General features: G+C 37.9%; 1 protein-coding gene across 1 annotated transcript; it reads right to left on the reverse strand.

The window, feature by feature from the left end:
* Positions 1–6,523: 6,523 nt before the first annotated feature.
* LOC135231565 (putative serine protease K12H4.7) lies at positions 6,524–92,130 on the reverse strand. Its single transcript, XM_064287395.1, has 9 exons — positions 91,935–92,130; positions 69,169–69,353; positions 65,802–66,034; positions 64,469–64,604; positions 51,704–51,818; positions 38,172–38,361; positions 36,630–36,720; positions 34,460–34,668; positions 6,524–6,633 (listed from the first exon to the last, which is right to left on the reverse strand). Exons 1-9 carry the CDS (start codon positions 92,061–92,063, stop codon positions 6,524–6,526), a joined length of 1,398 nt encoding a protein of 465 aa, XP_064143465.1. The 5' UTR covers positions 92,064–92,130.
* Positions 92,131–144,179: the final 52,049 nt, after the last annotated feature.

Genomic DNA, 144,179 nt, shown 5'->3' on the forward strand with positions numbered 1-144,179 from the left:
CAGTCTCTGTCACCTTTAGGTCACGTTGATGAAATTCCTTTAAAAACTTCGTGGGCTTTTTTCATATCAAATTTTACTTCACTTTATTACACAAACTTACACTCAAAAATACCTTTCATACAGGTTCCTCTCAGCTTTCTACTGTGACTCAGACAACTGTTGGAGAACACCATTAAGATTCTTGGATTCTATTGGTCTGGCTCTATGGGGCACTGTCTTAGATATTTCTAAGGTTTAAAAAAAAGTCTCTATGAATGCACCCTTAATTTGATTTTGACCCTAGGCCATGTTTTATTGACAGTGCTCTGGATTTGATCTTTGCCCAAATTGCATTTCTTATTTTGGTGATGTGAAAGGATGGGTTGAAAATATTTTTTGTTAATTTTGGCTGAAAATTGAACAATTCTGTCTTTATCTCACCTTTTTCTTGTCATACTTTCTTACATTTGGCTAAAAGAAGACAATTATGCCTGTCTTTCTACCATCCGTGTTACACCATGTGACAATCTCTCTAATAGTCCACCTATACTGGTGTCCTGGTGGTACAGCAGTTAAGAGCTCAGGCTGCTAAACAAAAGATCAACAGTTCGAATCCACCACCTGATCCTTGGAAACCCTATGGGGCAGTTCTACTCTGTCCTATAGTGTCGCTTTGGGTTGGAGCTGACTCAGTGGCAATTTTTTTTTTTTTAATATACAGTTTAGCATTTGGCTGCTAACTGAAAAGTTTGGTGTTTGAACCCACCTAGCAGCTCTACAGGAGAAAGACCTGGACATCTGCTTCCATAAAGATTAAAGCCTAGAAAAATGCCATGGGACAGTTCTACTCTATCACATGGAGTGGCTATGACTAAAAAATTGACTTAGCACCCAACAACAATGTACAAAGCTCAGGTCCCTTTTTCCACACTCTGGTATCAGTTTCCTCAGTGTTCTTCTGGACTCCACTTAGAATCTCCCTGTCACCCTTTAGGACTCTGTCCTACTTGGTCCCAAAGTTAATGCCAAATGCTTTAGATCTTTGTTACTGCAACACCCTACTTTTGGTGCCATGAAGGCAAGGAGAGCCTTCAGATAATGATGACTGTGAAAGGAAAGAGGCAAGGAAGGACTGAGTAGGAAGGTTATCAAACTGAAGCTTAGTTCTGAGAAAATATTGGCCAGGCCTACGTGGATTCCCCAGGCAGTAGTTGACCATTAGAGAAATCCTGTGTTGGGCGAGTGAGCTGGCACAAAAAACCCTGCTGGGCTAAGCACTGACCGACAGCCATTTCATAAAGTGTGGCTTCGCTATGTGTGTCCCAGAGAATCTGAGTGTTTGGCAGCTCACCTGGGGCTATCGGCAAAGATGCTCCCAACAACAGGTTCTTTTGGAACTCTGGGTGGGCCCTTCCATGGTGGCCAGGCTGGGATGGTACCTGACAGAAAAGGGTCTCAATACATATATGTTAATTGAATGAATGAATGTGTAGAATGGGCTTGACACTGGAGCCTGGCACATAGCAAGCCTCTGATAAGGGGCAGCTGTGTGTGTGTTACTATTATCTTTCTGTGAGGCATTCTTCAGACATACCACCTGGAGACAGGAAAATATTCTTTTAGCCTTTATTGATTCTCTGAAGTGGTACCTCTTTATATTGAACTCTTCTTGGTATGGCCTTAAATCTATTGAGGCCAAACTCTAGTTTTAGGTTTTTGTGGTTGGGTGACATCCAGTCAGTTTTCTACTCATAACAATCATATGTGACAGAATACAACTGCCATGTAGGCTGTTCTAGGTAGTAATTTTTATGGGAGTAGATAGGTCTTTTATCATCCAAGTTGCTGGTGGGTTCCAACTGCCAACCTCAAGTTAACACATGAGCAGTTAACTGTTGCACCAGCAGGGGTCCTTGGTGTTTCAGAAAGTTACCGCAAATACAAGAGCAGAGGCAAGAGTTTAGATGGACAGAGTAGTGTTAATTAAGTGTGCTTTAAAAAAAAAAAAAAAAAAAAAAAACCTGTGAGACTGAGTGAAGGATAAAGCTAAAACAGATATCAACAGTTTCAAATTTTAAGAAGTCGTTATCACCAGACAAGGATTCCTTTTATCACAACTCTCACTCAACATTGTGCTAGAGGTCCTAGCCAGGGAAATTAGGCTACTATTGAGATGTCCTCTAAATTCAGGTGGAATATACACAGGTTATGCTTTGGCTCTTGTGGATTTGTTCTATTTAGGTTCACCTTGAACATTCATACGGGCAGTTGATGGTCTTTTCCACAGTCGGCTCCTGGCCTTGCTCTGATTGATGAAATTGAACTTTTCCATCATCTCTTTCCACATATGTAGCTGATTTGATTCCTGTGTATTCCATCTGGCAGGTTCCATGTGTATAGTCACCACTTATGTTGTTGAAAAGGTTTTTGCAATGAAAAATCACTGGTGTTGCAAAATTCTATCATGCAATCTCTGGCATCGTTTCTATCATTGTGGCCATATTTTCCAACTACTTACCCTTCTTGTTTCCAATTTTCACATTCCAATCATCAGTAATTATCAATGAATTTTCATTTTATTTTCAATCAATTTCAGACTGTAGAAGTTGGTAAAAATCTTCAATTTCTTCATCTTTGGCCTTAGTGGTTGATGCACAAATTTGAATAATTGGTGTTAACTGGTCTTTCACAAAGGTGTATGGATATCATCCTATCACTGACAGCATTCTACTTCAAGATTGATCTTGAAATGTTCTTTTTGATGAAGAACATGACATCATCCCTCTTCAATTTGTCATTCTTGGCATAGTAGACCATATGATTTTCTGATTCAAAATGGCCAAACCAATCTATTTCATCTCACTAATGCCTAGGATATCAATGTTTATGTGTTCCGTTTCATTTTTGATGACTTTTAATTTCCCTAGATTCATACTTTGTACATTCCACATTCCTATTATTTGTTAATTTTTGCAGCTGTTTCTTCTTATTTCAAGTCTTGCCACATCAGCAACTGAACGTTCTGAAAGCTTGACTCCATCTACACCATTAAGGACAACTCCCTTTTGGGGAGGTATCTTTTCCCTAGTCATATTTTGAATGCTTTCCAACCTGAGGGGCTCATCTTCCAGCAGTATATTAGACAGTGTTCAGCTGCTATTCATACGGTTTTCACTGGTCATTTTCTTAGTTTGTTTTTTCAGTATTAAACTGTCAGATCCTTCTTCCTAGTTTGCTTTAGTGGAAGCTCAGCTGAAACCCATCCACCAAGGGTGACCTTGCTGGTATTTGCAAAAATGGTGGCAGAGCTTCCAGTATCACAGCAGCACACAAGCCACCACAGTAGGACAAACTGACAGAAACATGATGGATATATATATAATTTGCAAAAATGGTGGCAGAGCTTCCAGTATCACAGCAGCACACAAGCCACCACAGTAGGACAAACTGACAGAAACATGATGGATATATATATACATACATACATTGTGTAAATTCACTGGAAATAGGACATTTCTTTATCTTTAAGGAAGGATCCCTACTGTATAGTGGTTAAGCTTTTGGCTGCTAACTGAAAGGTCATCAATTCTAACCCACTAGCCTCTCTGGGAGAGAAAGATGTGGCAATAAGCTTCAGTAAAGGGTATAGCCTTTGAAACACTATGGGACAGTTTTACCTATAGAATTGCTGTAGTAAAACTCTACTTGGTGGCAATGAGTTTAAGTACTGAGATACTTTATACCCTTTCAAACACAAATTTACTTTTAGCACTCTTTTTCCTAAAAAGTTGAAAAACAAGAAAAGAACATTTTGTTTCATATGCCAACAAATAAGGGTTTATTGCAAATGTTGTAATGGAAATGTCTACATTGTGCCTCTTCCACCATTGTACTTTGGAAACAGGTAATCTGTAATTTAGATTTCATAGAGTCATAGATGAAAAGGAATTTTTCATCAGGATGAAATATGTCTCAAGTCTCACCTGTAGTTGATTTAGATGATTCAAAAGATGAGATTTTGGACTTGGACTTGATTTAAGGCTTTTGGGATGATGTGATGGGGAATGTGTTTTGTATGTGGCAAGGTCACGAATTCTGAGGGGCCAAAGGGTGGACTGTTATGGATTGAATTGTGTCCTCCAAAAATATGAGTTGTAAATCTTAACCTCTATCCTGTTGTTATAATCCCATTTAGGAATGGGCTGTCTTTGATATGTTAATGAGGCAGGATTAGTGTAGGGTGGACCTTGAGTTAATCTCTTTTGAAATATAAAAGTGAATAAAGAATCAAGGGAAAGAAGCAAACATGGGGAAAGAGAGATGCCAAGCCACATGAAGATCAACCAGGAGCAAATGTTCAAAAAGCCAAGGACCTTTCTCTGGAGCCAACAGAATGAGAAAGCTTTCCCTTAGAGCTGGAACTCTAAATTTGGATGTCTAGCCTAATCTGTGAGAAAATAAAATTCTATTTGTTAAAGCCAAAACAAAGAGTTTACTGCAAATGTGTCATCCAAATATCAGTGGGATTGGCTTAACACATACACACACAAAAAAATAGTGAATTATCATGTACAATATTAGTGTATCAGATATTTGAAGTTAAGAAAATCAATACTTCAAAAATGGCTAATGCTGCCATTTAAATCTCCATGGTGGTCTGTTCAAAGAAAAAAATGACATTTCTAGACATTACAGATGATGTAACGAGTGTGTAAAAACAGTCCAAAATATGTCAGTTTGAATTATTCATTAGAATACACTTAAAATTCATTAAGAAATTCCAAAGCAAAGGCAGATTTCTAAAAGGTCAGCAAATTATTTTCATTGCCAATTTAACACAATCAGTACAACATATCTAAGTATCCACTACAATTAATTAACTGCCTTATAGGGTTTCCAAGGAGCAGCTCACAGATTTGAACTGCCAACCTTGTGGTTTGCAGCCTATCTCTTAACCACTGTGCCACCAGGGCCCCAATTAATTAATCCATTACAATTAATGAGCACAAATTATTTGTTAATAAACTCTTTTAAAATAAATTTAGATTTACATATAAATTGCAAAGATAATACTGATTTCCCATATGCTCCTCACACATAGTTCCCTCTAATGTTAATAACTGATGATATGTTCATCAAATTAAGAAACCAATATTTGTACATTAATATTAACTAAAATTCAATTGTATTGGGTAATTAAAAAGCTAATCAACTGTCTTAGTCATCTAGTGCTGCCATAACAGAAATACCACAAGGGATGGCCTTTACAAAGAGAAATTTATTCTCCCACAGTCTAGTAGGTTACAAGTCTCAATTCAGGATGTCGGCTCCAGGGGAAGGCTTTCTATCTCTGTCTGCTCTGGAGGAAGGTCCTTGTCCTCAATCTTCTCCTGGTCAAGAAGCTTCTCAGCACAGGGACTCCAGGTCCAAAAGAGGTGCTCTGCTCCTAGTGCTGTTTTCTTCGTGGTATGAGGTCCCCAACTCTCTGCTTGCTTCCCTCTTGAGAAATAAAAGGTGGTGCAGGCCCCACCCAAGGGAAACTCCTTTTACACTGGATCAGGGAGGTGAACTGAGTAAGGGTGGTGTTACTATGCCACCATAAACCTCTTTATTTAGCATAAAATTACAATCACAAAATGGACAACAACCACACAATACTGGGAATCATGGCCTAACCGAGTTGACACATATTTTTGGGGGGACACAATTCAATCCATTACATCAACCAATGACAATCAAGAACACCACATGCCCTTTTTTAAAGGAAAAAGCTACCATCTTGACTAAATAATAACTTTGAATTAAGTTTCAGATGTGTTGCCTTACATTGGGTTCTCTTCAAATCAATTGAAAATAAATTAATTTGGACAAAATTTATAAAGAAATCTCAGATGAGAACTCTAGTACCTTTCATATTTTGATTAAATTTAAATTATGTTAGGAACAGAAGCACTATTTGTAAAGTGCTGGGACTTCGAGAAAGATTTACTGGTGGAGGAGTCAGTTTTTCCAAAGAGATTTGCATCTGTCTCAGGAATTTTTTTTTCTTTTTTTCTTTTTTTACTAATTCACTCAAATTGTACCTATCCCTAAATTTTCTTAAAAAGACAAGGATCCATTATTTGGCAAAGTATTTTTTCCTGTTAATGTATTAATGTGTACCCAAAAAATTAATCAGAACACATTTTTATTTTCACGTTACAAATGGCCTTCATTGAAAAGAATAAGAGTTCATGAAATAAATATTGTTCTGGAAAACAGGGATTGTATACCTTCCATGCCCATGGCAACTAACTAACTGTTTGTACCTGGTTTTCCAGGGTAATTAATTTCTTGTGTGCTTGGATGGTCTGCTGCTTCTCAAGTCCAGCAAGAAAGGAGGATCAAGATGACATTCCATAAAAACAATACAAACTTAAATCCTACATAGAGGAATTAAACTTTTGGACCTGTTCTAATTCCACCCTTGTAGAAGGTTTTACATCTGAGTGATAAAATGGGAGGCCAGATTTTGGGTTCTATTGCATTTATTTTTCAGAGAGATCTATTCCTTAAGCCATTTCTGTAGAATGTGGAAAATTTTTTCTCGTGCTTGAATTAGTTCAGCTGAATCAGTATCCTTTTGTTGGTACATATCTGCACAATGCTCTCCACCTAAAATGAGAAAGAGAAATGTCAGAATACTTACATATGAAGTGTCCAAAGTTCAGATGTCCTTAACCCCCAGCTGCACATTAGAACCACTTTGAACCCTGTTCAAACAAACCAGTATCTGAGGCCCATCCTTCAGAGGTTCTGATTTAATCAGTCTGTACTAGGGCTGGGTGTGGGTAATTTTTCAGAAGTTGGATTAATGTTGATTAAAATATGCAGTCTTAGTTAAGAAAGAGAATTATTTTACTACTAATATAATGGGATTTCAATCAAAGAAATAAGCTTCTTTGTAGATTGAGGCTGAGTTAATATATGATATTTGTTAAAGATCGTGACTGTTGGTGTCTATGTAATCCTTCTTTTCTAAAAATTAATAAATGATTCTGGAAATGATTAAGGTAGTAGATTCAGAGAGTAATATCTTCCTTTTTGCTCAATCCAAGTGTGATATAACTTAAGTTCCATCTGAGGAAGTTACAATGTCTGAATCTCAGTGAGTCTCATTTTAGAAAATTTTCCTAGCAGTCTACTGGAATTGCAAAGCACAAGCTCCAAGAGCCCATTGTTCAATTTCCAGGAATTCTGCAAATTGGCTGTTAAAATGTAAGCTTAAAATTGGCCAGGATGGGAGTATTTATACCATGGAAATGAGCAGATGCTAAAAATTAGAGTTTTTTTTCTTGAGAATTGGTTGATAAATATATAACACATGAGAATAAAATCAAACAGATGAAATGTGATGGGGACTTAAATATTGGTTAACTCCTTTATATTACATATTTGGAGCCTATGACTATTCCAGAGAAAGGTCATCCAACCAAATGTGGAAACTGTTGAAAAGTATCAATAATGCCACATGCAAGTAAAATTTTGCTGAAAACCATTCAAAAGTGACTACAGCAGTATACCAACAGGAAACTGCCAGAAATTCAAGCTGGATTCAGAAGAGTACCCTGTATATGGGATATCATTGCTAATGTCAGGTTGATCCTGGCTGAAAGCATGAAATACCAGAAAGATGTTTACCTGTGTTTTATTGACTATGCAAAGGCATTTGACTGTGTAGATCATAACATATAATGCAAAGAATGGGAATTCCCACTTAATTGTGCTCATTGTAGAATCCATATATAGACCAAAAGGCAGTCTTCCAAACAGAACAAGAGGATACTGCATGGTTTAAAGACAGGAAATGTGTGTAAGGGTTATATCCTCTCACCATACTTATTCAATCTATATGCTACACAAATAATTCAAGAAGTTGGACTATATGAAGAAGAATGGGGCATCAGCATTGGAGAAAGACCCACTAACAACCTATATTACGCAGATAAAACACCATTCCTTGCTGAAAATGAAGAGGGCATGAAGCACATACTAATGAAGATCAAAGACCACAGCCTTCAGTATGGATTACACCACAGCATAAAGAAAACAAAAATCCTCACAACTGGAGAAATAACCAACATCATGATAAATGGAGAAAAAGGTTGACGTTGTCAAGGATTTCAATTCACTTGCATCCACAATCTACATCAATGGAAGCAGCAGTCAAGAAATCAAAAGGCACATTGCACTGGGCAACTCTGATGCAAAAGAAAGACCTCTTTAAAACGTTAAAAAAAAAAAAAAAAAAAAAGATGTCACCTTGAAGACTAAGTTGTCTCTGACACAATCCCTACTATTTTCAGTTACTTCATATGCATGTAAAAACTTTACAGTGAATAAGGAAAACCATAGAAGAATTGATCCCTTTGAGTTATGGTGTTGGTGAAGAATATTGAATAAACCATAGACTGCCAAAAGAATGAATTAACTTGTCTTGGAAGAAGTACAGCCAGAATGCTCATTAGAAGCAGGGATGGAGAGACTATGTTTCACATACTTTGGACATGTTATCAGGAAGGACCAGTACCTGAGAAGGGCATTATGCTTGTTAAAGTACAGGATCAGCAGAAAAGAGAAAGACCCTCAACGAAATGGACTGACACCGTGGCTGCAACAATGATCTCAAACATAACAAGAATTGTGAGGATGGAGCACAACCGGGCACTGTATTGTTCTGTTGTACATACGGTTGCCATGATTCAGAACCAACTAGATGTACCTAACAACAACATGGCACATCCAGATTAAAAAAACAAACCAAACCCATTGCCCTCAAGTCGATTCCAACTTGTAGTGACCCTATAGGGCAGAGTAGAACTACTCCATAGAGTTTCCAAGGAGCACCTGGTGGATTCAAACTGCCAACCTTTTGGTTAGCAGCTGTAGCACTTAATCACTATGCCACCAGGGTTTCCAGCACATCCAGATAGTGGTGTGTTATTCACCTATTACTAAAAAATGAGAAAGACTTTTATGCTCCTAGATAGAAAGATTTCCAGTGTATATCAGTAAGAGAAATAAGGAAGTTGTAGGACAGTGTATATAATATGATACCATTTGTTTGCAAAGGGATGAGAATATTATGAGGAGGCGGGGCGAAGACGGCAGAGTAGTCAGTTGCTTCCTATAGCCCCTCTTACAACAAAGGCTGAAAAAAAAAGTGAATCGATTATATATGACAATCTAGGAGCCCTGAACATCAAAAGCAAAACTGAGGAATCTAACTGAGTGGCAGGGGGAGGGGCAGATGGTTCAGAAGGAAGGAGGAGCTTTCAGACCTGACCCTGCGGAAACCAGTACCCTGCAGGTAGGATAGGCTGGTGTGTGTGATAAGGCAAGTAGTGGTACTCAGGACCTGTTTCCCATATCAGGACAGACCTAGCTGTGAAGAGTCTGCTCAAGCCTCCAGAACTAGTGAAAAGTGGTGATCAATTCACAAAAGATAAGTACATGTGTCTAACCTACTGTGCTGATCAAAAAACACCCCCTTTGGGAAGAATGACTCTCCCATTTACCCGTCCCCTCCCCGTTGTGCACTGGGTATGGGCTGGCTTCAGTGACTGACACATGCCTGGACCAGAAGTAAGACCTGTCATGTGCCCTGAGCCATTATCCCAGTCTTCGAGAGGGAACAAATTATCAAACAGGAAAAAAATAACCTGCCAGCTCTCCTAAGCCAGGAACTCAGGGTAGGCACAAAGGATCCACAGACTTTGAATGCCTTTCACATCTGCAAAGTCCTATGAGGGCCTGTTTCAACATTGTAAGCCGTCATTAACACAGTATGGCAGGGTATACACTTGAAGCCTAACTTTAACAGTATCAGCTACATGATGGTGTGGAAGGCTGGTGATATTTGACATCTCTCTGCCCATTAATCAGGGTCCTCACATATCCACATCAGGGACCTGAGGGCTGGTGGATCCACCCACGCCACCTAGCCACCCTCAACAGGGATCCAAGAATAAGTGATGCCTCCAAGTCCTTACAGCCAACAGTACTGGATGCCCATAGTCCAGCTGCAAAGCCCATCCACCTACATACTCTAGGGAACAGGGACATGCTTTCCTCCCATACACTCAGGGACAGCCAATAGTCACCTGCCTTGTTCAGTCCATGACCCCCACTGCAGCCAGATACCTGTGCCTACTTCAATCGCCCCTGCCAGTCTAGAACTGTAGGTGAGAGCCTGCACCACATACTTGGTGGCCAACTACCTGGACATTTGAACTAAATCCACACAAGAAAACTAAATGGGCTCCTTGGATCACATACCTAGTAACAGATCTAATAACCTGATGACAGAACTTTAGAGCTTCAAAGGTGCCAATAATCAAACTAGTTCACATGAGCAGCCTATTTGGGCATGTCAAAACGAAATAAGAAACTAGGACACAGTAAGCAAAGATGAAATAAATAAATATAATAACTTTGATGGCTCAGAGACAACCAAAACAAAACAAACCCAGTGCAGTCGAGCCAATTCCAACTCATAGCAAATCTACAGGACACAGTAGAACTGCCCCATAGAGTTTCCAAGGAGTGCCTGGTGGATTTGAACTCCCAATCCTTTGGTTAGCAGCTGTAGCACTTAACAACTATGCCACCAAGGTTTCCTCGGAGACAACAGTCCATGTCAAATCACATAAAGAGGGAGACCAAGATGGCTTCAGTAAGCACCCAAAACAAAGATTCAAGAAATCTTCTGGAGGAAGATAATTGCTTGGAATTACCAGAGGTAGACTACGAAAGATTAACATACAGAACTCCTTAGGAGATCAGGCAAAAGGCAGAAGAAGCCAATGAACATGAAAATAATGCAATAGAGGAACTTAAGAAGATTATAGAAGAGCATAATGACAAATTTAACAGGCTGCAAGAATCCATAGAGCAACAGCATACAGAAATCCAGAAGATTAACAATAAAATTTCAGAACTACACATCTCAATAGGAAATCATAGGAGCAGAATTGAGGCAATGGAAGTCAGAATTATTGAGATTGAAGGTAAAGCACTTGACATCAACTCATTTGAGGAAAAATCATATAAAAGGAGTATAAAAAAATGAAGAAACTCTAAGAATTATGTGGGACTCTATGAATAAGAATAAACTGTGAGTAACTGGAGTGCCAGACCAAGGGGGAAATAACGCCAAAATTACAAGAAATACTAAAGGGACTCCTCCAGTTAGAAAATCAATTACATCAGATAACAACACAACTATAACACAGGACAGAACAACCAGATATCAACCCAGATAAGGAAGTTACAAAAATAAATCAAAGCTAAAACACTGAAAATAGAAAAAAAGAGACATCAATATTTAAAAGACGAAAACAATAAAACAAAAAAAGTAGGACTAAAAAATGTAGTCATAGATCTCTCAGATGGAGAAGCCAAGACAATATAAAGAAATAAAAGGTTGGCTTAAATGTACAAAAACAGGAGTAAATATTAAGGTAACCCCAAAGGAAACTAGCAATCTTAAACATCAAAATAAAAGAAAAACATAAAAACCAGCAAATTCAAAATCAACAATAATGAAAAGAATGAAAAGAAAATACTTACAGAAAATCAGCTCGACACAGAAAATAAGTGGAACAAAGGAATTGACAACAGCACACACACACACACACACAAAGACATCAAAGTGACAGCACTAAACTCATATCTATAATTACATTGAACTTAAATGAGCTAAATGCACCAGTAAAAAGAAAGAGTGATAGAATAGATAAAAAGCATGATCCATCTATCTATATGTTGCCTACAAGATTCACACCTTAGACTTAAAGACACAAGCAAACTAAAACTCAAAGGATGGAAAAAAATATATCAAGCAAACAACAATAAAAAAAAAAGAGCAGGATTGGAAATATGAATCTCAGACAAAATAGACTTTAAAGTAAAATCCACCACATAGGATAAGGAAGGACACTATATAATGACTATAGGGTAAATACACTGGGAAGATATAACCTTAATAAATATTTACACATGCAACGACAGCACCCCAAAATACACAAAACGAACTCTAACACTATTGCAAAGAGAAACAGATAGCTCCACAATAATAGTAGGAGACTTCAACACACCACTTTTGGTGAAGGAGAGAACATCAAGAAAGAAGTTCAATAAAGATACTGAAGATCTAAATGCCACAATCAACCAACTTGATCTGATAGACATATACAGTAAACTTCACCAAATAGCAGCCAAGTATACTTTCTTTTCCAATGCACATGGAATATTCTCCAGAATAGACCACATGTTAGGCCGTAAAGCAAGACTTAACAGAATACAAAGCATGAAAATATTACCAAGCATTTTTTTCTGACCATAAAGCCATAAAAGTAGAAGTGAATAACAGAAAAAGCAAGAGAAAAATTTAAAAACATGGAAACGGAACAATAACTTCCTAAAAAACTACTGGATTATAGAAGAAATTAAGGATAAAATAAAGAAACTCACAGAAGAAAATGAGAATGAACACATTATACCAACACCTCTAGAACACAGCAGAAGCAGTACTCAGGTGTCAATTTATAGCAATAAATGCACACACCCAAAAAGAAGAAAGGGCCAAAATCAATACGTTAACCCTACAACTCAGAAAGAAGGCAGCAAAGAAGCCTTTGAGCACCAGAAGAAAGTAAATAAAACATTTAGAGCAAAATTAAATGGAATACAGAATAGAAAAATAATTGAAAGAGTTCATAAGGCCAAAAGCTGGTTCTTGGAAAAGATCAATGAAATCGGTAAACCATTGGCCAAACCGACAAAAAAAAAAAAAAAAGAGGAGAGGAAACAAATACCCAGAACAACAACAACAAAAAAAAAAAAATGAAATGGGCAATATCACAACACATCACACTGAAATTAAAAGAATCATAACAGAGTACTATGAAAAACTGTACTCTAGCAAATTTGAAAACGTAGAGGAAATGGAAAAATTCCTAGAAACACTCTACCTACCTAAACTAACACAAACAGAAGTAGAACAACTAAATAAACCTATAACAAAAGAAGAGATTGAAGACGTAATCAAAAAAACACCCAACAAAAAAGCCCTGGCCCTGATGGCTTCACTGGAGAATTCTACAAACTTTTAGAGAAGCACTAACACCACTACTACTAATAGTATTTCAGAGCAGAGAAAAGAATGGAATACTCACAAACTCATTCTATGAAGCTAGCATAACCCTGATAACAAAACCATGTAAAGATACCACACAAAAAGAAAATTATAGACCATATCCCTTGAACACAGGTGCAAAAATCCTCAACAAAATTCTAGCCAATAGAGTTCAAAAACATATTAAAAAAAATTCACCATGACCAAGTGGGATTCATACCAGGTATGCAGATGGTTCAATATTAAAAAAAAAAAAAAAAAATGTAATCCATCACATAAATAAAACAAAACACAAGAACCATCTGTTGTTGTTGTTAGGTGCCGTCGAGTCGGTTCCGGCTAATAGCGACCCTACGCACAACAGAACAAAACACTGCCCGATCCTGAGCCAACCTTACAATTGTTGCTATGCTTGAGCTCATTGTTGGAACTACTGTGTCAAGCCACCTCATTGAGGGTTTTCCTCTTTTCCACTGACCCTGTACTCTGCCAAGCACGATGTCCTTCTCCAGGGACTGATCTCTCCTGACAACATGTCCAAAGTATGTAAGACACAGTCTCGCCATCCTTGCCTCTAAGGAGCATTCTGGCTGTACTTCTTCTGAGACACATTTGTTCGTTCTTTTGGCAGTCCATGGTATATTCAATATTCTTCCCCAACACCACAATTCAAAGGTGTCAGTTCTTCTTCGGTCTTACTTATTCATTGTCCAGCTTTCACAAGCATATGATGCAATTGAAAATACCCTGGCTTGGGTCAGGCGCACCTTAGTCTTCAAGGTGACATCTTTGCTCTTCAACACTTTAAAGAGGTCCTTTGCAGCAGATTTACCCAATGCAATGTGTCTTTTGATTTCTTGACTGCTGCTTCCATGACTGTTGATTGTGGATCCAAGTAAAATGAAATCTTTGACAACTTCAATCTTTTCTCTGTTTATCATGATGTTGTTCATTGGTCCAGTTGTAAGGATTTTTGTTTTCTTTATGTTGAGGTGCAATCCAAACTGAAGGCTGTGGTCTTTGATCTTCATTAGTAAGTGCTTCAAGTCCTCTTCACTTTCAGCAAGCAAGGTTGTGTCATCTGCATAACACAGGTTGTTAATGAGTCTTCCTCCAATCTTGATGCCCCGTTCTTCATATAGTCCAGCTTCTCAGGCCACGTGTCTGTCAGTTTGTCATACTGTGGGGGCTTGCATGTTGCTGTGAAGCTGGAAGCTATCCAACCGGTATTCAGATACCAGCAGGGTCACCCATGGAGAACAGGTTTCAGCTGAGCTTCCAGACAAAGAGAGACTAGGAAGAAGAGCCATCTAGTCTTATCAATTGATGCAGAAAAGGCATTTGACAAAGCCCAACACCTGTTCGTGATAAAAAGTCTCAGCAAAAGAGGAATAGAAGGGAAATTCCTCAGCATAAGGAAGGACATTTATTCAAAGCCAACATCCAATTTCATCCTAAATGGAGAGAGTCTGAAAACATTCTGCTTGAGAACCAGGACCAGGCAAGGATGCCATTTATCACGACTCTTATTCAACATTTTGCTGGAGGTCCTAGCCAGCAAGTAGGCTAGAAAAAAAAGTAAAGGCATCTGAACTGGTAAGGAAGTAGTAAAAGTATCTCTATTTGCAGATGATATGATCTTATACATGGAAAACCCACCAAAATACAGGAGAAACTAGTGGAACTAACAGATGATTTTAGCAAACTACCAGGATACAAGATAAATATAAACTAATTAGATCTACACCAACAAAGAGAACTTTGAAAAGAAAAGCTCCAAATCAACACCATTTACAGTAGCCCCCAAGAAGTTAAAATACTTAGGAATAAATCTAAGCAGAGACGTGAAATACACAAAGAAAGCTACAAGGCACTACTGCAAGAAACCAAAAGAGACCTACATAAGTGGAAAAACATGCCTTGCTTATGGATAGGAAGACTCAACATTGTGAACATGTCTATTGTATTCAAAGAGAGCTACAGAAATTATGCAATTCCGATCCAAATTCCAATCGCATTTTTTTAAAGAGATGGAGAAACAAATCAACTTCATATGGAAGGGAAAGAGGCCCCAGATAAGTAAAGCATTACTGAAGAAGAACCAAGTATACTACCTGATTTTAGAACCTATTATATCACCAACTTAGTTAAAACAGTCTGGTACCGGTCCAACAACAGATACATAGATCAATGGAACAGAATTGAGAATCCAGACATAAATTCATCCACCTATGAGCAGCTGATATTTGATAAAGGCCCAAAGTCTGTTAAATGGGGAAAAGACAGTCTCTTTAAGAAAAGCCATTGGGATAACTGGATATCTGTCTGCAAGAAAAAAAAAAAAGACCCATACCTCACATCATGCACAAAAACTAACTCAACATGGGTCAATGACCTAAATATAAAACCTAAAATGATAAAATCATGGAAGAAAAACATAGGGACAATGTTAGGAGACCTAATACATGGCATAAACAGAATACCAAACATTACTAACAATGCACAAACACCAAAAGAGAAACTAGATAAGTGGGAGGTCCTAAAAGTCAAGTACTTATGCTTATCAAAATATATCACCAAAAGAGTAAAAAGACAACCTACAGTTGGGGGGGGTGGGAATTGGCTATGATGTATCTGATCAGGGTCTAAACTCTAAAATCTACAAAATTCTGCAAAACAAAAAGACAAAGAACCCAACTAAAAAATTGGCAAAGTGTATGAACAGACACTTCACTAAAGAAGACATTCAGAGAACTACCAGCTACATGCGGAAATGTTCCAGATCATTAGCCATTAGAGAAATGCAAGTGAAAACTACAATGAGATACAATCTCACTCCAACAAGAGTAATATCAATCCAAAAAACATAAAGCAATAAATGTTGGAGAGGTTGTGGAGAGACTGGAACACTCAGGCACTGGTGGTGGGAATGTAAAATGGTAAAACCACTTTGTAAATTGATTTGGCACTTCCCTAAAATGCTAGAAATAGAAGTACCACACCATCCAGCAATTCCACTCCTTGGAATACATTGTAGAGAAATAAGAGCCCTCATATGAATAGATATATGCACACCCATGTTTACTGCAGCACTGTTCACAATAGTAAAACGATGGAAGCAACCTAGGTGCCCATCAACGGAGGAATGAGTAAACAAATTATGGTATATTCACACAATGGAATACTATGCAATGATAAAGAACAACAATGAATCCAGGAAACATCTCGTAACATGGATGAACCTGGAAGACATTATGCTGAGTGAGATTAGTCTGTCACAAAAGGACAAACACTGTATGAAACCACTTTTATAAGAACTTAGTTAAAAGTTTAAACACAGAAGGAAACATTCTTTGATGGTTCTGAAAGTGGGGAGGGAGGGAGATGTGCATTCACTAATTAGATAGCAGATAAGAATTATCTTAGTTGAAGAGAAGGACAGCACACAATACAGGAGAAGTCAGCACAACTGGACTAAAACAAAACCTAAGACGTTTTCTGAATACAACCAAATACTTCAAGGGACAGAGTAGCAGGGGCAGGGATCTGGGGACCATTGTTTCAGGGTTCATCTAGGTCAATTGGCATAACAAAGTTTATTAAGAAAATGTTCTGCAACCCATTTTGATGAGCTGTGTCTGTGGTCTTAAAAGCTAGTAAGCAGCCATCAAAGATGCATAAATTGTTCCCAACACACCTAGAGCAAAGGAGAATGAAGAACACCAAAGACGGAAGGAAAATATTAGCCCAGGAGACAGAAATGGCCCCATAAACAAGAGACTCCATCAGCCTGAGACCAGAAGGACTAGATGGTACCCAGCTACCAACAATGACCACCCTGACAGGGAACACAACAGAGAATCCCTGATGGAGCAGGTGAAAAGTGGGATGCAGAACTCAAATTCTAATTTAAAAAAAGACCATATTTAATGGTCTGATTGAGATTGGAGGGACCATGGAAGACATGGCCCCATACTTTTAATCCAGTACTGAAACCATTCCCAAAGCCAACTCTTCAAAGATAAGACTGGACTATAAGACATAAAATGATACTTGTGAAGAGAGTGTTTCTTAGCTCAAGTAGATTCAAGAGACTAAATGGGCAGCTCCTGTATGGAGGCAAGATGAGAAGGCAGAAAGGGACAGGAACTGGTGGAACAGACACAGGAAATCCAGGGTGGAAAGGAAGAGTGTGCTGTCACACTACAGGGAGAGAAACTAGGGTCACATAACAATGTGTGTATAAAATTTTATACGAGAAACTAACTTGAACCTTAAACTTTCACTTAAAGCACAACAAAAAAAAAATAAAAAGAATATATATGATTGTATTTGCAAAAAGCAGGAGTCCTGGTGTCACAGTAGTAAAAGTACTAGGCTGTTAACCAAATGTCACCAGTTGGATTGCACCAGCTGCTCTGCAGTACACTGCTGTGGCAGCCTGCTTCCACGTTTACAGCCTTTAAAACCTTTTTGGGAAGATCTATTCTGTTCTATCAGTTTGGTATAAGTTGGAATCAACTTTCTGGCAGTGGATTTGATTTTTGTTTTTATTTTAATTTGCAATAAAATAAATACTGAAAAGATAAACAAGAACCTATTATAAATGGTTCTCTAACAGGTTAGCAGGGAAACAGATTAGGAAGGGTATATCTTCAGGCTGTGAGAAAGAAGCAAAGGCCCTGACAACTGACAGATGGTGACAAACCAAAGTGTTGCCTATAAACATAAACAATTTCACAGAATTTCAACTTCAGATGAGGTGACACGATGATGGTGATGAGATCAGGCACAAATAAGACCACTTTATAATCATCTGTGAACACAGACAAAACAAGGACACTCTGCAACCATGATTAGTCCCTGGTTGATGCAAACTGTTAAGCCTTCAGCTACCAGCTGAAAGATTGGCGGTTCAAATCCACCCAGAAGTGCTTTAGGAGAAAGGCCTGGTGATCTGCTTCCAGAGGTCCACAGCCATTGAAAACTCTGTGGAGTGCAGCTTACTCTGAAGCACATGGGGTCACCATGAGTGGGAGTCAGAAATGGTTATTATTATACGGCAACAAAAATAACAATAGATCCTTATCTCCAAGTTGACATGAGTTTACTCTTCCACCATGACAACTCCAGCCTCACTTTGTTCCTCCTGTCTCCTAAATAAAAATTATAAAGATTCTCAATCATTGAATTGCCTCAACTGACTTAGAGCATTTAATTATAACCAATGGACAAATGTGAACATGACAAAGTATAAGTGATAGTTTGGACACATACTGAAATTATGAATAGTCAAGAATATATAATGAAATTAAAAAAGAAAAAATGCAGGTTATTACTACCAACTTGATTTTATTATTATCTGATATAAGGAGCCATAAAACCGTATTTCAACGAGCACAAGAAACTAAGTGAATACAAGACCAATTAGAAATGGAATAATAAAGAGAAGTGGAAATGAAGTTGAAGTGGAAAAGTCACGTTTATCTATAAAATTTCGCTTGGTACTTCAAATTCTTCTCTAGTTACAGATAAGTAGTCTTTTTATCAGCCAGTGTGAATGACCTGAAGATAAGACTTTAACCTCACCAGGTTCTTTTAACTTCATTTTTTATAAATGGGTGAGTAGCATTTTTCATTCTGTACACAGTCTCTGAGCATCAACCATGTACTAGGGACACCATGGATTCAAAGATGGATAGGATCCAGTCCCATCAATCCAGGGAGATTGCTTCCTAGAGGATGAATGCTAAACTTCTTCACTTTCTCAATTCTCTCTAGACATCCGTGACCCAAGAAAACTCTGTGCAGTTATTGGATCAATGTCTGTCTCACATATATGATGAGCAGCCCGTGGGGATAGTGACTGTGTGCACCTTTATAACCCTAGTGTCTGGCACAGCACTGACACAAGTAGACCTTCCATAAATATTTTTAACGAATTAATTTGAGCCCTTCTTCTTACTAATTTCCATGAAAAAGAAGGATTTCAATGACTTTCTCAGGTTTTCAAGGTCTTTTTGAAATCATAAGAACTTATGTCTCCAAACAACTAGGGGGGCAGTTTGCACAGTGGTTGGGGAGCACGACTTCCAGTGAGACTCCTTGGCCTTGAATATTCATCCTACTACTTGATGCACTGTGAGTCTTAACCTCTGTATGAGTTCCTTGGTGGTACAAATTAACAAGCTCTTCTGCCATCAGAAATGTTGGAGGTTTGAATCCTCCCATAGGTGCCTCAGAAGAAAGGCCTCGTTGCCTACTTCCAGAAGAAAAAAAAAAAATCAGCCATTGAAAATCCTATGGAGCATGATTCTTCTCTGATACACATGGAGTCACCAGTTGTGGTCAAGTGGATGACAATAAGTTTACTGGTTTTAGGGTCTGTTTCCTAACGTGTAAAATGAGAAAAGCAATAGCAACCACCCTTGACTTTTAAGAGGATATAATAAGATTATACATGTAAAGTGAGACCTACACTGTTCAATATGGTAGCCACCATAAGCTGCATGTGACTATGTTGTTGTTAGGTGCTGTCAAGATGGATTCAACTCAGAGCTACCCTATGTACACCAGAAGGAAACAGTGCCCAGTCCTGTGCCATCCTCACAATCATTGTTACGCTTGAGCACATTGTTGTAGCCACCGTGTCAATCCATGTCCTTGAGGGACTTCCTCTTTTTTGTTGACCCTCTAGTCTACCAAAAATGATGTCCTTCTCCAGGGACTGTCCCCTCCTTATAATGTGTCCAAACCCTAAATTGGCTAACTGGGTCAAGAACCACCAATCAGATTAGGAAACTATCCCCATCATTGAATACCAACCTTATTCTTGAATTAGCCCAGACCTTAGAACAAAAACTACAGACAATACAAAATAAGCTTGTAAATTTCTCTAATAACCCTCGAGTGGCCAGCAACTGCCTGCATAAGTAGCCTATAAATTCTATATTCCTGTAGATTGTATAAGAGTTTTTCCAATGGTGGCTATAAATAAAAGTTTCTACCTTAAAGTACTGAAACTACAGAAAGAAGGGTCAATAATAAAAATCAGCTCCTTTTACCCTCTGAATTCCCATGGTCTCTCAAAATATTTTCATATGTGGTCCAATTTTGCTGGCCCACCATGAAAAAGAAGGAATAAATAACCTAAATATTATCAGTCAAAAATTCAGAGAATCTACAGTTCAGGCAAAGTGTCATTAAACTTACTGGACATTCAAAGCAAAGACACCCTGAATGAAGTAACAGAAAAAAGTCGTTTGTTGCCTGCAGAACTTTGTTCTGCTTTTTCAAAATTTAACCCCACCTAAAAAAAGAAAAAAAAAAATTTTTTTTAATTCCCCATATCTTTCTTTTGTGTGCTATTAAATATAAGACAAATTCTTAAAAAATTAATTCCATATGCAAATAAAATTACGGAATTTTTGTTTGCTCTAGACCAACAGATTTATATGATTTTTGTCTCATTTTTGTGTTCATATTTGTGTCTTGCGTTGGGTAGTGTAAGTTAAACTTTCAATAATAACTGAAAGAGTTTAAATGTGCACTGAAGAACATACATTATTTATTTGTTACAGCAATACCTTTAAGTAATTGTTTCTTCACAGAATCCTATAAAGCATGTGAAAGAAAAGACTGTTTTCTTCAGTTGGAATGATATTATTCTAATGGGTTTATTAATAAATAAATGCTTATACAAATAAAATAATTTAAGTTAATGAGAGTCTTAATTCAAATTCTAGCCTAACAAAAATTTTTATGTAACATCGGAAGCAAAATTTTATAAGAAAAACCTTTTTTAAAAAATACTTTTGGCTAAGTCAAAATTTAGTAAAAGATTCAGCTTTTGTTTTTCAACCAATAAATGGCTAAAGGTTATGGGAAGGATTAAAAAAATCCTAAAAAGGAATTTAATGAATATGGTAAAAGTTCTTATCTACTGAAATTATGACATGTTTAAAAATTTAATTTATAAAAATTTCTAAGTAATTTTGCCAACTAGCAAAACAAATTGGGTTTTGAACTAGTAAGCAAATATTGTTTCTCAGTAACCTATGATAAACTCCAAAGACCTTTAAAATTTCATAAAAAGTTTGAAACATTAATTTCTCTTTTATAAGAAGATAGTATTAGTTTTTTAATTAATGTGCTATATAAAGTGTATTACATAATTTTTAATTGCTAACAGTTTAACTAGAGAATTAACATTTTTTTCCACCCATGGATGATTTATTAATATTCAAATTATGAACATCTAATAATCTTAATTTGTTTTTAATATAGTCAAACTACATAATATCTCAGAATTTCTTTCTGAATTAAAGTTTGATTTGAACTGTGTTTAATAAATTAAATTTTATAGATAGATCTGAATTAGTTATGCTTTATTTTTGCCTAAAGATTTTTAAAAAAAAACTTTTTTCAGCTTTGCATTACTTTTGTAATTAATTCTCATAAGGTCCTTCATATTTAGCAATTATAAGTTAACTATGGCCATCCTTAAGTCTGTCATTTGCAGATAAGTTTTTCCTTGCTAATTCACTGAAAACACATGACCAAAATAACTTATTGAAAAGGAGTATAATCTGAAATATGAATACAACTCAACTTAATCAAGAATTCTAGAAAGTTCATGTAAAAACTAATAAAGTTTTCAGACTGCTGTTAATCCAGAATTGCATAGAACCAAAAGTAACTTCATAAAACAAAATAAACTAAAACAATTACTATAAAGTTTTTATTTTTAGAATCTTTCTTATCATTTCTATTAATATTAAATGCTACATCTATCTGTCATACGTAATTTCGCTTTAAAGAATATTTTTCACAGGTTAAATGATCCATTGATGACCACATGTTGGAATCACAAAATTAGCCTAATATTAATACAAGAGAACATATTGAAAAGGACTCCTTGTTGTTTTCAGATGCTGTCAAGTTGGTTCCTACTCATGGTGACCATGTGTACAACAGAACAATACACTGCCTGGTCCTGCACCATCTTCACAATGGTTACTGTGCTTGAGACACTCTGTAAATCCATGTTGCTGAGGGTCTTCCTGTTTTTTGCTGACCTTCTACTTTGCCAAACATGATGGATTTCTCCAGGGCCTGTTCCCTTCTCATGATGTTGTTGTTGTTGGGTGCCGTAGAGTCTGTTCTGGCTCATAGCAACCCTATGTACAACAGAACACAGCAATGCCTGGACCTGTGCCATCCTCACAATCGGTATCCTTGAGACCACTGTTGTGTCAATCCATCTCCTAGAGTTTCTTCCTCTTTTTCGTTGATCCTCTATCAAGGGACTGATCACTCCTGATAACATGTCCAAAGTATGTGAGACATAGTTTCACCATCCTTGCTTCTAAGGGGCATTCTGATCGTACTTCTCCCAAGACAGATTTGTTCATTCTTCTGGCAGTCCATAGTATATTCAATATTTGTCAACACCACAATTCGAAGGCCTCAATTCTTCATCAGTGTTCTTTATCCATTATTCAGCTTTCACACGTATATGAGGTGATTGAAAACACTACAGCTTGGGTCAGAAACACCTTAGTTCTCAAAGGGATATCTTTGCTTTTCAATAGTTTAAAGAGGTCTTTTCCAGCAGATTTGCCCTATGCAACACATCATTTGATTTCTTGACTTCTTCTTCCGTGGGTATTGATTGTAGATCTAAGCAAAATGAAATCCTTGACAACTTCAATCTTTTCTCCATTTATCACAATGCTGCTTATTGGTCAAGTTATGAGGATTTTTAAGTTTAGGTGCAATCCACCCTGAAAGCTGTGGTCTTTGATCTTCGTCAGTAAGTGTATCAAGTACTCTTTGCTTTATGCAAGCAAGGTTGTGTCATTTGCATATTGCAGGTTGTTAATGAGTGTTCCTTCAATCCTGATGCTGTGTTCTTCTTCTTACAGTTCAGACTCTTGGATTATTTGGTCAGCATACAGACTGAATAAATATGGTGAAAGGATACAACCCAGACACATATTTTCCTGATTTAAACCATTCAGGATTCCTTTTTCTGTTCAAACAATTGCCTGTTGGTCTATGTACAGGTTCTGCATGAGCACAATTAAATGCTCTGGAATTCCCATTATTTGCCATGTTATCCATAATTTGTTATAATCCATGAAATTGAGTGTCTTTGCACAGTCAATAAAACAGATAACCATATTTCTGGTGTTCCCTGCTTTCAGTCAAGATCCATTTGATATTTGTAATTATATCTCTTATTCCGTGTCTCTTCTGAATCTGACTTGAACTTCTGGCAGTTCCCTGTCAATCCACTGCTGCAACCACTTTTGAATGATCTTCAGCAAATTTTGCTTTTGTCTGATATTAATATTGTTCAATAATTTCTGCATTCTGTGGGATCATCTTTCTCTGGAATGGGTGCAAATATGGATCTCCTCCAGTCAGTTGGCCAGGAAGAGGTCTCCCAAATTTCTGAACATTGATAAGTGAGCACCTCCTGTGCTACATCTGTTTGTTGAAACATCTCCTTTGTTATTCTATCAATTCCTGGAACCCTGTTTTCACCATATCCTTTAGTGCAGTTTGCACTTCTTCCTACAGTACCACCTGCTCTTGATCATATGCTACTTCTGGAAATTTTTAAACATTGATGAATTATTTTTGGTACACTGAATCTGTATATCCTTCCCATCTTCTTTTGATGTTATCTGTATCACTCAATATTTGTCCTATAGAACAACACCTCAGTTACAACATGAGGCCTGAATTTTTTCTTCAGTTTTTCAGCTCGAGAAATGCTGAGCAAATTTTTCTATTTTAGCTTTCTAACTTCAAGACTTCCACACTTCGTTATAATGTTTTACATTATCTTCTCAAGCCTTCCTTTGAAATCTTCTGTTCAGCTCTTTTACATCATCATTTCTTCCAGGAGCTTTAGCTACTCTACATTAAAGAGCAAGTTCGAGAGTCTCTTCTGTCTTCCACTTTGGTCTTTTTTTTTCTTTCCTGTCTTTTTAGTGGCCTCTTGCTTTCTTCATGTTTGATGTCCTTGATTTTGTTCCATAATTTGTCTGGACATAGGTCATCAGCACTAAATGTGTCAAATTCATTCTTGAGATGGTGTCTAAATTCAGGTGGGATATACTCAGGGTTATATTTTGGCTTCTGTGGACTTGTTCCAAATTTCTTCCACTTCAACTTGAACTTACATATGAACAATTGATTGGCTGTTCCACAGTCAGCTCCATGTGCATCCCCCTTTATGACTCTGTATGTCAGACAATACCCAGTCCACGATATGCAGCTCAGGTCACATGGTGACTTGGTGGCCCATAGTTAAGTGTTTAGTCTCTACTAAGGCCCAGGAATAAGCCAAAAGTTGTTTCTCAAAAGAAGAGTAGTTATCTGCAGAGCATGGCAGGGCTTTGCTCCAAAATCCAAAGGGATTACTCTTTGATTCACCAGTAGGAGCCTCCCAAAGACTCCAAACAGCATCTCTATCTTCCACTGACTTTTCAAGCACCATTGGATAAGCCACATCATATGGGCCAAGTGGTAGACTGCTTGCACACCTTGCGGAGCCTTCTCTTATTCTGTGCCCCACTCAAATAACTTCATAAACGGACCAGACTAGCCCACCCAATTGAGCAGTATGTTTCTTCTAAAATCCAAAGAGTACTACTAGGTGTTGTGCCTTGTTTTTAATTGTGTGGTGGGGGGTATGCGATAATGTATCCTTCACATTAGAAGGAATATCTTGAAATGCCTCACACCACTGGACCCCTAGACATTTCACTGAGGTCAAAGGAAGCTGAATTTTTGTCAGATTAATTTCCCACTTTCCAGCACACAAATGTTTTAGCAATAAGTCCAGAGTCATTGACATGTCCTCCTTATTATGTTCTATGGGCATAAATCATCAATGTAATAGACCAATGTGTCATCTTGTGGAAGGGAAAGATGATCAAGGTCACTATGGAGTAAATAATGACGTTGGGAGGGAGAGTTGATATAGCTCTGAGATAGGACACTGAAGATGTATTGCTGGCTTTGCCAGCTGAAGACAAACTGCTTCTGGTGGACTTTTAAAACAGGTATGGAGAAAAAAGGGGGAAAAAAAGCATTAGCCAGCTCAATAGCTGCATACCAGGTAACAGAAGATGTATTAATTTACTCAAGTATTAAAACCACATCTGGAACAGCAGCGGTAATTGGAGTCATCACCGGTTCAGTTTTGCTTAATCCACTGTCATTCTCCAAGATCCATCTGTTTTTTGCACAGGCCAAATTGATGAGTTGAATGTGGATGTGTTGGAAATCACCACCCATTGGTTTTTCAAGTTTTTGATGGTAATCTCCACAATCCAAGAATGTGGTATTGTTTTGGTTTAATACTTTCCTAGGTAGGAGCAACCTTAATGTTTTCCATTTGGCTTTTCCTACCATAATAACCCTTAAACCACTTGTCAGGTATCCAATGTGTGGGTTCTGCCAGTTACTGAGTATATCTATTCCAATTATCCATTCTGGACTGGGATAATCACTTCAGGATGAGTTTGGGGACCCACTGGACCTACTGTGAAATCCACACGAGCCAAGGCTCCATTAATAACCTGATCTCCATATGCCCCCACTCTGACAGGTGGGCCACACTGAAGTTTTGGGTCTCCTGGAATTAGTGTAAGTTCAGAGTCAGTATCCAGTAATCCCCAAAAGTTTGATTGTTTCCTTTTCTGCAGTGAACAGTCACTGTTGTAAAAGGCTGTAGGTCCCTTTTTGGAAGGCTTGGAGAAAGATTAATGATACAAATTTTTGGCAATATAGTGGGGTCCATCCTCAAGGGGACCTAGCCTCCCCTTCATTCAGGTGGTTGTGGGTCTGTAAACTCACTCAAGACTGAAATTAATGGGCCGTGACTCTGTATTCTAACAATTTGAGTTACACTGCTCTTTACTTGACTTAGAATTCATTTAACTGCACTGATAAGTAAATATTTAGTAGATTTCCTATCTTTTTCACTCCTAGGGACACCATGACTAAGTAGCCAAAGCCATAAATCCATATGAGTCAGACTATTCTAATCACTGCTTCAATTCCTCTGCCCATTAAGGTCATCCAACAGCAACGGGTTTGGTTTTGGTTTGGGCCTTTAAGGTAAACAAGCTTACCTTGTCTTTGTGGATTCAGTGCTGCCATTTGGCCCCAACCACCATGGGGTCCAATCAGCCCCATTGCAGTTAGGTGTCTTAATTCATTTAGGGTAGTTCCCACTGTCAGATCAGACTTATATAAAATATCAATCACAGAAGACTTTAAGGATGCTGGAGCTCCCTTCACAAATCTGATCCTCATCACTGTGGTAAAAGGTGTGTCTTCTGGGCACTCCATGTGTGGGCTTGTGGGTCTAACCTGAGAAAAACACTCTAACATGCTAAGTTCCCTAAGCCTTTGAATACCATCTTCTACAGTATACCAAAGCAGGTCTGGTACTTCAAATTTATTTAGTGTAGACCATCATGTAATCCATGCTGCAGAGACCCAACCAAAAAAAACTATTAGAGCATTTCCTAACCTCTGGAGTTGAAACATTGAATGAAGAATCATTCATCCTTATGTTCTTTGCACCACTATCCCACACCATTAATAGCCATCCCCACACATATTCCCCAGGTTTCAATTTGTGCATATTAGAAAACACACGCATTTCTTTTGGAGTGTAGTGTGCCCCCTCCTGGGTCACACGTCGTGCTTCACTTTTAGGGGCTTGTTGGAATTTAAATATCATTATATGTCTAGAAGAAAAAATGGGTGGCATGGATGTGCTTTGAGAACCTTCAGAATTGTAAGGAATCAGCCTCAGGCAATGTCCCAGGCAATGACTGAGCCATCTTCCCAGGGGATAATTCCGATATAGGCCCAGGGATATCTCAGACAAAGATTTTCCAGGCACACCTGGGTTAAATGGTGGTGAAATTGCTAATGGTTTTGTTGGTAGGAGAGATTCAATGGAATTTAGGGGCTTAGGGTCCCCAGGTTCCTGATTTTCTGCACATATGTCCCCATCCCTTTTCAGGATCCTATTTCTTCCCAATCAATGCCTTCACATTAGCTTCAGACACTACTTAAGGTTCACTACTTGGTGTTGTAGTTCAGCCACTTTTACAATAAAACTCTTGGTTTTGTTTTTGGCAATACCAGCCCTGTTACTATAAAAAATAAGACTTTCTTTCAACAAACTGGCAACTTTGAGGTTGTTTATATGGTACTTGAAGTTTGACACCAAAGACCTGAGCTCATCACTTTCTTTCACCAGTTTGTCTAGCAAAAGTAGAACCAACCAGCTTCCTCATACTTCTCATTCTGAGAAAGTTGTTAAAAAAAAGTACAAAATAAGTGATTATCCAGAACCTCACCTGTCACCAATATTTGGCCTAGTGTTGATATTTTATGTAATTCTATTGCCACTTCAGGCCACGGATTAGCAATACCCTTTTTAGTACTGGAATAAAATTGACTGCATCTGTGGAGAGAGAAGATGGAAAAACTCAATACCATCAGTCAGAAAAAGGCCAACCGCTGCCTTTGGAATAGACCAACAATTGCTCATATGCAAGCTCAAGCTGAAGTTGTTGAAGACAATTAGAACAAGTTCACCAGATCTAAAGTATGGTTTTGAGTATATGCCACCTGAATTCAGAGGCTATCTCAAGAATAGATTTGACACATTGAACATTAATGACTGAAGGCCAGATGAGTTGTGAAATGACATCAAGGACATCATACACAAAGAAAGCAAGATGCTGTTAAAAGGATATTAAAGAAAGAAAAGAAAAAAATGGCTGTCAGAAGAGACTCTGAAAGTTGCTCTGTAACACAGAGTAACTAAAGTGAAAGAAGAAATGATGACGTAAAAAAGCTGAACAGAAGATTTAAAAAGGACAGCTTGAAAAGACAAAGTAAAGTATTATAACGAAATGTTCAAAGACCTGGAAAGAGAAAACCAAAAGTGGAGAGCAGGCTTGACATTTCTCAAGCTGAAAGAACTGAAGAAAAAATGAAGGCCTTCAATTGCAATATTGAAGAATTCTTCTGGGAAAATATTAAAAGAAGCATTAAATGAAGTTGGAAAAAAATACACAGCGTCACTATACCAAAACGAATTGGTTGACATTCAAACATTTCAGCAGACAGCATCTGTTCAACAACCAATGCTACTGAAGGAAAAGGTCCAAGCTGTACTGAAGGCTTTGGTAAAAAATGAGGCTTCAGGATAAATTAAAAATTGGGATGTTTCAACAAACTAAAGCAGCACTGGAAGTGCTCACTCATGTATGTCAAGAAATTTTGAAGACAGCTACCTGAACAAGTGACTGGAAGAGATCCATATTTGTACCCATTTCGAAGAAAGGAAATCAAATAGAATGTGGAAATTATCAAACAATATCATTAATATCGCACAAAAGGAAAATTTTGCTGAAGATATCCCCAAGTGGATATAGCAGGACAAAGACAAGGGAAGGCCAGAATCAAGCTGGATTCATAGAGGACATGGAATATGGGGTATCATTGCTGATGTCAGGTGGATCTTGGCTGAAAGCAGAGAATACCAGAAAGATGTTTACCTGTGTATTATTGACTATACAAAGGCACTTGACTGCATGGATCATAACAAAATATGGATAACACTGTGAACAATGGGAAGTCCAGAACACTTAATTGTGTTCATGAAGAACCTACAATTAGACAAAGAGGAAGTCTTTCTAGCAAACGGATACTGCATGGTTGAAAGTCAGGATAAGTGTTTTTGAGGGTTGTATTCTTTCGCCATACTTATACAATCTTTATGCTGAGCAAATAATCTGAGAAGCTGGACTATATGAAGAAGAACAGCATCAGGATAGGAGGAATGCTCATCAATCTGTGCTATATGGATGACACAACCTTGTTTGCTGAAAGTGAAGAGGACTTGAAGCACTTACTGATGAAGATCAAAGACCACAGACTTGATGAAGATCGAAGACCACAGATTATACCTCAACATAAAGAAAACAAATATCCTCACACCTGGACCAGTAAAAAAAAAAAAAAAAAAAATAGTGAAAAGATTGAAGTTGTTATGATTTCATTCTACTTAGATCCTTAATCAACCATATCCTGGCTGAAAGTAGAGAATACCAGAAAGATGTTTACCTCTGTTTTACTGACTATGCAAAAGCTGTGCAGATCATAATACATTATGGATAACAATGCAAAGAATGGGAATCCCAGGACACTTAATTATGCTTATGAGGAATCTGTACATAGATCAATAGGCAGTCATTCAAACAGAAAAATGGGATACCGCGAAGTTTAAAGTCAGGAAAGGTGTTGCATCCTTCCACCACATCTATTCAATCTGTATACTGAGAAAATAACCCAAGAAGATGAACAATATGAAGAAGAACATGGCATCAGGATTGGAGGAAGATTCATTAACAGCCTGCATTATGCAAATGACACAACCTTGCGTACTGAAAGTGAAGAGGACTTGAAGCATTTAATGATGAAGACCAAAGACCATAGCCTTTAGTATGGATTACACCTCAAACTAAAGAAAAAAAAAATCCTTGCAACTGGACCAATAAGCAATATCACAATAAATGGAGAAAAGATTGATATTGAAAATGATTTCATTTTACTTGAATCCACAGTCAACACCCCTGGAAACAGCAGTCAAGAAATCAAAAGATGCATTGCACTGGGCAAATCTGCTGCAAAAGATTTCTTTAACTTGCTGAAAAGCAAATATGTTACCTTGAAGGCTAAGGTGCACCTGACACAAATAATGGTGTCTTCAATTGCCTCAATTGCTGGACGATGAATAAGGAAAACCTAACAATTGAAGCATTTGAATTGTGGTGTTTGCGAAGAATATTGCATATACCATGGACTGCCAAAAGAGTGAACAAATCTGTCTTGAAAGAAGTACAACCCGAATGCTCCTTAGAGCGAGGATGGTGAGACTATGTCTCACATTCTCTGGACATGATATCAGGAGTGATCAGTCCCTGGAGAAGGACATCATGCTTGGTAAAGTACGGGATCATCGAAAAAGAGGAAGCCCCTCAAGGAGATGGTTTGACACAGTGGCTGCAATAATGGGCTCTAGCATCACAACTATTGTGAAGATGACACAGGACCGGTCAGTGTTTCTTTCTGTTGTGCATAGGGTCGTTATGAGTTGGAACCAACTCAAGCACACCTAACTACAACAACAACAACTCTCAGTACCAAATGTTTAGACTGGGCTCGCTTTAGAAGCAAAATCATTGAAGCTGTGAGTGCGTGTGTTTGTGTGCATACATATGGAAACCCTGGTGGTGTAGTGGTTAAGACTGGCTACTAACCAAATGGTCAGCAGTTCAATTCCACCAGGCACTCCTTGGAAACCCTATGGGGCAGTTCTACTGTGTACAATAGGGTCGCTGAGTTGGAATTGACTTGATGGCAACGGGAAAGATAAGGTAAACTTATGTATATATTATATATACATATATACATTATAGAGAGAGAGGAAAAAAGACTTATCTCAAGGAAATGGCTTATGCAGTTGCATAGGCTGACAAGACCTTAGTCTATGGGTCAGGCATCGGGTGTGAGGCTTCTCCTGACTCACTTAGCTGCAGGGACTGATGAACACAAGATCCACAGGCTTGACAGTAGGCTGCTGGCCCGAGTCCCAAGAATAGGAGGTTAGATCCTGACAAGCTGAATGCAGGATCCAGAGCAGAGCAAAAGCCAGTGAGCTTTTACAGAAAGTCCACACACATTGGATGCAGACCACACTCCCAAGGAAACTCCCTTTCAACTGATTAACTGCTCTTAACAGATCTCATTATGGAAGTTATTATTTTCTATCACATCTCTTCATGGAGGTGATTCCATTATTATTCAACCGCCATACTACATCGGAACTGCAAAACCACTGAGAATCATGGCCCAGCCAGGTTGACACACAACCTTAACAGTCATTGATGTCAACTGAATATTATTTTCATGAAATAGGTTCTCTTCAGTCTCCAAAAAGGAAAGATCCCTATGATACATGCTCTCTCGTATAATTTTTTTGAGTCTTTATTCTTCAATTTTGTAAGCACTATAGGAGGAAGTGTAATTAAATGACTAATTATGCAATTAATGGTCATTTACTTTTCCTCATAAAGATTGGGAAGAAATTATTATTTTGGTTTGTTTGTTATTTACTTCTGAATCTTTGTGTTATGTTGTTATTTGTTGTTAGCTGCCATTGAGTCAGCTCCAACTCATGGCGACCTTATATATAACAGTAAGAGATGTGGCCCAGATCTGGGCTACCTTCATTAGGATATTTGGGATATTCAGATATTTAAATCCATTTGTGCAGCTATTATGTAAATTCACTATTTATTGAGAGTTTCTCTGTTTTTAGCAACTGCCTAATAAATACCTGTTCTGTGAATAACAAACATCTACACAGCTGAGGGAGAATATGAGAATTTTCTTAAATATTGCATTCATTATTATCTTTCCTTTAAAAATGAGTTTTAAAAGAAGTTACAGACATGCAAGTAAATGTTCTGTGATTTGAGAATGTCTGAAGTCAATATAAAATTACATAAATTTACAGTAATTAATTTGACCAACTGCTATCACAGCTGGGCAGTAGAGGCCAAGCTAGCAGAATAGGAACCAAAGAAAAAAAGAAAACAAAGACAGTAGTAATAATGGTTGAAGTACTAAAACATTACTGATAACTTTTGCAATTACAGTTATCTTCTTTTTTTTTTCCTGAGATAATTTAACCATTTTCAATGCAACTAGAGTAGTGTTTCTCTACTTTTTTCCCCCCACAATTGTCCCTATAAGGAGCCGTGTTAAGCAATTTTTCCTACTCACTTCTCTCCATGAAATTTTAATAGCCCAGATATACTGTTTCTTTGTTTACGTGCTGTGTATAATACTGCATGTACTGTATATGCGTCTGTGCTTTGTACATAAACAGTAGATTTTTTCACCCCACAAGAAGCAATTATTTTCCTCTCAATGACAACACTGCCCCTTTTGGGAATGTGAGAACTAGACTGATTCTTTTAAGATAACAATGCATAATCAAGTTAATAAGCACCTCAATAATAACTGTAATAGAACTGAAAGATGCAGACCATGTCTTTGCTATCTTCCTACCTCTAGAGAGTTAGCTCATGTTAACTAGTCCAATAAAATGAGCAAATTATTTCTAGTTGTGGTAACTTATTGCTTCATACAGGCACAATGGTATAAATATTGCTACCTTCAGAGATGGAAGGTTATTTTGTTCCAAACAAATTGCTCTTATTTTGTTGTTGTTAGTCACCATCAGGTCAGCTCTGACTCACAGCAACCTTATGTTCAACAGAATAAAATGTTACCTGATTTTGCAACATTCTCATAACCACCAGTATGTTTGTTTTCGTTATCACAGCTATTGTGCTCATCCATCTAAACTGAGAATCTTTACTTCGCCAAACATGATGTCCTTCTTTAGGAATTGATCTCTCCTAGTTTTTTTTTAGTGTATCCAAAGCAAGAAAATCTGACAATGTTGTGGTCTGATCCATAAATTTTTCATTTGCTGATTTTGGAAGTAGATTACCAGGTTTTTTTCCAAGTCTGTCTTAGTCTGGAAGCTCCACTGAAACCGTCTACCATAGTTTGACTCTGCTGGTATTTTAAATACTGGTGGCATAATGTCCAGTATTACAGCAACTCCAAGTCACTATAATTTGACAAACTGAAAGCGTTTGGTGGAATTGCTCTATACAGAAACGCTGAATTACTGCAAACATTTTATGACCTGGGATACTGTAAAAAATAATTTAATAAAAGCAACTTTGAGGGTCTAATAAAAAAAATAATAACACAAAGGAAAGAATTTCTCGGTAGAAAAAAGAAATTCCTTACTCAACTTAATGAATCAAATTGCTAAACATCTATAGGTCAACCATAGTTATTGTCTGAATCTCTTTCTGAAATTAATACATTTGCTACATTTCCACTAAGAATACTGCTCCCTGAAGTCTCTTTTCCATTATTTAAGAAAGTTTTTTAAAACATTAAGAGTTGAAAATTTATGAGTCTGAATTTTCATTGACCAAGCCTTAAGGCTTCCAGGAGCTTTTGAGCTGGAAATCATGGTGAAGGCTTTGTGACTATCACATTATCATAATAAGCAGCCAATTTTCATTTTGCAATAAGAGTATATATTTTATCTGGTCCTAAAATTAGACTATTGAGATGATTTTACAACTAATTTCAGTAACCAGAAGAGGTAAAATGGATCACATGGAAAGATCCTGTGTGCCAAATCAGGTTATTTTCTCTGAGAACTAAGCTTTGTGCTGTTGGAAACTCACTTACCTAGTGTTCAGAGCTCTTAGGCTATAAGACTACTTTTAATGAGCAATTACATTCACAAAACAAAGTGGCTTCATCTCATTTGAGTATCCAAAACCATAAACTTCTTTAAAAAAATTCAATAAGGACATTAGAAAACAAATGTTATGTGTTATACGCACCTTACTTTTCTCTGATGATTAGTACCTTTTCAAGGTGTTCTACTTTAGACGTGGAAAACCTGGTGGCATAGTGGTTAAGTGCTATGGCTGTTAACCAAAGGGTCGGCAGTTCAAATCCACCAGGTGGTCCTTGGAAACTCTATGGGACAGTTCTACTCTGTCCTACCGGGTTGCTATGTGTCAGAATTGAATCAATGGCAGTGGGTTTGGTTTTTTGGTTTACTTTAGATGCCTACAAGATGATGACATGCTAGTGAAGATTAAATAACCTATATACTATTTGCTTAGAAGTGTTGTGTGTTTCTTGTCAACAATATCAAAAGCAATTTGTTAATGTTATTGCTGTTAGCTGTGGTCAAGTCAGCCTTCAATTCATCATGACCCTAGCATCAACTGAACTATATGCTGCCTGGCCACGTGTCATCCCTATGATTAGTTGGAAATCTGAATATTGTGATCCATAGGGTATTCATTGGCTGATTTCTGGAAATAGATCACCAGACCTTTATTCCTAGTTCATCTTAGCCTGGAAGTCCCATGAAAACCTGTTCAGCATCATAGACACACACAAGACTCCACTGACAGACAGGTGTTGGCTGTACTTGAGGTGAGTTTGCCTGGAATCAGACCTGGTTTCCAAGTACCTAAGGTAAAACCACTGAACCACTGTTGTCCCCTTAATTTATTATTACATGCTCATATATTTCATCCTATTTGTTGGTTTGACTATTCACAATTGTGTTACCTTTAATGAAGACAGCAGGCAAATCTTCGCTGATATCCTTTGTGATTCCCAGAGCATTCCATGGATCAAGGGAACCATTGGAAAAGATGATCTTGCTTCCATTCACATTGAAACCACCATAGTACATGTTGATGGCCTGAACACTCTGAGTCAGTGAATTGTAATTGAATTCAGAGCCAAAGACACCTAAACATTGACTAAGAAAATACCTGCAAAGAAAATGAGATAAAATTTTAGGTGCTGGAGAGCAGGATTGAGGAATATACCCGTTGCTGTCGAGTCGATTCTGACTCATAGCGACCCTATAGGACAGAGTAGAACTGCCCCATAGAGTTTCCAAGGAGCACCTGGTGGATTCGAACTGCCTACCTTTTGGTTAGCAGCCATAGCACTTAACCACTATGACACCAGGGTTTAGGAATTGAGGAATATAAGAAAGATATTTACAGAAAGAGTGTGGCTTTTTTTTTTTCCCCCTTGAGGATCTGAGTTACTTAAAATGGCTAAAATGATTTCTTCAGTATAAGAAGGAAATTATCTATCTATCTATCATCTATCATCTATCTATCTATCTATCTATCTATCTATCTATCTATCTATCTATCTATCTATCTATCTATCTATCTATCATCTATCATCATCTATCTAATCTGTCTGTCTGTCCTAGCCCAGGCACTCCTTCTATGAGGTTCTCTAGTAGGTAAGCACAGAGGAATATGGCCAGACAAATATTTGTCTACCTGTAACCTTGGCCACACGACTGTAGAACCTTAGTGAGGAGGCTACAGATACCATGGACTGCTGTTTTGTGAATACCACCTAGGGCTTCAGAACAATGAAATCAGAAAATTCTGTTCTTTGCCATCCTACTGAGCCCATACTCATTGCTGGACTAGTAACCAGTGGCAGGAAGAAAGCTCCATGTATAGCCTGCCTGCCTGTCAGGGAAGAAGAAAGTCCCAAGGCTGTGAGAGGGAGAGGTTGCCTACAATGAGCTGCACCCTAGGACTCCTCAAAATCACTTAGCTCCTAGTGTCTGGAACCCCAAAGACAGACTAAAGAAAGGAGCCAAGGAAAAAGCAAGATTTAAGCCCCTGTGTCCTAGAAGCAAAAAAAGATATGTAAAGAAAAAAGGGCTGAAGAAGTGGGTGGGCCTTCTCCCCATATTGGTGGAACACACACCAAAAAAAGTGAGACTACAGTAGGTGTTTACCCCTATGCAGGTACCTTCACTATAGACATCACTCTTTAGAAATATTGTTCAATTAACACACTTGACATTGACTAAGTCATAACTCCATTTCTATTAGGGAACTTCAGGTTTCGGGACTTTGATAGGAGAAACTATAGGCTACAAATTCATACTTTTTCTCTCCAAGTTTATACTTTTATTGTGATTTTACCTTGCAATATATTTTTGTATATTAGAATATCTATGCATTTTCATGTGTAATGTATCTGCACACGCACCTGCTCATAAATAATCTCCCTCCTGCAATCTTAAGCATGAAATTGCTTTCAAAATTTTTTCATATTTATTAACTTCTATTTCTAGTGGACAAATCTAGTGGTCAGGAACCACATCTTGCTCTTCAAACTCAGTAATTATGAACAAAGGATTGTAAATCTATGAGAATAAAGTTGATTAACAGTGATCTTTCTTGTTTCATAAAAACTGCAAATATTGGCTAAGCTAACATTCAAAACAGTGGATGACTTGTCTTCCTTTATTTACAGCTTTGTTGTCACTGTGCTCCTTATTTGGATGTTTCAACAAATACCCAAAGTGTCTTCTTGGTAAAAGAGTATTAAATAATATAACCCTGTATTTCAATCAAGTAAGACCGATGCTACTGGTGTATTTACTCTTCTGTATAGGTTCTAGAGGATAAAAAAAAAAAAAAAATTTTTTTATCCTCTAGATACTATAGAGTGTTTCCTGGCAGCTACTAATTACGGTAGGTTCGGAAGTATGGGATTTGGTTGCACTTATCTTACTGAAATATTTTTTATTTCTCAAACTTCCATCCAAAAGATTTCTCCTTTAATTTTTCACCACTTTGGAACTGGCCAATCTGATCGATTTAATCTTCTGTTTAACTATTATGGGGGGGGGGGACTTGCAATCATAGTTTCTTGTGGCAAACAGAAGTCATAGCAGAGCCTTTACCTGAGAGGCAATCCAGAAAAAGTGTGGTTCCTTGAATGTGTGGTCTGAAAGAAGCCAAGTTCAGTGCAAGACTGATAGAACCATTGCCTGTCTAGAAAGCAAAACATCAATTGAGTGAACCAGAAATGATACTTTTATTGATAATCAAATAAAAAGCTTAAAGAGGTTTGATTACTTTAATTTACATGCAAGGAGCCTGGGTGCTCACTGGTTATAGCCCTTGACTGCTAACCAAAAGGTCAGCAGTTTGAACCCACCAGCTGCTCCAGGATAAAAGATGTGGCAGTCTGCTTCTGTAAAGATTTACAGCCCTGGGAACCCTATAGGGCAGCTCTACTCTGTCCTATATGATTGCTATTAGTCAGAATCTACTCGATGGCAGTGGGTGTTATTTTGGATTAATTTGCATGCTGCTTGTGACATTTTAAAACAAATATGATCTCACATCATTAATGTTGTTTTAGTCATGTGTAACATTACCACACCAAATAATGAGACTGTGTCCAGTGATCAGGAGAGCTAGCAAGGACCCCACATGCTCCTGAAGTAATCCTCTCTCCTTCCCCCCATGACTATCTCTATGAGCACCTTGGATTTGTCCCACCGTCCTCCTTCTATTTCCAGCCTCTGATGGGAACAGGCTCCATTCTCCCTGCATTTTTTTTTTTTTAATTTAATACCCCCTCAGGATTTCCCAGGCCCTTCTCCAGGAAGCTTTCTGAAGGAGGGATGCACATTTGATGCCTCTGTACCTTACCATCTCCACACAGTACGTCATGTTATGACTTCAACTTTTCTCCCAGGTCACCAATATAGGTAGGAAGAGTAAATCAATGCATCAAATTGGGGATAATAACTTAGAAGTTCAGATCATCTAATGTCTAGCAGCTACATCAAGGATTCAAAAATCTTTGAGCAATTTCATTAATGACTTTAAGAACTATTCATCTTGAAAATAGATTGACATTATAGTTACACTGGATTTCAAAAAGCTAGTGGAAGAGAGAAGGTCCCTGGCTGATGCAAACCATTTGTGCTGACTACCAACCAAAAGAAGAAAGGTTTGGCAACCTGTTTCTGTAAAAAAATGCAGCCAAGAAAATCCTATCATGCAGTTCTACTCTGTAACACTTGGGGTCGCTATGAGTTGAAATCAGCTTGAAAACAACATGTTAGGTCATCCGACAGTGCAACCAGGTTTTATAACTGCTCTGTATAGAATTTTAAGTGGCTTGGCATCAGTGACATTTGATAAATGTTGAAAAGTACTAAGGGGCATGATTCTCAATTCTTCTTCTTGCAATCCTGAGCGTTCGGTATTTCTGTCTCTCTTATTAAAGTAATTTAACCTGTGTATGTCTTGCTCCTCAACTCATTCTCTGTCTCCTCCCATCCTTGAGTAAGTCCCTTAGCTTTGTTTTTTTTTTGTAATCCTCGCAAAAATGCAACCTCACAATTTGCAGAATGTTTAATTCATATAGACATTCTCACATTTCTCAACCCCATAAGAAATAGTTCCATTTTCATCAGGTAATACTTTACCTTCCTCAATATTTTCCTTGTCCAAGTCAGAATCAGACATGCTTTTCAGGAAATTTTGGTAATTTGCATCAAGGCAAGAGGGATTTCCATTCTTGAACCTAATAGTCATAATTCTTGCATATCTATAATATGGTGAGCCCAGTGAGGTGTTAGTCATCTTGTCACAAAAGTCATCAATGTTGGGAGTACTCTGGAAAAACCAAGATTTCAATAATCCTTAAGATAATATACATGGAATGGCTTTCAGCTCCAAAAGGAATTCAGCTCCCCAAATTATTTTAAATGCTTTAAGTGATTCCTTTTTAAGTCAAATAAGGTACAAATACTCTTTGGTGACACAACTGGAGATCAAAATTAAAAACAATCAACTCCTCTGAATCAGTTACATAGTATGTTAGAAGCAAGTCAACATTCCTTGTGCAAGACACATAGCTCATAAAAGTACATGCTTTAACAAGGCCTTTTGGTAATCAGGAAACCCTGATGGCCTAGTGGTTAAGAGCTACAGCTGCTAACCAAAAAGTCAACAGTTCGAATCCACCAGGCACCCTTGGAAACTCTATGGGACAGTTCTACTCTGTCTTATAGGGTTGCTATGAGTGTGAATTGACATCAACAGATTTTTTGTTTTGTTTTGATTTTGCATTTAGGTCAGTATTTGGTTTCAAAGAGTTTACAAATCAGATAGCTTTTATTGAACATCTGTTATCTTGCCAGGGCAGAGCTAGAACCTTTGGGAGGTGTAAAAGATGAAAGCCAGTCGAAAAAGACAAGATACATACAATATGAAAACAGTAATGAACTCCACTTGGGATTTTGAGAGAGGTCATAAAGGACTAGAATTATGAGAAAAGTCTTCTTAAGAAGGAAGAAATTGAGGTGAACCTGAAAGATTGTGTAGGATACATAGATAAGTAGAGTGCATTTGTATGATTACACCCTGTTTATAGAATAGACAAAGTTATAGAGATTAGAGTTTAACAATGGTTACAAGTGGCAAAAGGGACAGAGAAACCAGGGAATCATTGTTTGGGTAACATAGAGCTTTTTGTTTGTTTGTTTTATTATTTTTGATGGGGATGGAAAATTAGTCAACATCATATTGAAGATGGTTGTACAACACAATAGATGTAATTGTTCTTATTGAATTGTACACCTGAAAAAAGTTGAATTTGTAAATGTTGTGTTTTTATAGTTTTACAACAATAAAAATTAAAAAAGGAAAGTGCATTTCAAGCAAAGGGAGTAACCTGTCTGAGGAAGTGATGGCAGGAATGTATAATGTCTAAGAGAATGACCCAACAGGCCTGGATGTGTGACCTTAACCATCTCAACCTCAGTTTACTTATGTGCTCAGTAGAGACACTAAGAATAAGATAATCAGAATTACTCATAAGCTTGTGAGGATTAAATGAAAGCAGCCCCCAGTATAGTGCCTAGAACAAATGTCATGTGAGAAACAGCAGCATTGTTATTATCATAATTATATTTCTTCTTCCATTTGCTTTATTGTGGTAAGAATGTAGGTAACAGAAACTTTGTTGTTTCTACTATCTCCCTATATACAATTCTGTGACAATAATTAGATTCATCATGTTTTTTAACCCTCACCATATTATTATTCTTATTTAATCAAGAGAAGTAACTATTGGCCATAGAATGTGGTTATATTCTAGAACTCTTTAAGTTTGAAGAGATGTAGTAATAATGAATTATTCAAGGTTTTGGACAGGTGAGTAACCTAATTAAAAAGATGCTCAAGGAAGATTGGCCCAGGAGGAAGAACTGGGTGGTATTTACAGGAGATTCAGAGACATCCTGACTTTCTGTTACTGGCCAAGTTATTGACTTCAAGTTTGTTTTTTTTTTCATGTAGGAAAAACCAACTGAAATGCCATAGTCCATCAGGAAATGGATTTGGGCAGAAATGTGTATCTTTTCTCACCTCAGTTATTAAAAGTCCATTATCAGTTATTCTTAGAAAGAAAAATGTTTTGCTAATGACGTACTACTTAGGGAACTGGGAGATTCTCTTCTACACAACCTTTTTAGTAAGCTTATTATATTATTATAGGGTGCTGATATTTCTATTTTTGGCATTTGAGGGGAAGATTTGTCTACTCTTTCTTGACAGAAACAGACCGCAAGGTTCGAATTAGAAAGCAGTGTAGGGTTTATTCAGCTAAGTAATATATCAGAGATTTTTCTGGCCTGGCAGATGGTGACAACTAAATTTCAGCCTCCCTAAGTTCTGGAAGAAGTCAGTCACTTGTTCGCACATTAACTGCAGTCTTAATTGCAGATTATGGCTTAGTTTTCCAATCACACTCCACCTTACTTTCACCAGCAATTGTAGAAAAATTGAGCTCAAACCCATGAAGGGTGGAAAGTCTCTTTATAACTTTTATGCTTAATAATTCTCTCTATACACATCATTTTGATTCATCCAGTAGGAAAGTACTTGAGTCAACATGAATTATCTCCAGGGAAGAGTCTTCAAAATTACAAAGTGCCCCAAACCAATCTCATATAGTTTTGTATAGGAAAAAAAGACTACCTTGGACAGGAAAATGCAGAATAGGCTCCTCCCCAATTACATCAATGCAATATATGTATTATTGTGATTTAGGTGAAAGTTTAAAAAGCAAATTAATTTCTCTTTAAATAGTTAATACACAAATGGTTTTGTGACATTGGTTACCAAACCTGTAATTTGTGAATATTCCCCCCCTTACGTATCCCAGGTTCCCTGTTTCCATTCGTCCGGTTTTCCTGTCCCTTCCTGCCTTCTCGTCTTTGTTTTGGGATGGTCTGACAATTAGTCTCATATACATGATTGAACTACGAAGCACATCCCTCACGTGTGTTACTGATGGCCCTGTAGGCCTGTCTAATCTTTGGCTGAAGGGTGAACCTCAGGAGTGACTTCAGTACTAAGTTAAAAAGGTGTCCAGGAGTGATAATCTTGGGGTTTCTCCACTCTCCGTCAGACCAGCAAGCCTGGTGTTTTTCTTTGTGTGTGTGTGTGTGTGAATATGAATTTTCTTCTAAATTTTTCTCCTGCTCTGTCTGGGCAATGCAACATTTTTAACTGAAACCATTCAGGCAGCATATACACACACAAAGAGTCCTCAATTTTTTCTCTCTCATCCGAATGCTTAATTTTACACTTTTGCTGATTATCAATATTAGAGGGATAAGGGGTCTTTGTAGAAATTTTTTAGAGGAATAATAAATCTTATTTCAAATTTGCTGCTTATTAAAACCTATAAATTTTTAGTGTTGATGAATTATACTTGGTGATTTGTCTGTGGACTTAGGAATCCTTAACGAAACATTGAAAACCCAGGTGGTGTAGTGGTTAGGAGCTACAGCTGCTAACTAAAATGCTGGCAGTTTGAATACACAAGGCACTCCTTGGAAACCCTATGGGGCAGTTCAACTCTGTCCTGTAGGGTCGCTATGAGTCAGAATCAACTTGATAGCAACAGGTTTGGCTTGGTTTGGAAAGCTAAATTTGGAGTCCCTGGGTTGTACAAATACTTAGTGCTCTTAGCTGTTAACCAAAACCCTGGAGGTTCAAGTCCACCCAGAGTTGCCTCAGAAGAAAAGCTTAGCAATCTACTTCCAAAAAATTATCTATTGAAAACACTGTGGACCACAATTCTACTGTGACACACATGGAGTCACTATGAGTCATACACAGACCGAAAGGCAGTCCTTCAAACAGAACAAGGGGATATTGCCTGGTTTAAAATCAGGAAAGATGTGCATCAGAGATATATCATCTCACCATACTTATTCAGTTTGTATGCTGAGCAGATAATTCAAGAAACTGACTACATGAAGAACAGGGCATAAATATTGGCAGAATGCTCATTAACAACTTGCTTTACACAAATGACACAACCTAGCTCACTGAAAGTGAAGCAGACTTGAAGCACTTACTGACAGAGATCAATGACTGCAGCCTTTGGTATGGATTACACTTCAAATAAAGAAAACAAAAATATTCAAAAATGGATCAATAACAACATCATGATAAACAGAAAAGACTAAAGTTGTCAAGGATTTCATTTTGGATGCACAATCAACACCTGTGGAAGCAGCAACCAAGGGATCAAAAGACACATTGCATTGAGAAAATCTGTTGCAAAAGACCTCTTTAAAGTGTTAAAATGCAAAAATGTCACTGTAAATACTAGGGTGTGCCTGACACTAGTCATGTTGTCTTCAATCAGCTCTTGTGGGTATGAAAGCTGAACAATGAATAAAGAAGATTGAAGAAGAATTACCACCTTTGAATTATGGTACTGACAAAGAATATTGAATATACCATGAACTGCCTGAAGAATGAACAAATCTGTGTTGAAAGAATTACAGCCAGAATGCTCCTTAGAAGCCAGGATGGCAAGCCTTCATCTCACATACTTTGGACATGTCATCAGGAGGGACCAGTCCTTGGAGAAGATCATGGTTGGTAAAGCAGAAGATCAGCGAAAAAGAGGAAGACCCTCAAGGAGATGGATTGACACAACGGCTGCAACAGTGGGCTCAAGAATTGCAACAATTGTGAGAAGGTGGATCCAAGATGACACAGTAGTCAGATGCTTCCAGTGGTCCTTCTTACAACAAAGACCCAAAATAAAAGTGTATTGATTATATCCATGACAATCTAGAAGCCCTGAACATCAAGGCAAAGTTAAGAAATCAGACTAAGTGGCAGTGGGAGGGAGAGATGGTTCAGAAGCAGCGAGGAGTTGCCTGGCTTAACTCCTTAGCCCCAATCCCCTGTTGCAACTGTGACAGGGCTGACAGCAGTGTTTGGGACATGGTTATCTCAGTGAAAAGAATGAGCAAGTGGCTCAGGTCTGATTTGCTGGTGTGACTGTGACAGGGCTGGCAGCAGCATTTGGGATACAGTTTCCTTAGTCATAGAGAACCAGCAGCACAGAGTCTACTCACGCCTCCAGAATCAGCAAAGAACAGCACTGTTGGCACAACGTAAGTGCATGCGTCTAATTTACCTCATGGATCAAATAGCTCCTCTTTCCAAAGAACTCTCTCCCATTTATCTGATTCCTCCTCCCTCTGCCCCAGGCCCTGAGCTGGCTTCAGTGACAGTCGATTTCCCTGGGCCTGAGATAGGTCCTGCTATACGCCCTGGCTTTGGAGAAGAAATAAATAATAAATGAGGGAAAAATAATATGCCAGCTCTCCTAAGCTGGGAACTTATGGAAGAAGTAGCTCCTGTCTAGGCACAAGCGGTCCATGAACTTTGAATGCCTTTCATCCCTGCATGAATCTCTGTGGACCCATTTCAGCACCAAGGCCCTTGTTGTCATACTGCAAGGGTGTATGTGCCTGAGATCTGACTTTAACTGTTTCAGCTGTGCAGTTTTTTGACATTTGGCACTATGCTGCCTTTTAAACAGGGTCCTCACCTACCCCCATCGGGGGGCTGAGGACTGGTTGCTCCACCCATGCCGCATGGCCACCCATAACAGGGGTCAAGGATAAGCGGTGCCTCCCAGTCCTTACAGTTAAAAGTACTGGGGGCCTACGGTACTGCTACAGAGCCCACCCACCTGTATGCTCTAGAGAAAAAGGGTCATGTCTTCCTCACACACACTCAGGGGACAGTTGTCAGCCCCCTGCCTTGCTCAGGGTGTGACCCCCTGATGCAACCAGAAACTTGTGCATATATCAATCACCACTGCTCCTCTAAGACCATAAGTGAGAGCCAGCACCACACACTTGGTGACTGACTACCTGGACACCTGAGCTGAATCCATACAAGGAAAGTGAATGGACTCCTAGGCTCATATACCTGGTAACAACTCGAGGCATATGGTGACAGGATATTAGAGTTTCAAAGGCTACAATAACCCAGATAGGTCACTCAAGCAGCCTATTTGGGTATCAAAATAAAACAAAACAAGAAAGTAAGATGCAGTAAGCAAACATAAAATAAACTAATACAATAACTTATAGATGGCTCAGAGACAACAGTCAATATTAAATCACATAAAGAAGCAAACCATGGTCACTTCAACAAGCTCCCAAAACAAAGACTCAAGGAATCATCCAGATGAAGAGGTATTCCTGGAATTACCAGAGGTAGAATACAAAAGATTAATATACGAAACTCTTCAAGAGATCAGAAAGGAGATCAGGCAAAATGCAAAAGAAGCCAATGAACAGACAGATAAAGCAGTAGAGGAAATTAAGAAGGTTATTCAAGAACATAATGAAAAATTTAATAGAGTGCAAGAATCCATTAAGAGTTAGCAATCAGAAATTCAGAAGATTAACAATAAATTTTCAGAATTAGACAACTCAATAGAGTCAGAGAAGCAGAGCTGAGGAAATGGAAGTCAGAATTAGTGAGATTGAAGATAAAACACTTGACAACAACATATTTGAAGAAAAATCAGATAAAAGAATTAAAAAAAAAAAAATGAAGAAACCCTAAGAATCGTGTGGGGAAGTTTCAAGAGAAATAACTTATGAGTGATTGCAGCACCAGAACAGGGAGGGATAACAGAAAATAAAGAGAGAATTGTTGAAGATTTGTTGTCACAAAACTTCCCTGATATTGTGAAAAACATGAAGATATCTATCCAAGATGCTCATTGAACCCCATGCAAGATAGATCCCAAAAGAAAGAAACCAAGACATATTATAAGCAAACTTGCCAAAACCAAAGATAAAAAGAGACTTTTAGGGATAAATGAAAAGTCACCTACAAAGGAGAGTAAATAAAAATAAGCTTGTACTACCTGGCAGAAACCATGCTGGCAAGAAGGCAATGGGATGACATATACAAAGGCTTGAAGGAAAGGAAAAAAAATTGCCAGCCAAGAATCATATACCCAGCAAAACCATCTCTGAAATATGAAGGTGCAATTGGGATATTTCCAGATGAATAGAAGTTTGGGAATTTGCAAAATCCAAACCAAAATTACAAGAAATACCAAAGGGAGTCCTCTGGTTAGAAAATCAATAACATCAGATAACATCCCAAGACTAGAACACAGGGCAGAGAAACCAGAATATCAATACAGATAGGAAAATCACAAAAATAAATCAAGATTAAAAAAAAAAAAAGCTCAAAACAGGGAAATAGATTCGTCATTATGTAAAAGATGAAAACATTAAATCAACAAAGAGGGACTAAGAAATATAGACATAGATCTTTCATATGGAGACGAAGTCAAGGTGATATAGTGAGATAAATTTTGGTTTAAACTTAGAAAAATAGGGGTAAATATTAAGGTAATAACAAAGGAGACTAACAATCCTACACATAATAAAATAAAATACAAGGAAAATATAAAGACTCAGTAAAAACAAAATCAACAGCAATAAAAAGAGGAAAAGACTGTCTTATTCTTCACCATACAAAAAGAAACAATCTTTGATGGTTATGAGGGAAAGGAGGGGTGGAGAAGGAAAAACACAATAGACAATAGATAAGTGGAAACCTTGCTGAAGGGTAAGACAGTTCACAATACTGGTAAAGCCAGCACAACCTGTATAAGGCAAGGTCATTGTAGCTCCATAGACACATCCAAACTCCATGAGGGACTGAATTGCTGGGCTGAAGCCTGTGAGGACCATGGTCTCAGGGAATATCTAGCTCATTTGACATAACATAGTTTATAAAGAACATGTTCTACAGTCTACTTTGGTGAACAGCATCTGGGGCATTAAAAACCTGTGAGTGGCCACCCAGGATACTCTGCTGCTCTCACCCCTTAGGGAGCGAGGAAGAATGAAGAAAACTAAAGATACAAGGGAAAGATTGGTCCAAAGGACTAATGAACCACATCTATCATGGCCTCCACCAGACTGAGTCCAGCAAAACTAGATAGTGCCTGGCCACCACTACTGACTGCTGTGACAGGGATCACATTACAGGGTCCCAGAGAGAACTGGAGAAAAATGTAGAACAAAATTCTAATTCAAAAAGAAAGACCAGACTTGGCGGCCTGACAGACTGGAGAAACCCTGAGACTATGGCCCCTGGACAACTTTCCAGCTCAGTAATGAGGTCACTCCTGAGGTTCACCCTTCAGCCAATGATTGAAAAGGCCCATGGAACAAAGCTAGGCTAAGGGGGTGCACAAGGCCTGGGGCATGGACTGGAAGGCAGAAGGGAACAGGAAAGCTGGTAATAGGAAACCGATGGTTAAGAAGGGAGAGAGTTGACATGTCATGGTGTTGTTAACCAATGCCATAGAACAACATGTGTACTCACTGAAAAGAAACTAGTTTGTTCTGTAAGATAAAAAAAGAAAGAAAAAGGGAAAAGATTTTTACAAAAAAAAAAATCTTCTCAGCACAAAAAATTAAGTGGAAAAAAGAAACTGTCGACAGCACACAAAGAAGACATTAAAATTGCAAAACTAAACTCACACCTATCCAGAACTAAGCTGAATGTAAACGGACTAAACACACCAATAAAGACACAGACAGTGGCAGAATAGATACAAAAACGTGATCTGTCTATACGCTGCCTACAAGAGGCATACATAAGACTTAAGGACACAAAACAAACTAAAATTCAAAGGATGGAGAAAATTATATCAAGCAAACAACAATCAAAAAAAAAAAGCAGGAGTGGTAATACTGATTTCTGACAAAATAATTCCCTATCTAGAGATTTGGAGGTGAGGCCATGAATCTGCCCTGTTTATATGCATTCTAGGCAACTGTGTTTCTAACTGGTCCTCGTCACAATTTCAGGAATTCTGGTAGAGATGAACCCTCTTAGGTGATGATATTGAAACCACCTCTCACCACCTAGCCTGGCATTTCAGGGGATTTCTTTTGGTTTACAAGAGCTGAAGCACTATTTTAGCCAGTCTTAATTTTGCATTGTTTCCTTGATTGAGGGGAAAAAGTCTTCAAAAATGCATAATTTGCTGAGAGTCACATGTGTACATGGCCTCACATTAGATACCAATGCATTAACACATATATTTCTCATTTCTAGTGGGACCTTCAAAGGGCAAACCTCGATTTTCATACTGGAGTTGTATAGTAGCTCAGAAAAAAATAAGTCACATGAATTTCAAACCACTCATCTCCCCTTACAGTGCATAAACCACTTCTAAATCTAACTTTGAGCTATTCTCAGAATAAAAGCTATATTGGTACATAAGAAAATTCTATGCTGTGAAGATTTTAAATTTGTACTTACCAATTCAAATATTTCTAAGAACACTCTGAGATTTCAGTCATGAAGTAAAAGGTAGAATGAAGCATCTTATAAGTAACAAAAATCTTGGAAATGTTTTTTAAAAAGCATTGAGGAGAAAAGTCTATTCTTTACAAAGCCCCTTCCAAATATTTCCTAACTGCAATGCATACCTCAAGAAATTATTCGGTACAATTCATTGAAATCACCCAACCAACAGGTGCTGAGAAAGAGAATCTGGCTTCTGAAAAGTAAGGTTTGAATTTTAATGAGCACACAGGCTTTCTTTAAAGGTTCTTCCAGGAAGGCAGTATTGTGCCATCATCTGCAAAACATTCTCACACCTTGGCTCTATCTCCTATTTGCTGTGTGACTATGGGCCAGTTACTTGGCCTCTGTGAGCATCAGTTTTGTTATCTTCAAATGAGGAGATAACAATGCCCACCTACAAGAGTTATTTTTAGGGTTAATGAGATAAAGTGAATCCACCTGTAATGTAGAATGATGCTAAATCATAGCCCATATTCAATAAACCTGGTATTTTCCCATGACAATATGAACATTTAATTTAGAAAAAAGAACAGAATAAAGGAATATTGGAAAGATGGGACAGAAGAATGGAAAGAATGAAGGAAGGATAGAAGTATGGGAGGGAGTGAGGAAAAAAGAGAAAAAGAAAAGCAAGTGAGGATGAAAGAGTTTACTTAATCTAGACTCTATTTTAAAAGAATTTAAGAAAATTTAATATGTATTATCCCAGTAGTTAATATTTGGGTTTTACTCAGAGAAATTCACATTGAAATCCTGACTCACCCCCTTAGTAGCCTGTGACTTTGGGCAAGTGATTTAAAGTCTTGAAGCCTGGGCTCCTCATTTGTGAAATAAGGCTGATATAAAGGCACTGCAAGAATTTCTGAGCGGAAAAAAATAACTACTTAGAATAAAGTTTGATGAAGATGAAAGACTATAGCCTCCAGTATGGATTACACCTTAACAAAAAGTAAACAAAAATCCTCACACGCTGGACTAATAAGAAACATCATCATGAATGGAGAAAAGATTGGATTTGTCAAGGATTTCATTTTAGTTTGATCCACAACCAGTGCTCACGGAAGTAGCAGTCAAGAAATCAAAGGACACATTGCATTGGGAAAATCTGCTGCAAAAGACCTCTTTAAAGTGTTAAAAAGCAAAAATGTCATTAAGGTACACTTGACTTAAGCCGTGGTATTTTCAATTGCCTCATAGGCACACAAAACAGCACAATGATTTAGGAAGACTAAGAAGAATTGATGCCTTGGAATTATTCTATTTGTGAAGAATATTGAATATGCTATGCATTGCCAGAAGAATGAACAAATCTGGCTTGGAAGAAGCACAGCCACAATGCTCCTTAAAAGCTAGCATGGCAGGACTTAGTCTCGCATACTTTGGACATGTCATCAGGAGTGTCAGTCCCTGGAGGACAACATGGTTGGTAGAGGGTTGCAAAAAAGTGGAGGACCCTCAATGAAATGGATTGACACAATGGCTGTAAAAAATTGCTCAAGAATAATAATTGTGAGGATTTTGCAGGACCTGGCAGTATTTTATTCTGCTGTACATGGGGTAGCTATGAGTCAGAACTGACTTGAAGCACCTCACAAAATCATAACTTCTGGAGCAGGATGAGCCCTTGGTCTGTGGTAGTTGTTATTGATATAATTATCTCATTATTATATAAACAAGTCAAGGCCCTTGGATATTAATTTCTAAGCAAACTTATTTTGATATAAGTCCCTTAAATCTGCAAAAGACCAAATTTCATAATCTCGGCCTTCTTGCAGAACTATCAGCCTCGGAAGTAACCTCTTAAGTGTTTGGAGGATAGTCATATGGTTTTTGGGTTCTCAATCCTGGAAATATTGTCATCATTGCTGAGAGTTCCTGCCAAACAAATTGGAGACCAGGCACATCAGTTACAATGTGAATAAACCCCCTTTCTTTTAGTAAGAAGGTAGGCATGAAATTAACTCCCACAGATTAAATCACAGGGAAATATCTGTACCCGAAAAAAATTCACTTAATTCTGATGAAAGGTGGGCCTTGCATATCATTAAAGAGATTTTAAAAAAATGCATATAGACTGAATTCAATTATTCAGGGTAATAAAATACTTATGCATAATATTCAAATTAGAAAACAAATATGCAAGTCAGTCATCAAAAGCAAAGTCTTTTCTTAAATGTTTCCTTAAAAACAATGGAGAATTGACTCCACAAACTATTTCTAAATAGGATAGGGAAGAAAATGTGACCCTCATCTGTTCCTCGTAACTAAAATATTCAGATGCTGTGCGGAAGAGGGACAGGAAAGTGAATGTGGGTTGTTTTCCTGTTTCAGCCACTTGGAAACGGTGTTTGGGACAAGAAGGTGGTGGCAGTTTCTGCTCCTCAGCCTGACTTTGTTGTTTTCAGCATGTGTTGCCTAGAGGAAGGAAAACTTTAGATACTAAAGAAAATGGGAGCAAGCCAGAGTCTGCTCTAAAAGAGGGTATGATCTAATAGCAGGAATTTACTAATAGGGCACCTAATGAGGTGGAAAAAAAACTTATACAATAAGATCACAAATGAAATGCTGGTAGTTGAAAGTAGTGGTTCATGAAAGAAGGTGCGTCTGCTGGTAGCAATCAGGAGAGGTTTCATGGAGAGGGTGGCTTTTGAAATGTATTGGGAACAGGCATGGTGGGCATTCCAAAAGACTACAGTAACATGAGGGAAAATGTGCTTATAAGTACAAGAACATCAAATTGTAGAATTTGACTGGAACATAAGTTATGAACGTTGGAAGAAGGGAACTTCCTATCATGGCAGACTGAACATGTGTTGTAGTAGTTCATCTTGTAGATGAAGTAGTGTTGCCTAATGGTTCTTTAGCAAACAATGCAATGAGATAAGAACTGTCCTTTATGAGAATCAGTCCACAGCTTTGAATAGGAAGGGATATGCTGGGGTCAGACAGGAGGCTGAAAGACACATCAGAAGGCCATTAAGGATGTGAGTGAGAATAGGGGAGGGATGGCAGTGAAGGAAGGCATGGTTACAACTATCTGTCTTTACCACTCTTTCCCAAACACACAGCACAGTGCCTGGCACTAAGTTGGTACTCATTGTGGGAGGATGGAAGCAAAGGAGGAAGAGAGAGACCAGAATAAGTGAAGGAGGGATAGAAAGTGGTAGATAAGGAGGGAAAGTATTAGAGATTGCCCATTACAACTTTGAAAACTTCAGTGGAATATTCTCCACTCATAATTATGAACCCCCTGTCTCCCCCAAAAGAAGAATGCATGTAAAAACTGGTGATATGCAAGATCTGTACTCTAGTTAACTGTATTTCACCAACGTTATTTGGTTTTGACAATGTACTATAGTTATATAAGATGTTAATATTGTATAAAGCTGGATTAAAGGAAGATGCAGCTTCTCAGTATACATTTTGTAACTCCTTGTGAATCCATAATTAGTTCAAAATAAAATGTCCATGCAAGTTGCAAAACACTTTCATCCCCTAGTTCTAGGAGATGCCTGTCCTTGTACTTACTCTCTTTGGCAGTTTACCTGGCTGGGTAACAACAGGGTGACCTGGGGGATGACACTGCCATGGTTAGTTACCCCAGCCTCAGGGACATGTCCATAAATCTCTGACATTGCTCAAAAAAAACTTTATTTCCCTAATCTCCAAAAAAAGTTAATTTTTTTCTAGATATATCAGAGTTCACAAGTTTTCTATTTCAAAATCTATCTTATTCCATGACCCAATGGAGCAAAAGAGCAAAAAATTTTATCATGTTTATATTCAAATTCTCTTTTAAATTTCCTGCATCTAAGAGTTATTCCAAATATTAATATTCAGCAAACCTTACTCTTTAGTCCATACAAGACATAGTTCAATTATTTTCTATTTGCTTATAATTGTTATGAAATAGTTCAAGTTCAGAGCACTCATACTTAATTGGACAACTCTCTCAAATTTTTTAAATAAAAGAGATTAATGAAATAATTGAGTTCTGGTCTACATTGAATCCATTATTCTACTATTTCAAAAGAACTTCTAAGCATATGTAGAATAAAAGAGGAGTAAGAAGAGAAAATCTACATATTTCAGCACTTACTTTGATACTCAGACTAGAGGCTTGTATGTATTATTTTAATTTTTATGCAAACACCCACACCATGTGTACCTTTCTCTACAATTAATTTATCACTCCGAAACAATTAGAAAATGCCTACTTCAGTTTTTCTTTCTTTCTCCACATCTTTTCCCCTCATTTCTTTCTTCATTTTCTTACCTTAATTGTTTCATTATCCTTATTACGCTGAATAATTGAAGCCAAAAATATCAACAAATTCTCTACGAAATAGGTTGAGTCCATTACTGAGTTAACTTTAAGATGCTCACATAACCTGTGGGAAAGAAAACAGGAAAATACAAGTGAAGTTCCATTTCACTTGACCTTTGAAGCCCAAATGTAGAAAACAGTCCAAAATGAATGAATAGTAGATTTACTCAGAATTATTATACTGTGGAAAGAGACATAAGTTATGGCTCTTACTTTTAAGTTTTCAAAATATGTCTAAGAAAATAATTCCATCCAGCATTTGTGTTTCACTACTATTACCAAAATGCTTTCATTTAAACCAGCCCATTGGACCACAACTTCCCTGAGACCATTCTCAACAATGGTTAGCTCTGAAAATTCCAGATAGTAGGAAACTCAATTTTTAAGCAATATGTTTCTGTAATATACATTCAATTGAGATTAAAAGGACATTTAATGGGATCAGTACATGTGTATTGCTGGCCAGTATGATTATGAAGAGCATCACATGTCCTTTTAATAACAATCGAATTCAATAGCCACGGGCTTGTTTTTTTGGGGGGGGAGTGGTTTAGATCCCATTTCTATACCTCTACACACACAAGCAGTATATATTCGCAGGTCACTAACACTGAAATACAGATGCAGAGGAAAGCTTATATTATAGGGAGGAATTCAGAAGAGGACATGGAACAAGCTATATCATTGCTGATTTCAGATGAATCACCGCTGAAAGCAGAGAATACCAAAAAGATGTTTACTTGTGTTTCATTGACTAAGCAAAGGCATTCAAATATGTGGATCATAACAAATTATGGATAACATTGCAAGGAATGTGAATACCAGAACACTTAATTTTGCTCATGAGAAACTGTATATAGACCAAGAGGCAGTTGTTTGAATGGAAAAAGGGGACACCGTGTGGTATAAAATCAGGAAAGGTGTGCATAAGGACTGTATACTTTCACCGTACTTGTTCAATCTGAATTCTGAAAAAAAAATCTGAAAAGCTGAACTATGTGAAAAAGAACACAACAGGATTGGAGGAAGACTCATTAACAATCTGTGTTATGCAAATAACACAACCTTGTTTGCTCAAAGTTCAGAGGACTTGAAGCACTTTCTGATGAAGATCAAAGACTAGTCTTCAGTATGGATTGCATCTCAAGCTAAAGAAAACAAAAATCCCCAAATCTGGACCAATAAGCAACATTATGATAAACAGAAAAAAGATTTAAGTAGTCAAGGATTTCGTTTTAATGCATCCACAAGTAACACCCATGGAAGCAGCAGTCAAGAATCAAACAATGCATTGCATTGGGCAAATCTGCTGCAAAAGACCTCTTTAGAGTGTTAAAAAGCAAAGATTTCAATTAAGGACTAATGTGGGCCTGATCCAAGCCATGATGTTTTCAATCACTTCACGTACATGTGAAAGACGCACAACGAATAAGGAAGAGCGAAGAAGAATTGATGTTTTTGAATTATGGTGTTGACAAAGAATATAGAATATACCATAGACTGCCAAAAGAGCGAACAAATGTGTCTTGGAATTACAGCCAGAGCGTTCGTTAGAGCTAAGATGGCGAGACTCTGTCTCACATACTTTGGACAGGTTATCAGGAGGGGTCAGTCCCTGGAGAAAGACATCATGGGTAGTAGAGGGTCAGGAAAAAAAGGAAGACCCTCTAGGAGATGAACTGATGCAGTGGCTGCAACAATGGGCTAAAGCATAAAAATCGTCATGAGATTATGCAGGACCGGGCACTGTTTCCTTGAGTTGTACATTTGGTCCCTGTAAGTCTGAACCAACTTGAAGACACCTAACAACAACAGCAACGACATCCTTTTTGCCTCTGACACTTTATTCAGTTAACCAAGTCATACTTTTGAATCCATCTAGCACATTACATCCTGCCTCTGGTCCTTTGAACTACCTCTGAAGCCTTGCCTTCATGGCACCGACCTCAATCTCATCTCTAATACAAAAAACTAGCTGTTACAAATTTCATGTTGTGTTTGAACCTTGGCACTCCCTATATTCCTTAGCATTGCATGGAGTTCAGGGGGGAATTCTTCTCCTTGAACCAACCCTGGGGAAGAATCCCAATCTCTGAGCTCATCTGTTTTGTTGTTGACAGCTGGTGTCATGGTGCGTAGCAGGGTGGGTAAATTGTGAAGGAAGAAGAGAGATCTAAGTGTCAGAAACCTAGTATACAAGCAATGAGGATTGAAAATGCCTCTTCGTGGACAGAGGATTAACCAAAGCACAATGACATAATTTATGTGAAAGAAATTTAAGATCCATAGAAGAAAGGACAGAAGGAGGCCACTGTCTGATATAGATTTTGTACATCCAGATTTAATACAAATGTATTTCAGTGTAAGCATTAAAGGTAGACTTATCGTTCTCCATGAGTGAAGTGAAAGGTGAAGACACATACATGATTTGTAACTAATTTGCAAAAGGAGGCCTGTGGAGCAGTGGTTAAGCTCTCAACTACTAACCAAAATGTCAGCAGTTCAAACCCCCCAGTCGCTCTGTGGGTGTAAAGACCTGACAATTCGCTCCTTTCTAGGAAACCCTTTGGAGCAGTTATACTCTTTCCTATAGGGTCGCTTTATGTCAGAATTGACTGGACAGCACACAATAACAACAGTCTCCCAAACAGGAGAAACCTGGAAAAGGAGTGGTTGCTGCCTTCATAGTTAAGGTACCTGAGAGGTATATGTCGTACAGAGAAGTCTACACTTCGGGGGATACTGACCCAGTTCAGATGATTAGTTTGTTGACAGTATTATCTCCCATCTTCAGAAATCCTTCACATTGTATGCATAGAAATGGGTCAAAAGTCAAGACACAATAATGGGGGGGGACCTAATCCTCATCCTCTGTTGGACTAGCCAAAGTCCGGTTCAAAAATTTTCATCAAGTATTACAGTGATGACACCACAACTCTTAAACGTTAGTGGGTTATAAACTTGAACTCTGATGAGAACTATCACCCTTTACCCTAGAAATTTTCTGTTCACACTCACGTAGATGTTTACAGACTTTCAGTATTTCAGGAACACAGTCCAAGAATGTTTGAATAATTTAATTTCCTTGAAAAAAATATTAAAACTTGATGAAAAAACAAGAAATTCTTAGTGTGGAATTTAGAATACTTAAGAAAAATATGGGGGGAAATGAAAATAGGAAAAATTAATTACAAAATGAAAGCCAAGTGTAACAGGCTTAGTAAAATAGCAAAATCTATTTGGGCTAAACTTTAAACAGAAAATATCTAGTAAAGACGAATGGTACTAAAAGGAGCAACAGTAAGACTCAAGGGGTGGAGGGTGGTGGTGGAAAGCTACCCCTTATGAGATAAATAGAGAAGTGAGAAGAAGCTGCATTGACTATGCAAACACCCAACATACAAATTAAAATTACAAGAAGAAACTTGATCAGTTTACCCAAGAGAGCACAGGGAGATAGCAGGTTATTGTGATAAAATCAGAAAACGAAAGCCAGAAATGAGATGCAAATTGGAAGACAAAGAAAGCCTTGTACTAAGTTCTTTACATACGTAAGGGATGAGAGTCAAGTGACAGCTATAGGGATGATGGCCTTTCATATTCATTTTAATAAATGGCAAGAAAAATCCCTTAACAACTTATAACTGACTGAAGATCTAGATTACACAGTTCCTAGGAGTCAATTTTAACAATAGTGATTATAATAGAAATAGGCATAATATTTCTCATATGTCATTATAAACCACAATGTTATAAGCCTAAGCATGGAATTTTGTACTCCTTCCTTCCTTCTTTCTTTCAACACTAATTGTCTGAACATTGTAGCGGTCATCTTAAATTGTGAAGGAGAAGGAGACATCTAAGTGTCAGAAACCTAGTATACTAGCAATGAGGATTGAAAATGCCTCTTCGTGGACAGAGGATTAACCAAAGCACAATGACATAATTTATGTGAAAGAAAAGCACTCCATAAATATTGCCTGTTAATATTATTATCAGATATTTCTGCTTGCCAGCATCTAATTCCCCTGTTTTGCTACAAGAGCCCCTTTTCTCACTTTGAAAATCATTCTCATTATTCTCTTAACCCGTGGGTTTCAAGAAGGGCTGACCTCAACTCTTAGTTCCTGGAAGGTCTCCTGACTCCAACTATGGAAGTCAGGATACCACACCCCTAAGCTATGGTAGTGAACGCTTGGGTAAGCCCCTGCCCCAAGCCAAGCAATGAAAACTCTGTTTGGAATATTTCCTGAAAAAAACCTCTTTCTAAGACTGGAGGTACCAAGGATCAGATAAGCCTGGAGCAATCAGTACCATCTTGGTCACCAAATGAGCAGAACACATCTTAATGTAAAAGTAAAAAAAGGAGAAATCATCAGTAGGACATAGTTAAAATCCAGGGGCCCAACTATGTTGAAATTACTTAAGGCTATCTATGGACTTTTTAGTTACATGAGTCACTGATTCCCCTTTCTTACATAAGGTGAGCTGAGTTGTTTATCTGTTGCTTGCAATAAAGAGTCCTGGCCATGTGTACACTATGTGATAGAGAGGTGCTGGTTTCTAAGACAGATGGAGTCCCTGCCTTCATGGAAAACACAATCTACTGAATAAGATTAACAATCCATTACAAATGTGTTGGGAGTTATAAGGGAGGAGACCAGGTTTTAAATGGCAAGGCTTACCAACAGGTACATCCTACCTGGTCTAAGAGATATGGGAAGACTTCACTGAGACATGAACGATGAAAAGGAGCTAATCTAGGTTAAACAGATGACATTAAAACAAAACAAAACAAACAAAATCCTTGCATACAAACAAAATCCTTATAAAAAATCCTTACTCCATAGTATATAAAACGTAACTCTGACTTGTCTTTTAGAACAGGTAATATCAGAAATGGAAAGTCAAGGATACACACTACAGAGAAATGAATGAGCCTATAGATTAAATAGATCTGTGAGATGTGTTAATTTCTGTAAGCAAGGAGGAATCATATATAAGGAGATGGCTAAAGTAAATGTAGAGGTCTTCATGAAGGCACAATGGCAAACATTTTTCAGTGATGACTATTCTGGGAAACTGACAGTATTGGGAAAGTTTAGATGGGAGGACTATTCTGAAGGGATGAGGCGTGAGGAGTTCTGAGGACTGCAAAGAATTTTGTGATCTTAGACAAGTCACATAAGTTTCTAGGTATGACTTTTTCAGACGTATAAAATGACCAAGTGGTTACTAGATGATCTCTAACAGCCCTTCTACAAATTAAAATCTAGAGAAGTGTCTTCAGTGTAGTTTGTCAAAGTTTCAATGTGGCATGTTAAGGTATCCTTCAGACACTTACCAAGTGCTGCTTTGCCATGTTCATATTTTACTAGGGCCTTTGTGTTGATTATACTTCACTTGTAGGATTGTGAACTATCTAGAGAACTTAATATTTAAAGAAAGACAGAAATCAAAGTCCCTGTTTAATAACAAAGAATGTAGAATATTGGCAGAGTGTCATGCTTTTAAAAATCCAGCAACACTCCCAAAGCTATTCAGAGTAAATTATCTAGATTGTGAAATTAAATAAAATGCATAAAGTATAATTATAAAAGAATGTGTCTGGTGTCAAAATAAACACACCAAGTTGTCACAGTGTCAGAAAGTAGTGCCCTTTGGGGATGATTTCCTTATCCTAGACATGTTGTCTCCTCCATTTACAAAGTACTATTGGAAATAGTTTTGGTAAAATTAGCTTTAGAGACATTGACTAATTGTTTTGACTACCCATAATGTTGATAAAATTTGTCCTTTGGATGAGATTCTAAAACAATGAAAAGTCACTTACTCAATAACAAATATACCAAAAAAACCAAACCCACTGCCATCGAGTATATTCCGACTCATAGCAACCCTTACAGGGCAGAGTAGAACTGCCTGGTAGAGTTTCCAAGAAGAGCCTGGTGGATTTGAACTGCCAACCTTTTGGTTAGCAGCAGTAGCACTTTAACCACTATGCCACCAGGGTTTCCATAACAAATATGGGGGGGGTGTGAAACCAAGATGATGGAGTAGTCAGACACTTCCTGTGGTCCCTCTGACAACAAAGACCTGAAAGAACAAGTAAATCTAATTTATATGACAGGGTAGGAGCCATGAATATCAAAGGCAAAGTTGAGGAATTAGAGTGAGCAGCAGGAGATAGGAGAAACAGTTCAGAAAAAGAGAGGAGTTGCCAGACCCAACTCAGTGGGAAACAGCACCCTGAAGGTTGATTCCACTGGCATGAATGCAATGAGGCAAACAGTGGCATTCGGGACTTATTTTACACATCAGGAGAGATCAGCTGTGGAGTGTCTGCTCAACCTTCCAGAACAAGCAAGAAGTGGCCCACAATCGGCAAAAGGTAAGTACATGTGTCTAACCTACTGTGTAGATCAAAAAAATACCCCATTGGGCAAAAACTTCTCTCCCACTTATCTGCTCCCTTCCCACTCTTAATTACATCCCAGCTGGCTGCATCTCCTGGGCCAAAGTAGCACTTGGCACTCGCCCTGACCATTCTTCTGGCCTTGAAGAGGGAAAAAATTAACAAACAGGGAAAAAATAATCTGAGGGTTCCCCTAAACTGGGAACTCAGGGCAGAAACATCTCCTTTGCCTAGGCACAGGCACTGGGGGTCCATGGACTCTGAAAGCCTTTCACCACTGCATAGACCTCTCTGGGCCCATTTCAACAGCATAGGCCCTCATTAGCACAGTACAACAGAGTATATACCTGATGTCTAACTTCACCTGTTTCAGCTATATGATGGAGAGGTAGGTTCATGACATTAAACACTGTTCTGCCTATTAACCAGAGTCATCACCTACCCACATCAAGGGCCTGCGGTCTGGTGGCTCCACCCACAACACCTAGCCACCATGACAGGGATCCAAGAATAAGTGGTGCCTCCCAGTTCTTACAGACAACAGCATTGGGTACCCATAGTCCAGCTGCAAAAAAGGCAGACCTGCATGGTCTGGGGAACAGGGACACGCTTTCCTCACAGACACTCAAGAGTGGTTGTCAGCCCCTTCCTTTGCTCAGTGTGGGACCCCCTACTACAGCCAGATACTTGTGCCTACACCAATCACCCCTGCTCATCTAGGAGTGTAGGTGAGAGCCTGCAGCACTCACTTGGTGAATGAATACCTGGACATCGGAGCTGAATCCATACAAGAAAAGTTAATGGACTCCTGGGCTCACATACCTAGTAACAGCTCTAACTACCTGGTGACAGGATGTTAGAACTTCACAGGTGCCAAAAATCAAACTAGCTCACTAGAGCAGCCTATTTGGGCATATCAAAACAAAACAAAAAGCTAGGACACAATAAGCAAACATAAAATAAATAAGTACAATAACTTATGGATGGCTCAGAGACAACAGTCAATATCAAATCACATTAAGAGGCAGACCATGAGGGCTTTAGCAAGCTCTCAAAACAAAGAATCAAGAAACCTTCTGGATGAAGATAAATTCCTGGAATTAGCAGAGATAAAATATAAAAGATTAATATAAAGAACTCATCAAATCAAGAAGGAGATCAAGCAAAATGCAGAACAAGCCAAGCAGCACACAGAAAAAGTATTAGAGGAACTAAAAGCAGATTAGACAATAGCATAAATGACAAATTTAATAAGCTTCAAGGATCCATAAAGAGACAGCAAAGAGAAATCCAGAACATTAACAATAAATTTTCACAATTAGACAATTCAATAGAAAGTCATAGGAGCAGAATTAAGGCAATGGAAGTCAGAACTAGTGCAACTGAACATAAAGCACTTTGCACCAACATATTTGAGGAAGAATCAGATAAAAGAATTGAAAAAAAAAAGAAAACCGTAATTATTATGTGGAATTCTATAAAAAGGAATAATCTACAAGTGATTGGAGTATCAGAACAAGGCGGGATAACAGAAAACACAGAGAGAATTGTTGAAGATTTGTTGGCAGAAAACTTCCCTGATATCACAAATATGAGAAAATATCTATCCAAGATGTTCATTGAACCCCACATAAAGTAGATCCCAAAATAAAGTCACCAAGACATATTATAATCAAACTTGCCAAAACCAAAGATAAAGAGAGAATTTTAATAGCAGCTAGGGATAAACAAAAAGTCATCTACAAAGAAGAGTCAATAAGACTAAGCTCAGACTACTCAGCAGGAACCATGCAGGCAAGAAGGCCATGGGATGACATATATAAAGCCTTGAAGGAAAAAAAAAATTGCCAGGCAAGAGTTATATATCCATAAAAACAGTCTCTCAGATATGATGATGACATTAGGACAGTTCCAGATAAACAGAAGTTTAGAGAATTTGCAAAAATCAAACCTAAATTACAAGAAATACTAAAGGGAGTCCTCCAGTTAGAAAATCAATAACATCAGATAACATACCAAGTTTAGAACACAGGACAGAGCAGTAAGATATCAACCCAGACAGGGAAATCACAAAAACATATCAAATAGGGAAATCACGAAAATATATCAAAGCTAAAATGCTCAAAAGAGGGAAACAGAAACTTCATTATTGAAAAGATGACAACGTTAAAAAAAAAAAAAAAAAAGAGGGACTACAAAATGTAGTCATAGATCTTTCATATGGGGAAGTTGAGGTGATATAAAGAAAATACAGTTTGGTTTACACTTAGAAAAATAGGGGTAAATATTAAGAAAACCATAAAGGAACCTAGCAATCCTACACATCAAAATAAAAAAGCAAGAAAATGTAAAGACTCAGCAAATACAAAATCAACAACATTGATACAGAGGAAAAGAAAATATATAAAGAAAAACAACTCAGCACAGAAAATTAAGTGGGACAAAGAAACTCTCAACAACACACACACACAAAGACATCAAAATGAAGCACTAAACTCATACCTATCAATAATTATGTTGAACGTAAATGGACTAAATGCACAAATAAAGTGAAAGAGAGTTGCAGGATGGATAAAAAATATCATCCGCCTAAATGCTGCCTACAAGAGACACACCTTAGACTTAAAGACACAAAAAAACTAAAGCTCAAAGGATGGGAAAAAAAAAAAAAACATACTAAGCAAATGACAATCAAAAAAGAGCAGGAGTGGCAATATTAATTTCTGACAAAGCAAACTTTAAAGTTAAACCCACCACAAATGATAAGGAAAGTCACTATATAATGATTACAGGGTCAACACACCAGGAAGACATAACCACAATAAATATTTAAGTACTCAATGAAAGTGCTCCAAAATACATAAAACAAACTCTACACGCATAGAAAAGTGAGATAGACAGCTCCACAATAATAGTAGGAGACTTCAACACACCACTTTCGGTAAAGGACAGAACATACAGAAAGAAGTTCAATAAAGACATGGAAGATCTAAATGCCATGATCAACTAACTTGACCTCACAGACATATAGAGAACACTTCACACAATAGCAGTATACTTTCATTTCCAAGGCACATGGAACATTCTTCAGAATAGACCACATATTAGGCCATAAAGCAAGGCTTAACAGAATCCAAAACATGAAATATTGCAAAGCATCTTTTCTGACCATAAAGTCATAAATGTAGAAATCAATAACAGAAAAAGCAAGGTAAAGAAAGCAAACACATGGAAAATGAACAACACCTTGCTCAAAAACGACTGGGTTGTAGAAGAAATTAAGGATAGAATTAAGAAATTCATAGGATCCAATGAGAATGAAAACACTTCCTACCAGAACCTTTGCGACACAGCAAAAGCAGTGCTCAGAGGTCAATTTATATCAATAAATGCACACATTCAAAAAGAAGAAAGGGCTAAAATCAAAGAATTAACCCTACAACTCTAACAAATAGAAAAAGAACAGCAAAAGAAGCCCTCGGGCACCAGAAGTGAGCAAATAATAAAAATTAGAGCAGAATTAAATGAAACAGAGAATGAAAAAACTATCGAAGAGACTTAACAACACCAAAAGTTGGTTCTTTGCAAAGATCAACAAAATCAATAAACAATCGGCCAAACTGACAAGAGAAAAATAGGAGAGTAAGCAAATAACCCAAATAAGAAATGGGATGGGTGAAATCACAATGGACCCAACTTAAATTAAGAAAAAATGCTAACAGAATACTGCAAAAAATTGTACTCTAACAAGTTTGAAAACCTAGAGTAAATGGACAAATTTCTAGAAACACACTACCTACCTAAAGTAACACTAACAGAGGTTGAATAACTAAATAAACCTATAACAAAAGAACAGATTGAGAATAATTAAACCCCCCAACAACAACAACAAAAAAAAATTCCTGGCCCTGATGGCTTCACTGGGGAATTTCACCAAACTTTCAGAGAGGAGTTAACACCACTACTGCTAAATGTATTTCAGAGAATAGAAAAGAATGAAATACTCCCAAACTCATTCTATGAGGCCAGCATAACCCTGATGCCAAATCCAGGTGGAAAGGAGGAATGTGCCGTAACTAGGGTCACATAACCATGTGCGTATAAGTTTTTGTATGAGAAACTGATCAGAATTGTAAACTTTCACTTAAAGCACAATATAAATAAATAAATAAACAAACAAATAAATAAATACACAAGTATCACTAAAAGCTCCAAGGCTCCAAGTCAGGTGAATAAAATGTTAACTCAAGCTGTAGAATTCTACTTTAATCAGAAATATGAAGCAGTGCATTTGGCTCCTTTGTGCTCAAAATGAAAATAAGGCAATTCCAAGGAAGATCTATGAAAAAAAGATTTCAAATAATGACAGTATCATCAGATTACGAGAGTTGCCTGGTAGGGGAACTACACAAACACACACTCTGTGCAGACTGATACATAGATAAGTTTTAGTCTTCTAACATACTGAATTGAATATATATAGAATTACAATGAGAGCCTTTGTAGTAATTTTCTGTGAATTCATCATTCCGAAATATTTTGGATCCTCTCTCAGGAGCCATGGGCTTTACTCTGTAAATAACAGTCAGTCAGAGAGTAAGGGCAATTGCTAAGAATAAAGCAGGACAGAAGCAAGTAAGGACTGGAGCCAATATTTGAAACTGAATTCCTGTGGGGCCCTGAAAAGAGACCACCTGGGAATAGATGCTGACAAGAGTTTGAAAAAGCAAGAGTGGAGTGATGGGGCTTTCTGGCAATAGAACTTAATTTCTGAATAAAATTTTATAAAATTAATGGGGTCTAATTAAATATATTCGACCCGTAAGAGACTGGAAAAATTTCTTACATTGTAACTTAGAGTCACTGCTTCGAATAATGTAAAAATACATATTGCCTCTAACCCCTAAACAAAATTTTTTTTTAATCCTAGATTTGTGTATTTTGTATGTGTTTACTGCCATTAGTTTACAATTAAATTTATAGTATTCAATTCTCACTTTAGCTAACAATCTGTTTATGCACTTGGGAGAAAAGAGGCTTTGTCAATTTAACTCATTGTCAATATTCCAAGAAGCTCACTAGTTTTCAGTTTTTAAAAATGTAATACAAATAAGTTATTTAACTACTCTAGATTTCCCAACTTACTTAGGAAATACTCAAAAGGGCCATGCATACAGAAAAAGTTTCCCAAATGATTTCAAATGCTCAATATGTTTGGGGTATAATATTGGTAATATACATTACAATTACTTTTCTCCCCAGTCTATGTGTGTGCTGAGGTATATTACAATAGATATTAAAATCACTTAAATGAGAAGACTGAAAAAAAAAAAGTTAGATGACATCTTAGCATTAGCAGAAGTCTCTCAACAATTCTTGACAATTCATGTATTTCCTCTGTCCAATGTATTTAATTTCCACTTAACCACTTAGGAGAGTTAAATGCCCTCAAATAGAATTCACTTCAGGTCAGAAGCCACCAAAATGTTTCTCTAAGTTGAACTTTAGTTAATAATGTTGAAACTAATATCACTCTTAAATATGGTAAGTGCTGATAAATGAAAAGAAAAAATCATTTCCCTAAGACAAAAGGAAAATATACTTTACTTCCTCCATTTTATGAAATGACCTAATGTAAAATTGTAACTACATCAGCAAATTCATAAACCCAATCTCTGTCAAATGATTTCTGGTATGCCATTTCAGAGTATATCTATCTTCTACAAAGGAGTGTTGTATCTACCATATAGAACTTTTACCACTACCATGGAAATTTCTAGTCCAGATCTTAAACAACTATGAAATCCTTATTCAACAGGGGATATAATTCTAAACATAAAAATACTTTTGCTCAGTTCCTGAAATGCTCCAATACCACACAGTGTTTTAGTAGTTCAAACACTGTTGAAAACCATACCATTCTTTGGTTCATGGAAGTGATAAGATTTGTCCTCAGGGCCACCCCTTCTCTTTAGTTGCCTGCAATGCTCCATGGGCAAGTGTTTTAGGGTGGCCCTTGACTGCCCAATGACAATAAAGGTGCCATCCACTCTTTCTTGCCCTCTGGTCTGCACTGCCACCAGTTTTAAAGTGTTCACACAGGCACAGCCACCTATCCTGGATGATCTAGAAGTTGCTAATATAAACAATATACACAAAGAACTAAACTGTTCAAAATCTCCCTTTCTTCCCAGGTAAATGGCCTTCATGTAAGGAAATGACATTAATGGTGTAAATTCAAGTAAATATCAGACTATATTTAGGCACAGACTCTCTCACACAGAAACCAGTCCACTTACATGAAATCATTTTTAAGCCTTCTGTAGTATTTTGGAAATTTCAGTAACTTGATGACTTGACCTAAAGCATCTTTCACTGCTTTTGAACATTCGCTGTTATGAGTGGCCAGAGCGCTGTGAACTCCTTCAAAGTACTCTAAGAAAATGAAAAAGAAAAAAAAAAAAAAAAGGCAGTGGGTTTAGTATAGTTTAATTGTAACCAGTTATATGATTCAAGTTTCCAGTTTCCTCTGTTTTATGACAAAGTTAAGAAACTGCAAAATTAAAGGATTTTGTCAGAAAGCCAAGGAAAGTCACTTTAAACAGAGGCTTATAACCATGCTCTGCAAATCCTGATCTATTAATGAACTGGGACATGGTCTTACTCTTTAAAAGAGGTAGAGAGGGAAATGCCTTGAATTTATAGGTTTCAGATTTTGTCAGACCTGATAAAATTCTATCAAGGCAATAGAAACCTGAATGGTTTCCACTTGAAAAGTTCAAATATTAAAGAACATCTTACCTGGAATGTATCTTTTTTTGGTGGGGGGAGGAGTTAGTTTTGCAAGAAAAAATTAAGTAGAAATTTTATGCTTTCTTCATTTTATTGGGAGCATGTATACTGAGGCCCCAAATTGCCAATCAAGAATATTATCCACTTGGAAAAATCCTAACACCATTAATTATGAATGGTGTATCATAAAGTCAGGTAATAGGAAGCCAATTGAAAGGCAACTTCAAAAGAGGAAATTTTTGTTCTTCAAAAGTAAGAGGTTTCCTTTTACTTCTTTGGAAATAGCTAAATCATGAATTCTTTCACTATCAAATCAATAGCTAAGACTCATCACATCATTTCCACCAATTAAGGAGCTATAACCAACCATAAAGCTGCAAATATGGATACCAACTACCAATGGCAGGTAGCATAGGAATCTCCGGTGGGACCCTGTCCTATGTGCAGGGTGATAAACTCAAGTCAAGTTCAGTGACCCTGTGTTATTTGGCCATGTTTGTTTAAGTAATCACTGACTTACAGATATTTTTGTCATGTATATACACATATACATATATATGTAAATATGTGTGTATATATATGTATATACATACACATGCCTATATATACCATAAACCAAACCAGTTGCCTTCAAGTTGGTTCAGACTCATGATGATTCCATGTATGGCAGAGTATAACTGTGCTCCAAAGGGTTCTTAATGACTGATTTTTCAGAAGTAGATAGCCAGACCTTTCTTCTAAGGTGAATCTGGATGGACATGAACCTCCAACTTTTTGATTATCAGCTCAGAGTGTTAATCATTTGCGCCACCAGGAACTCCCATATACAAATAGACTTACCATAAAAATTAACTTTTACTTTTACTGGTGCACTGCTGCTCACTGCTGCAGCAAACAGGTTGGGGTATTTTATTCTTGACCACACTGCAAGGGAACCGCCATAAGAGCCACCAAATACAACCCACTTATTTTTGATGAGCCCCATTTTCTTTGCTATTTCAGTTCGGAAGTAGGCAATGTCAGCCAAGACTTGCTTGCTTCTGAGGTAGCGAAGGCTGGCAGTACTCAGATCCCTACAATTAAAGCATAAACACACTCTGTTTTGTGACAACAATTAAAGCAGAAAACATGTGGCTTAACAGCAGCTTGACTATGAAGTAAAGATGCATATTTTGCAATCATTTTGAGTATTTGTACCAGGTCAAACTTGACATTTTAATTAGCATAATCTGGGTGACTATGAGACATAAATGCAGGGCCTAGCAATAATTGTTAGCATTGGTCTCATTTTAGTTATGTCATGTCCTCTTGTTACTACTATGAAGTAGCTTCAAATGATTGTCACCACTCATTTGGTGACGTTTCTCCATACATTGAACTGAAGCACAACTATCACATTATTATCCTGACTCAGAAAAAAGCTCATTATTGAAAGGGCTAAAATGTCAGTGATTTAATTGTTTCCAAGACATTAAGAAAACTCATAGTTAATTGTAATGATGCTATTTTCCATTCTTTCTGGTTTGCTGCTGCATCTAAGCAAAGCCTTATTTGTACCTAAGTTTTTTAGCCATACAAAAACTAAGTAAAATTTTTGTTATTTACTTTTTGATGCTGTTTTCTCCAGAGTAAGGTTTCCTACAAACCTGGGATGCTTTCAATTCTTATTGCTAAAAAAAAAAAAAAAAATCTCACTTCCCCTGAATGATGATATAACTAGCTGATTATGAATTTAAAAATAGACAAACAATATAGTACATAGAAGAAACACAATGGCCCACAAATACATGAAAATGTTTAGCTCTTTGTATTACCAAGGTAACACTAATATAAGTATCCCACCCCCCGCCAAAACAACACACATCAAGGAAGATTTGTTTTAGTACTCGGTTTTGGCGCGAATTTAATGAGGTAGGCTCTCTCCTGTACCACTTGTGGAAGTATCCAATGGTAGAATCATTCTGAAAGTAATATGTCTTCATACAATAAGGTCTTCAAGAGGCATAACATTTACCTTTGTTCAGCAATTCTACTAAGAACCTACTGCAGAACCTGCTAATTTTCCTATTATATCCACTCTCCCTTCTATGTTTAGGTAATTAAAGCCCTGGGTTTCATCTGCACACATGGCTCCCAAAATATACACTACATATCCCAGCCACTCTTCCAGCCAGAAGTGGACTTATTAAGTTCAAGCCAATGGGATGGAACACGAAAACTGTAGAGAAGATTTATTGAAATACCTAATCATAGAATTACCCTACTTTCTAATAACCAATTCTAGAGCAAATTCTCAAATCCTTAGGCTCTACCCCAAGTTGCTCAATCAAAGCCCAAATTCTACTATAGATTCTTTATAACACCTTCTTACTGCCATGTACCTCATGAAGTTATTTTGGACAGTGAACAAGTTATTTGCACAAGTTTTTAGTGTTTAAAACTAAAACTGTATTACACTATTGTTATACAGTTATATAACACAAGTTTTTCCATGCTTGAATAGCAAATTACGTCCTTAGACATATTAATATAGAAAGCACAAACTTAAAACTATTTATAGACTATCATAGCATCATTAATACAAAGTCACGCACAAATCAAAATTTCCAGTGAAGAAATGTGTAACTCATGGAATCACTAGAGTGTCAACTTCTACCAAAATTTAAGTGACATGTAATTATAAAATCACATTTGTGGAGTCTCATATTAGAAAGAAGCCAGTGAAACTTTCAACAATTATTTGAAACTGTTTGTCATGATAATTGGTATCAATAATTAAGGCTCATTTAATAAATGTATCATTTCACTGACAGTAATCACATTCTCAGGGTTGTAAGAAACAATGCTTATTTTAAAGAGAATAGGAGACTTTGATACTGGATTTTTCACAACCTTCAGAGGAACTTTTAAACTTCATTCTATTTGCTTGAATTCATATAATGAAGAATCTAATATTTTAATAAAGTAAGCTAAAAGTATCTTTCTACTGTGCTTATGAGGAGCCTATACATCAAGAGGCAGGTGTTCAAACAGAACAAGTGGGTACTGTGTGGTTTAAAGTCAGAAAAGGTGTGCATCAGGGTTGTATCCTTTCAACACACTTATTCAATCTCTATGCTGAGCAAATAATCCAAGAAGCTGGACTACATGAAGAAGGATGGAGCATCAGGATTGGAGGAAGACTCATTAACAACCTGTGCTATGCAGATGACACAATATTGCTTGCTGAAAGTGAATATGGCTTGAAGCGCTTACTGATGAAGATCAAAGACTACAGCCTTCAATATGGATTGTACCTCTAAATAAAGGAAAACAAAAATCCTCACAACTCGACCAATAAGCAACATTATCATAAACAGAGAAAAGATTGAAGTTGTCAAAGATTTCATTTTACTTGGATCTACAATCAACAGCCATGGAAGCAGGAGTCAAGAAATCAAACAATGTATTGCATTAGGCAAATCTGCTGCAGGAAGGATCAGTCCCTGGAGAAGGATATCATGCTTGGTAAAGTATAGGGTCATCAAAAAAGAAGACCCTCAAGCAGATGAATTAACACAGTGGCTACAAAAGAGACTTGAGCATAACAACTATTGTGAGTACGGCACATGACCGGGCAGTGTTTTGATCTGTTGTACTTTGGGTTGCTATGAGTCAGAACAAACTGAATGGCACCTAACAATGACAACTGGGGGAAAAAAAATAATTAATGGCAAGAAAAAGCTATTGAGGCAAAAATTGGCCTCATATTCTTGCTTCTTGCTCTGCTACTTTAGGCTAAAATTTAATATGATATCCAGTTACCTTTGACGAATTGTTTTAAAAAATAGTCACTAGTTTTCCATGGGGACAGTGATTTCCAGGTTATAAAATTGCACTGGAGTAGAAAAAAAGTTAATAGTTATTAACTTCTGTTGAGGTTATTCATTTTGTTGAAGTATGTTCAGCAAAACACAGAGTTTCAACATGAAGTTACAGTACATAAGGCATACATTTTATCCAAAGGAAATTTCATATGAATCTTTTTTATCAAGAACTTTATGCCTAACCTCAACCTCTACCTACAGTATTTCTTTCTTATCATTTGAATTTTCAGATATTCAGCCTCCTGAAAGAGGGACATATTTAGAATCAACATTGCCTTAAAGGAGAGAAAGGATAACAACAGCAAACTGAACAGCCACAAAAAGGAAACCCTTAAACTTACCCTGTCGGCTGGCTTTGTCCATAGAATCTGTGTTCCAGGGCTAAACAGAAGGCACCCAGTCTCTCAGCGTATGTAATCCACGTATAATCCGTTGATACCCAGTTTGTACCGATAGTCATCCACCCTCCAATCATGAGGAATACTGGCCCTCCAGGTTTGTAGAAGGTATTGTTAATGAAATATCTCTGTGAAAGTAAAAATATTCTTGTAGATCACTAACTCACAACGCTTTGCAATTGTTTCTGGTTTCTGAGAACTGGGTGGCAGCATAATTTGGTTTCTCAGGTTTGATTTATGGTCCTGAGATCCCAAGTAAATCAGTGACATCACTCAAGTCACTGTGCCTACGCACTGAACAAATTTTTTTTTTTTTTTTTTTGTGGTAAAATGGACATGACACCAAACTGGCCATTTCAACCATTTTCAAGTGTACGATCCTGTGTATAAATCACACTCACAATGTGCAACCATCACTACTATTTGTGTACATTTCACGGTAATATTTCAAATTCAAATTTAGAATGTGAGATTCTTGTTTGATTTTCTGCTTGTAGCTATTTTCTTATACTCTGAAAGCGTTTGGATTCCTAACAACGTGAACAAAATTATTATTTTTTTATTTATGTAAATAATATATAGTAATACACATATTAGAGTAATAATACCAATATTAAAAAGAACTCTGGTGGTGCAATGGTTAAGTGGTCAGCTCCTAACTGAAAGGTCTGTGGTTCAAACACACCAGCCACTCCCTGGGAGAAATGGAAGCCCACTGCCACATCTTTCTCCCAAGGAGTGCCTGGTGAGTTCAAGCCACTTTTCTTTAGGTTAGCAGCCTAGCCCTTAACCACTGCACCACTATGGCTCCTTCCACATAAAGACTACAGCCTAGGTAACACTTCAGGGCAGTTCTACTCTGCTATAGAGTTGTTAATAGTTGGAATCAACACAGTGGTACACAGAAACATAATAATATTAAGAGTGATGATATGAATGACTTTAGTTGAGTTAGAAGGGGAAGCCAGAGTAGAAAGGAGGAGAGCACTGACACATTTCAGAAACTGGAAACCAATGTCACGAGAAAAATTTGTGCATAAATTTTTGAGTGAGAGATTAATTTGCTCTGTAAACTTCCACCTAAAACACAATTAACAAAACCAAAAAAGAGTGGTAGTATGACTACTGAAAACTGACTTCTTTACAATTGTTTGTGTGTGTATGTATCCTTAAGATACATGCCACAGAGATATCAAGTCAAAGTACTGAGTTCTCTGTTCACGTAAAATAATTATCTCAAGTTAAGCCACAGACTTAATAGACAATTAGCTCTATTTTTTTTCAATTGTTTTATTGGACATATTTACATGGTTCCAAAGCTAAACCTGCAAAGCAAAGTATGTTCAGAGAAAACAGGGATGATTCCTATTTCCTAAACCATTTACTTCATGCACATTGTTTGTAACCATTTTTATTCATTTTTTATTTATTCTTTCATTACTTTTTGTAAAATATATATATATATATATACAGAAATTTTATTTTTCTGCCTTTTATTAAGGTGCCACTTTGCAATTTTCATGCAAAATCATATCTTGGAGATAATTACATAGTAGTATATTAAGATGTCGAAATGTTCGTTACTCCGTTTTACAACTACGTGGTATTTTCTAGTGTGAGTGTACCTTCATAATTAAACTAGTATTCTATTAATGAACATTTGATTTATTTTCCGTGAGTTCCAATTCTAAATGCTGCTGCAATGAATAGTTTGTGCCTATATCTTTTCATATTTTTCCTAGTGTATCCTTGAGATACATATTTTTCCTAGTGTATCCTTGAGATAGATTCATGAAAGAGGATGTAATTATGCTAAACTTTGCTAAATTCTTCTCTAAAAAAGGTTGTATAACTTTTTTAATTCCTGCTTGGTATGTATGAGAGTGCCTATTAACCAGAAGCCTAGCCAATAGAGTAGGTCATTAAGCTAGAAAAATGGTAATGGGAAGCAGTTCATGACTGTGACCAATGCTTTTCCTAAGAGTTCAAAAAAACGAAGAACCAAAAAAAATTCAGGAACTTAAATTAAAATCTCTCTATAAACAAGAGATCAGAACACATAATGAAAAATAACATGAAAACTAGAGCGGCCATGATCAGAATATAAGTAGAAGGATAAAAAAATTTGGAAAGAAAATTAAAACTGGGTGAAATAAGACAACAGACACTCAACACGTGTAACTGGTGACTTTAAAGAATGAAAATTAATATATAGGAAAAATATATGATTCAAAGAATGCTATAGAATAAATAGGCTGTGTTTGAGGAAAAACTGATATCAACTTGTCCACACCAAGATGTGTCCCAGGAAATTTTATTTACTTCAAAGACAAAGAAAAGATCCTTCAAGCATTGAGGTGAAAAGTCCCATGTAAGGAAGTATATATTTGGCTGGAATCCACATGCTACACAGCAAAATGCAATGCTAAATGAGAGTTTAACAGTGCATATGGACTCAGGGAAGAAAACTGACAGCAAGAATCATATACCTAGCCATTCAGACGTCACACAAGTATAATTATTATAAGCCCTTCTTTAATAATCTGTTGTGACAAAAGGACTGGGAGTAAAAAATTATCTGTTTACATACAATACTAAGCCTAAAACAACCTTGAGGTTATGGTTATTAAATAGAATGAAATGTTACGAAATATAAAAATTAGAAACATACGCTGACCAAAAATGAGAAAATGCAGGACAGAATTTCAAGTTTATGTGGAATCTAGAATTTCTGAATTCATGGAGGCTAGATAAACCCTTGAAACTATTGCCCTGAGGTAATCCTTAAGCCTCAAATAAAAAATACTCCCTGAAGTCTTCTTAAAACCAAAAAAAAAAAAACAATAGATAAACCCTTGAAACTATTGCCCTGAGGTAATCCTTAAGCCTCAAATAAAAAATACTCCCTGAAGTCTTCTTAAAACCAAAAAAAAAAAAAACAATAGTTGAGCTTAATTAGTGAAGTATGTCTGCCTTGAGAATTATGGTCTCTTAAGATCTATCAATATGAGATTAAATTGTCCAAAAAAAAAAAGAAAACAAGCCAAACCTACTGCTGTCGAGTCAATTCTGACTCACAGAGATTACAGGACAGAGTAGAACTGCCCCATAGTGTTTCCAAGGAATGCCTGGCGGATTCGAACTGCTGACCTCTTGGTTAGCAACCATAGCACTTAACCACCACACCATCAGGGTTTCCCAAATTTTCAAAAGCACCTCCAAATATTAAACGGGAATCTTGGAGGGAAGGGAAATATGTTAATGGAGGAGGAACAATCCAGAAAAGGAGGGTGAGAATAGTTGCAAAACCAGAAGAATGGAATCAAAGTCACTGAATTGTACGTGTAGAAACTGTTGAACTGTTGTATGTCTGTGTATACTCGCAACAACAACAAAATACATAAAATAAATTACAAACAATAAAGAAACATGGCTATAACATCACTAACAAAAATGGGAATATAAAGAGCAAAGGTGGAAAGTTATAGTGCAAAAGAGGAAGGGCTTCTTTTATAAAGTCATAACGAGAATGTTCCTCAGGAAAAACTGATATCAATTTGTGCACTCAAAGATGTGTCCCAGGAAATCTTTTTTACTTTAAAGAAAAAGAAACGATCCTTTCAACCCTGAGGCTACAAGTCCCATGTAAGAAGTTATATATTTGGCTGGACATAACCAGCTACATAGCAATATGCAATGCTAGATGAGAGTTTAACAACGCATAAAGTCATAAAGAGAAGCACTAAGAATAATAATGTTTCATTGTTGTTAGGTGCAGTCCACATGGTTCCAACTCCTAGTGATCCTATGTACCAGAGAACAAAACACTGCCCAGTCCTGTGCCATCCTTGCAATCATTGCTATGTTTGAGCCCATTGTTGCCGACACTGTGTCATTCTGTCTCCTTGAGGGTCTTCCACTTTTTTGCTCACTCTCTACTTTACCAAGCATGGTGTCCTTCTCTAGGCATTGGTCCTTTCAGATAATATATCCAAAGTACATGAGATGGAGCCTCCCCATTCTCACTTCTAAGGTGCCTTCTGGCTGTAGTACTTTAAGACAGATTTGTTCATTCTTCTGGTTGTCCATAATATACTCAATATTCTTTGCCAACACCATAATTTAAAGGCATTGATTCTTCTTTGGTCTTCGTTATTTGTTGTCTAGCTTTTGCATGCAGATAAGGCAATTGAATATACCATGCTTGGGTAAGGCATACCTTAGTCCTCAAAGTGACTTCTTTGTTTTTTAATATTTTAAAGAAGTCTTTTGAAGCAGGTTTGTCTTTGATTTCTTGACTGCTGTTTCCATGATTGTTTATCCAAGTAAAATGAAATTCTTGACAACTTCAGTCTTTTCTCCATTTATCATGATGTTGCTTACTGGTCCAGTGGTGAGGATTTTTGTTTTATTTATATTGACGTGTAATCCATACTGGAGGATCTAGTCTTTAATCCTCATCAGTTAGTGCTTCAAGTCTTCCTCACTTTCAGTAAGCAAGATTGTGGGATCTGCAGGTTATTAATGAACATTCCTACACATAACCAGTCAAAATTGAGTTTATCGAAATACCTTTTTTTTTTTCCTTTGGAACCATATAAATACACTAAGTAATCATAAAACAAAAAAAATATTTTTTATAAAGCCAATTTTAAAAATAATAAAATGAAACAAACACAAATTGTATCTGATTAGCACATAACCACTATCATGGATTGAATTGAGTCCCCCAAAAATATGTGTCGACTTAGTTAGGCCATGATTCCCAGTATTGTGTGGTTGTCCTCAATTTTATTATTCTAATTTTATGTTAAAAAGGATTAGGGTGGAATTGTAACAGCCTTACTAAGGTCACATCCCTGATCCAATGTAAAGGGAGTTTCCCTGGGGTGTGGCCCACATCACCTTTTATCTCTCAAGAGATAAAAAGGAAAGGGAAGCTAGCAGATGGGGGCACCTCATACTGCCAAGAAAGAAAAACTAGGAGCAGACCATGTCCTTTGGATCCAGGGTTCCTACAAGGAGAAACTCCTAGTCCAGGGGAAGATTGACAAGAAGGACCTTCCTCCAGAGCTGAAAGAGTGAGAAAGCCTTCCCCTGGAGCTGATGCCTGAATTTGTACTTCTAGCCTACTCGACTGTGAGAAAATAAATTTATCCTGTTAAAGCCATCCACTTGTGGTATTCCTATTATAGCAGAACAAGATAACTAAGACAGAGTTTGGTACTGAGAGAGTGGAGTACTGCTCTAACCGATACCTAAAATGTGGAAGCAGTTTTGAAACTGTGAATGGATAGACAACTCAGAAGGAAGTGAGAAGAACTATTAACACCTGAGAAGGCACAGATGGTGAGAAATAGCAGCAGAGGACCAGCAGCAGCAGCAAACCTGTAGAAGCAGAACCAAGAGACCAGTGCCAGGCAGTGCTGGAGCCTTTCCACAGAGTCAGAGAGCTGAGTGACTCTGCACAGGAGGCTCCCTGATGGAGCAGGGTGCCTCCAGGCACCTACTGGTGGAGCTACTGAGCTTTGGAACTCTTGCTCCAGCAGGGCAGATGTGGATGTGAGGCCTGAGGGCTGAGAAGCCAAGAAACAAAGGAAGCTGAGCTGCCTCAGTCTCAAAAGCTATGGCCACAACCTCTCGGTTTCAAACATTGGAGCCATGACCTCTCGTATTTCTAAGGGTGGAGTTGCCACAAAGAATGACCAGGAGAACTATGCACGTAAAACCAAGGAGGCAGAGTTGCCTTCCCTGTGGGCCTGGAAGGCACTGCTGAAGCCTAGGGCCAAGGGGCCTGCACTCAGAATCCAGACAGTGTGGCCAACACCTAGAGTCTAGAGGGCAGGGCCATTGTCATGAATGGTCTCAGAGAACAGAGGATTCTTTCAAAGCCTCTAGGGCTAATGTGATGTGTTCTGCTGACTTCCTTGGTGACTGTTATGCATTCTTTCCCTCCAATTTCTCCCATTTGTAATGGAAATCTCTAGCTTGTGCCTGTTCTGCCACTGTACTTTGGAAGCAGATAACTTGTATTCTAGATTTCACAGATAAAGAAGAATTTATCAACTTGAAGCTGATTAAAGACTTTTACTATGATATGATGGGGTGAAAGTGTTTTACATGTGGCAAGGGCATGAATTTTTGGGGGTCAAAGGGCAGAGTGTCATGGATTGAATTGTGTTCCCCACAAAACATGTGTCCACTTGGTTTAGCCATGATTCCCAGTATTGTTAGGTTGTCCTATACTTTGTGATTGTAATTTTATGTTAAAAGGACTAGGGTGAGATTGTAATACCCTTACTAAGGTCACATCCCTGATCCAATGTAAAGGGAATTTCCCTGGAGTGTGGCCTGCACCACCTTTTTTTACAAGAGATAAAAGTAAAGGGAAGCAGAGAGACAGGGTCAAGATGGCAGAGTAGCCAGAGCTTCTGATGAAGCCTCTTACAACAAAGACCAAAAAAACAAGTGAAATGATTATATTTTTGACAAGCTAGGAGCCCTTCATCAAAGGCAAAGTTAAAAAATGGACTGAGCGGCAGCAGAGGGAAAGACGGTTCAGAAGCAGAGAGGAGTTGCTGGACCTAAATCGCCTGGAGCCCTCAGGCACCATTCTCAGGAGTGACTGCGGCTGGGCACTAGACCCAGTTTTCTCAGGGAAAAGCAACCAGCCGCACAGCTTACTTACACCTCTGAAACCAGAGAAGAATGGTGCTCTCAGCAAAAGTTAAGTGCTTGCATATATTTTACTGCACCCCCAGCCCCCAAGGCAGCTTCAGTGGCCGTTGATTTCTCTTGGACTGAGATAGGTCCAGAAACCCTGGTGGTGTAGTGGTTAAGTTCTACAGCTGCTAACCAAAAGATTAGCAGTTCGAATCCACCAGGTGCTCCTTAGAAACTCTATGGGGCAGGTCTACTCTGTCCTATAGGGTTGCTATGAGTTGGAATCAACCTGATGGCAGTTGGTTTGGTTTTTATTGGCAAATAGGTCCGGCTGCGTGCCCTGAGCCATTCTCCTGTCTTGGAGAAGGAATAAATTCACAATTCCGGGAAAAGATAATCTGCCAGCTCCACTAACATGGAGAGCTCAGGACAGAAGCGGCTCCTGTCCAGGCATAAATGGTCCCTGGACTTGGAATAGTTTTCCCCCTTGCTTGGACCTATGAGGGCCTAATTCAGGAGAATAGGCCCTTGTTGGCAGACTGCAATTGTTTCAGCTGTGCGGTGGAGAGGCGGGTGTTTGATGTTTTCACTGCTTTGCCTATTAAACAGGATCATCACCTACCCACATCAGGGCCCTAAGGACTGGTGGCTGCACTCAGGTCACCCAGCCATCCACAAGAGGGGCCCAAGGATAACTGGTACCTCCCAGTCGTTATAACCAAAAGAATTGGTTGCACATGGTCTGTCTACTGAATCCACCCACCTGTGTGCTCTAGGGAACAGGGACACACTATTCTCACAGACATTCAGGGGATGGTTATCACATCCCGCCCTTATTCAGAGAGTGACCCCTTGCTGCAACCAGATACTGGTACCTACACTAATCACCCCTGCCCCTCTAAGACTGTAGAACAGAGTCTGTACCACACACCTGATGACCAACTACCAGAACACCTGAGCTCAATCCATACAAGAAAAGTGAATGGACTCTAGGCTGACATACCTGGTAACAGCTCTAGCCACCTGGTGACAGGACATTAGAGTCTCAAAGGTGAAAATAATCAAGCTAGCTCATTCAAGCAACCCATCTGGGCATATCAAAACAAAACAAAGGCAAAAGCTAGGATACAGTAACCATACATAAAATAAACTAATACAACAACATGTAGACGGCTCAGAGACAACAGTCAATATCAAATCACATAGAAAAGAAGACCGTGACCACTTCAACAAGCTCTCAAAACAAAGAATCAAGGGATCTTCTGGACAAAAGTACCTTCCTGGAAATTACCAGACACAGAATATAAAAGACTAATATACAGAACTCTTCAAGACATCAGGAATGAATTCAGAAAGGAGATTAGACAATAACCATAACAAGCCAAGGAACACACAGATAAAGCAGCTGAAGAAATTAAAAAGGCTTTCAAGAACATAATGAAAAATTTAATAAGCTGAAAGAATCCATAGAGAGACACAAATCAGAAATTCAGCGGACTAACAATAAAATTACAGAAGACAATTCAATAGAAAGAGGAGCAGAGCTGAGCAAGTGGAAGGCATAATTGGTGAGATTGACGATAAAGCACTTGTCACCAGTATATTTGAAAAAGAATCAGATAAAAGAATTTAAAAAAATGAAGAAAACTTAAGAATCATGAGGGACTCTATTCAGAGAAATAACCTATGAGTGATTGGAGTACCAGAACAGGGAGGGCTAACAGAAAATACGGAGAGAATTATTGAATATTTTTGGCAGAAAACTTCCTGGATATCGTGAAAGATGAGACAGTATCTATCCAAGATGCTCATCAAACTCCACAAAGGGTAGATCTTAAAAGAAAGTCACCAAGACATATTATAATCAAACTTGTCAAAACCAAAGATAAAGAAAGAATTTTAAGAGCAGCTAGGGATAAACAAAAAGTCACCTACAAAGGAGAGTGAAAAGGAATAAGCTCGGACTACTTGGCAGAAGCCATGTAGGCAAGAAAGCGATGCGATGACTTATATAAGGTACTGAAGGGAAAAAAATGCCTTCCAAAAATCATATCCAGCAAAACTGTCTCTCAAATATGAAGGCAAAACTAGGACATTTTCAGATAAATGGAACTTTAGGGAATTCGTAAAAACCAAACCAAAACTAAGTGGAATACTAAAAGGAGTTCTCTGCTTAGAAAATCAATAATATTAGATATTGACCCAGGACTAGAACACCGAAGAGAGCAATCAGATGTCAACCCAGATAGGAAAGTCACAAAAATAAATCAATATAAAAAAACCCAGGAAAACAGTAATGTCATTATGTAAAAGAAGACAACATTAAAACAATAACAAGGGACTAAGAAATGTAGTCATAGATCTTTCATATGGAGAGGAAGACAGGGCAATATAAAGAAATAAAAGTTAGGTTTAAACTTAGAAAAATACGGGTAAATATTAAGGTAACCAGAAAGGAGATGAACAATCCAACTCATTAAATGAAATACAGGAAAAAAATAGAGACTCAGCAGAAACAAAATCAACAGCAACGAATAAGAGGAAAAGACAATATATAAAGATAAACTACTCAGCACAAAAAATTAAGTGGGGAAAAAGAAACTATAAACAACACACACACACAAAAATCAAAATGAGAGCACTAAACTCATAAAAAAAAAAAAAAAACCTACCCCTAATTACACTGAATGTAAATTGACTAAGTGCATCGATAAAGAGATAGTGACAGAATGGATGAAAAACCAAGATCTGTTTTTATGCTGCCTAGAAGACACACACCTTAGACTCAGAGACACAAACAAACTAACATTCAAAAGATGGAAAAAATATATATAAAGGAAACAACAATCAAAAAAGAGCAGGAGTGGCAATATTAATTTCTGACAAAATAGATTTTAAAGTTAAATCCATCAGAAAGGATAAGGAAGGATGCTATATAATGATTAAAGGGAAAATATACCAGAAGGATACAACCATATTAAATGTTTATGCACCCAATGACAGGGCTGCAAGACACATAAACACTGACAGCACTGAAAAGTGAGATAGACAGCTCCAACATTATAGTAGAAGACTTCAACACACCACTTCTGGTGATGGGCAGATCATCCCGAAAGAAACCCAATAAAGGCACGAAAGCTGTAAATGCAACGACCAACAAACTTGACCTCATAGACATATACAGAACACTCCACACAACAGAAGCCCAGTATACTTGATTTCACAATGTGCAGGGAACATTCTCTAGAATAGACCACATGTTAGTTCATAAAGCAAGTCTTAGCAGAATTGAAAACATGGAAATATCACAAAGCATGTTCTCTGACCACAAGGGCATAAAAGTAGAAATCAATAAGAGAAAAAGCAGGGAAAAGAAATCAAACACTTGGAAACTGAATAATACCCTGCTTAAAAATGACTGGTTATAGAAGACATCAAGGATGGAATTAAGAAATTCATAGAATCCAATGAAAATGAAAACACTTCCTATCAGAACCTTTGGAACACAGCTAAAGCAGTGCTCAGAGGTCAATTTATATCAATAAATGCAGACATACAAAAAGAAGAAATAGGCCAAAATCAAAGAATTATCCCTACAAATCGAACACATAGAAAAAGAGCAACAAAAGAAACCCTCAGGCACAAGAAGAAAGCAAATAATAAAACTTAGAGCAGAATTAAATAAAATGAGGAACAGAAAAACAATTGAAAGAGTTAACAAGACCAAACCATGGTTTTTTGAAAAAAATTAATAAAATTGGTAAACCATCAGCAAAACTGACAAAGGACAAACAGTAGAGGAAGCAAATAACCCAAGTGAGAAATGAGATGGGCAAAATCACATCAGACCCAACTGAAATTAAATGAATCATATCAGATTACAAGAAAAATTGTACTCTAATAAATTTGAAAATCTAGAAAAAATGGATGAATTTCTAGAAACACACTACCTACCTAAACTAACACAAACAGAGGTAGAACAACTAAATAAAACCATAACAAAAGAAGAGATTGAAAAGGTAACCCAGAAACGCCTAACAACAACAACAAAAATCCCTGGCCCGGACAGCTTCCCTGAAGAGTTCTACCGAACATTCAGAGAAGAGCTAACACCACTACTACTAAAGGCATTTCAGAGCATAGAAAAGGATGGAATACTCCCAAACTCATTCTATGAAGCCAGCATATCCCTGGTACAAAAACCAGGTAAAGACACCACAAAAAAAGAAAATTACAGATCTATATTCCTCACGAACTTAGATGCAAAAATCCTCAACAAAATTCTAGCCAATAAAATTCAAAAATGTATCCAAAAAATAATTCGCCATGACCAAGTGGGATTCATACCAGGTATGCAGGGATGGTTCAACATTAGAAAAACAATTAATGTAATCCATCTTATAAATAAAACAAAAGACAAGAATCACATGATCTTATCAATTGATGCAGAAAAGGCATTTGACAAAGGTCAATACCCATGCATGATAAAAACTCTCAGCAAAATAGGAATAGAAGGAAAATTCCTCAACATAATAAAGGGCATTTATACAAAGCCAGCAGACAACATTATCCTAAATGGATGGAGTCAAAAAGCATTCCCCATGAGATCAGGAACCAGACAAGGATACCCTTTACCACCACTCTTATTTACCGTTGTGCTAGAGATCCTAGCCAGAGCAATTTGGCTAGGTAAAGGAATAAAGGGCATCCAAGTTGGTAAGGAAGAAATAACAGTATCTCTATTTGCACATGACATGATCTTATACACAGAAAACTCTAAAGAATCCTCAAGAAAACTACTGAAACTAATAGAAGAGTTCAGCAGATTATCAGGATATAAGATAAACATTAAAAAATCAGTTGGATTCCTCTACAGCAACAAAAGAACATCGAAGAGGAAATCACTAAGTCAATACCATTTACTGTAGCTCCCAAGAAGATAAAATACATAGGAATAAATCTTACCAGAGACATAAAAGACCTATACAAAAAAAAGTACAATACATTACTGCAAGAAACCAAAAGAGACTTATATAAGTGGAAAAACATACTTTGCTCATGGATAGGCAGACTTAACGTTGTAAAAATGTCTATTCTACCAAAAGCAATCGATAGATACAATGTAATTCTGATCCAAATTCCAACGACATTTTTTAATGAGATGGTGAAACAAATCACCAACTTCATAAGAAAGGGAAAGAGGTCCCAGAGAAGTAAAGCATTACTGAAAAAGAGGAAAAAAGTGGGAGGCCTCACTCCACTTGATTTTAGAACTTATTACAGTGCCACAGTAGTCAAAACAGCCTGGTACTGGTACAAGAACAGATACATAGACCGATGGAACAGAATTGAGAATCCAGACATAAATCCATCCACGTATGAGCAGCTGACATTTGACAAAGGCCCAAAGTCAGTTAAATGGGGAAAAGACAGTCTGTTTAACAAATGGTGCTGGGATAACTGGCTTTTATTTTTATTACCCAACTGCAAAAAAAGGAAATAAGACCCACACCTCACACCATGCACAAAAACAAACTCAAAATGGATCAAAGACAAATATAAAATCTAAGATGGTAAAGATAATAGAAGAAAAAATATGGACAGTGCTAGGACCCCTAATACATGGCACCAACAGTATACAAAACATTACTAACAATGCAGAAGAGAAATTAGATAACTGGGAGCTCCTAAAAATCAAACACCTATGCTCATCCAAGACTTCACCAAAAGAGTAAAATGATTACCTACAGACTGGGAAAAAGTTTTAGCTATGACATTTTCCGATCAGTCTCTGATCTGTAAAATCTACATGATACTGCAAAAACTCAACTGCAAAAAGACAAATAACCCAATTAAAAAATGGGCAAAGGCTATGAACAGGCACTTCACTAAAGAAGGCATTCAGGTAGCTAACAGATACATAAGGAAATGCTCACCATCAATAGGCATTAGAAAAATACAAATCAAAACCACAATGAGATTCCATCTCACTCCAACAAGTCAGCCATTAATCCAAAAAAATACATAATAATCAATGTTGGGTAGGTAGTGGAGAGACTGGAACACTTATACACTGCTGGTGGAAATGTAAAATGGTACAACCACTTTGGAAATCGATTTGATGCTTCCTTAAAAACTAGAAATAGATCTACAATATGGTCCAGCAATCCCACTCCTTAGAATATATCCTAGAGAAATAAGAGCCTTTACACAAACAGATATATGCACACCCATGTCCATGGCAACACTGTTCAGAGTAGCAAAAAGATGTAAGCAACCAAGGTTCCCATCAATTGATGAATGGAAAAGTCAATTATGGTGTGTTCACACAATGGAATACTATGCATCGACAAAGAACAATGATGAATTCGTGAAACATTTCATAACATGGAGGAAGCTGGAAGGCTTTATTCTGAGTGAAATTAGTTGCAAAAGGACAAATATTGTATGAGACCACTACTATAAGAACTTAAGAAATAGTTTAAACAGAGAAGAAAATATTCTTTGATGGTTATGAGAGTGGGGAGGGAGGGATGAGGAGGGTTTTCAGTAATTAGATAGTAGATAAGATCTACTTTAGGTGAAGGGAAAGACAACACCCAGTACAGGAGAGGTCAGCACAACTAGACTAAACCAAAAGCAAAGAAGTTTCCTGAATAAAGTGAATGCTTCTACAGCCAGTGTAGCAGGGTTGAGCGTTTGGGGGCCATAGTTTTAGGGGACATCTAAGTGAATTGGCATAATAAAATCTATTAAGAAAACATTCTGCATTCCACTTTGGAGAGTGATATCTGAGGTCTTAAACACTAGCAAGTGGCCACCTAAGATAGGTACATCAATTGGTCTCAACCCACCTGGAGCAAAGGAGAATGAAGAACACCAAAGACACAAGGTAATTATGAGCCCAAGAGACAGAAAGTGCCTCGTAAACCAGAGACTACTCAGCTGATTACTGCCATGACAGACAACACAACAGAGAACCCCTGAGGGAGAGGCAGAGCAGTGGGGTGCAGACCTCAAATTCTCGTAAAAAGACAAGACTTAATGATCTGACTGAGACTAGATGGACCCTGGAGGTCATGCTACCCAGACTTTCTGTTAGCCCGAGACAGGACCCGTTCTCAAAGCCACCTCTTCATGTAGGCATTGGACTGGACTATGGGAAAGAAAATGATACTGGTGAAGAGTGAGCTTCTTGGATCAAGAAGACACATGGGACTATGTGGGCACCTCCTGTCTGAAGAGGAGATGAGAGGGCAGAGGAGGTCAGAAGCTGGCCGAATGGACACCAAAATAGAGAGTGGAGGGAAAGAGTGTGCTGTCTCATTCAAGGGAGAGCAACTAGGCGTACACAGCAAGATGTATATAATATTTTTTTTATGACAGACTGAGTTGATTCGTAAACTTTCACTTAAAGCACAATAAAAATTAAAAAAAAAAAAAAAGTATGGGAAGCAAACAGAGAGGGGGGACCTCATACCACCAAGAAAAGAAGTACAGGGAACCAAGCACATTCTTTGGACTCAGGCTTCCTATGTGGAGAAGCTCCTAGTCCAAAGGAAGATTGATGACAAGGACCTTCTTCCAGAGCTGACAGAGGGAGAAAGACTTCTCCTGGAGCTGATGCCCTGAATTTAGACTTCTAGCCTACTAGACAGTGAGAAAGTAAATTTATCTTAGTTAAAGCCATCCACTTGTAGTATTTCTGTTATAGCAGCACTAGATAACTAAGATAACCACACAGAGAGGAACAAGTCTAAGTGACTGAAAAGTCAGTAACTTAACCATACATCTGAAGTAGAATCAACCTCTTAGACAAATAGACAGCCAAATAAATTTTTAAAAATCTTCCAGTGATTATATTTTTGGTGGCAGGGTTGGTATTATTATTCTGAGACTGATGTGTAATACAAGGTAAAGAAAATGAGCGACTGTGTAATTTTCTAAATCTATTATCCTTAATGCCCTTTTAAAATCTGGTGAATAAAGAGAACGAGTCAAGCATTTATAATGTCTTGTCAATACAAATTATATCACCATGTAACCAAATAACAAATGAGAGGGACTTCTTCTATATACATATTCCATCTAATAAATGAAGAATGATAAAATTAATATAATTTTGCAACCTACAATATAAATTAATAGATCTAGGCATTGGGCATCAACAGTTTCTACGGCAATATGAATTAAAAAAAAAATCAGGCATTTCATATCTCTACATGAAAGAACTTTCAATTATTAAGTAGACTTGCTTCCCTGCTCCTGCAGAAATAAAACAAAAAAAAATCTGAATTTGATCAACCCTAAACTTCCAACACAGTGGTTAAGAGCTCAGGCTGCTAACCAAAAGATCTGGAGTTCAAATCCACCAGCTAGTCCTTGGAAACCCTATGGGGCAATTCTACTCTGTCCTATAGGGTTGCAAAGAGTCAGAATCAACTCAATGGCAATAGATTTTGGGTTTGAGTTTATAGTTTCTGCAACCAATTTATAGAAAACTTATGCAACTCCAAAAGCAAACAAACAAAAATAATAATAATTGAAAATATCCCCCCAAAACTAACTGGTTCAGGAAAGAATGGCATGTTAGCTCAATGAAATATCCTGAAACCAAAAACCAAATCAGTTGCCATCAAGTCAATTCTGACTCATGATAACCCCATTAGTGTCTGTGTAGAACTGTACCCCATAGGGTCTTCAAGGCCCTGACCTTTTCAGACAGATAGGGTTTACTGTGCTGGTGGAATAAAAGAGCTATTAAAGATTATCATCTAGAAATTGCGTAAACAGGAACCACACCCTGTCAACATGAGATAAGGTTGAAAGGACCAGTGAATTTCTATCTCCTTTTTTCCTTAGTATAGTGTCGCTGTGACTCGGAATCTACTCAAAGGCAATGGGTTTGGTTTGGTTTTGGTTTCTTAGTGTTTTTCCAGCAGAAGAAAAAAGTGTGACTGCTGTTTAACCTTCCTTAGCCCTCCAAAGATGTCAATGTAGTGCCAAAGATCTGTGCGCTTGTGCTATATATATCCCATAAAAAATGATGCCACGGGTTGCAAAGAGGACTCCATCTTGAATATCAGCGTGTTCTGTCTTGTTTTCCAGATGCACAGGCAACCTAATTACCATGCACCACCATTCTGAGAAGCACTCACCCCCTTGAAAGAAGCCCACTAAATATTCATTACTCTGGTGTATCCACCCAACCCATATAAGCCCTAGTCTTGGGTCTTAGTCATCCAGTGCTGCCATAACAGAAATACAAGTGGATGGCTTTAATGAAGAGAAATTTATTTTCTCACATTCTAGTAGGTCACAAGTCCAAATTCAGGGCGTTGGTTCCAGGGGAAGGTTTTCTCTCTCTGTCGGCTCTGTAGGAAAATCTTTGTCCTCAGTCTTCTCCTGGTCGGGAGCTTCTCAGGTGCAGGGATCCCGTGTCCAAAGAACTCGCTCTGCTCCTGATGCTGCTTTCTTGGTGGTATGAGGTCCCCAACTTTCTGTTTGCTTCCCTTTATCTCCTGAGAGATAAAAGGTGGTGTAGGCCACACCCCAGGGAAACTCCCTTTACCTTGGATCAAGGAGGTGACCTGAGTAAGGGTGGTGTTACAACCCCACCCTAATCTTCTCAACACAAAATTGCAATCACAAAATGGAGGACAACCACACAATACTGGGAATCATGGCCCAACCAAGTTGTTACACACATTTTTGGGGGGACATAATTAAATTCATGACATTCTACCCTTTGGCCCCACAAAATTCACATCCTTGCAACATGCAAAATATATTTATCCCATCATATCATAGCAAAAGTCTTAACTCCAAGTCCGAAGTCCAAAAATTCCTCTTCATCTATGAAATCTAGTATACAAGTTATCTGCTTCCAAGGGTACAATGGCAGAACAGGCACGAGTAGACATTTCCACCACAAATGGGAGAAACCGGAGGGATGAAGGGATGACAGGCACCAACCAAGTGAGCAGAACACTTTACATTAGCCCTCAAAGCTTCAAAAATAATCCTCTGTTCTCTAAGACAATTTATACAATGGCCCTGCCCTCCAGACTCCAGGTATTGGCCACACTGTCTGGGTTCTGAATGGAGGCCCCTCGGCCCTGGGCTTCAGCTCTGCCTTCCAAGCTCTCTGGGACCACAACTCTGCTTCCTTGGCTTTAGGTGCACTATTCCTCTAGTCGATTTGAGTGGAAACTCCATTCTTAGGAACACCAGAGGCCTTGGCTCCACCCTTTGAAACTCCTGAGGTCATAGCCATACCTTCTGAGACTGAGGCAGCTTGGCTTCTTGTGTTCCTTGTCTCTTCAGCTTCTGTTTCCTGGTTTCTTGGCCTCTTGGCTCCTTGAGCCTCATGCCTACATCTGCCCTGCTGGGGCAAGTGTTCTAAAGCTCAGTAGCTCCACCGATAAGTGCCCAGAGGAACCCCACTCCACCAGGAAGCCTCCTGCACACAGGTACTCAGCTCTCTGTCTCCAAGGGTCAGCTCCAGAGCCATCTCGGGACAGTCTCCTGGTTCTAAGACAGATAGGGTTAACTTTGCTGGCAGAACAAAAGAGTTGTTAGAAGATTACCATCTAGAAGTTTGGTAAACAGGAACCACACCCTGTCGACATGAGATAAGGCTGAAACAACATGAGATAAAGCTGAACTACTATCTCCTTTTTTTTTCTTAGTGTGTCTTATGTGTAATGTGTGTGTTGCATAGAAACTAATTGGTGAAGAGAAATTCAGGTTGAATTGGAACATGCTTGTGGAGACTCCTGAAAATTTATTGATTTGGCTGTTTACTGAACAATTGGTCATCTTTTGCTCTAGATGGTTTAAAGAAAAAAGATAATTTTGTCTTAAAAGAAAAGTAACAGTTCTAGAACAGCAAAAGATGAAGAAATTGTTATCTTTTGCCTTTAAAAAATGTCTGGAATTGGAATGACTCCTTCCAGCCTCCAGTCTTCCTAGCTAAGAATTGAATTTATTTACAAAATTGCTAAAGGGCTTTGGTATTTACTGGGTAGATAGCCTTTCAAATGCCTCTGTAACTAAATGAATCAGGATGGGCTAATCTTGTCTTTTACCGTGAGTTAAAAGGTAAGTAGGGTGGGGCAAAATCAGGCCTCCTTAGCCCCCAGCCCTCAGCTGCCAAGGTCAAATAGAAATCACAATGAAATGGCCTGGAGAAATGTTTAATTAGTCAGTTGAACAGAAACCTTGTGATTTCCAAAACGAGTTGATAAAATTAGATTGGAAAAATATGAGAAATAATAAGTAACATGTAAATTTGGAATATTTAAAGACACTTTATTTCAATTAGTTATGCTTTATGATATACAGGCTTAAAATAATTTCTAAGCTCTTTTAGGTAACTTATTGATGTTAAATTGAATCTGCTTCAAAGACAAAGGTTCAGTCTGTCATTAGAACAAGATTCCTGAGTCGGATACCGAGCCACATGGCTTTAATGATAAAAGCTAATGTTTTTATTTTAAGATCTTTGGGTTAAAGAACTAAAGTACTGTTTCCTGGTAACTTATGATAAATTCCTGACAAGTTTGAAAGCCACAAAAATTTTTGTATAGAGAAAGCGCTAAAAAGGTTTATTTAACATGTTACAATTTTTTTTTTTTTTTAATTACATAGGCTGTATCGTTAAAATCATGAGAAATGTCTGATTCTTTCTCTTTGGATTAAAATTTATATGTTAGCATTTCTTATTGTGTTTTTGCCTAATATTAGACGACAAATGCATAATATTATGTCCTCTTAATTGCTAACTTGGTTACAAATGTATTTATTTACTTTTTGAATCCAGCATCATTAAAGTCAACAGTTTGATTGGAGATTTCACATCATTTACCTATGAAGTTATTTTTGTTGCTGTTCAGGTGTTTGGAAACTTGATGGTCTTGGTATATTCTTGATATATCCTGACTATATGGTATTATGTCTCAAGATTATTATGTGTTACATCCAAAGTTCTTTAAAAATATGGTTCTAAAACTTTTTTTAACAGATTTTATTTGCCCTTTTTGTTGAACTTATAATTAATTTCTATCAAGTCTTTCACCATTAAGAATTATGTTTATAAATTAATCATGACCATATTAAGTTTTCTCATCTACAGATAAGTTTTTATTTTCTGAAAACATTTCTGCAGAATATCTCAACAAAAAATGATGGACTATATTGGACTTAAGATGGGGACTGTGACTAGACTCAATCAAAATTTCCAAAAGAGTCAGAAAAAAAAAAAAAGCCCCTTTGTCCAACACTCAGGGTATGGTGGGTAAACTTAAATTTATAAATCACTGTGAGACAAATAACAGACAAAGTTGCTAGCAGGATGGAAACGTAACAGTGATCTCTGGCCTCATTAAGCCAAGGTGCCATGACATAACAAAATAGCCTTAGATTTTTATTTACTGGTCCAAGAAAAGTGTAGTCTGTGCTGTAACGAATACCTCTTGTTAAATAACACAAGAGAAGTAGAACACATAGAGCTGGACAACAAGCTACTTGGTTACATATTGTAACACCCTTACAAACACCAGATTTATTGGGTTGGTTGCTATCAAGAATAAGTACATGAGCTAGGTCACTACTGCAAGGGATAGTCCTAATAGCATTAAAAAAAAATAGACATAATAAAATTTATCCCCTATTGCCTTACACACTTAAAAGACAAAAGAAAAGCCTCGGGCTAAAATGATGATGTATATTGAGTCTGCAATTGATGAGAACTTTGCACTTACTTAAGATCCCGGTGAAGAACCTGAAGGTATCCAGTGGAAAGCCAGCAACGTGAGTTTAAAGAGCCTGCAGTGGCCGCCATCTAAGAGCTCAACTAAGTCCAGGTATTGATCATTGATGTGTTCCCTGTCCTTGAGCATAGAGAATGTAACCCAGCTGGAGCTGGGCTCACAGGACTCACAAAGACACATCAAATGAGCCCTGAGATAAAGACAATAGATGAGACAATCCTGAAAATTATCTTTTAGAGATCTTTTCACATAAAGCCAATCAGATAGAACACAAAAGACTTTCCACTCTTATCTTTTTTTTTCTATTAACATTTAGTAAATAGAAAATTTGTTGGACCAGTAAAACCCCCAAAATCTTGACAAATTTCTAGCCGATAATGCAGTCCCCTGAATTGATCCAGAGTGGGACTACTATTCAAAGGAGGACATGAATAGGCTGAGGCATTACAGAAAGTGCTTACTAAAATGCCTTAAAACAGGGGTTAAAAACAAAGAAAAACCTCTCAAAAATTTATGAAGTAATTCAGGGACCTAAAGAAACCCCCTCTGAGTTTCTTGAAAGAATTTTTCAGGCCTTCTGGAGACACACCGACGTAGATTCTGAAGTTGCTAAAAATTCATGAATGGTTAATATCATCTTCATAGGACAAAGCTTTACAGATATCCGAAAAAAACAAAAAACTGAAAATTGGATGGAGGATCAGACTGCAGGTGGTGATATAGTCACACTCCTCCAGTTGTGGGGATGGGTGGTTAAACAAGGAAAAATACAGGGGCCTGGCTTGTCAGTCAAGTACTTGAGTGCTTTCTGGTCGGATAAGACGGGAGTGATGCCTGAAGCACTGATAAGGTCCAAGTCTACCCCTTCCCAGAAACTGTAAAACAACCACAGGCATCTGTCAGGCTCCTAGGATATTGGTGCTGCTTCATACCCCATGTAGCCCATAGCCTACAGCCCCTACACAGGTTAGGGAAGAAAAAGTGAGACTAAAGTAAACAAAAAGATTGGGTGAAAAATGATACAGGAAGATAGAGGAGAAGAGAATGAGTGAGAGAGACAAAAAGACAAAGATTGGAGAGAGAGAGAGAGAAAGTAGACTGAGGACAGTTCTAGAAAGTGAGGGTGTGAGGAGAGAGCCAATAAGAAAAGAGACACAGAGAATATAAAGAAAAGAACAGTGTGAGAATTAGAAACAAAAGAGCAGGAGACCAAGATATCTGGTAGACTGTGTGGGAGGCACTCTCCTCTATTGCTTGGTTTCTACCCTTTTTGGGCCCCCTAGTAGCTATTTTTTTTTTTTTTTTTTACTTTTACTTCTGATTTGGGGGCCTTGTCTCCTCAAGCTTCTGAAAAAGTTCATGCCCTCCAGGTTACAACAATTCCAAGATGATGCAAGGTTTCCAGCCCTTTCCTGAAAGTGAGACCACCAGCCCTTAGAAAACTTTAGACCAAAAAGGGAGAGATTTCTACTATGCTAGGCAGGCCAACAACCTGGTGTCAGCTTGAAGAAGTTACAGAAGAAGAGACCTCCGCCCCTACACCCTGGTAAAGAATTATGAGTGTGAAATCTCTCAGGGGGGATTGAGACAGAGAGGGTTAACTGTGCTGGTGGAACAAAGGAGCTGTTAAAAGATTACCATCTAGAAGATGGGTAAACAGGAACCACACCATGTCAATATGAGATAAGTCTGAAACAACTTGTGAATTACTATCTCCTTCTTAGTGTTTTTCCAGTCCCTTCGCCCTTTACAGCCTCCCGCATGCACAGAAGAACAAAATGCGACCACTGTTTAACCTTCCTTAGCCCTCCAAAGTTGGTGATGTAGTGCCAAAGATCAGTGTGCTTGTGCTATATTCCATAATAAATGATGCCAAGGGCTGCCAAGAGGACTCCGTCTTGAATAGTAGCGGGTTCCATCTTGGATTCCAGATGCACACGCAACCTAATTAACATGCACCACCATTCTGAGAAGTACTCACCCCTTGAGAGAAGCCCACTAAATATTCATTACTCTTGTCTCCACCAAACCCATATAAGCCCTAACCTTGCTTCCCTTTTTGAGTCAGTCTTTTGGAGGTGCTTAGATCCTCTCTGACTCCTTTTGCTTGACTCAAGCAAAATAAAGCTTGCTGAAGATAAAGTTTGTCTTTCACATGTATTCTTATTCAGGAAAAGACAAGGACCCTTTGTATCAGATTGGCAATTGATAACAGTTCGGCTGCTGCTTGTTCTCTGCTGCTGCATGTTCTCTGCCACACTGGTCCTCTGCAGCTGTTTCAGTTCTATCCAATCACAGTTTCAAAACTGCTTCCACATTTTAGATATCTGTTAGAGCAGTGCCCCACTCTCTGGGTACCAAATTGTCTTATTCATCTAGTGCTGCCATAACAGAAATACCACAAGTGGATGGCTTTAACAAAGAGAAATTTATTTTCTCACATTCTAGTAGGTAACAAGTCCAGATTCAGGGTGTGGGCTTCAGGGGAAGGCTTTCATACTCTGTCGGCTCTGGAGGAAGGTCTTTGTCCTCAATCTTCTCATCTAGGAGCTTCGCAGGCATGGGGACCCCATGTCCAAGGGATGTACTCTGCTCCTAATGCTAGTTTCTTGGTGGTATGAGGTCCCCAACTCTCTGATTGCTTCCCTTTCCTTTTATCTCTTAGTAGATAAAAGGTGGTGTGGCCACACCCCAGGGAAACTCGCTTTACCTTGGATCCGGGAGGTGAGCTGAGTAAGGGTCGTGTTACAATCCCACCCTAATCCTCTCAGCACTAAATCACAATCACAAAATGGCGGACAACCACACAATACTGGGAATCATGGCCTAACCAAGTTCATACACACATTTTTGGGGGTACATAATTCAATCAGTGACATTTTGGTTCCCTTTTTAAGTCAGCCTTTTGGAGAGGCTTAGCCCCTCACTGACTCTTTTTGCTTGACTCAAGCAAAATGAAGCTTGCCGAAAACAAAGTATGTCTTTCGTGTGTACTCTCACTTGGGAAAAGACAAGAGCCCTTTGTGTCAGATTGGCGATTGGTAACACTTTCAGAACTAGACCACCAGGCATTTCTTCCGATGTTCCTCTAGCTGTGTTTGAACTACAAATCTTCCAGTTAGTAGTTCAGCACTTAACTGTTTGCAACACCCAGGAACTGAAAACCCTCCCCATCTCTTCTATAACTCCCAGCCCTCTGTAGCACCCTCCTCAAGGCCTCAACCTCACACTATTTCCCACCTGTCATGACCAGCCCTGGTCATTATTTCTTACCTGTTCCCAGAATGGTGAGCCATTTTCACTAAAATGGTCTAGCTTTTGCTGGAACCAGCCATCAGTAGGAAAACTCTGGGCACAGGAACAGAAGAGCAGCTGCAGCAGCCACCCAAGAGCAGGGGCCATGGTTGCCTTGTGAGAAGCAGCTTCCACAGTTTGGTCTATCTCTACTGTAGTTACCCTCCCACCCTGATGCAACACTGACAAGCAACAACTTAGTCTCAGCCCCTGGGGCTAACTGATGGTATTTCTACCCAGAAGCATAGATGCCACCATCTGCCCCACCTCCTGAGACTATGGGGGTATTCCAGGAGAAAAGGACAAAAAAGGAGGGGAAAAGATGCCACAAGTGGCTTTCCTATCCATCTTCTTATGTGGAGATCCTGGGCTGGTGGTCCCCAGAGCTGCAGGAACTACTAAAAGTAGGAGCTCAGGATAAGAGTGAGAGATGTTGAGAAGTTCATCCTCTATTGAATGATTTCCTTGTCTTTTCTTCCTCGCCTCTTGTGGGATCTTCTGCTAGGATTCCAATACTGCATACACAGAATGACCACATAAAACAAACATCCAAATTCCAACTGGTATGACATTTCCATGCAGAAACGGACGAGTTTCAATCTCTGGTTGCAGTTTCACCCTCCTGGTCCCTCTACTTCTCTCATTATAGAACTGGTGCTGCCATTGCACTCTCGTCCTAATCTTCATCATCACCATCATCATCACCCATTTTTCAATGTCACCACTGCCATAAACATATTCTGAGATGCCCAAACCCTGCTGGCCTCCTGGAAAGATAAGGAGTTATCATAGCTTTTCTGCCGTGGAAAGTTTTGTAGTAGTGTTAAGAATGCAACATCTGTACAGGAAAGAGCATGAAGAGAGAAAGGTGTGGGAGGCCTTTACCCCACAAGTGTCTATATCAGCATGGAACTGGAGGGCTTCAAATGGTGCAAGGATTCCCATAAATGTGGAAGCTGGGGTGGTGCCTTGAGTGCTTAATGACATTTTTTCATGCCTAGAGCCCAAAGAATGGAAACCTTCGTGGGGTAGTGGTTAAGTGCTGTTGCTGCGAACCAAAAGGTTAGCAGTTCAAATCCACCATGTGCTCCTTAGAAATTCTATAGGGCAGTTCTACTCTGTCCTATAAGGTCACTATGAGTCAGAATAGACTCAACGGCAGCGGGTTTTATGTAGAGCCCAAAGGATAATAAACAATACTGGCTTGGATGCCAGAATGCCTGAGTTTGAAGCTCCAACTCATGGTGACCTCATGTATAACAGAATGAAACATTGCCTATTCCTGCTCCATTATCATAATCTTTGATATATTTGAATCCATTGTTGCAGCCATGTGCCATTCCATCTCATAGGAGGTTTCACTTATTTTTGCTGACCCTCTACTTTGCCAAACATAATGTCCTTTTCTAGCAATTGGCCTCTCCTTCTTTCAAAGTATGCTTAACTATATGTTGTCATACTCTGTGGCTCCTAAAGAACATTCTAGCTGTGCCTTATATGTGTTCAATATTATTTTAATTACATGAAAGAGTAGTGCTTACACTAGAAGTTTCAGACCTGCTCACTTGCCACTGAATCTAGGTCTCCTAAAAATATAACTGGATATAAAGACCTCTTTCAGTTGTTGTTAGAAGCCATCCAGTTGGTTCCAACTCATAGTGACCCTATGCATAACAGAACAAAACACTGCCCAGTTCTGTGCCATCCTCACAATTGTTGCTATGATTTCCCATTCTTGCAACCACTGTGTCAACCCATCTTGTTGAGGATCTTCATCTTTTTCATTGACCCCGACACCTTACTAAGTATGGTGTCCTTCTCCAGGGACTTATCTCTTCTGGTAACACGTCCAAAGTACATGAGACAAAGTCTAGCAATCCTCACTTCTAAGGAGCACTCTGGCTGTATTCTTCCAAGACAGACTTGTCCATTCTCCTGGCAGTCCACGGTATATTTAAAATTATTTGCCAATACCATGATTCAAAGTGTCAGTTCTTCTTCAGCCTTCCTTATTCATTATTCAGCTTTCACATGTATATGAACCCAAAACCAAACCAATCCCATTGCCATTTAGTCAATTCTGACTCATAGTGAGCCTATAGACCAGAGCAGAACTCTTCATAGGGTTTCCAAGGAGCAGCTGGTGGGTGCTAACTGCTGACCTTTTGGTTAGCATCCATAGCTCTTAACGACTGGGCTACTAGGGGAATCTGACCAAGCCACAGTATTTTTAATCACCTCACATTTATATGAGGCGACTGAAAATACCGTGGCTTGAGTAAGGTGCACGTTAGTTCAACACTTTAAAGAGTTGTTTTGCAGCAGATATGCTCAATGCAATACATTGTTTGATTTCTTGACCACTGCTTTCATGGGCATTGATTGTGGATCCCTGTAGGGACATGTATAAATTAAGAGCAGCAATAAATGGTTTTTCCTTAAGGAACCCTGACATTTCTATTATTTGATTTGTACCATGGAGCAGTGAAATGCATTACATCTTTCTGGTCCTGTTTCCACACAGGCTCATAGACTCACAGGAGCTAGAAGTATTTGAGAATTGGTCACAAAAAAGTTTTTTGACCCTGCCTTTTAGGTTTTTTCCACCCTAAACCTCAAGTTTATATGTCTATTTAATGACAGGATTCAAACAAGAAGTTCTGACTTTTTCAGTCATTTGAGTAGGTAATTCTTCCTTTTGGAAATGTAATAGTTTTTTTTTTTTTTTTCTAATAATAATATTAGAGAACAAATAATGATGTTAGGGTGCTCAGTGATTCTTTATTCCTTATACTACTGCTAAGGATATATAAATAAGGCCTATTTTATTTTATAACTTTTATATCCCCCACCCCTTACTGCTTCTAGGCTTAACAGTAAGGGGTGGAGGATATAAAAGTCTTAGCAAAGAATATTTCCTGTCCAATGTTAGAAAACACTATTAAATGTTAAGGATGGTATAAAGGAAAATTTAAGGGTAATGGATATTCTAGATCTTGATTATGGTGGTAGTTATAAAACTAGTCATTTATCAAAACTTACAGATTCAAAATTAGAAATTCTTATTGCATGTAACTAATTCCAAAACAAACAAAAAAAGCTTAATTTTAAAGGATTCATGTAACAATAGGCTTTAAATATGGACATTTGATTGAGTATAAATTATAACTCAATAAATTTAATAAGCCAATAACAAACCACCACCTACAGAAAAAAAAAGGTTATGGATTCTAGAGCCTGGGGCATTAAAAGGAGGGAGTAAAAAGCTTAACCTGGGAAAAAGAAAAAGAGCAGGAATAAATATTTTATGGTCAGCATCCTGTCCCACAAAAATATTGACCACCACATAGAAATGGTCTCAAAGGGCAGACACTGCTCCTAATACAGAGATACCATCAGCAACAGACGAGAAGAATTTAACACAAGGTATTCAGGAGGCCTATGGCATAAATTATATGTAATGTTGATATTATGTGACAACTCTCTGATGTTATTACTTTCCTCAATGTATAAAAGATTTATATTACTTTTAGAATTAATATGACATTGTTCCTGTTGGTAGTGTGTTATATGTTTGTTTTATTTTCAGCTGTGGAGAGTGTTGGCTTCAGATGAGCATTGCAAAGTAGTAGCTGAGTTTTTGGAGTAAACCTTTTGCAAAAAAGAACTGCTATTACCAGTATAAGGGATCCTCAATAGAGAAAGAAGCAAGCTACAAATAGAATTCTGATGATTTACCACAAGAAAATGTGAAAGATTTGCTTGTAAATGCATTTTATAATGGGTTTTATTATAACAACTCAAAGGTTTGGCTATTTGCCCCCAATGATATCAGATAAGAGCTGGCCTATCACAGAGCTGGACAGGTGCTCCGTAAACTCCTTACTTTCTCTACAATGTCAGGCCTCCATTCAGGAATTTTTATTGCTCTCACCTTTAAGCACAAGGAAGCCCTCGAGTTCTTAATTTAAATGCTTGTAAATCCTTGTAGGAAAACAAAACAGAAAAATGCAAAAAATAGATAAAGTAAATGAGAGAAGATTATGTATGTTTTTGTCAGTTGCTACATAATGACCTTTCTCTATGTCACAATGATGTGGCTCTTTCTTAATATGATTAAATCCAATTCAAAGAAAATTTGAGGAGGTTAAATACTAAAAAATTGAATTAAAAGTCTTTATTACAATGGACCAATACCTGTATGTCATTTTATAGTACTGTGGTAGCTTGCAAGTTGGTATAAGCCTGGAAGCTATATCATGGGTATTGGGTATTTCAAATACCAACATGGTCACCCGTAAAAACCCAACCCATTACCACTCAATCAATTCCACCTCAATGTGACCCTATAAACAGAGTGGGATTGTACCATAGGGTTTCCTAGGTCAGCTGGTATATTCAAATTGATGGCATTTTTTTTTTTTTTTTTGGTTAGCAGGAAAGCTCTTAACCATTGTGCTACCAAGTCTCTGGGTTATTCATAAGTGGCAGATTTCTGTGAAACTCCTAGCCGAAGAAGATTAAGAAAAAAGGGTTGGTGTTCTACTTATGAAAATTAGCCAATAGAAATCTTATGAATTACAACAGAATATTATTCAATATGTGCTGGATGATAGTCTCCTAGGTTGGAAAAAATTACACAATATCAAGAATAATGGATTCAAAAATGCCAATGATCCTAAGAATGCCAGGACTGGGTAAGGGCCGACTCAAAAGCAACTAGCAGCAACAACAATTGTAAAAGGAATAGGATACCATAAATACATGACATCTTTTTTTTTTTCATTGATTTATGTTTTTCAATGTAATCAGATAAATGGAATGAATATTGGTTGGCAGTCTAATGGAGGCTTAGTGATGCTCGGTTTGTTGTAGTCCTGCTCTCAAACCTACTAACACAGGACACTGACTTCCATTAAAAAAAAAAAAAAAGCCTAAATTCCAGAAAGCACCTGGGGTGGTTTCTGGTTGAAGTAGTTTAGAGCACCAAAATAGACTTGATCTGGGATTTTTCTGATGAACGTCTTCTTGACAAGCTACCTATGTTGCAAACCACAACATGGCGAGGAAAGTCTGTGTATTTACATTCTCCGGGGACAAGTCTGTACTCACACCCCAGCCAGCTGATTAAACCCAGCTTCTAATTCCCAAGACTGAAATGTCCAGTAAGGTAGCCATTAGGCACATGTGGCCATTGAGCAAATCAAAATGTGTAATAAATACACTAGATTTCCAAGACTTAGAAGGCAAACACAATGTAAACTATCTCATTATATTGACCTTATTTTGAAATGATCCTATTTTGGATATAATGAGTTAATTAAAACTTATTAAAATCATTTTTAACTGCTTATTTTATTTTATAAGGTGGGTATTGGAAATCTTAAAATTACATAAGTGCCCTGCATTACACTTCTATTGGACAGTGCTGTCCTAAGGAGCTGGCCTTGTTCACCTCACCCTGGCATAGACTCTCCCCCCAAACTTACAAAGTTGTGTCTGGGTTATGTTGGCTGTGCCTCCTTATGGATTTGTTTTGGGGTTGCCAGCCCTTTCCCATTTACCTAAAACCTCTGGGTCGCAGTTTAATATGTAGGTGTCTTAATATCAGCCGGTTTCCTCCTGAGCTTGCTCACTCCTTTCTTCCAGAACAGTCTTGGCTGAGAGATCTGTCAAGGCAAACCTCCACTGAGTCCAAGCCTTAACACTGTTATATTGAAAAATAGGTTTAAAGTAAAATAACTAATTGAAGTCTAGCTGAATTATGAGTTGGAATCTACTCAATAGCAGCAGGTTTTTTAGTTTAATAAATACAAAAAGATATAAAAGCCCTTTATTATTATTATTATTTTAGTCTAAATGAAAGTTTTGTGCTATGTATTTTTCCTTTGGGGGCAGTGGTGATTCAGTGGTAGAATTTTTGTCTTCCAAGTGAGAGACCCAGCTTTGATTCCCAGCCAATACACCTCATGTGCAGCCACCTCTGTTTGCCAGTGGAGGCTTGTGCATTACCACAATGCTGAATAGATTTGAGAGAAGCTTCCAGGCAAAACCAAAAAAAAAAAAAAATTGTTGCCGTTAAGTGGATTCTGACTCATAATGACTCTATAGGACAGAGTAGAACTGCCCCATAGAGTTTCCAAAGAGTGCCTGGTATATTTGAAACTGCCAAACTTGTGCTTAGCAGCCATAACTGATAATCACTACCCCACCAGGGTTTCCCCTAGACTAAGAGAGACCAAAAAGGAAGGCCTAGAAATCTATTCCCAAAAGTTAGCCAACACACTGTAGATCACAACTGTCAGATCCACAATCAATCATGGGGATGGTGCAGGACCAGGCAGGGTTACCATGTGTCAGTGGCCAACTCAGTGACAGCTAAAACATTTGTCTTTTAATTTATGGTACTGTTTAAATTTCCTCTCCAAAAAGAATAACATGTGGTCTTTTCTATACCTACTTTCCCAACAAACCCATTTTCTCCTGAAATGAAACCCAAACCCTTTCCATGGCTTGCTGGGCTCTTCATGCTCTGGCACCAGTTTGTCTGTAAAATCTCTTTTTAGGCTGCTTTCCTTGCCCATCCTGATTATGGCCCTGATCCTTCTTCAATTGCACCAAACTAACTCTGAACCACGATTTTCTCTGTCCTGGAATTCTCTACTTTAGCTCCACATGAATCCACCCATCTTCCTTCTTTCCCCATCTGTTTATATTAGCTGAAGGCAATGTAGCTAATAGTACAAGAGAATTTAAAAATTTTGACAACCAATTAATTACATAAAAATGTCATAAACCAAAAAAAAAAAAAAAAACCCAGCACCATTGATTCTGACTCATAATGACCCTATAGGACAGGGAAGAGCTGCCCCGTAGAGTTCCCAAGGAGCACCTGGCAGATTCAAACTGCTGACTTTTTGGTTGGCAGCAATAGCACTTAACCACTACGCCACCAGGGTTTCCAAAATGTCATAGATGTCACAAAAATTTCTGATTGAATTTCATGGTTAGAACCATTACTTAAAAATAGATACCTTTATAAATATATCTCGAAAAAAAGAAAATTACAGACCTATGTCCCTCATGAACTTAGATGCAAAAAGCCTCAACAAAATTCTAGCCAATAGAATTCAACAACCTATCAAAAAAAATAATTCACCATGACCAAGTGGTATCCATACCAAGTATGCAGGGATGGTTCAACGTTAGAAAAACAAAAAATGCAATCCATCATATAAATAAACAAAAGACAAGAACCACATGATCTTATCAATTGATGCAGAAAAGGCATTTGAAAAAGCCCAACAACCATTCATGATAAAAACGCTAGCAAAATGGGAATAGGAGGAAAATTCCTAACATAATAAAGGGCATTGATTCAAAGCCAACAGCTAACATCATCCTAAATGGAGAAAGACTGAATGCATTCCCTCTGAGATCGGAAACAAGACAAGGATGTGCTTTATCATCACTCTTATTCAATATTGTGCTGGAGGTCTTAGCCAGAGCAATTAGGCTAGATGAAGAAAAAAAAGACATCCAAATTGATAAGAAAGAAATAAAAGTTTTTCTGTTTGCAAATGACATGATTTTATATACACAAAAACTAAAGAATTCACAAGAAAACTACAGAAACTAGTAGAAGAGTTCAGCAGGTAACAGGATACAAGGTAAACATACATAAATCAGTTGGATTTCTCTACGACAACAAAGAGAAAGCTGAAGAGGAAATCACCAAATCAATAACATTTACGATACCCCTCAAGAAGATAAAACGCCTAGGAAAAAATCTAACCACAGATGCAAAAAGACTAATACAAAGAAAACAACAAGATGCTATTGTAAGAAACCAAGAGATGTACAGAAGTGGAAAAACATAACTTGATCATGGATAGGAAGACTCAGTATTGTAAAAATGTGTATTCTACCCAAAGTGACCTATAGATACAATGCATTCCTGATCCAAATTCCAATGACATTTTTTAATGAGATGAAGAAAAAAATCACCAACTTCATATGGATGGGAACAAGGCCCCAGATGAATAAAGCATTACTCAAAAAGAAGAAAAAAGGAGGCCTCACGCTACCTGATTTTAGACCCCGTTATACAACAACAGTAGTCAAAACAGCCTGGCCTGGTACAACAACAGATACATAGACCAATGGAACAGAATTGAGAAGTCAGACATAAATCCATCCACATATGAGCAGCTGGTATTTGACAAAAGCCCAAAGTCTGTTCAATGGGGAAAAGACAGTCTCTTTAACAAATAGTACTGGCATAACTGGACATCCATCTGCAAAAAAAAAAAATGAAAGAAGACCCATACCTAACGCCATGAAAAAAAAACTAACTCAAAATGGATCAAAGACCTAAAAATAAAATCTAAAATGATAAAGATCATGGAAGAAAAAATAGAGACAATGCTAGGAGACTCAATACATGGCATAAAGAGTAAACAAAACATTACTATCAATGCACAAACATTAAAGGAGAAACTAGATAACTGGGAGCTGTAAAAATCAAACACTTATGCTCATCCAAAGACTTCACCAAAAGAGTAAAAAGATTCCCTACAGACTGGGAAAAAGTTTTTGGCTATGACAAATCCCATGAGTGTCTGATCTCTAAAATCTACATGATACTGCAAAAACTAAACAACAGAAAGACAAATAACCCAATTAAAAAAAAATGGGTGAAGGTTACGAACAAGCTCTTCACCAAAAAAGACTTTCAGGCAGCTAACAGATACCTGAAGAAACGCTCAAGATCGTTAGCCCTTAGAGAAATGCAAATCAAAACTACAAAGGGATTCCATCTCACACCAAGAAGGCTGGAACTAATCCAAAGAAACACAAAATAATAAATGTTGGAGAGGCTGTGGAGAGACTAGAACACTTATACACTACCGGTGGGAATATAAATTGGTACAACTACTTTGGAAATTGATTTGGCACTTCCTTAAAAAGCTAGAAATAGAAGTTCTACAGGATCCAGCAATCCCACTTCTTGGAACATATCCCAGAGAAATAGGAGCCCTCACACAAACGGATATGAGCACACTCATGTTCATTGCAGCACTGTTTACAACAGAAAAAAATGGAATCAAACAAGATGATTATCAACGGATGAATGGATAAGTAAATTATAGTATATTCACATAACAGAACACTACACAACAGTTAAGAAAAACGATGAAGAAAGGGCCAAAATCCAAGAATTATCACTACAACTTGAACAAATAGAAAGAGAGCAGCAAAAGAAACCCTCAGGTACCAGAAGAAAGCAAATAATAAAAATTAGAGCAGAATTAAATGGAATAGAGAACAGAAAATAATTGAAAGAGTTAACAAGACCAAAACCTGGTTCTTTGAAAAGATTAACAAAATTGATAAACCATTGGCCAGACTGGCAAAAGAAAAACAGGAGACAAAGCAAATAACCCAAATAAGAAGTGAGATGGGTGAGATTGCAACAGACCCAACTGAAAGTAAAAGAATCATAACAGAGTACTTTGAAAAACTGTGCTTTAAAAAATTTGAAAACCTAGAGGAAATGGACAAATTTCTAGAAACACATTACCTACCTAAACTAACACAAACAGAGACAGAAAAACTAAATGAACCCATAACAAAAGAAGAGATTGCAAAAGTAATCAAAATTTCCCAAAAAAGAAAAGCCGTGGCCCTGACAGCTTCACTAGAGCTTTCAGAGAAGAGATAACACCACTATTACTAAAGGTATTTCAGAGCATAGAAAATGAAGAAATATTCCCAGACTCATTCTATGAAGTCAGCATAAGCCTGATAGGAAAACCAGGTAAAGACGCCACAAAAAAAAAGAAAATTACAGACCAGTATCCCTCATGAACTTCGATGTAAAAATCCTCAACAAAATTCTAGCCAATAGAATTCAACAATGTATCAAAATAAATAAATAAATAAATTCACAACAACCAAGTGGGATTAATATCAGGTATGCAGCGATGGTTCTACATTAGCAAAACAATTAATGTAATCCATCACATAAATAAAACAAAAGACAAAAATGACATGATCTTATCAATTGATGCAGAAAAGACATTTGACAAAGTGCAACACCCATTCATGATAAAAACTCTTAGCAAAACAGGAATAAAAGGAAAATTCCTAAACATTATAAAGGGCATTTATACAAAGCAAACAATCAACGTCATCCTAAACAGACTGAAAGCATTCCCCTTGAGAACAGGAACCAGACAAGCATGCCCTTTACCACCACTCTTATTCAACATTGTGCTGGAGGTCCTAGCCAGAGCTATTAGGCTACATAAAGAAATATAAATAAATAAAGGGTATCCAAATTGGCAAAGAAGAAGTAAACGCATCTCTGTTTTCAGATGACATGATCTTATACAGAGAAAAATCTCAAGAATCCTCAAGAAAACTACTGAAACTAACAGAAGACTTTAGCAGAGAGTCAGCATACAAGACAAACATACAAAAATCAGTTGGATTCCTCTATACCAACAAAGAGAACATCGAACAGGAAATCACCAAATCCATACCAAAAAAAAAAAAAAATACCATTTACAATAAATCCTAAGAAGATAAAATACCTAGGAAAAAAATCTAACCAGAGATTTAAAACACCTAGGTGTTTTGTGTGTATATACAAAGAAAGGAAACACTGGTGGCATAGTGGTTAAGTGCTATGGCTGCTAACCAAGAGGTCGGCAGTTCAAATCCACCAGGCACACCTTGGAAACTCTATTGGGCAGTTCTACTGTGTCTTATAGGTCACTATGACTCTATGGCAGTTGTTGCTTTTTTTTTTTTTTAATACAAAGAAAACCATAAGACACTAATGTAAGAAACCAAAAGAGACCTACATAAGTGGTAAAACACACGTTGCTCGTGTATAGGAAGACTCAACATTGTAAAAATGTCTATCCTACCCAAAGCGACCTATAGATACAAAACAATCCTGCTCCAGGTAACAGTAATATTATTTAATCAGATGGAAAACAAATCACCAACTTCATATGAAGGGAAAGCGTCCCTGGATAAATAAAGCATTACTGAAAAAGAAGAACAAAGTGGGAAGCCTCACACTACCTGATTTTAGAACCTATTATACTCCCACAGTAGTCAAAAGAGCCTGGTACTGGTACAACAACAGATACTAGACCAGATGAACAGAATTTAGAATCCAGGCATAAATTCATCCACATATGAGCAGCTGAAATTTGACAAAGCCCCAAACTCTGTTAAATGGAGAAATGGCAGTCTCTTCAACAAATACTGCTGGAAAAACTGGATATCCATCTGCAAAAAAAAATTGAAACAAGACCCATACCTCACACCATTAACAAAAAACAACTCAAAATGGATCAGAGACCTAAATATAAAACCTAAAACAATAAAGCTCATGGAAGAAAAAATAGGAACAACACTAGGAACCCTGACACATGGCATAAACAGTATATAAAACATTACTAACCTTGTGCAAACACCAGAAGAGAAATTAGATGGCTGGGAGCTCCTAAAAGTCAAACACCTGCGCTCATCCAAAGACTTCACCAGAGGAGTAAAAAGATGACCTACAGGCTGAGAAAAAGTTTGTAGCTAAGGTATTTCCAATCAGCGTCTGATCTCTAAAATCTACATGATACTGCAAAAACTCAACAACAAAAGACAAATAACCCAATTAAAAAATGGGCAAAGGATATGAACAGGCATTTTACCAAAGAAGACATTCAGGCTGCTAACAGATACATGAAGAAATGCTAATAATCATTAGCTATTGTTCTTGTTAGGTGCCTTGGAGTCGGTTCCGATTAATAGTTACCAAATGTACAACAGAATGAAACACTGCCACATCCTGTGCCATCCTTACAATAGTTGTTATGCTTGAGCCCATTGTTGCAGACACCGTGTCAATCCACTTCATTGAGGGTCTTCCTCTTTTCCATTGACCCCGTACTTTGCCACGCATGATGTCCTTCTCCAGGGACTGATACCTCCTGAAAATGTGTCAAAAGTATGTAAGATGCAGTCTCGCATTCTTGCTTCTAAAGAGCATGCTGGTTGTACTTCATCCAAGACAGATTTTTTTGTTCCTTTGGCAGTCCGTATTCTTCCCCAACACCACAATTCAAAAGCGTCAATTCTTCTTCGGTCTTCCTTATTCCTTGTCCAGCTTTCACATGCATATGATGCAATTGAATTTACCATGGCTTGGGTCAGGCGCACCTTAGTTTTCAAGGTGACATATTTGCTTTTAAACACTTTAAAGAGGTCATTTGCAGCAGATTTACCCAATGCAATGCATCATTTGATTTCTTGACTCTTGTTTCCATGGCTGTTGATTATGGACCCAGGTAAAATGAAATCCTTGACAACTTCAATCTTTTCTCCATTTATCAGCATGTCGCTTATTGGTCCAGTTGTGAGGGTTTTTATTTTCTTTATGTTGAGGTGCAATCTGCACTGAAGGCTGTGATCTGTGATCTTTGATCTTCATTAGTAAGTGCTTCAAGTTCTCTTCACTTTCAGCAAGCAAGGTTGTCTTATCTGCATGAAGCAGGTTGTTAATGAGTCTTCCTCTAATCCTGGTGCCCTGTTCTTCTTCATATAGTCCAGCTTCTGGGATTATTTCCTCAGCATACAGAGAGAATAGGTATGGTGAAGGGATACAACACTGACACACTCCTTTCATGACTTTAAGCCAATCAGTACCCCCTTGTTCTGTCCAAACAACTGCCTCTTGATCTATGTAAAGTTTCCTCATAAGCAGAATTAAGTGTTCTGGAATTCCCATTCTTTGCAATGTTATCCATAATTTGTTATGATCCACACAGTTGAATGCCTTTGCATAGTCAATAAAACACAGGTAAGCATCCTTCTGGTATTCTCTGCTTTCAACCAGGATCCATCTGACATCAGCAGTGACCCTGCTGGCATCTGAATACTGGTGGCATAGCTTCCAGCATCACAGCAATATGCAAGCCCCCACAGTACTACAAACTGACAGACATCTGGGAGCATTAGCTATTAGAGAAATGCAAATCAAAACTACAATGAGATTCTATCTCACCCCAGTGAGGCTGGCATTAATACAAAAAACACAAAAAATAAATGTTGGAGAGCTTGTGGAGAGTCTGGAACACTTATACACTGCTAGAGGGAATGTAAAATGGTACAGCCACTTTGGAAATTAATTTGGTACTTCTTTAAAAGCTAGAAGTAGAACTACCATATGATCCAGCAATCCTACTCCTTGGAGTATACTATAAAAAAATAAAAACCTTCGCATGAACAGATATATGCAAACCCATGTTCACTGCAGCACTGTTTACAAAAGCAAAAAGATGGAAGCAACCAAGGTGCCCATGAACTGATGAATGGATAAATAAATTATGGTATATCCATAAAATGGAATACTACCCAAGGGCTAAGAACAATGATGAATCTGTGAAACATTTCATAACATGGAGGAATTGAGAAGGCATTATGCTCAGTGAAATTAGTCAATTGCAAAAGGACAAATACTGTATGAGATTACTGTTATAAGAACTCTAGATAATGTTTAAACACAGAAGAAAATACTCTTTGATGGTTAGAAGGGTGGGGAGGGAGGTAGAGGGATATTCACTAACTAGATATTAGATAATTTTTTTTTTTTTTTTAGGTGAAGGGAAGAACAACACATAACACAGGGATAGTCAATAAACTGGACTGAACCAAAAGCAAAGAAGTTTCCTAAATACAATGAAAAGCTTCCAAGGCCAGAGTAGCAGGGATGGGGACCTGGGGACCATGGTTTCAGGGACATCTAGGTCAATTGGCATAACAAAATATATTAAGAAAATGTTCTGCATTACACTTTGGTGAGAGGTGTCTGGGATTTTAAATGCTAGCAAGCCTCCACCTAAAATGCATCAGTTGGTCTCTACCCACCTGGAACAAAGGAAAATGAATTAAACCTAAGACACAAGGTAAATATGAGCTCAAGAGACAAAGGGTTACATAAACCACAGGCTACATCAAGGTGAGACCAGAGGAACTAGATGGTGCTCAGCTACCACCTATGACTGCCCTGACAGGGAACACAACAGAAAATCCTCAATGGAGCAGGAGAACAGTGGGATGCAGATCTTAAATTTTCCTAAAAAGACCAGGCTTGATAGAGGTGCAGCCAAGATAGTGGAATAGACAGACGCTTCCAGCGAGCCCTCTTTACAACAAGGACCAAAAAAAACAAGAGAAATGAGTATATTTATGATAAGCTAGGAGCTCTGAGCATCAAAGGCAAGCTTAGAAAATGGACTGAGGGGCAGGGGGAGGAAGGCATGGTTCAGAAGCAGAGAGGAGTTACTGGACCTGAATATTGGGCAGCCCTCGGGCACCATTCCCAGAGTGGCAGCAGAGGGCTGGTACTAGCATTTGGCCACAGTTTCCTCAGGGAAAAGCAGCCAGCCACACAATCTACTCACACCCCTGGAACCAGAGAAGAACGGCACTCTCGGCAACAGCTAAGTACTTGCGTGTATCCTACCACGCCGCACCCCCCGCCCCCAAGCTGGCTTCAGCAGCTGAATTCTCTGAGCCTGAGATAGCCCCCGTTGAGTACCTAGAGCCATCCTCCTGGCCTTGGAGAAGAAAAAAAATTGCAATTGGGGGAAAAGATAGTTTGTCAGCTCCACTAAACATGGGAGCTCAGGACAGAAGCAGCTCCTGTCCAGGCATAAACGGTCCATAGACTTTGAGTACCTTTCCCCTCTGTGCGGACTTGGGTGGCCCTATTTCAGGAGAATAGGCCCTTGTTGGCAGACTCCAACAGTTTCAGCTGTGCAGCAGAAAGATGAGTGTTTGATGTTTGACATTGTTTTGCCTGTTAAACAGGGTCCTCACCTACCCACATCAGGGGACTAAGGACTGGTAGCTTGACTCGGGTCACCCAGGCACATGCAACAGGGTCTAAGGATAACCTGTACCTCCCAGTCCTTATGAGCAAAAACATTAGGAGCCCATAGTCCGTTTGCAGAACCCGCCCACCTGTATGATCTAGAGATCAAGGACATGCTTTCCTCAGAGACATGTGGGGGATGATTCTCAGCCACCTGCCTTGTTCAGAGTGTGACCCCCTGTTGCAACCAGATACTGTACCTACACCAATCACCCCTGCACCTGTAAGAGTATAGGACAGAGGCCGTATCACACGTTTGATTGATCAGCTCCTAGCCAGCTGAGCTAAATTCATACAAGAAAACAGAATGGACTCCTGGAATGATATACCCGATAACAGTTCTAGCCATCCAGAGAAAGGACGTCAGAGCTCCAAAAGCAAAAATAATCAAGCTAGCTCACTCAAGCAACCCATTTGGATATATCAAAAGGAAACAAAGAAAGAAGCTACAACACAGTAAGCAAAATAAAATAAATTAATACAATAACTTATAGATGGCTTGGACAACAGTCAATATTAAGTTACATAAAGAAACAGATGATGATCGCCTCAAGAAGCTCTCAAAACAAAGAATCAAGGATCTTCTAGATGAAAGTGCATTCCTGGAATTATCAGAGGCAGAATACAAAAGATTAATATACAGAACACTTCAAGACATCAGGAAGGAAATGAGCCAATATGCAGAACAAGCCAAGGAACACATAGATAAAGCAATTGAAGAAATTAAAAGGTTATTAAGAAAAGTGAAAAATTTAATAAGCTGGAAAAATCCACAGAGAGACAGAAATTCAGAAGATTAGCAATAAAACTACAGAAGTAGACAACTCAATAGAAAGTCAGAGAAGCAGAATTGAGCAAGTGGAAGGCAGAAATTCTGAACTTGAAGATAAATCACTTGGCACTAATATATTTAAAGAAAAATCAGATAAAAGGATTTAAAAAAAATGAAGAAACCTTAAGAATCACGTTGCACTCTATCAAGAGAAATAACCTATGAATGATTGGAGTACGAGAACAGGGAGGGATAACAGAAAATACAGAGAGAATTCTTGAAGATTTGTTGGCAGAAAACTTCCCTGATTTCGCAAAAGATGAGAAGATATCTATCCAAGATACTCATGGAACTCCACATAAGGTAAATGTTAAAAGAAAGTCACCAAGACATATTATAATCAAACTTGCCAAAACAAAAGATAAAAGGAGAATTTTAAGAGCAGCAAGGGATAAACAAAAAGTCACCTACAGAGAAGAGCAAATAAGAATAAGCTCAGACTACTCACAGAAACCATGCAGTCAAGAAGGCAATGGGATGACTTATTTAAAAACTTGAAGGAAGAAAATTGCCAGCCAAGAATTATATATCCAGCAAAACTGTCTCTTAAATATGAATGTGAAATCAGGACACTTTGAGATAAACAGAAGTTTAGGAAATTCGTAAAAACCAAACCAAAACTACAAGAAATAATAAACGGAGTTCTTTGATTAGAAAATCAATAATATCAGGTATCAACCGAAGACTAGAACACTAGGCAGAGCAATCAGAAGTCAACCCAGACAAGGAAATCAAAAAAACAAACAAGAATTAAAAAAAAGCTCAAAACAGGGTAACAACAATGTTATTATACAAAACAAGACAATATTAAAACAATGAAGAGGGACTAAGAAATGTAGTCATAGATCTTCCATATGGAGAGGAAGATAAGGCAATACAAAGAAATAAAATTCAGGTTTAAATATAGAAAAATAGGGGTACATAATAAGGTAACCACAAACGAAGCAAACTATCTGACACATCAAAACAAAATACAAGAAAAAAATAGAGAGAAGAAACAAAATCAACAACAATGAATATGAGGAAAGGACAATATATAAAGACAATCTACTCAGCACATAAAATTAAGTAGGAAAAAGAAACTGTGAACAACACACAAAAAAGACATCAAAATGATAGGACTAAATTCATACCTACCCATAATTGCGCTGCAGGTAAATGGACTAAATGCACCAGTAAAGAGACAGAGAGTGGCAGAATGGATTAAAAAAACACAGTCTGTCTAAATGCTGCTTGCAAGAGACACGCCATAGACTTAGAGATACAAACAAACTAAAACTCAGAAGATGGCAAAAATATATCAAGCAAACAACAATCAAAAAAGAGCAGGAATGGCAATATTAATTTTTGAGAAAATAGATACTAAAGTCAAATCCATCAAAAAGGATAAGGAAGGATGCTACATAATGATTAAAGGGACAATATACCAAGAACACATAGCCATATTAAATATTTATGCACCCAATGACAGGGCTGCAAGATACATAAAACAAACTCTATCAGCATTAAAAAGTGAGATACACAGCTCCACAATAATACTAGGAGATCTCAAAACACCACTTTTGGTGAAGGACAGGACATCCAGAAAGAAGCTCAATAAAGACACAGAAGATCTAAATGCCACAATAAACCAGCTTAACCTCATAGACATATACAGAACACTCCAGCCAATGTCAACCAGCTATACTTTCTTTTCTAGCGCACATAGAATATTCTGTACAATAGACCACATATAAGGTTATAAAGCAAGGCTTAGCAGAATCCAAAACATTGAAATACTACAAATCATGTTCTCTGGCCATAAGGCCAAAAAAAGTAGAAATCCATAGCAGAAAAAGCAGGGAAAAGAAATCAAACACCTGGAAACTGAACAATACCCTGCTCAAAAAAGACTAGATTATAGAAGACATTAAGAATGGAATAAAGAAATTCATAGAATCCAATGAGAATGAAAATACTTCCTACCAGAACCTTTGGGACACAGCCAAAGCAGTGCTCAGAGGTCAATTTATATAAATAAATGCATACATACAAAAAGAAGAAAGGATCAAAATCAAAGAATCCTCCCTACAACCTGAAAAAATGGAAAGAGAGCAACAAAAGTAACCCTCAGGCACCAGAAAAAATAAATAAATAAATAAAAATTATAGCATAACTAGATGAAATAGAAAAGAGAAAAACAATTGAAAGAATTAACAAGACCAAAAGCTGGTTCTCTGAAAAAATCAGCAAAATTGATAAACCATTGGCCAAACTGACAAAAGAAAAACAGGAGAGATAGCAAAAAACCCAAATAAGAAATGAGATGATCGATATTACAACAGACCCAACTGAAATTAAAAGAATCGTATCAGATTACCATGAAAAATTGTACTCTAACAAATTTGAAAACAGAGAAGTAATGGCTGAATTCCTAGAAACACACTACCTACCTATACTAATGCAAACAGAGGTAGAACAGCTAAGGAAACCCATAACAAAAGAAGAGATTGAAAAGGTAATCAAAAAACTCCCAACAAAATAGAAGCCCTGGCCCAGATGGCTTCACTGCAGAGTAGTACCAAACTTTCAGAGAAGGGTTAACACCACTACTACTAAAGGTAGTTCAGAGCACAGAAAGGGATGGAATACTCCCAAACTCATTCTGTGAAGCCAGCATAACCCTGATACAAAACCAGGTAAAGACACCACAAAAAAAACAAAATTGCAGACCTGTATCCCTCATGAACTTAGACACAAAAATCCTCAACAAAATTCTAGCCAAAAGAATTCATCAACATAACAAAAAATAATTCACCATGACCAAGTGGGATTCAAACAAGGTATGCAGGGATGGTTCAACATTAGAAAAGCAATTAATGTCATCCATCATATAAATAAAATAAAAGACAAGAATCACATGATTTTATCAATTGATGCAGAAAAGGCATTTGAGTAAGTTCAATGCCCATTCATGATAAAAACTCTCAGCAAATTAGGAATAGAAGGAAAATTCCTCAACATAATAAACGTCACTTATACAAAGCCAATAGCCATCATAATCCTAAGAGGAGAGAGCCTGAAAGCATTTCCCTTGAGATCAGGAACCAGACAAGGATTCCCTTTATCACCACACTTATTCAACATTGTGTTAGAGGTCCTAGCCAGAGCAATTAGACTAGATAAAGAAATAAAGGGCATCCAGATTAGCAAGGAAGAAGTAAAATTATCTCTATTTGCAGAAGACATGATCTTATACACAGAAAACCCTAAGGAATCCTCAAGAAAACTACTGAAAGTAATAGTTTAGCAGAGTATCAGGATACAAGATAAACATACAAAAATCACTTGGGTTCCTCTACACCAACAAAAAGAACATCAACAGGAAACCACCAAATCAATACCATTTACAGTAGCCCCCAAGAAGATAAAATACTTAGGATTAATCTTACCAGAGATGCAAAAGACTTATACAAAGAAAACTACAAAACACTTCTGCAAGAAACCAAGAGACCTACATAACTGGAAAAACATACCTTGCTTATGAATAGGAAGATTTAACATTGTAAAAATGCCTATTCTACCAGAAGCGACCTATAGATTTAATGCAATTCTGATCCAAATTCCAACGTCATCCTTTAATGAGATGGAGAAAGAAATCACCAAATTCATATGGAAGGGAAAGAGGACCCAGATAAGTAAAGCATTACTGAAAAAAGACAAACAAAGTGGGAGGCCTTACTCTACCTGATTTTAAAGCCTATTATACCACCACAGAAGTCAAAACAGCCTCGTACTGGTCAAACAACAGATACATAGACCAATGGAACAGAATTGAGAATCCAGACATAAATCCATCCACATATGAGCAGTTCATATTTGACAAAGGCTCCATAACAGTTAAATGGGGAAAACACAGTCTTTTTAACAAATGGTGCTGGCACAACTGGATATCCATTAGCAAAAAAATGAAACAAGACCCATACCTCACTCCATGCACAAAAACAAACTCAAAATGGATCAAAGACCTAACTATAAAATCTAAAACAATTAAGATCATAGAAGAAAAAATAGGGACAACGTTAGTAGCCCTAATACATGGCATAAACCATATACAAAACATTACTAACAATGCAGAAGAAAAACTAGATAACTTGGAGCTCCTAAAAATCAAACACCTATGCTCATCCAAAGACTTCACCAAAGAGTAAAAAGACTACCTGCAGACTGGGAAAAAAGTTTTTAGCTATAACATATCTGATCAATGCCTGATCTCTAAAATCTACATGATACTGCAAAAACTCGACTATAAAAAGACAAATAACCCATTAAAAAAGGGGCAAAATGTACGAACAGACACTTCACTAAAGAAGACATTCAGGTGGCTAACAGATACATGAGGAAATGCTCAGGACCATTAGCCATTCAAAAAAAAAAAAAAACCATGAGTTTCCATCTTACTCCAAAAAAAAAATAGGCTGGCATTAATCCAAAGAACACAAAACAATAAATGTTGGAGAGGCTGTGGAGAGATTGGAACACTTATACTGCTGGTGGGAATGCAAAATCATACAGCCACTTTGAAAACCGATTTGGCACTTCCTTAAAAAGCTAGAAATAGAACTACCATACGATCCAGCAGTCCTACTCTTTGGAATATATCCTAGAGAAATAAGAGCGTTTACATGAACAGATATATGCACACCCATTTTCACTGCAGCACTGTTTACAATAGCAAAAAATGGAAGCAACCAAGGTGCCCATCAACAGATGAACGGATAAATAAATCGTAGTATATTCACACAATGGAATACTATGCATTAATAAAGGACAGTGATGAATCTGTGAAACATTTCATAACATGGAGGTATCTGGAAGGAATTATGCTGAGTGAAATAGTCAGTTGCAAAAGGACAAATATTGTCTAAGATCACTTTTATAAGAACCTGAGAAATAGTTTAAACAGAGAAGAAAATATTCTTCGATGGTTACAAGAAGGGAGAGGGCAGGAGGGTGGGCAAGGGCTATTCACTAATTAGATAAACAAACCCAGTGCCCTCGAGTAGATAAGAACTACATTTGGTGATGGGAAAGACAACACACAATGCAGGCACGGCCAGCGCAACTGGACTAAACCAAAAGCAAAGAAGTTTCCTGAATAAACTGAATGCTTCAATGGCCAGAGTAGGAGGGGTGGGGGTTTGGGGACCATGGTTTCAGGGGACATCTAAATCAATTGGCATAATAAAATCTATTAGGAAAACATTCCACATCCTACTTTGGAGAGTGGCGTCTGGGGTCTTAAACGCTAGCAAGCAGCCATCTAAGATGCATCAATTGGTCTCAACCCTCCTAGATCAAAGAATAATGAAGAACACCAAGGACACAAGGTAATTACAAGCCCAAGAGACAGAAAGGGCCACATAAACGAGAGACTACATCAGCCTGAGACCAGAAGAACTAGATGGTGCCCGGCTATAACCGATGACTGCCCTGACAGGGAACACAACAGAGAACCCCCGAGACAACAGGAGAGCGGGGGGCGCAGACCCTAAATTCTCATAAAAAGACCAGACTTAATGGTCTGACTGAGACTAGAAGGACCCCAGTGGCCATGGCCCCCAGACCTTCTGTTGGCCAAGGAGAGCAACCATTCCCAAACCCAACTCTTCAGACAGGGATTGGACTGGACAATGGGTTGGAGAGGGATGCTAGGGAGGAGAGCTTCTTGGATCAGGTGGACACTTGAGAGTATGATGGCATCTCCTCCCTGGATGGGAGACGAGAGGGTAGAGGGTGTTAGAAGGTGGTGAAATGGACATGACAAGAGAGAGTGGAGGGAGGGAGCAGGCTGTCTCATTGGGGGGAGAGCAATTGGGAATATGTAGCAAGGTGTATATGTTTTTGTGTGAGAGACTGACTTAACTTGTAAACTTTCACTTAAAGCACTATAAAAAAAAAAAAAAAAAAAAAGGCCAGGGTTAATGGTCTAACTGAGACCAGAGGGACCCTGATGGTCATGGTTTCCAGACCCATTAATAGCCCAGTACTGGAAACATTCCCGAAACCAGTCTACAGACAGAGATCGACCTGGACTATTTTTTTTTTTTTTTTTACTGGAAACATTCCCGAAACCAAATCTACAGACAGAGATCGACTTGGACTATATGATAGACAATGATGCTGGTGAGGAGTGAACTTTGTGGTTCAAGTAGACACATGAGACTACGTGGGCAACTCCTGTCTGGTGGCAAATTGAGACGGAAGAGGGGGACGGGAGCTCATTGAATGGACACAGGGATTACAGGGTGGAGCAGAAGAATGTGCTGTCTCACTAGGGGGAGAACAGCTGGGAGTACACGGCAGGGTGTGTATGGCTTTTTGTATGACAGACTGTCTTGATTTGTAAACTTTTATCTAAAGCACAAAAAAAAGAACAATGATGAATTTGTGAAACATCTCATAACATGGAGGAATCTGTAAGGCATTATGCTGAGTGAAATTAGTCAGTTGCAAAAGGACAAATATTGTATGAGACCACTATTACAAGAACTCAAGAAGAAGTTTAAATACAGAAGAAAGTATTCTTTATGGTTTCAAGGGTAGGGAGGGAGGAAGAGGGGTGTTCAGTAATTTGATAGTAGACAAGAACTATTTTAGGTGAAGGGAAAGACAACACACAATAAAGGAGAGGTGTACTAAACCAAAAGCAAGGAAGTTTCCTGAATACAACCAAAGACTTTGAAGGCCAGGGTAGCAGGGACGGGGTCGGGGGCCATGGTTTCAGGGGACATCTATGTCAATTGGCATAACAAAATGTATTAAGAAAATGTTCTGAATCCCACTTTGGTGTGTGGTGTCTGGGGCCTTAAACGCTAGCAAATACCCATCTATGATGCATCAATTGGTCTCAACCCACCTGGAGCAAAGGAGAATGAAAACACCAAAGATGCAAGGTAAATATGAGCCCAAGAGATAAAAAGGGCCACATAAACCAGAGACTACATCAGCCTGAGACCAGAAGAACTAGATGGTGCCTGGTTACCACAGATAACTGCTCTGACAGGGAACACAACAGAGAATCCCTGATGAAGCAGAAGAAGAATGGAATGCAGACCTCAAATTCTCGAAAATGACCAGACTTAATCGTCTGACTGAGACTAGAGGGACCCCAGAGGCTATGGTCCCCAGACTTTCTATTAGCCCAAGACTGGAACCATCCCTGATGCCAACTCTTCAAACAGGGGTTGGACTGGGCAATATGATAGAAAATGATACTGGTAAGGAGCGAGCTTCTTGGCTCAAGTAGACACATGAGACTGTGTGGGCAGCTCCTGTCTGAAGGCAAGATGAGAAACCAGTGGGTGACAGGAGTGGGTTGAAGGGACACGGAAAATACAGGGTGGAGAAGAGGAGTGTGCTGTCACATTAGGGGGAAAGCAGGTAGGAGTACATAGCAAGGTGTGTATAAATTTTTGAAGGAGAGACTCGCTTGATTTGTAAACTTTCACATAAAGCACAATATATGTATTTATATATATAAGGAAATATAGTCAGAGAGAAAGTGCAGAGAGATCACACTCTGAGTGTGAAAGTTTTCTGTCTGTAAAAGATGCAGACACCTTAGAAAGGAAGCTAAGTGTGGAAGTGTAAAAATAGGGAGAAAATAATAAATGCACGATATTGTGAGAATATTCTATTAACAGGCTGGCTTTGGGTAATACTCTGAATGTATTTAGCTTATTTGCTAAGAACTCCTGTCACTTTGAAAGCATGTTATTAGCCTATTCAATTGCTTATTGTAAATCCAATTGTGTCACTCCTTTGTTTTTCTTTTTTGCAGAATACCATCCAATTAGTCCTTCACAAACACTATTAATAAAAAGCCGATTCTTCACCCTGACTTACAAATCATAAAGTCATCAGGCCCCTGCCAGCTTTTCTGGTGTCATGGTATCTCACTTTTCCCTTGCCCACTACACGTCTACCACAAAGGACTTCTTCCTCTCTGTGGATCACTCAGAATGTATTCCCAGCTTAGAACTTTTGCACCAGCTATTCCCTCTGACTTGAATGCCCTTCCCACTCGCTTTATTATGGCCCAGGCCTTCTTGATAGTTATATTGTAACTTAAATATTCCTCCTCGGAGAGGTCTTCCCTGACCCCTGATCAAAATTAGCCACGCTATACCATAACACCCTCAGGAATTTTCTTGATTGTGAGTTCCCACTTGAATGTAAGTGTCACAGAAGCAAGGACACTGAGTGTCTTAGTCCTTGCTGTGTCTCCAGAAGCTGAGGGAGTACTTGGGGAGCTTCATTTCCACTTATGGGGTATATGAATAGGAAAAGAGGAAATGTGTCATAACTTCCAAATGACGTGACTATGTGCATAAAACATCCAAAGCTATTGATTAGACAGCAAAACCAATATGCTGAGTACAAAAATCAGTTTACAAATATCAATTGTGTTCTATACTCCTGCAACACAATTTAGAAAAGATATCATCTACAATAGCATTAGAAATATAAATTGCACAAGTAATGTGCTTTGTGATTAACAACACAGAAAAGAATCTTGTAAATGAAGTATTTTTACTTTTAATTAGAGCAGAATCAAGGTCATCCTATGACAACATCACTTCAATGTACTTACACTGTGACATTTAAAAGGAGAGACTAGTCCTATGCCAAGGTGTGATTTTGTAGTCATATTGGCTTTTTAAAAAATCATTGTACTCACTGATAAATTTGCATTAAAGGAGAAGGCCAAGGATATATGAACAAACCATTGATTATGTACGTACTTCTATATTTTCAGGGTGCAAAAATGATGTATGCTATGAAAATTCCTTGTAAGGTGACTCAGATTAGTAATAGTTACATGCAAGACAAAGAAATGAGGCAAATTAGTTTCACAATAATTTATTACATTAATGATTTGTTTTTAAATTATAAATACCATATACAATAGTTTCATTATTAAATATGGCATATATTTATGTTTAATCTTCAATGAAAACAGTTTTATTAGCATTATTAATATTAGCTACTGAGTAGAGGTAACATTGCTTATCAAAACATTAAAAAAATTGCAACAATCTGTAATGTCATCAGCAGGTTACTTTACTGTCAACAGAGTGAAATGACTGGTGTGGGCCTGTCTTGGAGAAGTGGAGCCCACCACCAATTGTGTTGTTATTCAGATTTGCATTGTGAAGGGGCAGGATGTTGTAGGGTTCCACTCCATTTTAAGTGAGTAGATAATGCTTCTTTCTTTTTCATATGAGCTTATCTTTGGTATCTCTGAAATTGTAGATACACACACTTATGAAATATTTTAATATATTCATTCACTCCCCCCAAAATATGTGGCACTATTTAACTGAATTTAGAGGTGTGAGAGGGACGTTAATGACCTACATGCCCGTGGAGCTGTGTTCTTCATGTGGACATCAACTGCTGTGTGTTTCAGGAATGCGTCAGGTCCTGGCTTTACCTGTTAGCCCCTGTGTAGCCTTGTGCAAGCTATTTAAGCTTTCTGGACCTAAGTCTCACATCTTAAAAAAAGCAGTTGTAACAGTACTTACTTTATAGAGTTGTTGTGAGGGCTAATTGAGAGGATATATATAAGGCCCAGAACCCAACCTGACACACAATAGGCCCATGATAAACATTAAAAAAAAAAAAAATTTTTTTTTTCTTTTTTTTAGCTAAGATTAATACAGAATCTCTGGGTGGTCCAACACATGACTCACATGACTTTTAATTGAAAGGTTGGACGTTCACCCAGAGGTACTTTTAAAGAAAGATCTGGCGATCTACTTTCAAAAAACCTGCCAAACATATCAAAGATCATGAAGATGGTTGGTTCACAACTGGGCAACAAACATTTTCTTCTGTTATACTTAAAGTCACCATGAGTCAGATCCAACTCTACAGCAATAATCTTAACAATCTGAGACCATATACACTTTTATCTCTTTCCTAAATTATGATTATAATTAAGAAAAATATTGTCTTAAGCAGCTAACTTCATCTCCCACATTGGAATGCCAACTTTCATTTGCAAACTGCAAATATTCATAGAGTTATACTATGTGTTAAGTTACCTTTTGCTCCAAACACACTGAGGCCTTCGTAAGTGTAATTCATAAGTGAATTTGGCTGGTAATAGCTGATGGGAAACAATGCAAGTAGATGATTTGCTCACTAACTGTGTGCCCTTCCTCAGAGTTCTCATCCCATGCTATTCTTTAAGATTTCTTTGTCAGAATTTGTAAAGTGAGGTCTACAGAAATATACTTAATATTTGTGCACAAGGGGGACATTTCCATAGTGTCTATGAGGGCCTTTTAAAACTCTGTTTATTTAACATGAAGAGATGCAATGCAATTGAAACAAGTCTCTCCAGTGTATTGAATTTATGAGTGATGTCCTAGGAGGAAGCTGCAGCAATTAATGTAGAAAACTTGATCCAGGGGAATATCAAACATGTCTGGAACTGTATTGCTTGCATGGTAGGGGCTCAAGGAATATTTGTTGATGGGATGGTTTGAAATTATGCACTTAATGAGGATTGACACATGCCAAGTACCATAATTTTTCAAAAATAGTGCACTCATTTAAATAACAAGCAAACACACATAACCAACCCCACCAAACCAAATCCATTGTCTTTGGTTGGATTCTGACCAAAATTGACCCTACAGGACAGAGTAGAACTGCCGCATAGGGTTTCCAAAGAGCAGCTGGTGGGTTCAAACTGATAACCTTTTAGTTAGCAGCTGAGCTCCGAACCACTGTGTCAGCAGGGCTTCAGAAACACACATACATATAACCCTTGGAAATGACAAAATCATGTTAAAATGTTCTGGCATACTGCACCCATGCATGTACCCCAATGCCCCTTGGCATTTTCAGGAGCGAGTTTCAGCCTCATTCTCACTCATTCAAGAGTCCAAAATGTTACTCTTGATCATATTTGTATAATAAATGTATGAGCCATGATCAAGAAGTCATGGTTCAAGTTGGGTATATGCCTGCTGGATTTGAGTCAATTCTGTCTCATAGGTACCCTGTAGGACAGAGTAGAACTTCCCCATAGCTTTTTCAAGGAGCGGCTGGTAGATTTGAAGTTCTGACCTTTTAGTTAACAGCCAACTCATAATCACTGAGCCACCAAGGCTTCAAAAATGAACTATTAGAACTGTGCATTTGCACTAGGGCAGTTCACAGCCCAGCCTGAGAGATTTGGAGTTCCTTGTAAGGGATTTGTGCCCAAGAACATCACACTGGAGACAGGCAGAGACTTCAGTGGAGGGTTCCATGTCTGGCTGCCACAACTGGAGAGGGCAGGCCCAGTGTCAGCTGGCACCCACATCCTGCAGTGCTTGGGCCCACATGATGCCTGGCTGCAAAATGGAGCTGATGTGCGCATACACTGCACAGGCGACATAGACCCTCTCCCCCCAGGTTGGACCATCTCATCTGAGCTAGGGACATGTGACCCCTCTGAGCTCTTGGGTCTCATGCCCTCCCAGATGCATCAAAGCATGTGGGATATTCAAATAACCTGAGCGTAGCACTTGGCCAGTGAGAATGCTGTGCTAAATGCATGTGGCTGAGGGGCATCAGCCTCGCCCCCCGAGTGGCTTTCTGACCCTGTGTGCACAGGCTCATGCACCTCCTGAGCTGAGTCTGCTGCCCTGGTAAGAGCTGTTTTCTGGCTAGAAAAGTGATTTCTTCCTGCATTGGACAAAGCAATTTGCAGAGCAGGAAAGGAATCTTGCTGGGAGAGGGGCTGCTTTAGGAACTCAAGTGTAGGCTGGTGAGGGATTGCAGCTGAGAACCAAACCTCCACATGAAAAACACCAAGGTGAAGACTAAATAGCAAATCTGTTAGACAAGGGGAAAAAAAAATTGAAGTCAGCAGCATTGTAAAAAATTAGTGGTTCGGAATACTTATGAAAAAAACTGAGAGGTGGAGGGTTGGTCCATATGTAAAAAACATAACACTCAGATTATTTGTGTAAAAATAAGGGAATTTGAAGTTGTAGGTGGGGGACACTGCTGCTGTGATTTAATTGGCTTTGCAGTTGTAAGAGTCTAAACGGAAACGTCTACATTAATATTAATTTTCAGTAAGCGTTCTAGACTGAGGAAGCAGCTGCACTGGTGGCTGATTCCCAGCCCTGTGTTCAAAAACAGGTTGTAGCCTCCTACTTTCCTGTTTAATTAGAATTGGGTTAGTGTTTACCTAAGCTTCCATTTTATGCCTCATCTAATCAATACCAAATTAAGAAAACACAAAAAAATCATTGCTGTGAAGTAAATTCTGATTCGTACTGACCCTATATGACAGAGTAAAACGGTCCCATGGAGTTTCCAAGGCTGTAACCTATAAGAAAGAAGACTGCTACATCTTTTTCTCTCAGAGCAGCTAGTGGGTTCCAACTGCTGACCTTCCAGACAGCAACTGAGATTTTAGTCACTGCACCACAAGGGTCCTTCAGATTAAGAAAATAAATATAAATTCAGGATGATGATTAGTGTCATGGATTGAATTGTGTACCCCCCAAAATATGTGCCAACTTGGTTACTCCATGATTCCCAGTATTGTGTGGTTGTCCTCCATTTTGTGATTGTAATTTTATGTTGAGAGGATTAGGGTGGGATTGTAACACTACCCTTACTCAGGTCATCTCCCTGATCCAGGGCAAAGGGAGCTTCCCGGGTGGTGTCGCCTGTGCCACCTTTTATCTCTCAAGAGACAAAAGGAAAGGAAAGCAAGCAGAGAGTTGGGGACCTCATACCACCAAGAAAGAAGCACTGGAAGCAGGGTGCATCCTTTGGACTCGGGGTCCCTACGTGAAGAAGCTCCTAGTCTGGGGGAACATTGATGAGAAGGCCGAGAGAGAGAGAATGCCTTCCCCTGGAGATGATGCCCTGAATTTGGACTTTTAGCCTACTTTACTGTGAGGAAATAAATTTCTCCTTGTTAAAGCCATCCGCTTGTGGTATTTCTGTTAAAGCAGCCTAGATGACTAAGACAGACTTTGGTACCGAGAAAGTGGAGTACTGCTCTGACAGATACCTAAAATGTGGAAGCAGTTTTGAAACTGTGAATGGATAGAGTTGTAACGGCTGCAGAAGACCAGCGTAGCAGAGAACATTGCAGCAGCAGAGAAGCAGCAACAGCAGAGAACCAGAAGGAGCAGAACCAGGAGACCAGCACAACATGGCACTGGAGCCGACTCACGGAGCGAGAAAGCTGAGTGCCTGTGCGCCTTGAGGCTTCCTGGTGGAGTGGGGTGGCTCCGGGCACTTAGCAGTGGAGTTAGGCTTGCCAACCCACCAGCCAGAGAGCTGAGTGCCTGTGTGCAGGAGGCTTCCTGGTGGAGTGGGATACCTCTGGGCACTTATCAGTAGAGCTACGGAGATTTGGAACAATTGCCACAGCAGGGCAGATGTGGGCATGAGGCCTGAAGAGCTGAGAGGCCAAGAAACCAGGAAGTAGAAGCTAAAGAGACAAAGAAAACAAGAAGCTGAGCTGCCTCAGTCTCAAAATGTATGGCCCAGGACCTCTGGGGTTTCAAAGGGTGGAGCCATGGTCTCTGGTGTTTCTAAGGGTGGAGTTGCCACTCAGATGAACTAGGAGAATTGTGCATCTAAAGCCGAGGGAGCAGAGTTGCTGTTCCAGTGGACCTAGAAGGCAGAGGTGAAGCCCAGGGCCAAGGGGCCTCCACTCACAATCTGGAGAGTGTGGCCAATACCTAGAGTCTGGAGGGCAGGGCCATTGTTTAAACTGTCTCAGAGAACGGAGGATTATTTTCAAAGCCTTGCAGGCTAACATAATGTGTTATGCTGACTTGCTTGGTGCCTGTTATGCCATCTCTCCTTTCAGTTTCTCTCATTTGTGATGGAAATCTCTAGCTTGTGCCTGTTCTGCCATTGTGCCATTGGAAGGAGATGACTTGTATTCTAGATTTCACAGATGAAGAGGGATTTTTCGATTTTGGGCTTGGAGTTAAGACTTTGGCTATGATATGACAAGGTGAATACATTTGCATGTTACAAGGATGTGACTTTTTGGGGGCCAAAGAGTGGAAAGTCATGAATTGAATTGTGTCCCCACAAAAATATGTGTCAACTTGTTTAGGCCATGATTCCCAGTATTGTGTGGTTGTCCCCCATTTTGTGATTGTAATTTTATGCTAGAGAGGATTAGGGTGGGATTATAATTCCACCTTTACTCAGGTCACCTCCCTGATCCAAGGTAAAGGGAGTTTCCCTGCAGTGTGGCCTACACCAACTTTTATCTCTCAAAAGGTAAAAGGGAAGGGAAGCAAGCAGAGAGTTGGGGACCTCATACCACCAAAAAAGAAGCACCAGGAGCAGAGCGCATCCTTGGGACTCGGGGTCCCTGTGTGAAGGAGCTTCTAGTCTGGGGGAACACTGATGAGAAGGTCAACAGAGAGAGATTGTCTTCCCCTGGAGATGATGCCCTGAATTTGGACTTTTAGCCTACTGTACTGTGAGGAAATAAATTTCTCTTTGTTAAAGCCATCCACTTGTGGTATTTCTGTTAATGCAGCCTAGACGACTAAGACAATTGGCTTGAAGGTGGAAAGCTAAATAAGATAACAATCTCTCAGCCAGTGATCTTACACCCAAATTTACTGAAAATATTTAAGAGATTAAAAGAAAACTTCTTAAGAAAATGAAAAGACAAGCCATGAACTGGAAGAAAATATTTGTAAGCCACATATGTGGTAAAGAACATGTATCCAATACATACAAAAAGTTCTTAAACCCAGCAATAAGAAAAAAAACAACACAATTTAAAAATAGGCAAATTATCTGAACAGATACCTCACCAAAGATGATATTCTGAAGGAATATAAGAACATGAAAAGATCAACATCACATGTCATTAGGGAATTACAAGTTAAAACAACAATGTAAAAAAGCTACATACCTCTTAAACTGGAAAAAAAATCCAAAACACCAAATGCTGGCAAGGCTGTGGAGCAACAGAAACTCTCATTCATTGCTGTTAGGAACGCAAAAATGGTCTACCCACTTTGGAAGACAGACTGGCAGTTTCTTGTAAAGGTAAACATGGGCTTACCATATGATCAGCAATCAGACTCCTAGATATTCACCCAAATAAATGGAATTTTATGTCCGCATAAAAACCCTCACGTGAGTGTTTACAGCAGCTTTATTCATAATTGCCAAAAGTTGTAATTAACTAAATCTTCCTTCAACAGGTGAATGGATAAACTGTGGTATGTCCAAAATATGGAAATTATTCAATAAATAAGAAATGAGCTATCAGTTACAAAATGGCATGGAGGGTCCTTAGATACATATTGCTACCTGAGAAAAGACAGTTTGAAAAAGCTATATACTGTATGATTACAATTACATGGCATTCTGGAAAAGGAAAAAGCATGGAGATAATAAAAATATTAGTGGTGCTAGGGGATCCAGGGAGAAAGACAGGGACGAATAGCTGTAGCACAAGGAATTTTTAGGGCAGTGAAATTATTCTGTATGATACTGTAATGATAGGTACATGACATTATTATGCACTTGTCAAAACCATACAATGTACAACGCAAAAAATGAACCCTAATTTTAACTATGCAATTTAGTTAAAAAGAATGTATCAATATTGGTTCATCACTTGCAACAAATGTACCACCCAGGAGTGCAGAATGTTAATAACTGGGTAAACTCGTATGTGGGAGAATGGGTGGGGATATATGGGAATGCTGTATTTCTGCTCAATTTTTCTGTAAATCTAACACTTCTGCAAAAAAAATAGTCTTTTACTACTATAAAAAAAATACTACTACTATATATATACTACTATACTACTCTATTGTAACGTACATCTAAACCGTTGCCCATCGAGCAGCCTGGGATATGTATGTATACATACACTCATAGCATACATTTACTACCATAACTCTGCCTGCAGTGTATCTAAATGTGTGCTAACAGTGCCTACTATATTTCACTTATTAAATTGCCTTCACTATCAGAAACTGAATTCCATAGGTGGCACAGACAGTTAAGTGTTGGGCTACTAACCAAAAAGATGACTGTTCAAGCATACCCAGAGTTACCTTGGAAGAAAGGCCTGGCAATCTGCTTCCCAAAGGTATCAGACTAGAAAACTGTATGGAGTGCAGTTCTACTCTGCAAAACACACGGTAATCATCAGTTGGAACTGCTCAACAGCAACTTTTTGTTTGTTTGTTTTTTGGTTATGAGAAACTAAGTAGTCCCTGGGTAGTGGAAACAGGTAATATGCCAGGCTGCTAACAAAAAGATTGGAGATTCATGTCTACCCATAGTTGCCTCAGAAGAAAGGTCTGGTGATCAATGTCCCAAAGATCAGTCATTGGAAACCGTATGGAGCACAATTCTACCCTGACACACATGGTGTCCCCATGAGTCAAAATCAACTTAGCTGCAACTGGTTATGAGAAACTAATGCTAACCATAACTGGACAAACCAAAGATTTGATAATCAGATATTGAAACTTATTTTCAATATGAGGCCATTTTACATTCCCACCAGCAGTGTGTAAGTGTTCCAGTCTCTCCACAACCTCTCCAACATTAATTATTTTGTATTTTTTGGATTAATGCCAGTCTTGTTGGAATGACATGGTGTCTCATTGTAGTTTTGATTTGCATTTCTCTAAAGGCTAATGATCCTGAGCATTTCCTTATGTACTTGTTAGCAGCCCGAATGTCTTTGGTGAAGTGCCTGTTCATATCTCTTGCCCATTTTTTAATTGGGTTATTTGTCTTTTTGTAGTTGAGTTTTGGCAGTATCATGTAGATTTTAGAGATCAGATGCTGATCGGAAATGTCATAGCTAAAAACTTTTTTTCCAGTCTGTAGGTAATCTTTTTACTCTTTTGGTGAAGTCTTTGGATGAGACTAAGTGTTTGATTTTTAGCAGCTCCCAATTATCTAGTTTCTCTTCTGGTGTTTGTGCATTGTTAGTAATGCTTTGTATACTGTTTATGCTATGTAATAGGGCTTCTAGCATTGTCCCTAATTTTTCTTCCATGATCTTTATCATTTTAGATTTGATATTGAGGTTTTTGATCTTTTGAATTAGTTTTTGTGCATAGTTTGAGGTATGGGTCTTGTTTCTTTTCTTTTTTCTTTTTCTTTTTTTTTGCAGATGGATATCTAGTTATGAGAGCATCATTTGTTAAAGAGGCTGTCTTTTCCCCACTTAACAGACTTTGAGACTTTGTCAAGTATCAGCTGCTCATATGTGGATGGATTTATGTCTGAATTCTCAACTTTTTTCCATTTGGTCTATATATCTGTTGCTGTACCAGTAGCAGGCTGTTTTGACTACTGTGGCTGTATAATAGGTTCTAAAATCAGGTAGTGTGAGGCCTCCCACTTTGTTCTTTTTCTTCAGTAGTGTTTTACTTATCCAGGGCCTCTTTCCCTTCCATATGAATTTGGTGATTTGTTTCTCCATCTCATTAAAAAATGTCATTGGAATTTGGATTGAATTTACATTGTATCTGTAGATCACTTTGGATAGCATAAACATTTTTATGTCGTTGAGTCTTCCTACCCATGAGCAAAGTATGTTTTTCCACTTATGTAGCTCTCTTTTGGTTTCTTGTAGTAGAGTCTTGTAGTTTTCTTTGTGTAGGTCTTTTATGCCTCTGGTTAGATTTATTCCTAAGAATTTTATCTTCTTGGTGGCTATTTTAAATTGTATTGATTTAGTGATTTCCTCTTTGACATTTTCTTTGCTGGTGTAAAGGAATCCAATGGATTTTTGTATGTTTATCTTGTATCCTGATACTCAGCTAAACTCTTCTATTAGCTTCAGTAGTTTTCTTGAAGATTCTTAATGGTTTTCTGTATAAGATCATGTCATCTGCAAATAGAGATTCTTTTACTTCTTCCTTGACAATCTGGATGTCCTTTATTTCTTTATATGGTCTAATTGCTCTGGCTAGGACCTCCAGCACAATGTTGAATAAAAGTCATGATAAAGGGCATCCTTGTCTGGTTCCCATTCTCAAGGGGAATGCTTTCAGACTCTCTCCATTTAGGATGATGTTGGCTGTTGGGTTTGTATAAATGCTCTTTACTATGTTGAAGAATTTTCCTTCTATTCCTGTTTTGCTGAAGAGTTTTTATCCTGAATGGGTGTTGGGCTTTGTCAAATGCCTTTTCTGCATCAATTCATAAGATAATGTGGTTCTTGTCGTTCATCTTATTTATATGATGGATTACATTAACTGTTTTTCTAATGTTGAACCATCCCTGCATACCTGGTATGAATCCCACTTGGTCATGGTGAATTATTTTTTTGATATGTTGTTGAATTCGCTTGGCTAGAATTTTGTTGAGGATTTTTGCATCTCAGTTAATGAGGGATATAGGTCTGTAATTTTCTTTTTTAGTGGTGTCTTTTTTTTTTTTTTTTTTACCTGGTTTTGGTATCAGGGATATTGTGGCTTCATAGAATGAGTTTGGTGGTGTTCCGTCCTTTTCTATGCTCTGAAATACCTTTGGTAGTAGTGGTGTTAACTCTTTTCTGAAAGTTTGGTAGAACTCTCCAGTGAAGCCACCCAAGCCAGGGCTTTTTTTTTTGTTGGGAATTTTTTAATTACCTTTTCAATCTCTTGTTATGGGTTTCTTTAGTTGTTCTACTTCTGTTTGTATTAAAGAAACTGGGTTTTAATTTTATATATCTCATTGTGACTTTTCAAACTTTCACCTGGAAGATTTAACCCTTAATTTTTCACCGGTTTAGAAATCCCCTATCTGGTGAATATAGTCCTACATTTAAATATGGAAATAAATTGCATTCATGGTCTCTAGTGAAATCAAGAGAGATCCTTTGCCTCACAGGAAACCCCAAAAAAGGTGTTACTTTGAATTTGTGCTCTAGTAGATAAAGTTCAGGACAAGTCAAATAAAACCATTGCCAACCTATAAAGCAGAACATCGATTACCTTAAGAACAATGATATTTTTGCTAGTAACTTGACAAAGAATTCAAAACAATTTTAAGTGTTCTGTTTTACAACACTCCTATGACTAGAAGTACAATTTGATCTGTTTTCTTAGGTGTAGTCTTGACATGTCCAAACATCACAACCCTGAGATATTGCAGCTATGTTTTATGAGCAGAAGATGCTGGTGATGACCTCATGTGTTCTTGAGTAACCTTCTCTTGTTCCCCTCAGGACCATCTCTACCAGCACGTCTCGCCTGTCCTTGTTTGTCCTCTATTTCAAGCCTCTGTTGGGAGCACACTCCATTCTATCTGAATGGAGGAAGAGCAGAGAAGAGGTTGAATTCTGGGAAATTGTAAGTCAAGAAGATTAAATACAGTTGTTATGGGTCTAAACATGATTCTTAACCCTTGTACTTGTGAATATGATCTTGTTTGGAAACAGGGGTTTTCTTTAGTTATGCTAATGAGGCCATGTCAGTGTAGGGTTGATTCTAAAACTAATCCCTTCAGAATTATAAAAAGACCAAAATAGACACAGAGCCTCACAGACAGACAAGACAGAGGCTAAATGAGAATTGTCTACAAACCAAGGAATGTCAAGAAACCAAGGAGGGCCTAGGGATACTGATAAAGGAATTGACACGGGTGAGACCCTGTTTTGGACATTTAGCTCCAAAACTGAGGAAACAAATCTGTTTTGTTTAAAACCACTTACTTGTGGTATTTGTGTTACAGCAGCTCCAGGTAACTAGGACAACAGTTTTGGAACCAGATTTGGAGTTTTCCAAGTACAGAAATCCTTGAGACACAATCTTAAAAATATTTCTCCCTACCACCTAGACACTAGCTTCAGAAGCTTTGATATGTGCTAGGTACGTTGAGACTAAAGTATTTCTTGTTGTCCTGCCAACTTCACAACTGCTTTCTCCACTTTACATTTATATTTATACATTTGATAGGGATGTGAAATCAATCTACTCTATAGTAAATCATATAAAACTGTAGTCCATCCGAAAGCCTGGGATATGTGTATATGTGTATGAGTTGTATGCTAACACTGTCTACTGTATTTGACTCATTAAATTGCCTTCACTATCAGAAATTGAAATCCATGGATGATGCAAACAGTTAAGTGCTGGGCTACTAACCAAAAATTGACTGTTCAAACCCACCCAGAGCTATCTTGGAAGGCCTGAAAATCTGCCTCCCAAAGATCTCAGACTTAAAAACTATAGGGAGTACAGTTTCACTCTGCAAAACATGGTGTCAACATTAGTTGGAATCGACTCAACAGCAACTGTTTTTCTTTTTTTTCTAATTTTTATTTTTGTTATGAGAAATTAAGTAGCCCCTGGGTGGTGCAGTTAACATGCTAGGCTGCTAACCGAAATGTTAGAGGTTTTGTCTACCCATAGGTGCCTCAGAGGGAAGACCTGATGATATACTTCTGAAAAACTTGTCATTGAAAACCCTATTGAGCACAATTCTACTCTGACATGCATGGGGTCACCTTGAGTCAAAATCAACTCAACTGCACCTGATTATATAAAACTAGAGCTAAGCATAACTGGACAAACCAAAGACTCAATAATCATATATTGAACCTTATTTTCAATATGAGAAATGCTTTCTTCATGGCCATCAATCAGTCTTTCAATAACTCCACCAACATCAGGGACTGCTTATCTGTGCCAAGCATTATTATCCCAAGCACTTGTATTAAAAAAAAAAAAAAAAGTTAAATGGCCACAATTTTTAGCCTCAGACAGCCAACAGTCTAGAAGGATAAGAAAACAAACTTTAAAGCTTAAACTTAACCTTATATAAGAAGTCTTCTTTCGTTTAAGCTGATTTCTTCTGTGAACTGGAAGCAATGTAACATTCACACTCATTCCTAGCTGGAGACTCTGAGGTATAGACACACACAGTCACCAGAAATTAATTGAAAAATATAAAATCTTGCTATCAAGAAGCACTATACACACTTTGGCTACAGTGGTCCTTTTGTTCTCAGAAAGACTTTGGGTTCCTCTAGTCTACTTGGGCCTTAGTCTACCCTGGGGACACTAGACAAAAATGAGCACAGAAGAAAATAAATATCTCCTTCTAGGGTAATTCTAAATTCGGAAAAAAGCTAGCCCTCTGGGGTGAAGTCCAGCCATGGGTATAATTTTCAAAACTTCCCAGGCGACTCCAAGGCTGGGAATCTCTACAAAGAACTTCAGATGGAGTGATAATATAGCTCTTGCTTCAGCAGTTAACAGATACCAGCATGCTTTTGAAATGCACTAAGGGAGTACCTTTCTTGATTCTGCTTCTTTAAACCCTAGGCATTTAAGTGTTTCTGATGTCCTGCACCCCCTTTTGCTCACTCCCCTTTTCTAGGGCACTTAGCTTCTGGTTCTTCAGTAATTCCTCTCTGTACTTAATTCAGTTTTCATAATTTGAGCACAAAAAATACTAATGAACAGTGTTGATGGCCTATGCTCAAGTTTATCAACCTCCAAGTGAACATTTCCAATGTCACCAGACAACACTGGACCTGCTCCTACACCTTGCCCTTCCCAAAAAGGGCCAGTCAGGCCCTCCACGTATTTCTTGTAACTTGGGTCCTGGCAGGGTCCACCATGCATTTCAAACGTTTCATGCACAGTGGCTGAAGATCTGCCATAGGATGAACTAAGAGAAACATCAGATTGTGGAACACAGATCATCGATATCAACTCAGAACATGGCTTTCCCTGTAAATAAAGATTCTAACTATCCTTACAAGAATATTCAGATTCCACAGTAAAAAGGAATAAACTGCTTATCCATGCAAAAACTGAAGCCCCATGCAGCCCCCTTTACTTTCCCCCTCTTCAAATCTTTCCCCACCAACTCCTCCTAGCACCTTTGAACCCTGGCCTGGCCTTCCCCTGCCAGCCAGCAACATCACGTCCACCCATTGTGGTCCTGCACCCTTATGATAGTATGAAGATGTCACCAAGAAACTGGAGGAGGTGTCCCGTGGCTGGTTGGCAGCCATCACACATATGGCCTGGTTGTCGCCAGGACCTCTAGTTTATTACTTGCTGTAGTCCACAGAGGGTGCCCCAGCCTGGCCATAACCCCAAATAGGGCCAGGATAATGGGAGGCACCATCTCAGAATTTTTCAAACTTGCCATAAATGTGAAATATCAGATAAGCAGATAGTCAATAAGTGAGGGGTAGGTGTGCTCTCAATAGAGTCTAAATGTCTCTGTGCTCTCTGCTGTGTAGATTTCCTGATTGCTGATTAAATGAACTAATTCATATAAATTGATCAAAATGGAGTCTAGCACAAAATAAAAATTGTATCTTAAAATGAAAAAAGATATATATATCATGACTGAAACACATTTGCCTTCCTCTAAGTTGTTATAGAAGTATGATTTTTATTTGAATTATTTACAGTTAGGTCTTTAGTTTTCATGTTGTAGCCTTGTTTAATATTTCAATTTCTTTCCATTAAAATAAATGTGAAAAGGAAACTTGCAGGAGAAAATAACCTTTTATTATTTTAGGCATTCAGTCCTAACTATGAAACAATATTATGGCATGATGCCATTCTGAGAATGTAAGTGCATATGTAATATACAGATTCATTGTACATTAGCAGATGCATAGAAATAAAATCTACTGAAAGAATAGACACCAAATTTTTAACAATTTGTCAATAATTTTTATCTTTAGGGTCGGTATTAGAATAAACAAGTTAATCAGTTGCCATCCAGCCAATTCCAACTCATGCAACCTCATGTATACAGAGGACAACAGCACTCCATAGAGTTTTCAAGGTTTTGACCTTTCAGAAGCAAATCACCAGGAATTTTTTTTGAGGGGCCTCTGGGTGGGTTCAAATTGCCAACTTTTTTGGTTATCAGCTGAGGGCTTAACCATGGCAAAGCTACGGGTCCATGTAATAATAATGCAGAGATTGTTGGGAAGAACTGAAAGTGCTGTCTTGCCCATAGCCCTTTTTACCACCTATTGCCCATTAAGTCTTGTTCCCACCTTGACCTGGATTAGAACACTCTAATTTATCATTTTGACCCAGATTCTGCTTCTATCCCAAAGAGCTTTGTGTTTAGAACCTGTCTGTTGTCTTTAATCTTTGATGCTTCTCAATGGACTCTTCTTTGGCTCTCAGACTTCTCTAAATCCTGTCCGTAGCTTCAGCACTATGATGGGAATCCAACCAATTCAGTCTAAAGGGAACAGCTTGTCTGGTAACATGGGTAATCTCACAGGGAAGAAGAAGGGTTGAAACAGGATAATCTGCAACATTTATTCTTTATGTAAATGCCTAAAGCCTGAAGAATGTTTGGCATGAACTAAAAATACCACCTCTTGACCAAAGCACGACCTAGACATGGTGATATCATTTAGATGCTAGAAATGATATGATGTAAAGATAAAAAAACAAAACAAACAAACAAACAACAAAGGACAGTGTGTGGTACTGTTTTTGGACATCCAGATTGTCTACAAATATGGTTGACAAGCATTAGAGCTAAAGACAAAAAGACAACAATAAGGGTAATGTGAGGACTTGATCATTAATCTCCCATATTAATACACAATAAAAGGAAAAAGTGGGACTGTCCTCTGCAGATTGTTTGGTGACCTTGGATGGATCAAGGAGAAGGCCCTGAAATAGCAGTTGAAAGTAGACTCAAACTCATACTTGTATACCAATGTTCATTGCAGCATTATTCAAAAAGCTGAAAGGTGAAAACAACCTAAGAGTCCATCAACTGCTGAATGGATAAACAAAATGTGTAATAAATATACAATGGAATATTATTCAGCCATAAAAAGAAATGAATTTCTGATATATGCTACTACATGGAGAGCAGTGAAAACATTATGCTAAGTGAAATAAATCAGACACAGAAGAGCAAATATTATATGAGCCCACTTACATGAAATATTTAGAATAGGTAAATGCATTCAGATAAAAGTAGATTAGTGATTACCAGGAGTGGGGGAAGAGAGGTCAAAAGGGAGTTAAAACTGAAAAAAAAAAAAGTCCCAAATGGGTTTGGAATATGCATATAGTTCCATTTATATAAAATTATATTTATGGAAAAATCTACAAACTATAAAAATCTATTTTAAAAAATTGTAATAGGTGTTGGGGAAGGAAGGATTACCATGGAACACATAGGAACTGTTGGGGATGATGCACAGATTCATTGTCTTGATTTTGGTGATAATTTCTTCACATATGTTTAGAAACAAAAAAAAAGATATCTGACTGGAATGGTGATTATGGAGGGCATCATTAGTATTTAAATAGTTTGAAATATAAAATCATTATGTTTCCCTAGAAAGAGTGACATTAATCAATATAAGTACTTGAAAATAAGGAAGAAAAAAAAAAAGATGCATATACAGGAAAAAGAACAGTGATTCTGAAGGTCTACATGTGATGTGGAATGACTGGGATGAACATGAGAGGAAAAAAGAGAGAACCAACCATGCAGGGGATGGATCGGTGGTGGGGGAGGATGAGAACAGACAGTCTGATATAATTTTTGCCAAGAGTCTTTAGAGACAGATCAGACCCTCTTATATCTATAGTGAAATCCCAGGGAAGTACTCTGATTGGTCCACTTTGGTTCAGATGCTCCTTCCTGGGGCAGGGGAAGAGCGTAGTAGTTCTCAAACTTGGCTACATTTTAGAATGACTTGGAAAGTTCTTAAAAATTCTTATGCTCAGATCATACCCCTAAGCAATTAAATCAGAATTTCACCAAAGGCTACAGCCTTAAGTATGAAATTCAACTCATCATAAAGAAAACAAAAATCCTCATGACTAGACCATAGGCAACATCATGATAAGTGGAGAAAAGATTGAAATTCCCAAGGATATCATTTTACTTTGATCAATAATCAATGTCTATGGAAGTTTTTTTTTTTTTTTTTGTAGCAATCAAGAAATCAAATGAGGTATTGCACTGGGCAAATCTGCTGCAAAAGTTCTATATAAAGTGTTGAAAAGCAGTAATGCCAAAAATTAAGACTGAGCATGCCAATGGATCTATATATATCCTATGGAACCATTGATATTTCAGGCTACATTGAGGTTGATATTGAAACAGGGAGAGTTTCAGAAACTGAATTTTAATTTTATATATCTTATTGTGACTTCACAAACTTCCACCTAGAAGATATGCCCCTTAATTTTTCAACAGCTTAAGAACAGCCCATCTGCTCAATATAATCCTAACTTTAAATATGAAAATAACTTGCAATCATGTACTCTAGTGACAAACAAAATTCAGGACAGATCCTTTGCCACACAGGGAATCCAAGAAGGGTAGGTTCTTTGAATTCACGCTCTGGTAGAAGCCAAATTGAAACCAAGCCAGATAAAGCCATTGTCTACCGATAAAGCAAAACACCAATTACCTCATAGCAATAATGTTTTGATAGTAACTAGAAAAAAGAATTAAAAAAAGTATTCTCCCCAAGACCACCACTACAAGAACCTAGGATCTGTACCCCTGTTCCTCCTCCATTTCTGGCCTCTGATGGGAGTACATCCCCTCTCTCTGCATGGAATAAGAGCAAAGAAGACATTGGATTCTGGGAAATTCTAACTCCAGAAGATTAAACACAGTTGTTATGGACTGAATTATGATCCCCAACATATGTAATGAAGCATCAAAAGAAGATGGAAAGAATACACAGAGTAACTATACCAAAAATAATCAGTAGATGATCAACCATTTCAGGAAGTAGCATATGATCAGGGACCAATGATACTGAAGGGTGAGGTCAAAGCTGCAAGAGAGGCATTGGTGAAAAACAAGGCTCCAGGAATTGACTGAATACAAATTCAGATGTTTCAATAAACAGATGCAGCACTGGAAGTGCTCACTTGCCTGTGCCAAGAAATTTGGAAGACAGATAGATACCTGGCTAACCATCTTGAAGAGATCAATTTTTTTACCTATTCCCAAGAAAAGTGATCCAACTGAACACAGAAACTATTTAACTATCATTAATATCAAACTATCATTAATATCGCATGCAAGTAAAAGTTTGCTGAAGACCATTCATAATTTTTGCAGCAGTGCATCTACAGAGAACTGCCAGAAATTCAAGCTGGATGGAGAAGAAGACATGGAACCAGGGATATCATTGTTGAAGTCAGATGGATTCTCGCTGAAAGTAGAGAATATCAGAAAGATGTTCACCTGTGTTTTATTTACTATGCAAAGGCATTCAATTGTACGGATAATAACAAATTATGGATAACATAGCCAAGAAACGGAATTCCATAACACTTAATTGTGCTCACGAGGAACCTGTACATAGATCAAGAGGCAGTCGTTGGAACAGAACAAGGGGCTACTGCATGGTTTAAAGTCAGGAAGCATGTCCATCTTTTCAGTATACCTATTCAATCTGTATGTTGACCAAGCAATCCTATATGAAGAAGAACATGGCATCAGAAATTGAGGAAGACTCACTGACAACCTGCATTATGCAGATGACACAATCTTGTTTGCTGAAAGTGAAAGTGAAAAGGACCTGAAGCTCTTACTGATGAAGATCAAAGAGTAGAGCCTTCAGAATGGATTACACCTCAACATAAAACAAAAAACCTCACACCGGGACCACAAGCAATATCATGATAAATGAAGATTGAAGTTGTAAAGAATTTCATTTTACTTGGATCCTCAACCAACACCCATGGAAGCAGCAGTCAGGAAATCAAAAGGTGCATTTCAATGGGCAAATCTGCTGTAAAAGACTCCTTTATGGTTTTAAAAAACAAAGATATCATGTTGAAGACTAAGATGCATCTCACCGAAACCATGGTGTTTTCAGTCTCCTCATATGTATTCAAAAGCTGGACAACGACTAAGGAAAACCAAAGAATTAATGCCTTTGAATTATGGTGTTGGGAAAGAATATTGAATACCCCATGGACTGACAAAAGAACAATTAAATCTGTATTGAAAGAAATACAGCCTGAATGCTCCTTAGAAGCAAGGATGCAAAGACTGTCTTATGTACTTTGGACATGTTATCTGGAGGAATCAGGCCCTGGAGAAGGCCATCATGCTTGGTAAAGTAGAGGAAGGCCCTCAATGATATGGACTGACACAGTGGGTGCAACAATGGGCTCAAGCATAAAGATTGTGAAGATGGTACCGGACAAGACAGTGAGTTAGAACCGACTGGACAGCACCTAACAACAACAACAAATAACAAAGTAACACAAATAAGAATATTTTTCCCCTCCTATCAAACGGGCAAGATTTATTTTAGTACTTAGTGTTGACAGGACCGTGATGAGGCAGGCTCTATCCTGTACCACTTGTGGAAGTATCTAGTGGTAGAATCTCTCTGGAAGCAATTTGCCCTCATGAAATAAGAGCTTCAAGAGGCAAAATATTTACCTTAGTTTAGCAATTCAACAACTGAGAAACTACAACAGAACATGCTAATTTTCCCCTAATATCCACTCTCCCTTTCATCTTTACATAACTAAAGCCGTGGATTTCAGTGGGGTACAGGGCTGCCCAGAATAAACACTACATTTTCCAGCCACCCTTCCAGCCAGGTGTAGATTTATTAAATTCAAGCCAATGGGATGTGACCAGAAAACTGTGGGTAAGATCTATTGAAATAATCAAAGACTTTCCCTCACTTTCTAATAGCAAATTCTAGACCATATTTTCATATCCTTAGACTGTCCCCCAAATTACTTATTGAAAGCCCAAAGTCTGTTGTTGTAAATGCTTTCTAACACCCTCTTACTGAGATGCACCATATGAAGTTAATTTGGATAGATAAACAGTTATTTGTTATAGTTATTTGATACAACATGTTATTCCATTCTTGAACAGAAGTTTACTTCTTTAAAGAGATTAATAAAGAAAATCCAGACTTAAAACTATTTGTAGGTTATCATATCATCAACACACACACAAATCAGTTTTTCATGAAGAAATGTAGAAGTGATTGAATTACTGGAGTGTCATTTCACTACCAAAAGTTACTTGGAATTCAGAAAATCACATTTGTAGCATTACAGCTAGAAAGAAGCAAGTGAAACTTTCAGTAATTATTAGTTTGTCATGAAAAATGGTACCAAGAATTTTGACTCATGTAATAAAGGTATCACCCCACTGACAGTTATCGCATTCTCAGGGTTGTAAAAAGCAATCCTTCTTATTTTAATGAGAATAAGATACTTTGACATTAAATTGGGCTCTTCAGAACCTTCAAAAACACTTTGTAAACTTCCTGTGTTTGCTTGACTTCATGTAATGAATAGCTTATAATTTTAAACAAGTAAGTGAGAAATATATCTTTCTATTGGGGGTTGAGGACAAAAATAGTGGCAAGAATAAGCTATTGAGGCAAAATCAGTCTCATATTTTTTGTTCTTGCCCTGTCACTGCATGCTGAAACATAATACAATATTGTTAACTTTGATGAGTTGTTTTAACAAAACAGTCACCCCTTGACTGTGGGAACAGTAATTTTTATGGTATAAAATTCCATTGAAGTAGAAAAAAATTAATAGGAATGCCATTTTGCTTAAACATGCTCAGGAAAATACAATGCTTCAACAGCAAATTACAATACATGAGGAATACTTTTTTTTAAAGCAAATTTCATATTAGTCTTTTTATCAAGAATGTCACTGCTAAGGTAGAGCCAAGATCGCAGAGTAGTCAGATGCTTCCGGTGATCCCTCTTGCAACAAAGACCCCCCAAAATAAGTGAAATGATTACTTATATGTCAAGCTAGGAGCCCTAGCACCAAAGGCAAAGTTAGAAAATGGACTGAGTGGCAGGGGGAGGAAGAGGCAGTTCAGAAGCAGTGAGGAATTGGTGGACCTGATTCAGTGGAAACCCTGAGGCATGAACCCCTGGTGCGACCATGGTGGGGCTGGTGGTAGCGTCCTGGATGCAATTTTCTCAGGGAGCAACAGGAAGCCATACAGCCTACTCACACCTCTGGAACCAGAGAAGAACAGCACTCTTGGAAAAAGCTAAATACTTATGTTTATTTTGCCATGCCCCATGCCTCAAAGCTGGTTTCAGAGGCTGTCAATTTCCCTGGGCCAGAGATAGATCCTTCTGCATATCCTGAGCCATTCTCCCGGCTTAGGAGAAGGAATAAATTAATAATTGGGGGAAAAGATAATCTGCCTACTCCACTAAGCTGGGAAGTTAAGGACAAAAGTGGCTCTTGTCCAGGCACAAATGGTCTGCACACTTTGAATACATTTCACCCCTTCATGGACCTGTGTAGGCCCATTTCAGGAGAATAGGCCATTGTTGGTAGACTACATTTGTTTCAGCTCTGCAGTAGAGAGACAGGTTTTTGATGTTTGACACCATTTTACCTATTAAACATGGTCCTAACCTATCTACACCAGGGTCCTAAGGACCGGTGGCCCCACCCACATCACCTAGCCGATCATGACAGAGTTCCAAGGATAAGTGGTACCTCCCGGCCCTTACAACCAAAAGCATTAGGTGTCTGTGGTCTGGTTGCAGAGCCCACCCACCTGTACTCTCAAGGGAACAGGGATGTACTTTCCTCAGAGACACACAGGACACTGTTTTCACCCCCTGCCATGTTTAGAGCATGACCTCCTGCTGCAACCAGATACCTGTGCCTACACCAATCACCCCTACCCCTCTAAGACTGTAGGACAGAGCCTGTACCACACACCTGATGACCAAATACATGGATGCCTGAGCTGAATCCATTCAACAAAAGTGAATGGACTCCTAGGCTCACATGCCTGGTAACAGCTCTAGCCATCTGGAGACAGGATGTAAGAGCTTCAAATGTGAAAATAATCAAGCTAGTTCACTCAAGCAGTCTATTTGGGTATATCAAAACAAAACAAAGCAAGAAGCTAGGATACAGTAAGCAAACACAATAAATTAATGCAATAACTTATAGATAGCTTGGAGAAACAGTCAAAATCAAATCACATAAGGAAGCAGATCATGATTGCTTCAGCCAGCTCTCAAAACAAAGAATCAAGGAATCTTCCAGATGGAGATATATTCCTGGAATTACCAGATGTAGAATACAAAAGATTAATATACAGAGCTCCTCAAGACATCAGGAATGTGATCACACAAAATGCAGAACAAGCCAAGGAACACAGAGATAAGCAGTTGAAGAAATTAAAAAAGGTTATTCAAGAATATAATGGAAAAATTTAATAGGCTGCAAGAATCCATAGAGGCATAGCAATCAGAATTCCAGAAGATTACCAATAAAATTATAGAACTAGACAAATCAAAAGAAAGTCAGAGGAGCAGAATTGAAGAACTGGAAGACAGAATTAGTGTGACTGAAGATAAAACACTTGGCACCAATATATTTGAAGAAAAATCAGATAAAAGAATTTAAAAAAATGAAGAAACCCTAAGAATCATATGGGGCTCTAACAAGAGAAATAACCTATGAGTGACTGGAGTACCAGAAGAGGGAGGATAACTGAAAATACAGAGAGAATTGTTGATGATTTGTTGGCAGAAAGTTTCCCTGATATTGTGAAAGATGAGAAGATATCTATCCAAGATGTTCATCAAACTCTACATAAGGTAGATCTCAAAAGAAAGTCACAAAGGCATATTATAATCAAACTTGCTAAAACCAAAGATAAAGAGAATCTTAAGACTGGCTAGGGATAAATAAAAAGTCACGTACAAAGGAGACTGAATAAGAATAAACTCGGACTACTCAGCAGAAACCATTCAGGCAAGAAGGCAATGAGATAAATTACATAAAGCATTGAAGGAAAATAAAATTACCAGCCAAGAATCATATATCCAGCAAACCGGTCTCTCAAATATGAAGCTAAAATTAGGATATTTTCAGATAAACAGAAGTTTAGGAAATTGGTAAAACCAAACCAAAACTACAAGAAATACTAAAGGGAGTTCGCTGGTTAGATAATCAGTAATATCACATATCAGCCCAAGACTAGAACACAGGATAGAGCAACCAGATGTCAGCCCACATAGGGAAATAACAAAAATATATCAAGATAAAAAATGCTTAAAACAGAGAAATGGTGATTCCATTATGTAAAAGGAGACAATGTTAAAAAAATAAAGAGGGACTAAAAAATGTAGTCATAGATCTTTCATATGGAGAGGAAGTCAAGGTGATGTAAAGAAATAAAAGTTAGGTTTAAACTTAGAAAACTAGGGGTAAATATTAAGATAACCACAAAGGAGACTACCTTACTTATCAAAATAAAATACAAGAAAAAAACCAAAACTCAGCAAAACAATATCAACAACAATGAATAAGAAGAAAAGACAATATATACAGATAAACTATTCACCATAAAAAAATTAAGTGGAAAAAAGAAATAGTCAACAACACACAAAAAAGACATCAAAATTATAGCACTAAACTCATAACTATCCATAATTACTCTGAATGGAAATGGACTAAATGCATTGATAAAGAGACAAAGAGGTGCAGAATGGGAAAAAAAAAAAAAAAACCCCATCTATATGGAGCCTACCAGAGACATACCTTAGACTTAAAGACAAAAACAAACTAAAACTCAAAGGATGGAAAAAAATATATCAAGCAAACAACAGTCAAAAAAGAGCAGGAGTGGCAATATTAACTTCTGACAAAACAGACTTTAAAGTTAAATCCACCACAAAGGATAAGGAAGGACACTACATAATGATTAAAAAAGACAACATACCAGGAGGATATAACCATATTAAATATTTATGCACCCAATGACAGAGCTTCAAGGTACAAAAAGTATAACAGCATTGAAAACTGAGATAGACAAGTACAAAATTATAGTAGGAGAATTCAACACACTACTTTAGGTGAAGGAAAGAACATCCAGAAAGAAGCTTAATAAAGACACAGGAGTTCGAAATGCTGCAATCAAACAACTTGACCTCATGGATATATACAGAGCACTCCACCCAAGAGCAGCCAAATATACTTTCTTTTCCAGCACACATGGAACATTCTCTAGAATACACCACATATTAGGTCATAAAGCAAGCCTTAACAGAATCCAAAAAATCAAAATATTACCAAGCATATTCTCTGACCATAAAGTCATAAAAGTAGAATTCAATAACAGAAAGAGCAGGGAAAAGAAATCAAACACTTAGAAACTGAACAATACCCTGCCCAAAAAGACTGAGTTATAGAAGACATTAAGGATGGAATAATACAATTCAGACAATCCAATGAGAATGAAAACACTTCCTATCAGAACCTTTGGGACACAGCGAAAACAGTGCTCAGAGGTCAATTTATATCAATAAATGCACACATCCAAAAAGAAGAAAGGGGCAATATCCAAGAATTATCCCTACAACTTGAACAATAGAAAGAGAGCAACAAAAGAAACCTTCAGGCACCAGAAGAAAGAAAATAATAAAAATTAGAGCAGAATTAAATGAAATAAAGAACACAAAAACAATTGAAAGAGTTAACAAGACCAAAAGCTGGTTACTTGAGAAAATTAATAAAACTGATAAACCATTGGCCAAACTGACAAACAGGAGAGGAAGCAAATAACCTGAATAACAAATGAGATAGGTGATATCACAACAGACCCAACTGAAATTAAAACGATCATATCAGATTATTATGAAAAATTGTACTCTAACAAATTTGAAAACCTAGAAGAAATGGATGAATTTCTAGAAATACACTACCTACCTAAAGAAACACAAACAGAGGTAGAACAAGGGAATAACCCCATAGCAAAAGAAGAGATTGAAAAGATAATTAAAAAAAAAAAAACTCCCAAGAACAACAACAAAAAAGCCCTGCTCTGGAAGGCTTCACAGGAGAGTTCTACCAAACTTTCAGAGAGAAGTTAACACCGCTACTACCAAAGTTATTTCTGAGCATAGGAAAGGATGGATTATTCCCAAAATCATTCTATGAATCCAGCATATCTCTGATAGCAAAACCAGATAAAGACACCACACAAAAAGAAAATTACAGACCTATATCTCTCATGAACTTAGACGTAAAAATCCTCAACAAAATTCTAGCCAATAGAATTCAACAACATATCAAAAAAATAATTCACCATGACCAAGTGGGATTCATACCAGATATGCAGGGATGGTTTGACATCAGAAAAATGATATGTGTAATCCATCATATAAATAAAATAAAAGGCATGAAGAACATGATTTTATCAACTGATGTAGAAAATGCATTTGACAAAGTCCGATATCCATCCGTGATAAAAACTCTCAGCAAAATAGGAATAGAAGGAAAATTCTCAATACAATAAAGGGCATTTAAGGAAACCCTGGTAGTGTAGTGATTACATGCTACAGTTGCTAACCAAAAGGTCCGCAGTTTGAATCCACCAGGCACTCCTTGGAAACTCTATGGGGCAGTTCTACTCTGCCCTATAGGGTCGCTATAGGGTCACTATGAGTCAGAATTGACTCGACTGCAACAGGTACGGTATGGGTATACAAAGCCAACGGCCAACATCATCGTAAATGGAGAGAGTGTGAAAGCGTTCCCCTTGAGAATGGGAACCAGACAAGGATGCCCTTTATCACCACTCTTATTCAACACAGTGCTGGAGGTCCTAGCCACAGCAATTAGGCTAGATAAAGAAATACAGGGCGTCCAGATTGGTAAAGAAGTAAAAGTATTTCTTTTTGCAGATGACATGATCTTATACACAGAAAACCCAAAAGAATCCTCAAGAAAACTACTGAAACTAGTAGAAGAGTTCAGCAGAGTATCAGGATACAAGATAAACACACAAAAATTAGTTGGATTCCACTACACCAACAAAAAGAACATCAAAAAGAAAATCATCAATTTACAGTAGCCCCCAAGAAGATAAAATGCTAACGAATAAATCTAACCAGAGATGTAAAAGACCTACTCAAAGAAAAATACAAGACACTACTACAAGAAACCTAAAGAGATCTACATAAGTGGAAAAACATACCTTGTTCGTGGAGAGGAAGACTCAACATTGTAAAAATATCTATTCTACCAAAAGCGATATATAGATACATTGCAATTCAAATCCAAATTCCAATAACATTTTTTAATGAGATAGAGAAACAAATCACCAATTTCCTATGGAAGGGAAAAAGCCCCTGAATAATTAAAGCATTACTGAAAAAGAACAAAATGGGAGGCCTCACACTACCTGACTGTAGAGCTTATTATACCACCATAGTAGTCAAAACAGCCTGATACAACAACAGATATATAGAATAATGGAACAGAATTGAGAATCCAGACATAAATCCATCCACATACGAGCAGCTGATATTTAACAAAGGACCAAAGTCAGTTAAATAGAGAAAAGGCAGTCTCTTTAACAAACAGTGCTAGCATAATTGGATATCCATCTGCAAAAAAGAAAAGAAACAGGACCTATACCTAACACCAGGCACAAAAACTAACACAAAATGGATCAAAGACCTAAACATAAAATCTAAAACGATAAAAATCATGGAAGAAAAAATAGGGACAATGCTAGGAGCGCTAATACATGGCATAAACAGTATACAAAACATTACTAACAATGCACAAACACCAGATGAGAAACTAGATAACCAGGAGTTCCTAAAAATCAAACACCTATGCTCATCCAAAGACTTCAACAAAAGAGTAAAACGATTACCTACAGACTGGGAAAAAGTTTTTAGCTATGATATTTCTGATCAGAGACTGATCTCTAAAAACTACATGATACTGAAAAAACTCAGCAACAAAAAGACAAATAACCCAATTAAAGAAATGGGCAAATTATATGAACAGGCAATTTACTAAAGACATTCGGGTAACTAACAAGTACATGAGGAAATGCTCATGATCATTAGCCATTAGAGAAATGCAAATCAAAAGTATAAGGAGATTCCATCTCACTCCAACAAGGCTGGCATTAATCCAAAAACACAAAATAATAAATGTTGGAGAGATTGTGGAGAGACTGGAACACTTTTATACTGCTAGTGGGGATGTAAAATGGTACAACCACTTTGGAAATAAATTTGATACTTCCTTAAAAATCTAGAAATAGAACTGTCGTACGATCCAGCAATGCTACTCCTTGGAATATATCCTAGAGAAATAAGAGCATTTACAAGAACAGATATATGCACACCTACGTTCATTACAGCACTGTTTACAATAGCAAAAAGGTGGAAGCAACCAAGGTGCCTATAAACGGATGAATGGATAAATAAATTATGGTATACTCACACAATGGAATACTACTCATAGACAAAGAGCAATGATGAATCTGTGAAACATTTCATAACATGGAGGAATCTGGAAGGCATTATGTGGAGTGAAATTAGTCAGTTGCAAAAGGACAAATAGTGTATGAGACCACTATTATAAGAACTTGAGAAATAGTTTAAACGGCGAAGAAGATATTCTTTGATGGTTATGAAAGTGGGGAGAGAGAGAAGGAGAGGGATATTCACTAATTAGATAGTAGACAAGAACTATTTAAGGTGAAGGGAAAGACAACACATAATACAGGAGAGGTCAGGACAACTGGACTAAACGAAAAGCTAAGAAGTTTCCTGAATAAATTGAACCCTTCGAAGGCCAGAGTAGGAGGGTGCAGGGATTTGGGGACCATGGTTTCAGGAAACATCTAGGTCAGTTGATGTAATAAAATCTACTAAGAAATTCTGCATCCCACTATTGTGTGTGGCATCTGGGGTCTTAAACGCCAGCAAGCAGCCATTTAAAATCATCAATTGGTCTAAACCCACCTGGAGCAAAGGAGAGTGAAGAACACCAAAGACACAAAGTAATTATGAGCCCAAGGGACAGAAAGGGCCACATAAACCAGAGACTATATCAGCCTGAGACCAGAAGAACTAGATGGTGCCAGGCTACAACCGATGAGTACCCTGACAAAAAATCCCTGATGGAGCAGGAGAGCAGTCAGACGTAGGCTTCAATTTCTCATTAAAAAAAAAAAAAAACTAGACTTAATGGTCTGACTGAGAGTAGAAGTACCCTGGAGGTCATGTTCCTCAGGCCTTCTGTTAGCCCAAGACTGGAACCATTCCCAGAGCCAACTCTTCAGGCAAGGATTAGACTGGACTATAAGATAGAAAATGATACTGGTGAGGAGTGAGCTTCTTGGCTCAGTTAGACACATGAGACTATGTGGGCAGCTCCTGTCTGGAGGGGAGATGTGAAAGCAGAGGGAGATAGAAGCTGGCTGGATGTACTTGGTAATACAGGGTGGAGAAAAGAAGTATGCTGCCTCATTAGGGGGAGAACAACTAGCAGTACATAGCGAGATGTATATAAATTTTTGAATGAGAGACTGCGTTGACTTGTAAACTTTCACTTAAAGCACACAAAAAAAGACTGGAAATAGAAGTACCATAGGA

The sequence above is a fragment of the Loxodonta africana genome, chromosome 6 (genome assembly GCF_030014295.1).
Source record: "Loxodonta africana isolate mLoxAfr1 chromosome 6, mLoxAfr1.hap2, whole genome shotgun sequence".
In the NCBI taxonomy this organism is placed as follows: Eukaryota; Metazoa; Chordata; class Mammalia; order Proboscidea; family Elephantidae; genus Loxodonta; species Loxodonta africana.

Coding starts and splice junctions, on each gene's coding strand:
- LOC135231565 (XM_064287395.1), bottom strand. CDS start 92,063: ATGGCCCCTGCTCTTGGGTGGCTGCTGCAGCTGCTCTTCTGTTCCTGT. Junction 69,354..91,934: donor GCTCACCATTCTGGGAACAG/GTAAGAAATAAT, acceptor TTACTTTCACAG/AGATATTTCATTAACAATAC. Junction 36,721..38,171: donor CAAGGAAAATATTGAGGAAG/GTAAAGTATTAC, acceptor TTTGCTTTCTAG/ACAGGCAATGGTTCTATCAG.